At 42.0% G+C, this 125,000-nt stretch overlaps 7 protein-coding genes across 11 annotated transcripts; 4 read left to right on the top strand and 3 right to left on the bottom strand.

Moving 5' to 3' along the window:
- The first annotated feature begins 56,173 nt into the window (after window positions 1-56,173).
- LOC121308481 (myosin regulatory light chain 2B, cardiac muscle isoform-like) lies at window positions 56,174-62,394 on the top strand. The gene is made up of 7 exons (XM_041240907.1): window positions 56,174-56,298; window positions 59,352-59,441; window positions 59,751-59,826; window positions 60,447-60,551; window positions 61,173-61,251; window positions 61,709-61,757; window positions 62,062-62,394. Exons 1-7 carry the CDS (start codon window positions 56,296-56,298, stop codon window positions 62,164-62,166), a joined length of 507 nt encoding a protein of 168 aa, XP_041096841.1. The 5' UTR covers window positions 56,174-56,295; the 3' UTR covers window positions 62,167-62,394.
- Window positions 62,395-65,305: 2,911 nt separating this feature from the next.
- LOC121308487 (collagen alpha-1(XXVI) chain-like) lies at window positions 65,306-102,908 on the bottom strand. 3 transcript variants are annotated; one of them, XM_041240915.1, is made up of 14 exons: window positions 102,406-102,906; window positions 95,543-95,665; window positions 92,644-92,747; window positions 74,485-74,546; window positions 73,539-73,638; window positions 73,347-73,436; window positions 71,653-71,799; window positions 69,666-69,749; window positions 69,186-69,247; window positions 68,964-69,017; window positions 68,363-68,398; window positions 67,927-67,980; window positions 66,577-66,661; window positions 65,306-66,351 (listed from the first exon to the last, which is right to left on the bottom strand). In XM_041240915.1, exons 1-14 carry the CDS (start codon window positions 102,555-102,557, stop codon window positions 66,197-66,199), a joined length of 1,308 nt encoding a protein of 435 aa, XP_041096849.1. In that variant the 5' UTR covers window positions 102,558-102,906; the 3' UTR covers window positions 65,306-66,196. The 3 variants fall into 3 exon arrangements, with proteins under 3 accessions (XP_041096849.1, XP_041096850.1, XP_041096851.1); XM_041240916.1 differs by having other exon boundaries at window positions 92,644-92,741; XM_041240917.1 differs by lacking the exon at window positions 71,653-71,799 and having other exon boundaries at window positions 102,406-102,908.
- A 2,196-nt stretch (window positions 102,909-105,104) lies between these two features.
- Window positions 105,105-108,370, top strand: ift22 (intraflagellar transport 22 homolog (Chlamydomonas)). Its single transcript, XM_041240914.1, has 5 exons — window positions 105,105-105,418; window positions 105,708-105,790; window positions 106,193-106,282; window positions 106,446-106,648; window positions 107,648-108,370. Exons 1-5 carry the CDS (start codon window positions 105,380-105,382, stop codon window positions 107,794-107,796), a joined length of 564 nt encoding a protein of 187 aa, XP_041096848.1. The 5' UTR covers window positions 105,105-105,379; the 3' UTR covers window positions 107,797-108,370.
- A 717-nt stretch (window positions 108,371-109,087) lies between these two features.
- mis12 (MIS12 kinetochore complex component) lies at window positions 109,088-112,653 on the bottom strand. Of its 2 annotated transcripts, none has more exons than XM_041240912.1 (2): window positions 111,116-111,183; window positions 109,088-109,959 (listed from the first exon to the last, which is right to left on the bottom strand). In XM_041240912.1, the coding sequence occupies exons 1-2, from the start codon at window positions 111,135-111,137 to the stop codon at window positions 109,313-109,315; spliced, it is 669 nt and encodes a 222-aa protein (XP_041096846.1). In that variant the 5' UTR covers window positions 111,138-111,183; the 3' UTR covers window positions 109,088-109,312. The 2 variants fall into 2 exon arrangements, with proteins under 2 accessions (XP_041096846.1, XP_041096847.1); XM_041240913.1 differs by lacking the exon at window positions 111,116-111,183 and adding an exon at window positions 111,541-112,653 and having other exon boundaries at window positions 109,089-109,959.
- Window positions 111,374-115,959, top strand: LOC121308483. Its single transcript, XM_041240909.1, has 7 exons — window positions 111,374-111,525; window positions 112,673-112,766; window positions 113,077-113,164; window positions 113,301-113,706; window positions 113,945-114,038; window positions 114,643-114,730; window positions 114,940-115,959. The coding sequence occupies exons 1-7, from the start codon at window positions 111,480-111,482 to the stop codon at window positions 115,312-115,314; spliced, it is 1,191 nt and encodes a 396-aa protein (XP_041096843.1). The 5' UTR covers window positions 111,374-111,479; the 3' UTR covers window positions 115,315-115,959.
- A 24-nt stretch (window positions 115,960-115,983) lies between these two features.
- Window positions 115,984-118,777, bottom strand: LOC121308484 (putative nuclease HARBI1). Of its 2 annotated transcripts, XM_041240911.1 has the most exons (3): window positions 118,648-118,777; window positions 118,285-118,481; window positions 115,984-117,489 (listed from the first exon to the last, which is right to left on the bottom strand). In XM_041240911.1, the coding sequence occupies exons 2-3, from the start codon at window positions 118,423-118,425 to the stop codon at window positions 116,452-116,454; spliced, it is 1,179 nt and encodes a 392-aa protein (XP_041096845.1). In that variant the 5' UTR covers window positions 118,426-118,481; window positions 118,648-118,777; the 3' UTR covers window positions 115,984-116,451. The 2 variants fall into 2 exon arrangements, with proteins under 2 accessions (XP_041096845.1, XP_041096844.1); XM_041240910.1 differs by lacking the exon at window positions 118,648-118,777 and having other exon boundaries at window positions 118,285-118,641.
- A 94-nt stretch (window positions 118,778-118,871) lies between these two features.
- Window positions 118,872-124,020, top strand: LOC121308482 (derlin-2-like; the record flags this gene model as incomplete). The annotated part of the gene is made up of 5 exons (XM_041240908.1): window positions 118,872-119,014; window positions 119,537-119,602; window positions 121,260-121,333; window positions 122,141-122,234; window positions 123,496-124,020. Coding segments are annotated over exons 1-5 (852 nt in total), but the record flags the coding sequence as incomplete, so codon positions are not given.
- Between the last annotated feature and the right edge of the window lie 980 nt (window positions 124,021-125,000).

The following is a 125,000-nucleotide window of genomic DNA, read 5'->3' as shown; positions in this document are numbered from 1 at the left end:
CATACTAAAGAAACGTACACAGACAAAATGAGCGTGGCCTGCTACCGATGCATATCTCCCAGCATGTTATTCAAGTGGAACAGGGGTCCAGGGCTGGTTTCGGTGGTTTTGGACACTGCACATGTCTGACTATCTTGATAGACATGTTGATCAATGCAGCCCCATGCACCCATTACCTCGACCCATATGACGACACAAGAGAGCCCTCTGCTTTCTCAATATCTGCACACAAGTCTTACACCGAGAGAGGGGTCTAGGGGATCACAGGACATGTCACACACCACAAGATTTCCTTCTTTTACTTACAATTTTTTAGGCCAGTCAGCACACTTGTGCATGAAATAACCTTATTCTCAATATATAGTTCTGCAGCCAGTGAGAGACCAGGCCCTGTAAACACAGCCCTGCTCAGGTATTTTTCTGAACACCATCACATTCCACTTGCATAAAAATAAAATCTGTGGGAAGAGGCAGCCTAATGGTAAGAGCTGAGAGACTGTGTGTTCTAGTGGTTAGAGCTGAGGGACTGGGAGGTAAGCGGTGTGTTCTAGTGGTTAGGGACTGGGAGACTCTGTGGTCTAGAAGTTAGAGGTGAAGCACTGGGATAGAGGCAGTGTGGTCTAGTGGTTAGAGCTGAGGGACTGGGAGGTAAGCGGTGTGGCCCAGCGGTTAGAGCAGAGAGACTTGGATGCACTGTAGCCTGTGGGTAGAGCAAGATATCCACGTATTAAAATGACAGGAAAGACTGTTTCCATGATTGTATCAGTAGCCATGCTGGGTGTTCAGAATGCTTACACTATCTAATGCAGGAACAGCAGCAAGCGAGAACTGTGAAGCGATTAAGGTAAGTTTCCAATGCTTAGCAACTGAGGATACAATTTCCTCCCCAGGGCTGGAGTCCCCTTGATGTTCTGTACCTTCAGTTCTGGGCAGAGGCTGAGAGATCATTTTTTACAGAGTTCACAGAATCTCACAGAACACAGCCTCCCAGCCAAAACCCCAGCACGATTAATTTAGTAACGGGTTATTAAGCTCAAACATAAATTGCAACCTTGGACATTTTAAAAGGAAAAGACGCCTGATTTATTGTATAGCTGGAGACAAAGCAGGTTTTTATTTTCCATTTATTCATCAACACTTTTCTGCGCGGTAACTCAGCAGGAATTTGGAGGAAAAAAAAAACACAAATCTTCTTGTAGTCTAGCGCCGCTTGCAACGACTTACATAATCAAACACGAAGGGCTTAAATAAAAAGGGAGAACAGAAACACAACATAAAAAGATTAGTGCTTTACAGAGCGATGCATGTAGGGAGACAAACACAAGTGAAGTTACTCTGTGACCAAACTCTCCTGCAAAGTGTAAAGATTGTATTTGGAGATACAACTTTCAGAAAACAACAACAGACCCCCCCCCCCCTCCCAGTGACATATAAACCAAAGCTTTATAAAGCACTTGCATTGTTGCAAAACGCTAATGGCAATAAAGGGCTTGTTTGGGAAGAAAAGCCCAGCAAATGAATGTTTTCAATTAAAATGTGGTGCTACTGTAGGTCAAAGAAAAACTGTACTTCACACAAGATGTGGTAATGCAACTGGAAGATTTACCGTATTCCTTCAAATTCAAGACGCCCTCAAATTAATACGCAGCCGAAATTTCCCACCTTCAATTTGAGCAAATAATAAAACATCACATAAATATGCATTTACGATGATTCAACCTTAATTACGCATATGGGGGCAGTTTGCAGCTGTCTATCACAGAGCATTAGTTAAGAGCTGCTTCTCATTTCCAGTCAGGATTACTCACACCTGTTTTTCCCCAGTTTTTGAACTGTGGTATTGCTTGGCATGTCAGACACAGGGGGCAAATCAGCAATTCTGATCTGTCCAAGCTGGTGCTGTTTGTTGGAAATCGTCTTTTCTCGGCAGTCAGTCACGTTGCTGTTTGTGTGCTCAGGTAGTCACGTCTTTTGTTTCAGATTTTAATACATGCATCAATACTGTACTCGAATTTAAGACGCAGGATATTTTTGAGAAGGTTCAAAAGAGTGAGTCTTAAAATTCGAGGGATATAGTAATTCAGGAACCAACTCCCCAGTAATGTTGTTGAAGCTGACACCCTGGGATCCTTCAAGAAGTTGCTTGATGAGATTCTGGGATCAATAAGCTACTAACAACCAAACAAGCAAGATGGGCTGAATGGCCTCGCCTCGTTTGTAAACTTTCTTATGTTCTTATTGTGTGTGGTATATATGTTGTTTTCTGATATGCAGTACAGGAGACCCCCATTAATGAAGATTGGGCCAGAATTTGTGAAATAGAGATTAGCTGAAACTGAGTTTACTGTTTGGAAAATCCCTGTGCTATTAATGGAAAAATGCAATAATACAAATATAATGTCCCAACAATTTTCAATTATACTGTACATAAATCAGCGTTGTTCAGCTGCAGAAAGAGCTGCTTTAAAAAAGTCACTGGTCTTGCTCCGAGTCTCGAAGTGTTGTAACTGCTTTTCATATTCAGCCTGCCAGGCTATGAGAATCTTAAGTCTGCTTAGTTGGTTTCCAAGGCACCGACAGCCCATGAGTTGCCAGACTCCCTGAATAAGTCCCTTCAGGCAGTTAGCGGAAGGTCGCTGCTGCGTCTGTTGCTCTTCTTCGTCATCATCATTGTAATTCTCGTTCATTTGCTGCTTTTCGGTTACGAGCTCAACAAGTTCTCCGTTTGTAAATTCATAGATCGCAAATAAGCTTTGACGTGTGGAACAAAGTGGTGCTTCAACCAATCCTCAAACATATCTGCAACCATCCAAGATTTTGAATTCTGCCTCCACAGAACAGGCAAACTCGCTATGTTTGTGCTTTTAAAGCATCAAGGATTTTTTGCCAGCAGCTTCAACCTGTCCTCCCCCGTTGCATTTGCACACAGTAGAGAGAAATTCTGTCCTTACTGGCTTAAATACAGAGCTGATTTCTCATCCTTTGCCATAAAACGTTCTTCTTGGCATTTTCTACCAAAAAAGTCTGGTTTCATCTGCGTTATATTTGCTTGAGCTTGTAATCTCGGACCTCCTCTAAGAATTTTGACTGGTATGGAGCAACGCTGTCTTCATTAGCTGACCCTCTCTCCCCGTGCACTGTTCCCACGTGTATTCCAATGCCGCTGCTTGAAGCGGTGTAGCCAGCCTTCGTTTCCACAAAAATCTTCAATGCCAGACGAATCAGCAGTAAAACATTGGAAAACTGCACAAGCCTTTTCAGTAAGTTGTGGTCCATCCACGGGGACATAGTATTTTCTTCGATTCATGAACCACAAAAGCAATGCTTGTTCCACTTGCTCAAATGTACCTCTCAATCTGTCTGCGCTGTGCACAGTCCATTGTCTCAGCTGCCGTCATTAATTCTCTCTCTTTGATCTTCCAGTTGCCAGTTGAATTCCACATCCTTTCTTCAGCAACTTTTTTTTTTTTTTTTTTTTTTTTAATACGCTGAACAGCAACTAGCTTTTGGCTGATAGAAATGGAGACGTTTCCTCTTGAAGGCATTTGCAATGAGACCGAAAGTAACTGTAGTACAGTAACTATAGTACAGTACTGTCTGTTGTCTTGCACTATACTGTACGCAATTTAATTTAATTAAATTAAATGATGACCGTTTTGGCACAGATACGCCGATTTCCACACTAATAGAGACAGTGAATACCCACTTCCGCACACATCATATGATTTCTGCACTAATACATGATTTCTGCAGGGAATATCGAAACATAAATTATTGAAACCTGGATTAACAGGAGTCTGCTGTAGTAGGCCACACAGCTGAAACTACTACCTCCTTCGCAGTCTCTCAGCTCTAACCACTAGGTCACACTTGCTCCCTCACAGTCCCTCGCTCTCTCTCCCATTCTCAGTATTTTAAAACAACGATACAGTTTCTTTCTGAGCTACATTACAGTGTTCAAAATACAGGGACTCTGACCCTGAGCCTGAATCAACAACCACATAACCCCCCCAACACCCCCTTTTCCAGCTGGTTAATCTTACACACCTCATGATGTTCATATAGTTGTTTTTTTATTTTTTTTATTGTCTCAATGCTAAAATCATGTATGTTTTTTCACAGATGCAAGTTTACAGTCCCAAATTAGATGTGCTGACAAAGCTCTACAGAAGCATGGTGCTGGCCTGGATTCTACACTTTTTTTTTTTTTAATCTCTTCAAAGAAAGCACCTGATTAACCTGTTCTGTACACAGTACCTTTGCAATACAATTTCACTTTTATAAGTTTTAATGTGGATTAATGGTTTGTTATGAATAAAGAGGTAGATTGTATCATCAAGAGGTTTACATAAATCATGTTCATTCATTCATATATAAGTAAATATGTATCCTTTATAAATGTACAAAACAAGTGATATAAATTTTCATACAGTATCATTTGTTATAAGCAACTGGGATCTGAAACAATCAGCAACACAAAAGAGTTGAGCTTGATTATATAAAGTTATGGTTGTCAGAGAAAGTTCTTCTGTTATAAATTAAGAAATCAATGCAAGGTAAATACATATTTCTACCCAGTGTGCATGTGATCAACAGAACACCACACTGCCCTGTTTCCTCTGGTTCTGCGTTCTTAAACATCAGCTTTATTCAACTATTTCCATATATCTAGAATGTACTATTACATACAGCATATAAAAACTATAAACTGTAACATACGCAGGGTCTGATCAATCAAAAATGCATTGGACTACAGCCTAATATAATCTGAAAGGAAGCTAGGAGTGTATAATGAAAGTTTGGTGATAAATCAAGGCAGTTCTCGTGTTGACCATGCAGGGTCACAGACAGACATGTGGATGGACGGACACAATCTGCACATTAACAGGCCCTATTTTTGAATGAGGATCGAAAATAAAGGTAGGGAGGCCCACTGAATGGAAAGCTACAGGTGTAACAAATTGCATGACACTACATTATGCAATACACAGTGTGGAAGGCTACTGTATCTCGACCCAGAAAATCCTAACACTAGCTTCATTTGCTTTACCTGCATCAGAAGTGAAATGATTCAGTGTGTTGATCAATTGCAAAACATCACGTGGTATGGGAGGTTTAGTGTGATGAAATGCAGTTACTGTTGTCCACCAAGTGCATCTCAAATGACAATTAAATTTGATGTATTGTTGTCAAGAACATTCCACTACATCACATTAAAGAATGTGCTTTCAAACATAAAGCAGGCCATTGATCATTTTACTGCATGTGATACAAAGCAGTCCCCACCTATCAGGATCCTCTCACGCATCTGCTGGAATTAACATGGTGATATTTTGAAGGTAATAGAAAGGAAACCTTGGGGAAACTCAATGAACACACATTCTGTCAAAAGACAGCCCTGGACTAAATGACTGCTCGACCCATGCCAGCAGGACTGATGGAAACCCTTGTGGTTAAAGGACTAGAATTGAATCACTCTTGTACAGTGCATTCCAGGGTTATACCAAAACTGGCACATTTTTTTCCGACCCTGTAATCTTCTCTTACAGTAACATCAGGAAATGTCTGTTAGGTTTTACTTCAGCCAAGCTGTGGGCCATAAAAGCTTCCTTATAAAACAAACAGATCGTCTATGCAGTGCTATTTTTTCAAACTAGCATTTCTTACCTATTCACACAGCTTTAACCACATGACCCATTAACACGATTCTAGAGAGTGTGGAAAAAAAGAATAATTTCCTCCATTTCAGAAACATCAGAAGAACTGAATCAATAAATAAATAAGCTGATATCCATATCCATTCTACTGAAGACGTCTTCATGTTGATTCTAGTATGGAAACTTTAGTTTAAACTATGGGCTCTTAAAACAAGAGTACTGGTATAGTTTTGTACGGTGTCTTGAAAAAGCTCTGGTCAGCTGTGACTGACGTGACTATTGAAGCATGTGTGACTCACCTCTGGTGTGTTTTTCTTGAACTCACGGCTCTGGTCAATAAGCTTTTTTCTGGATTGCTCGCTCTCATCCTGTCGGTTGGCCAATACGGTGGCTGTGGTGTCGAGTTCTCTCTGGGAAGGAATAACAAGACAAGCCTGTAATTACACAGCGCTCCACAGGGGGCCCCTCATTTACACTAGAACACAAGCCAGCAGAGAGCTTCTCCCGAGCAGCAGCCCCTCACAGAATCGATGCCAGTGCACTTCAGAGCCCACACAAGCTTGGACAGGATGCAGTGCGATGCTTACCCTGAGCAGAGCATTGCTCCAGCTCTCAGGCCACAGTAGCTTTTAACTGAGCCACCTCTCACACACTAGATTATAGTCCATTGATTGTACCTTTTTGAACAGGTCTTATCTGTGCATAACAGCTCAGGTCATGGGTGAAATGAGTTTGGGGAGTCTCAACTTAGCCCCCCTAATGTACATGTGGTCTGGATACAGTGCGCATTATAAGGCTACCAGTTATGCATAACTGGTTATAAGGTGGTATGGTCTTGGCTTCTATTTTCTCTATAACTTTGAGTCAAAGGGGAGCCGAATCCAGGCAACTTTTTAAAATCCTGCATCTAGGTCAATACTAGCAAGGCTTACAAACACAAAACATCCGGTACAAGGCCTTTAGCAAAGGAATAAACTGAAGAGTTTGTCTATTTTAATATAGTTGCACTATTGAGTGCTTTATAGTTATGGGTGACAATTAATATTAAAACAACAAAGGTCAAAACAGTGCAAGGTAATATGGAGCAATGTTTAAATGGGCACATTTTCAGTGCAATCACACTACTGAATTTCCTCAACAGCAGCAAATATTACTGATATTATTACTGCTTTTCCCCCCGAGCTCTAAACCCTATAAATCCACTCCAGGAATATCTCCAGGAGACAAGGAGGGCAGCGAAGGCCAGGCTCTTTAACGCCCGCCAGCTCTATACTTCGGGAGTCAAATTCGACCCCAGCTCGGCGCTACTGCAAGTATTGTATACCTTGCGATGCAGAGCAGCGTGAAGTTCTGCATCGCTTCTGACATCTGGGAAGCAGATACAAGAAACAAATCAAGTTAAAATCAGGCTGCAACACTGCTCACCAGATTGAAGCTTTGAACACAACAACAACAACAACAACAACAATTGTGGGCTTGAATGTAGACAAAGACAGACAGCTCTTGGTTTGTATTGCTTTCTAAGAAGCACTACTGTTAAATTAATAGGATTATTACACACACTAGCCCTGCAATCTCCAATGTGGGATTGACATACTGTAACCTAATCTTGGAGAACGGCATGCCAAGGCACAGTCTGTAGAATTATTACTACATTTCAGTCAACTTGAAAAGCCATCTGACCTTAGATTGTGTGGGTTGCTGGCAGAGCCTGTTTCCTTTTAGGCCAGTTATTGGATGGATCAAGTGATGTGCCATCAGCAGGTATTAAAACTCGACTGCCCTTTGCACATCTCTGGATACGTTACTGGAGGATTACAGATTCCCAGTAATTTAATAAAATTAACTGAGAGGTAGACAGGTAATTGTCTGGTGGATGACCATCCACGATTGTAAGAGCCCAGCTGAGACCAACAGAATTGAACTCTGCCATCCAAGGCCGGACTGAAACCACAAGAAAGAAATATTTCACCGATTTTATAGAATACAGACCAAACACAGAAACAAGAAATAGACAACTTGCTTTTGTTTTCCACAGACTAACCCTGTCCCCCCCAGCCTTGTATGCAGGCCAGTAAACTCTGTCTCGCCCTGCTGCAGCTTACTGACCGGCATAAGAAGCTGTCACACATTCAACCCACGTGCCAGCCTCAAATCAGCTTTTTTTTAAGGGATGGGGGAAGATATCTAATAAAATAAATACAGCCCAGCCACTCTCTTGCTCTCTCTCTCGCTCTCTGAAAGAACAAAATGCCTTCCCCCCCTGGGCCTCACTCAAATTAAGCTCTTGAGACTGATTAGCAGATGCTGCAATTATGCCTATTTTATTATGCAAATGAATTGGTTAATCACTTAAAATTGATTAGCAAGGTCCTAAATCCTAATTTGCGCTAACACTGGGACTCCTTGGCGCCAGTGTACTGGAATAAAATAAATAATTAGTTTTTATCAGGGTAATACTGAGGACAGGAGACCTCCCATGCAGACGCTGGTCACTTGGCCCCCATGCTGAATATGGCAATATCAATATTACTGCATATAGTGGGCTCCAAAGATTATACTGGGGCAGCTGCACTACTAAAAACCGACGTGGTGAGATTAAACTTAAAATGATGTACTGTAGAAGAGGTAGATTCATAAAATGAAACAACTGATTGAGTATTTGAAACCACACAGGCATCACTGTAAATGTAAAGAGAGACTCACAATCCCTTTGAAAGAGAATTAATCTAAATGTATGAATGTAGCTAAAACCACAGCCATTTTTACAAACTTTCTGGAAGGGTCATAAGTCCTGCATGAGGAGAGGAGGGGATGAAACTCACCAGAACTGAAAAATCCAGGGGGGGTCTTGAAATTACATGCCCAATTGATCATGATTTTGGATTTCATTTTTTGTATTCAAAAATCAATTCTGAATGGACTTGATAGGACCCAGTTTCACCAAATTTGGGATTACAGTGAAACACTCCTTCCTGGCTGTAGAACCCTTTTCAGCAGGGCAAGCAACAAGAGTTTGTCCATAAAGAGCAAACTGTAGTCTATAATGGCTTTATAATTTTCCTAATGGAAGAATTTCGCTGGCTCAGTCAGCGGTGCTTGTCTTAGTTAATTTGTTCAGTAGTAAACGCTGATGGAACAGATTACTGCACTCCCCTGAGAACCAGCCTGTGCCAGATGCTATCAGCTGCGTGAGCAACAAGAAATATTTGGCCATTTTTATAGCCAGCATATAAAGTAGAGTGCTGTACAGCTCATCAACATTTTATTTTGAATTAACGGACAGGTAATCAAGTGGTTCTCAGCTAGACAGCTTTACAGATGAATTAGAAAAGGGATAGTGGGGTTCACACAATGGCTGTAAACGCAACAGAGTGGAGCCGTTTCCTCTCAACCAGACTTTTTCTAGGATGGGCCAACAAGTTTAAATCAACACAGATGGGGCATGTTCATGAGCAACTGCGCCAGACTGTAAAATCGTCTGTTCATATTTGTTTGAAAGGGCATTTCTAGCTAAACTGTCTACGTGTGGAGATTTTACATGCTGGCCATACAATGGTTTACTGTTGTTAACATGTTTTTCAATTGGTTAAGCCCCCAGTGGGGGCACTAAACTAACTAGCATGCGTTACTTTTCAAATTAGTTTGTTGGCCTATAAATCACGTCAAGGTTACAAAATGATCTCAGGATCTCAAAATAACGTTTTTAAATGTCAAGAGGTATTGTCATCTCTCCAAAATATATTTGTTTTTTTTTCCCTATCCTAATAAGCCACTGTAGTATACTACATTTTATAAAAGAATCGAATCATTATTGTGTTAATGCAAATGCATCGGGCACACACAACTCTTTACAAACGATACAAAGTGCTATTTACTCAAGATCTGATAAGAACAACCACCAGGATTCAAATGAATACATACACCAGGTAATAATAAGGTATTGTACGGCTGTAAAACTATGAATATTATCTTGCACTGCAAGGAGAAAAAAATGATTGCTTGAAACAGATTGCAAATATGACAAATCTGCAAAGACACTATACAGTACAAATGTTCTTTTCATGGTCTTTGAAATGCATCCTACAGTTAATCAAACAGTTCATCAGTCATTCCTATATGTGAGTGGGGCACAAATCAAGTGCTCTAGTTCCAGAGTCCTCCTGGCTTTATCTGGATTATTAAACAGTTATTTGATTAAGACCTACTGTAGAAGGAGGTTACATTGTTTCAACAACATCATTTAAAAGGTAAAGCTTAGACCTCAAGGACCGGAATTATGCACCACTGGTGCAATGGTCAAACATGAATCCAAACTCTGATAAAACTACTTCAGCGACCCTTTCCAGCTTGATGATAGTTCATGTATTATTTACATTTCTACCTATCAACACATCCACTGACTGGGGAATTTTACCAGGCGATTAAAAAAAATGGAGGCATCCCGATTAAAAAAAATGGGGGCATCCCAGCATGGTCTGTAAATTCCTTTTAGTAGGAATTTGTCTGCTCTACCTTTAATATAATTAAACCTCTACTGAAACTCCCAGAGTGCTCTGAACCATTAATAGTCCTAAATGGAATACTGTACCTCTATATCAAAACAGACCTATTTTTGAGCTCAATGGACCATATGGCTGAAGAGCCATGCGTTGGACAGCCCTGCAGTCCATGTTTCTGGAGAAGTAGGTCTCTCCCCCTGCATTTGAATAAAAGCTTACCAAACTAGGCTATCTGTGTGGAACTCAGGGACTGAATACTTCCAGCCTGAAAGACGCAGCCTGAGGCGTCTATGCTGGAGTACAAATCTGTAGCTGGAGGAAGTCAGTAACTGCATGGCAGTGCTGCTTTGTGGTTGGAGACGTGGACTAAAGGAGACAGGAAATCTAGGGTTCAAATCCCACCTCTGCCACGGACTCAGGTTTAATTAGCCTTTGTTCCAGTGAAAACTTTGCACCAGAAACCGCTGATCTGTTAAAACCATCTCTGCTAATACTGTAGGACTGGAACGAATGGGTTTAAATGTACTTGCAAACCCCCTGTATTTTAGTTAAATATACATCACGATATAATATGCATCACTATACACAGGTCACGATACAATGTATGTTATGGTTACATGATCATTAAATGATGGACTATCTGGTTAAAAACAACATGAATCATTGATACTCAACTACAGTCAACTCTCATTAATACATGTGTCAAGGGAGCAGCATTCTCCTCATCAGTGAGTCTCAGTCAAATGCATACTGTCAGTTTTTATTGAAGTTAAAGTAATTTAAATAAATTTCAATTACAGTACAATGAAAAGTACTATAGATTTAAAGTACTGTGCATTTTATTGAAAATACAGTTGTAAGCGAACTTTTAAAAAGGATACAATGAACAGCACTTGAAATCTGCATGTCCCATTCTGATCACAGGCGTTTTTTAAACCACAAAAGCAAGGCGTTCTCAACATCAGGGTATTGAGTAAATCAGAAACGCTGATGACTTGCATCCACAGCTTGCTGTTCATAGGCCTGGATAACTGTATCCCATTTTTTCAGAATGGTTGGCAGTGTCTGCGTGAATATTAAATCTGCAGCATCTTTCTTTTTCATGTATGGTTGTACATTATCCACCACTCTCAACACCTCCACGTTTGTCTGCAAGGATATGCATGTTTTTTGTGCTGCTTAAGTCCCAAAACTGCACTAAAATACAGTACAGAGGTGCTAACCTGAATGCAAGTTAATACATTCCCCTATTTCTTTTACACTCAGCTGTTCAAACTAGATCAGTTTATTTTATTCAAATTTTTATTCCCTGGCATGTTAAACGAATTTGTTGTAATTTACAATAAGTGACTACTTAATCTGGTTAGGACCATGTAGAAAATGTGTTTGTTTTTACTAGGGCTGTATTAGAAGGTTCAAAGGTTCGTTCGCTAGCCAGGAATTCGAAGATTGTTTTAAATCTTCGAAGGTTTGTCAGATGCCATTCACGCACTATATTTTTCTGTTAACAGAAACCGTTTGACAACGTGTTAATACTATAAATCACACATTAAATGTCACTCACATGCAAAATTCGATCTTTTGATTTGTACAATGCATATTAAAGTTGTTGTATTAGAATCCACTGCCAAATCGTTATACTGAGCAACTCTATATGGCGCGCTGTCATGTATGAAGCAGGGTGTATTATTATGACAAAGCACTGGGAGGGGGGGGGGGGGGGTGCCTATAGCAGTTGTAGTGCTTCAGTAAAATATGTACTGAATACCTTGTAAGAGAAGTCAGTCAGTGTAAGAGAAGTGCTGTAGCAGAATATGTTTGAACCATATAAAATATAAGCTAACACTAATAATTTTACTTAGCACCTGAGCACCGTCTGTCCCTCCCCCCTCCAGCTTGTGTTAAACAGAGGCAAATTTCTTCATTCGCCAACTCGACATCAAAGCGTTGTATAGCATACACTGTATTGAAAGAAATGTCTCGAAACCCCTCTGCTGTTTGAGATTATTTTTTGTTAAATGACCAAAACAAAAGTTGAATGCAAACTGTGCAAGCGTTTGTTGATGTATCATGGAGGCACATCCAATCTCTGGGTTCACTTTACAATCGGAAGTTCATAATATTATTATTATTATTATTATTAGTAGTAGTAGTAGTATGTGACTGTGACTGTGTAACCTGTTTGGAACAGTAACTGTTAAATTATGTTTTTAAGTCCACTGCAGTTAGTGCTGCTGCAATGCCAGCTTACTCGCAAGCAGCATCAATTACGTGTAAATAAACAACATGGATTTTTATTTAATTATAAAAACATTACTGTTCTATATAACGTATTTTTAAACTACATGTGAATGTGTTATTACGTTTATATGGATTACCTGTAAAATAATAGGATTTTTAATCAAATATAAACAAGCAGCTATGATGACGTCACTACTAAATTATGCAAATTACTAACATCGAAGATTCGAACCTTCCTTCGGCAATGTGTTCCAAACACTGGAAGGTCAAAATGTACCCTTTGTTGCAGCCCTAGTTTTAAATAGAATTGACTATTTTCCTTTTTTGAAAACTTTACACTACACAATTAAATCTGACCCATTGCGTCACCTAGAGGGACAAGTGACCTTCCAGGGAAAACAGCCTACTACTCAAAATATAAACGCAAAAAAAAAAAAAAACACAAAGAAAATATGCCTGGGGCTTTTAACCTCCCAAAGTTGTCAATTTCCAGCCAAACATTTATTCAGCTGTTTTTGAAAAAAAAAAAAAGCTACAAGTCAAGCAGTGATCCCAGACCTGAAGTAATGGAAATTTCCCATGATTTGCCCTCGTTAGTCCGATTTCATTTCTCTTGGAGCGATATCTCTACAGATAAGCGAGTCAAGCGCGGCCCCTTGTCCTAGCCAATGAGCCTGTGACACCTTGGACTCGGTTCCAGCAATGCACTTCTTGGCCCGGTGCTCGGCTCCTGCTACTTACTAGCAATCAGTCCAATTAGAGAGGCAACACCTTCAGCAGAGCTGCCAGCTGCTCTTAGGGACCAGGCAAGCAGGAAGAAACAGAAGCGGGATGAACAAACAGGCGTTCTTACTGGAAGATATTTATACCACACAGGGCAGAGCCTGTGAGCTAGCTAGCATGCTCATTTCCACACTCTCTCAGTAGCACTGCTGAGTGAGGGGAAGGGAAGATGTGCTTAACAAGGTAGTCCCTTTTGTTTGGTAGATTACAGTCTCTGTTCAAGTACTGGGCTCATGTTCATGTAGGGAAATTACTCATACAGAGGGATGCTGGGCTGGGAAACTCACAAGACAGGCTTCTTTATGTTACAGCTATTTTATGTCTTTGAAAAGCCCTCCTCTTACTATCACTGATCGGTTCAAGCAGGCTGAAAGATTCAATAATGTTTGTTTCACTTCAATTCATTGCAGTTACCTACCTGGATATACGAGTAAAGTGACATTTTTTAATCTTAAGTTTTTCTTTACTATGAACTGCTCATAAGGTCAGAACAGTGAATTGAGCTATATTCAATTCTCAGAGAACACCAGCTCCTGTCGTACTCCCTGCAGTAGTACTGAGGAAACTCAGGGCTCAAGTCGTCTCTAACCACTGACTGCGTATATTTGTATAGAGAATATCGGCAGTTCTATAGTTTCTTAGTGTTTTATTTCATGGTTCTAGCGCTGTAACATGAAATTCAATTCCAAAATAAGTTTTCATAGTTTTCAGGAGATTTATAGTTAAGATGGTTTTACATCTAATAGAACTCTTCCTTTGTTCTAAATCTCCAAGGGGAATGCAGATAAAACAAAGCCCTTCGGTAGTTTGATTAGAGGTTTAATTACAGTAGGAACAGTTGAATTCTGGATTAGATACACAAAGTGAAGGTTGTGTCTCATGAGAAAAATCTCATAAGAGATAATACTGCAGAAATCCTACCATGCGCAGTGCAATGCAAACAAACTAAGGAATTCTGCCACCTGTAGTATTTATCAACAACATTAAAACATTTTGGCATTACCTAATGTATGTTTAATGTTAACTGGAATAATTGAATCTATCAAAAAACTGCTTTCGTACACAACAACCCCTCATTTATTTCAGCAACACTTCATTTGAAGTGCCATTCATTACAGTAATGACATGGGTAGGCATAGAGTTACCATTTAATGACATAATAGTCACAAAATAAAAGTTCTGGATCTGAGTAATGCATTTTGTAATTACAGTATGATTGCTGCCAATTCCCCCTGCAATGTAGTCTTGGAGTCTGCAAGCCCCCAATCAGTTTATGAGCCTGATAATTCAGGGCTTTGTGCTCAGGTACAGTAAACTATTGTAAGGGCACCCCTGTCTACTTTCCCTCTAATCAGGAAAGCAGGGATGCATGTAAGAATTCTACAGTTAGTCACACCTGAATTATGAAAACCATTCAGAGAAAAACCTGGGTCTTACTGTATGCCCATATTAAAATGAACAGACATTAAATAAGCATGTCACACCGAATGGCATCCCTAACAAATTCACAAAGTCTCTCGAGTGGAGCTCCCCCCCCGGGTAAAGGCGCTCCGCGTGGAGTTATTTTCACTCCAGTGAAGTGCACTCATCCAGCCAGCACAGTACAGATTCACCCTCCGAGGCTAAGGTCCATAGAAGTGAATGTATATTGTAGCGGAGGTAAAAATAAAGTCTGGGAAACTAAACAGTCTGTGCTTTTATGCTATTCATAGGCCTACAAATGTCTTTAAAGCCTGGCAAATACAGCAGACTACACCTTTATAACAACAGCTACATTCACAGCTTATTTTGACATTTTATCCACTCAATTAAAACAAAACTACCTTGTACAAGTGCCAGAAACATTTATTTTATTTTTTCAAATGACTGTAAAGATTAAAATGTGAAAACATGCATTTCTTTTAAATATCACTGGGTGGCTGACAGAACCATGAAACATCCCACCCCACCCCATACCATACCACATACTGTTAATACTTTTTATGCTATTCATATGCTGCATCAGGCTTGTGCAATACAGAAAATACCAGAAAAATTATACATTTACAGCTACGAGTAAAGAGACAATTATATTTCACTTTCCCCAGGGTATTGTGTTGACTGTCCTTGGAGTTGGGGGTGGGCAGGGATTAGTTCTGCACTGTTTAGCACAACCCTGGTACAGCACATACACACATTTACAGCGTGCGGTGCTAGTAAGTCATTGCTGGTTTATTTAACATTTCTTAATATACAGGGTGCTTATAAAGTCAATTGGCCTGTTTGTGCTGCTCTTGAAAATGAATGAGGGATGCCAGCCATCATCTGTAAAGTGCAACAGACAACCACGCACAAGAGATATAATAGTGCTCGGACTTACATTTTCTAAATGGATTTATTTCAGATGTCATTTGTGCATGTGTTTCCTTTGTATGACATCTCTTTAATTCAGTCTGATACAACTCTGTTAGACGAATGAATATGAAAATGGGCCTTTTTTTATATACATATGTTTTTCTACTCTCTTTTAAGTTATACTTTATGGCATGTGACATTGCATAATTGATGTTACTAATACGAGGTACTGTGTATAATTGGTCAGGGAAATCAAATTTCATTGGATTTGCAGATGCCTATGGTATAACTTGTGTTCAAATGAACAGACAGACAGACAGACAGGCTCCTCCATGCATGCCCATATTCTGATACTCTCCAAACTGTGATACACCTACACAACTAAATGAGCGGTTCTTTGTAAAAATGGGTGACACTTAAACTGTACATGTGTAAAGACAGACAGGCAGGCATCTCTATATTACCTTTACTATTACTCTGATACAACTAAAGGGTGTCCTAACCAAGTCACAATTAAATGCATGGCAAGGTAAGTGACACAGTATAGCCCTGTCGCCAGGATTATTGCTGGATTTACAAAATACAAACCACACGACTCAACCTGTAGCTGTGCTTGTAAAAACTGTAGCCTCACGCATTGTACACCATAAAAAAGCAACAGTCCTGGCACAGCAGCTGCTGCTCAAAGGTTGCTGTATTTATTGTTTTATAGAGTCTGTGTTGCACGTCGCTTGTTTAAATGTAAGCATGATGCATTCACTATAATCAGGGCTTAATCACAAGCTCTACTGAGTGCTCTTCAGCTGTAAGGATTTGGTGATCACCCTGCAACAGTAGTCTCTTTAGGACAGCCCTCTTACTGTGAATTAAACAGTCAGATTCTGTCCAAAGCAACACAAATCCAGTAAAAACTGCAATATCAAAAACCTCTCTTTGGGATGAATGGGTGAAGATACATCTCACTATGCAGGCTACTTAACTGATAAAAACAGGGATTGAAATGTACACTGCTGTCATTTGCTGGAGGAGATAGAACTATACTATTGAACACATTTTCGGATAGTATAATGTTTTTAGAATAGTGTGTTTTTAAAAGGAACCTATTTCGTTTTTGTTGTAGTTTTTTTTTTTTTTTTTTTTTTTTTTTTTTAATACGTAACTTTGCTCAAAATTATATGGTTTTAAATTTCTTTAAAAAGATCACCCTCTGTACAGCGCCAATACAAAATGGCTTCTGGAAAAGGTATAACCAGGGATAGAAAGCACAATATTTTGGCATTGCAAAGAGCACTGTGATCGATATTAAAAAGTCTGCCTCAGAGATTTTAAAGTTTGTGGTGACAGTAGCGGTGGGATTTTCGAGATCTATTCCCCGAGACGGGTACTTGAGCATTACAATTTCCGAGTACTTGAATCAAACGCCACTCTCCTCTACATGCTGTACCAGAGTACATGAACCTCCCAAACTGTAAAGACTGCTGTAAAATGCTCCAATAAAATCCAGGTGTAATTTACTGACTCAATTGATGACAATTAATGTTTACTTTCAATGTAATAGTTAAGCTGAATTCTACGTTTTTAAGCACTTGGCTGATATTTAAACTGATCAACACACATACATTTTAGCTTAAAAACATTTTCAGGGCTGAGACTGAAAACCCTGCTTCTGGATGTGTACTGCACTACAGGGTTAATAATAACATTTTTAAAAATACAATACCACACCACTTTATGACCTGGCAACACACAATCACATTTTCCAGAAAGAGGGCATACTGTATGTTTCCAATTAACGACTTATTGACTGTTAACACGAGAGTTTAGCATTGCTTCAAGGCAGGCATGTGTGGGAACTTCGGGATCTTTGATTATGAAGAATAGACAAATAAACCGCATCATCAAGCTGCACATTCAAAGCATTAACTCTCAGATACAGGGGGAGCTGTCACTACACTGTAATCGCTAGCTTGTCCTTGTATGTGCATTGCTATCAAGTCTTGCCATCGACCCTGTCGGTCTACTGAAGTCTATGACCCGCTTACTGTTAGTTGTGTACTTGCAGTGAGTTAACCTCCACCCCATCAACACACACACATTCCTCAAATACTTTCCAAGCTTTGCGGTGACTAATTAGAGAAATTATACATTCTGCTAAGGGAAAAAGGGAAGCTTATCTGAAGCCAGGACCCAATGAGAAACAGTCTTCGGAGCAAAACAAAAAGAAGCGGGTGCACCTCCGTTTTATAACGGATTGGTGGTTCTGAGCTTTTGCAAACTGCGTGAGAGAGATTTTATATATATAATTAGGGCTGTCAAGAAATGATAAAAATTAATTGAGATTAATCTTGCAATTACAAATTGTAAATCATAGTTAATCAGTTTTAATATTTAATTGATACAATTACTGCATCCATCTCATTCGTTTGTTTTAATATTTTTTTTGCTATTAATAATAATTTATTTTTTTTTTTATTATTACATATAAGGCCTTACATGGTCTTGAACCTTCTTATCTTCAAGATCTTCTGACCTCATATGTCCCTGGTCGTTCCCGGAGATCGGAAAATGCTAATCTTCTGCCAGTCCCTAAAATTCATTTGAACTCTGTCGGAGCCAGGGCATTTAGTTATAATGCACCTCATCTTTGGAACCTGCTCCCGATTCATATCAGGAATGCTAGCACAATTGAATCTTTTAAATCCTGTTTGAAAACTGATTTGTTTGGGTCTGTTTATTTGTAGCTGGATTATACAGTAGGCTTTTTATATTTCTTTTGTAAAGCGCCCTGGAATGCTTGCATGAAGAGCGCTATATTAGGTGAAATTTGTATTGCATTGTCGTTGTATTATTATTATTATTATTATTATTCAAAAAACAACCAAGCATCAAAAAAAAAATCTGCTGTCCTTTTTCTGGATAAACACTGTTGCTCCCTCTTTATCATATGTAAATTATTATACATGACTTATTTCTTTTGGTAACATAGTACCAAAGGATGAGATAAATTGATACGTTTTCAGGTCGTGGTAACGTATAGACTGTCAGCATTAATATACCACAAATGTTTTTATTCACCGATATGTAAACATATACGTATGTATTTTTTTAAAAAGTACCTGCAATAGAGGTCGATTTTTCACGAAGGAGAAGAAGATTCTGTAAATAGGCGAGACTACGATCGGTATAATTCTTTTCTTACATCACATATCACTGCCTCACATCAGCTGGAACAGAAAGAGACACTTATTGCAAAGCAGGATGTTTTATTATTTTGTTTCTGCACAGACTTCCCCGCTCCTCTGTTACCAGGGGAAGCCTGGAAGCCATCGGCGCAGCGCGCAAACAAATTGGGTGCTGATAAAAGCCGGTGAATTAATACAAAGAAAATGTTCAAAACAAAGCCAACCTCAAAAAATAAAGACAAACACGCGGGTAAAAAAAAAAAAAAGTTAACTGTGACAAATTGACAGCCCTTATATACACACACACACACAGTACAGAGTCAATTATCTGAACTAACTGGGACCGATATTAGTTTGACTACTGTACCTTTAATAATGTACAGAATAAAGTTAACATACACAAGCACTTAGTACACAAGTGCCTACTGATGAGATCTAGCTGGTAACCTGTTCATTAAATTAAGGCAATCCAGTTAAACGTTAACACCTACAGTTGAGGTAAAATGAACTGAAAGGTAGCTGTTTGTTCAACCTTTTTGAAGATCAATTTATGATACAATTACAGCTAAAATCTTCCGACTACTAGACACAAAAATGATCCGGAATCTTGTGATATTTCCAGGGTACCGCAGTGGCAGGAAAGGACCCTGTGCAGAGTAATATTTTACATTTTTTTCACGTCATTTTCAGTTAATCCAGGGGATGGGGTTATAAGTATTTCATTCACTTAGAGCACTAAATAAAACAACGGAACACAACAAAACTGGCTTTGTCTACTGCTTTTACAATTCTTCATTAGTTATTTACTTTGTATAGCGATGGTGCACGTCACCTGCCAGCACTTCTTTTGGGATGTTGTGTTTACGACTTTGTGATAACCTGGACCCCAGCATGGTGCTCTTGTAGGGTGCTGTGTGGTTAGGTTTAAAGAGAATCCCTGTTTTAAAACAGCATTTCAGGACTTCTTATGAGCACAACAGTGGAGTATGCGGTTCGATCTTCTTTATTTCATAATCCTTTTGTTTTCACACTTCATTTTTCACTTTCTGTGTTTCAGCCATAAAACAATGGTACACTATGTAGTAATGCTGAAATACACTTATTTATAGTATACACATATCCTGTGTTTTAGGAAGTGAGCCTTGCATCGTGCTGAAGACAGGAAACTGCACGTGTGGTCCTATTCCTTGAACTTACAGTGAAACAAAAAAGAATAAAAGAAAAAGATTAACAGCAAAACAGGAGGTCTGCCATTACCCTCAGCACACATTTTAAAATCTTGTACACCTTACTGTGTATCTATTCATTGCACACATCAGCCCTTCACAAACTGCAATACTAAGCCACTGAGACAAACAGCTGCCCTGTATACAGCTCACTTTTTCTGAACACTTCAGAAATATCTTCCACCCTTCTTTCCCAATCTGATCTGGTATTTGCAAGACCTAAAATAGCATTGTTTCACCTGCTGCTCAATGGCTATTCTAGATTGAAGACCAGTTATAAAAGTGAGGTACAGCTACTACAATGGGGTTAACAGGACTACCTGAAAATAAGGGTGTTTTCTTTAACCTAGTAGTATCACATATTCATTTTTAAAATGAAAATATATTTTTGCCATTGTTTGTTGCAAAATTGCACACATAAGCTTACATATTCCATAACACATCTAGTTTTACTTTGTGGTTTATAAACAATCATTATTTTTTTTTTAAATACAGACACACATGGATTATGATTTGTCTTATTTTTAGCTCAAAGTTTATTTGTGTTGGACTGTGAATGAAGAATTAAGTCCACATCTCGGCCGGACCAAATGATCTAATACTGCAGGTAGCGTTTTGCACGGGACTCCCTGCACGGAGTCTGCCGGGGAGCTAGAGATCCATGTAGCTCCTAAACCTGCTCAGATTGCTGGTCTGTTTGACAACACAGAGCGAAATCCCTGCCGTCACCAGCAGACTCAAGCAGTGCTGGGACAGGGATGTCTTGAGAGGGGCAAGGCAGCTTCCAAAGGGGTCAACTGCCAAGAGGACACGAGAACATCCAGGCGCCAAAAAGATGTTCCACTCTGCGCACTACAGGGGGTGAACGCACGTCCACCCCATCCACTTTCCACATACACCACCAACAACAACACATGAAATAATGAAAACAGAGAATTAGTGAAGAGCCCTTATGCAGTAAAATACAGTACAGACAGTCCTCGCACTTACGACACAATTGGTTCCTGAAAGCCGCATCGTAAGTCAAAGCACATTTTCCCATTGGAACAATGTTATAAATTGGGGTTACGTTCCTGACTCTTCAGCCAGATAACACAGTTTTACAAAAACGACCCGTTATATTGTACTCATGCAAATATTTATTTATCTCTTTACAATCAGTCCAGTGATTACGCATATATTACTCAGACTCCTACCTGGCTTGTTTAAAAGTACAGACTAGGGGCTTTCCAATGACGTATTCAGTGTGTGTGTGTGTGTGTGTGTGTGTGTGTGTGTGTGTGTGTGTGTGTGTGTGTGTGTGTGTGTGTGTGTGTGTGTGTGTGTGTGTGTGTGTGTGTGTGTGTGTGTGTGTGTGTGTGTGTGTGTGTGTGTGTGGTAGCAGGAAATCCGATCACCTGAAGTTAAGCCCCTCATCATGTGACAGAGTTCACAGCTTAGGTTTCGTTTTGAGTCAACTGCTCTTATCAGACATTGTTAACAGCAAATAAACTTTTTTTAAAAAAACAGTTACATGCGTTAAAAAAAAAAAAAAAAAAAAAGCTAGACTAAGTCAGGGCGACCACGACAGGTACCACAGTTCGGACACCGAGCTGCACACATGTCGTATCGATGTCGTGAAGTCGAAGCAGGGTAATAATGCAAGAGAGTCACAAGTGCCGTGCGTTGCAAGTCGAAGTGTCGGAAATTGATGATCGCCTGTAATTGTACAATTTACTGTCAACATGGCCTAACCGTGAATTAAGAGAATTTGTGAATTATCAAACTGTAAAATAGATGGAACTCTGTTATAATAAATCAATTAAATATTATCCTTCACCACGGCTATAAATTCTAAATTAGTCACCCGAAAGAAGATCAACAAGACCTACACTTTATGCTCGTCAAATCAAGAATCAAATAACATAGACATCAGATGTCTTCATATGTCTCCAGATTCTTAAACTCACAATAGTTTGTCCAGGCCAGTTTTCATCATAATGTAATAGAAGCTTCTTCAGGTAAGTGCTAAAGGTCCTTAGAAGTTTTGTCTCTATTAGACTAGTGGTTCTCCAGCTGTATGCAAATTCCAGATGTACAGACGTACCCCTCCACTCCACTTCAATAAATCTACATAGATAGACACCCCAGAGGGTGTCAGGAGTTGCTCAATAATTCATTCTTGCCAGGACCCTCATGAAAATGAGACATGCAATCTGAAGGGATCTTATCTTGGTTAAACAAATAAACAGAGTATTCCAGCTCCAGGGAAAGTGCCTAGGAACCAGGTTTGTTTGCAATAATCTATTCGACTCGGTTCTCATGTTGCTCTATCAGATTATTGCATCCTGTTTACACCCTGTTGTGCAAGCAAAAGTCTGTGCTGGCTTTCAAATGAATCTCTAACATTTCTCATCCAACACAGCCAGCCTCAGTCTTCAGGTGGGTATTCCCTTGGTCGTGTCCTTGTACTGTACTGTACAGACTCGACAACTAGGAGGCAGTTTGGTCTTATGGTTAAAACTGAGGGACTAAGGAGACAGTGCAATTTAATTATCAGAACTGAGGGACTGGGAGGCAGTGTGGTTCAGAGGTTACAGCTGAGAGACTGGGATGCATGCTTGACTCCTTCATAAAGGACACTTGATTACAGCTTTGTAGGGAGATAAAAAGGCCAACAGAAGCAGGCTGTTCTTCGCCTGAAAGTCTGTGCCACTCAAGTATTATTATATCTTTTGTTTAAGTTAAACACCAGCAGAAATGTCTCAGTTTAGGGGAAAATGCTGTTGACTAAACACTCCACAAATAAACAAGTGTCACCCACACAGTAATTAAACTAGACATGTAAGAGGCTGCGAATAGGAATCTCTCTCTGGAACAAGGTGAAGCACAGATAGACTTCAAAACCTCATCTTGTTTTTATTAAATTCATTGTGTTTAAATTACTGGGTTTCTTTCATTAAGAGAAATACATTATGCCGCCTCCTGGCAGTTAGTTATAGAAACTGGCACAGAGCCATTGCTAATTCAACGCTGTACATTCACATAACAGTACTGCGTGGAATGCTTACTTTAAAAAACTCTTACGCTTTCTGTGGCACACAGTAACAAAGAGCTGGTGGCCGGAATGGAATTTGCTTTTGCATGCTCTAGATATCAATTTTGGGGCGATTGCACCAGGGAAATTGGGTAAAATGATTAATTGAGATACTTGATACATGAACAAAGGCAAAAGTATCCCACTTGGCCAGAAGCATCTTGACACCCCAGCAACACGAGTCCCTCGTGAGCAGGTTTTCAGCCACACTGGGCAGATTGTAAACATCTTTTAAAGCAAAGAATACAGACGCTATCCTGTTTCTTAAATGAAACAAAATATAAGAAATTAACACAAAGATACAGGACTGTTTTTTGTAAATAAGTGATGTTGTTGTTCCCAGAAAGGAATCATCCATTAATTGGATTTACTTGTTTAATCATTCAATGGATTATTTGTGTTTATACCCCACTTGGCACCAAATAATACAAAAAAAAAAAGGCACGACGTTAGAGGAGTTATGCATAATCTGATGTCATTTAATGGATCACATAGCTTTTAAATCATTTAGTAGTTATTGAGTACATTATCAGTAGTTCGAAATGTTAGTTTTAGTGACTTTGAGGACACTGAAGCATCAGCTGTTTTGGAAAACAATGCATCCATGGTAAAAACAAGGAGCAGGGTTCGACATTAACCATGGCCCATCGGCCCGGTGCTGTTAGAGGTCGCAATTTGGCAGGTAGTTATGAAGCACCACAGGCCCAACTGGGCCGGGATCATTTTTTAACAGTATAATGTATACAGTATAGTGCACATGGCTTCCGTTTCATGAACACAGGAAAATGGGTCAGTGTGCCAAAAAGCTGAAAAAAAACGAATTTACAAACCCATTTTTAAAAACATGCCCACCCCTCGGGAACGGCGTAATTGAACTCGCCCGCTCTTTCTGGCAGCACATCATATTTATTGTAAAGTCAGCATCTGAGACTGCGCACAGGAGTGCTGCTGGTAATACTCGGTACCTTGGCATGGCAATTTTTCTACAATTTCTTTTTTGTTTACAACTAAGCAACTGTACCAATAAGCCAAAAGTATTTAAATCAATAATGATAAAGAAAGAAATGGTGAAAAAAAATTAAGACAAAAATATAGAATGGAAGAAAGACTTAATCTGGATTCATGAAGACAGTGAAACAAATGTCAGTTTCCCAGACCTGCAGATAAAACAGCAGCTTTTTTGTTAGGAATTCAACATTTAGTTGCCCTCATATCCAGTCTCACAGTAACAGTTCGCAAGATAGCAGGAGTCTGTCTGCTGTGACTGCAGCCAAAAAAAGATGCACCAATGGATACCCAAATACCGCGCATGGAAGCTGGACAATGGGATCGAACTGTCTAACGTTCTGATTTGGGATACAATGTGTTCAGGTCAGAAATGCCATCGTAAGATCGGTGCTGACCTGGGAGAGGCTACAAGTGACAACGATCTGAGAACGATTATTTTTACTATGATTATTTTCGATTGGTGTTTATTATTGGGATTAGTATAAATCCATTAACCTTTTAGCGTTGCTGTTACCCACGATAACAACTCGGTTGCGGGTTTGCTTGTAAAAAACGAGCATGATTTGTACACATACATTTTCAAATTCTGAATACAGTATTTTCATTAATGGCTGAAATAACTCAATAGAATATATTGAAAAGCTTTGCTTTGCCACTTTTTTGTGTGAGACGAGGGCTCTCTTTGGTTACCGTACACATTACTAAACATACAGCAATGAAAAGCCATCATTAAAGAATACACATGCGAGTGTTTTTTATTTTTATTTTATTTTCCTCTGTTCAGGACCGAGTCCGTTTGTGTTCACAATGCAGTTACAAGTGCACTTGGCTTGTTTATACAGTGTAGTGTGAACTGGTCGTTTACAATATCCTGCAAGGCATATTGAAAGATTGCAGCTATTGATGTATTGCTCTGGTTTTTAATATAGCATGTTTTAGATTCTTACATATTGCTGTGGAAGAAAGCACTGGGTGATCACTTTGCTAATTTAATGAATTCATTTCCTGAACGCCTACAGTAGGAGAATGCAGTTTACTCAATTCTGCACGTTTTTCCTAATTAAACAAACATAGTCATTTAAGAAAAGACTTAATATTTTACTATTTTGTGAGTTTTGTCGAGTTCGGCAACATTTTTGTGTCTGACCAAAATTTCTACCAGAACTCATTTTCTCGACTGTCCATGTAGTTTAGGGTTACCAGATTTTCACAGTGAAAAACAGAGATTTTTTTTTCTTTACTGACACCCTAGCAACTCTGAAGCCAAAAATAACAGCATATGAAATAACACAATAATAGTTTAAAAACTAAACATCGGGTGAATTTATTGCAGATAACTAATTATTTTATTTAGATAGATCAGCTATTACCATTTAAACACATGGTATACACATAATCAGAAGGGTTAAACAAATAATCCATAAGATTGTTTAATTTATTTTCGAATGGTATAAACACACAACCTAATATATTACTCTGCTATTAACTTGCTGAGCAGGTTGATAGTTTTGTGCTGATTATTGGGCCAGTTAAAACTGTATCCAGGCCAGTAAAAACATTACCTCAGTAGCCCAAGGGGCCAGTAGTAAAAAATCTAAATTTAAAGCCCTGAAGGAGGCATCGTCCCAGCCTTAAATATTTTACATGCAAGTGGATTTTGAATGTCGTTCACTGAGCCAAGAAAGGTTTTGTAGTGCAGTAGGTAAAATGTCCTATTTGGAATACAGAATAATAAAGGAAGCATGCACGGAAACAAAGAGAATAAATAGAGGCTATACTATTTAAGCCAGCCCACCACTATCACTCTGTGAGGTGCAAAACATCAACTGTGTATCATCACTCCAGTCAACGAATTCTAGAACTCTCATGAACAGTTAACTCAGGACTGCAGCTTCCCTCACACATCTACAGTAGCTCTATACTGTATGTACTGTACATTTTACACAGATGCGTAGGCTTGTAAACCACTCGTACTGAGATCCTGAAGATCTTGACTTGATAGCAAAACCAAGACAACGCCTACACAGCGAGAGTCTACTTCACGATTTCGGTCTGCTTTACAGAGTCGCTGATAATACTGACTGCAGGCATGTTGCTCAGGAGGCTGCAGTATGGTCTGTGGTTTGCTTTGGGGTTCCTCCTCTACGTCTCTGCGTGTTTAATTCACCTGCACAATCCATATGATCTGCTTTTGTAGGTCATGTTTTTTAGATTATGTTAAGACTCAGTGGTGCTATTTTTCAAAGAAATTTCAAGTGGATTCAAGTAAAAATGCACATTTATTTTCTTTTACACCACATAGCTACTTTGCCAGGGAAACTGTTGCCAGTGTCATCCAGTACGTTAATTGAAAAGGCATGGACTCTAAGCTTTTAATGACAGCAAATAGAAGGTATTTTCAGTTGTTTGCACAGCACATTCTATATGGCACACAATTTACACAGTATAGATATTATACCATTCTAGTTCTACTTGCCCTCAATAAAAAAATCTATTTTGAATATCTGACTGCAGTATCAATACACACCTCTGATCACAACGATAAATGCAAATGTCAGTCTGCTTTGCATTTATCATTATAATGGTTGGTGCCACTCTAACCTGTGTGCAAACGGGGGCTACGCCTGATGCATATTAAATATAGTACACTGATCCACAATTTTGGCTCACAGTTGTTACAGACTGTACAAGATCAGCACATTTAGTGTGCTTCTGGAACAAATAATACTACTACTAATAATAATAATAATAATGATATAAAACAGAGCTTTTCAGAATACCCATCTCAAAGTACTACCGCTGCAAATGACTGTTCAGCAGGCTAATTATCCAGCCGATGTGCATGCTTAGATTAGAGCAGCAAAAACCTCTCTCGCTATCCACCAGAGGTAAACTGTTATTCCAGCTGACTGGCTGGGATGAGCCGTGCCTCAGCTCTTATCTGGAGCCCTCCACCCCCTCCCGCTCGCTGCAGAACAGGAGAGTACTGTGCTGTAGATGGATTATCCCTGTGATGAGCGCGATCAGATAAACATAACAAAACCTTTCCAATACACAGTGGAGGCATGCTGTAGCTACAGCGCGGGCCCACATCGGCTTCATCAGGCAGTGAATGAATGGCCTCAAAGCTTATCGCAGAACCTGGGTTTCTCATTTCTGCAGTAACCAGCGCCGTAGCTGTATCTCTCCTACTCGGCAATATATAGAAACCTAATTCAAAAGACAAACCTTGATTACGTGAGCTAGTTTTAAAGAAGCAGATAGGAGTCTGCATTTCTGTAGAGTTAACTCTTGGTGTGCCACTTTAGAGCACAAAACGGATAACACACTGTATGACATATACACTGTGACAAACATGTTGGTCGATTCTTTTATACTACCGTCAATAGATCAGCATACAAATGTCAAATCTAACTGCGCTGCACTTCAATTTCCTGCTGATCATGTTATTTCTCTTTAGAACATCTTTTCATTATGGATTTTAGTTTTATAAAAAGCATGGATTACCAAGAGTGGATTCAAATATCAAAACAACTGCAAAAAAGACCAGTTAGTGCCAAGGTAAAACTATAGGAAGCTAAGTCAATTTGACTACTGTTTCAGCTACTGCAGCCCTTTCTTCATTGTACTTTTAGTTTCATACAGCACTGTGACAGAGATTTAAAGCTATAGATGACCCCTTCGTGCCTGTGCTGTACAGCTGGGGGCTGCACAGTAATGGAGGGGTTCAACACCCTTGGTACTGCCTGCCTTTTCTCATATTTAATCTGTTTGTTTCTTTTCAAAACAGTCTAGTCTAGCAATCATCTAGTGCCAGCTCATGGTGCTTTCTGATTGGTAGATGGAAGTCCCGTGGTATAGAACAGTCAGTCTCAAATTCAGCTCTAGACGTCATCTTTTCACTAAAGATACCCTTTCTCCTAGAAACAGATACTGCAGGCTATACTTACTGTACAAGAACATTTGCTGATAGGCCACAGAAGAAAACAAATCCAGTGCATCGATGTAATTAGTGTAGCATAGGATTACCGTCTACAAGCATACTGCATCTCCTTCACATTTTCAGCCATTTTAAACCTATGTGATTCAACAAATATTATGTTTAACCTCCTAAATGTCACTTGCTACCTTTAAAAAAGTTTACCAATGTATATTTGCACTTTTCTCATGGTTATACTATGCTTTTACCAAAGCTTACCCTTGTTTGCCATGTTTAACGCTAACCTTATTATTAGCCTTAACTCTGTACTCCCTACATTGTTTAGCTATGCTTTACCATGCTTTCACTATGCGTTATTGCACTTTGCTATGCTAAGCTCAGGGCTCTCTCCAGGCCTTTTTTAGCTGGGCGCGCCGCCAGGCTGGTTAGGTGGAGCTGCCCACCTGAAAAATTTGCAGCCGCCCAGCTGTCACTGCATTATTGCAAAGCTTTTTGATGTGCAAGCGCTGCCAAAAACACAAACAAAATTATTCGGGGGGGGGAAATGGAGCAGCATAGCTTGTGTAAGAATGAGACTGGAGAGTATTGAGGCTCATGCAAAATCAGAGGTACACAAGGCATCAGTGTGTGAGGAGGCACAGTTACTCCAAAGAGCCAACATGCAAAAACATGCAATGGCTGAGACTAACTTAAAGAGAGAGGCATTTACTGGAGCACTGAAATGTATGTACGGGTTGAGAATGTATTAAAAAAAAAAAAAAAGCATCTGAGAACTCAAAAGTAAAAATTGTAACAGTGAAAGGGGAACTAAAGAAATAGCAATTGAAAGGCTAACTTCGAAATTAAAAAAGTTGGAATATTAATCTAAGCTACAACAGCGTTAATAAATGTACTTTAATAAATGTTTTTTTATTCGAATTTGTTTGCTTAATTATTTAAGGTAATATATGGTACATGAGCATAAACACACATTATGTTCTGTTGAAAGTGTTAATGGCTGCTATGGCTGTAGAAAATTCCTGGGGAGAACCCTAAAGCTTTGAGAAAGGTACCTCCACATGAGCATTTAGTACTGCTGATGAAGGCGTTAGCCAAGACCAGCACGTTTGCCTATTTCACTTAAACCTGTACTGCCTTAATGCCAAGACAATGAACAACGAGACTAATTCAATGACAAAATGGCAAAACAGGTTGGTTACTACTGAATACAGAGACACCCTCTAAAGTGTACTTCATTTTACTATCTGTATTACAGTCAAAGAAATGACAGCCTGTTTCTCCCAGTACAGTTTTCAATACATAAACCTGCTACTAAGCCACCTGCACTAGTTTTTCACAAGCCAAACGCATTCCGCTGAAAAAGAAGCACAACTCCCTGAGCACTTTCCTTGCTGTTCTCTCATACCCGCGGTCCTGGAGCACTAAAACAACTTAACAAGCAGGATTTTTAAATTCAGCCAGTGGAATTTGCAGACTGGGAGAGCTGCCTGCGTTGCAGACCTAACTGTGTAAGTCAATGAACTGGTGCTGCTTCAGAAACTGGGCCGCAGCGTGGAACCCTAGCGAGGAGGTTATTCCTGCAATCTGTGCGAGTCTGGGCCTTTTCCTGCTCTATAATTCACTCTGATTAGGGCTTCTTTCACAAATACTGGTTCCTGCTCGGCAGCGAGTCTGCAGCGCTCTACATAAATGAGCTGACTGCTAATCATTGTAAGTATGGAAGCTGACGCAGAGGAACTGAACAGCTGCCTAAATGCACAAATAGAAATCGCAGAGGCACTAAACACACTGATCAGCTAGGCATTCCAGAATAAACAATTACAAAAAAACAGAAGTGGTCTGGAAAGACCACTAATACAGCTTGCTGATTCAGAGCTGCATGCGCTACAGTGCTGTAACCTGCCAATCCATCCTGGGCTAAACTGTGTCTTGTGATGCAGACGATATGCACTGGGGGCTAGAATGACCAACACTAATTCTGCTTGTGACAGGAGGCAGACATGAACCACCAATAGAGAAACTAGAAAATGAACTTACCGCTACCTAGTCAGCTAGCTATTCAAACTGAAAACAGGGATAGCTGCGAGCACACTCACTTTTATAAATACACTCACAGCCCAAAGTATTTCTAGCAAAGTTCTTCCCCCCCCATTCTCACCTGAAAAATGTCCAACTTCACCCACAGCCCCCTGTGCCTCAGTACTTTCCCCTGCTGTGTTCTCTGGTTAAGCAGAAACCCTTTCATCAGCTGCTTATAAATATGCTGGAGACGAAGTCACAAAGCATTATGAACAGTCACTGTGCAAGGCTTAAACATGCATTATGAAAAACATAGCTGCTTCTAAGCCAAAGAACAGTATGGGAACGGACAGACAACACAAACGGGTGGCACTCGATCCTGGCTGACACACACACAAAGCTCCAGACACTGCAGGAGCTAAAGGGACGGCCCAAGGCAGGCATGTTTGGTCAGGATATCTCCGGAGTAGCTGTCAGCTGTAGCTGGGGTCCAGAAAAAAACACAACCGCTCAGCTATTGAGACAGCCACCCCTTTTGATAAACCGTGTGAGCTGCCAGGGCCCCGCGAGGGAATGGAAAGCAAAGGGTTTTTCCCCTGGGTGTTGGATGGGCTCCAGTGAAAACTGGTTGGAACACGGGAAACATGGAATCAGACCAAAACAGAATCATCTCGTCTGGCTTGTGGTTTCTCTCTCTCTCTCGTTCACACTGATAACTCTCCCGTTCCTTTCTCAGCAATTAGCATCTGTCATAGACTTACATTCTGCCATTTTTTAGCCCCCCCCCCTTTCTCTATGTTGATTTTAATTAGAGCACAACATACATGGATAATTAATGACAGCAAAGCCTGTTGCTCTTTATTTTTCTCTCCTTATGACAACGCTCACGTTCAGCTTCAGATTCCACTGTTAAAAGGAGTCAGTAAAAAACAGAATCTCCACACAACCGAATTAAAGCACAGTTGGCTTCTTTTTCTAGTCTGGTATGCGTAAAAGATAAATATTGCATCAGTCCTAATTCCATGCAGTGTTTCTTAGTTTCGTTTTTCTTTTTTTAATGCACTCAGGCTCTTATCTTATTCTGAATTGACCGATTTACTGATTTATGACATAAACCATCAGGGGGCAAGTCAAGTAAAGAACACATTAATTATACAGCACTTGGAAATGTAATTTTTAAAGAAACATATTCTATAATGGTGGTTTAATTGGATTTCATCTGTATTCATTGTTCTGTTATTGGATTTTCCCAGGGAGAAAAAAAAAAACATTAAAAAGAAAAGGGTAAAATGCACACCAAACCAGTGTTTCGATTTGATATCATACTTAAGCATATTTTTATGAACAGTGGATATTTAAAAAGGATGGAATAGAAAAGCCTAAAGCTAAAGAAAAGTGAGAATTTTCTGCACAATTCTATTACAACACATCGTTAACAAGTTTCACATTAACAGACTTATTATTGAAAAGGAAAGCAATTACTGAGGTTCTCAGGTGTTCAACTCATTTCTTTTTCATAACCTTTCTCCGAATCAACGGATTGAATGTTTTGTAACCGGGCATTTTGAATGCTACCCAGCTGACACTACTGGGCAGAGACAGTTCTGAAACTCACTGAAATTTATAAAAGCTCAGAAGAACCCTAGCAGAACTCGTCCGGTTCATAAGAGCTGGCTGATCTCAAAACTTAATGTCGGGTCTTAAAGGATCCCAATGATTCAGCATCAACAGCACGGCTAGGTTACCCATCCCATTCCCTCACCACTGTACAGCACCTTCTGTTCTAACTGTGTTAAAACAGTTTATAAATAATCTGCAAGGGATGCCATTCCTGAAACACGGCAACAAAAGCGTGTTGTGTTTTATACAGCCTGTTAATGAAGATGAATTCCCAAAACTTGATGATAAAATTAATGATTTAAAAAAAAAATGTAGCTACTACTTAAAATGGAAACCTGGTGGGTATATTTAAGGCCCAAGGAATTATTACAATCTTTTCATTTTCTTTACTGTGCACATTTCTTGATGTCTCTGGCTATGCTGGGGGCACTTTGGCCTTTCTGACTATTCTTATTAAAAAAAACAATGCAAGCTTACAAGCTTGCCAGCCAACAAGTGTTCAAATACAGCACTGCCAGCATGTCGTTCTTTACAGAGTCTGGTAGAAAAGGCTATTCAGCACAGTGCTGGGGATTGGGCAGTACATTCTGTCCACAATAGCATGCTCCTGCTACAGCATCATGTCAATCAGAAGCCCCGCTGAAACAAACAGGAGGATTGTACACAGAGGCGCTGACACTGCAGGATCACAGGGGACTGCGAGCTCCAGATAGCCTGGGCTGATTTCAGTACACAGCAGTCTCAAGCTGGGCATAAACACACTTAACTGTGGCCCACTTTCAAACCTACATACACATGCCTTGTTTCCACGTGCAACTGAGCTGTGCCTGAAGCTGGGATTATATTTTAATTATGGCTGACCCCTATTCTCATAGTGATTTTAAAGATGCATCAAATTAGAATAGAAACAAAAAGCATGGTAAATCATTACTGTTTTCAGGCTATTTTTTGCAATTGTTCTCATTATAGCTGTTGTCACTTGGTATTTCATTCAAATTTAATCCAAGTCACAATCACTTTAAGGACCAGAATGACACATCTGGGCATAAACTTACATGCCGATGCCTGGTGCTTCATTTCCCGATTCAGATCCATACAGCCCTAATTATTATCTCTCAAACAAGTAGGGCCAAGCAATGAATCCCAACCACATAGACTTCAATTAAAAGGGACATCTGACACAAACAATTTTTACATAGTTATAATTTTCAAAGTTGATACAGTAGGACAGTTAACATGCCAATTGTCTTTACATAATGTAATGACCTTTGATCCTCAGTTCAATCTGATCACTCCCATACAGTCCTAAATGATTGTGTTTAGGGGGCTGTACCTATCTCTACAGTATATACGTTTGTTATTTGCTTTAATCTGTATTCACACTCGGTACCCTGGGTCATTAATCACCTGTGGAATGAAACTGAACTCTTTAGGAGAACAGAGTACTGAACGTCACATCACTATAGCATATTGAAATAGCACTCCCCCTTAAACCAGGCTCAGCATGTTTAGACAGTAAAAACACTTTCATCACAATGAGAAAGTTATTAACATACAGTACCCCATCGCTATAATGAAAAAGTGGATGGCCTACATCCATCATGCAGAAGTGTAAAAACTAAGTGTGATATACACACAGACAGCTGAATAGGGGGGGGGGGGGGGGGGTCACACCCAAGGAAATTAGCATACCTGTTCAAACAGCTTTCTTGTCTTTAAGAAAAACATCGGAAAATGGGGCCTACTCTACTTCCCATACTGCCCTGACACTGCAGGCTTCTGCAAATGCCTGCCAGCGGCTACAGAGCAAATGCAAAGATCAATGTCACTTTCATCTCACATGCACCATTATCATACCAGACATGCCAAGTCTCAGTCCAACGTCAGGGTCCAGAGAATAAACAATTAGATATCTGTAACAGCTACTGAGAAAGAGCCGAGTGCAGCGGCCCCTTCCGCTGGACTTCTCCTAGAACGGTTACTGTGCCTGGCTGCTGTGTAGGCTAATGAGGACACAGGGGCATAGTTACACTGGCTGAAATTACACAGGCTAGCACTCCCCTGCTTCCACTCACACACATCAGGCAGCAGCCTGAAAAAACTGGCAAAACCAGTCGCAAATAATTGTTATTTTACAAACAATGCCAAAGGAGTTCAAACGCTTCCAAAGCTTTCTAGAGAGAATGAAAAGCAAGATTTTTAGTTGTGAAGCATCCTAAACAGGCTTTAGACTGCAGATCACTGGTCTTTAATGGTTAAAAACAAACATCCTGTTATTATTACGCATGATTACAAATATAGCACCGGCTCCATCTGCAGCCAGCATGTAATTTGAATATGGACACTGTCTTGTGGAGACTAGAGTTGAAGAATATAGGAAAGAACATTAAAACATTTTGGAACGAGAGGAGACCACTTAGACTATCGGTGCTTGTCCAGAAGCTGGCTAATTTCAAAACCTTGAGCTGAGTGACAGGTAGGCATTGTGGCCCTATGGTTAAAGCTGAGGGACTGGGATACTGCATGCTTATGTTTATTAAAACTGGTATTGGGCAAATGATGAGTGGCCAAGTGATCTGAGCAACCGGTAATCAACCACTGGCTTAGTAATTGGCTCTTGTGTGGGGACAAGTCACTTAACCACCTCAAATCTTAGTGCCACCTAGCTACAGAAGTAAGCACAAGCAGCTGCACAAGTCACTTGGGTTTTCTTAGGAAAATGTATTTTCCGTTGTACAGTACAGTATTAACACATGTACTGGATCTGGTTCCTATCACTTAAAGAAGGTTTCAAGCTATTTGTTTTATTAGATCAAGCTGTTCCTAACTAGCTTCTACTAACCAAAGTTGAGAAAGGGTTGCACTTTTCCAATCAACAAAGTCAAACATCCTTTTTATCTCTATAAAGAAATGTCATCTGAACGAGACAGGGCACACCTTTCGGTAGCCGAATCAGCTCGTCAAACTAGGCCTCCAAAAGCGGAAAACAACGGGAAGAAGAAAACAAGCACGCAGCCCCAACAAAACCTCCAGCGAGGACGGCGGAAAGAGCAGAGCTCGACATGGAAAATCTGTCAAACTGTGCACTTTATTCAAATACATAATATCATTTTCCAGTGACTAACTACATCTGGATTTCATTTCCAGGACTCCTGGAGGTTTTCAGGTCACTAATAATAACTATTTCAGGCAAAACTAAAGTTCAGCCAAAGTCTACCTCTGATTTTTGAACTGTACTATAGACAGCTGCTCAGTTTTGTAATTTTTTTTGTTCCTGTTAAACTCAAGCCCCCCCCCCCCATGAACAGCAGCAGTGCCTGGTTGATGGGGAACCTGTACAGACTCAGCGAGTGCTGGGGCATGTAAATCACACATGACTGTAGGGAAGGGACTTTCTGCAAGTCGAGTTCTCAGCACTGGCATGTTCCACTATAGACCTATACGACTTACTTGCTATGCTAGGCACACAGACTTTAGGATTAAACATTTACAATACTTTTAGTCTTGTAGTTTTACCTCCAGCTAAGATGCACATGCTTGCCACATTTGTTTGTAATATTATGATTTCTGTCTCTGCTCCTTACTAGAATGGCAGGTAGGCTTGGCACAGATTAATGTTAGCGCTGCTATAAAAAGCATACTACTTGGCAACACACACAGTGCCAAAACCATTGGGGTCAGTCTGACCGGCAGCTGTTGAAGGTCAATACACACTGAATTATGTGTGCATGTGGGCAGGGGAAGCAGGTATTTCCAGCAGTGATGTCACGTGGCTTACTATGCTGGGAGCTGACGATTTGATGACATCGCGGCTTCTCTTCTCCGACACAGCTCCGAGATCTGTGCTGAACGGAGCAGTTGCTGACATCACCTGCCTCGTTTGCAGCATGTGCTCAAGGCAGGTGACGTCAGGTTGTAAGAACTCTAAAGACTCTGTTGGACATTCTTCCCTTTATGTTGGTGCCATCAGATACAAACACAAAGGTCACTATATTATGAAGAATTAGAAATATAGGTTCTTTTTTTTGAATGCTATACTAAGGGACCAAGTGCTGAAGGGGTTCGAAGGCAGGATTCTTGTACAGTTTTAAAACCTGTAAGAGGAACGCTTTTCCACCTAATGCCCGAAGAAGAGATATTGTTGTCTTGAGCGCTAGTGTATATTTATATACAATGCTCCTCCTTCATAACATTATAGGGTGTAGTTATGTCACTGTGCCATTTATTGCAAGCATCGGGGAATAGCAAAATAGGGCTAATGGTCTTGTATGCCGTAACTATTTCAGTGGTATAAAGGGGGGCGCTGTACAGCTATGGCCAAAAGTTTTGCATCACCTAGAACTTTAGGACTGAGACATAATACAAATTTAAAATAAACTATCTTTTTTTTAACATCACGTAATTAAAGAAACTACAAAATTATATTGCAAAAGTCTAACAGAAGCCATAATAGTAGTACAGTATTTCCTATTAGAATTCAGTATGTTAACAATATCATTGAGCAGGTTTCAATCAATTTTGTTCATTCTATAGGGTTGATGCAAAATTTTTGGCCATAGCTATATGTTGAGTTGATGGGAATCATTTCCTTTCCATTTAATCCATGGCTTTTTGTTGCTGCTCCTTGGAACACCCGTTTTCCTTGTTTATTGAATAGAAATATATTTTTAGCTGAACCTATTATAGTTATAAAAACAGTCATCTTTTACTGTACTCCGGACATCTTTGAAAAGAAAACTCAGCGATGGCAGATTCCACAAGTGCTGTCACGCCCGGCAAGACAAGAAACAATGCGGTGCTTAGTGTTATATTTAGATGCTGGAAGTGCAAAAGAACTGGACTTTTCTGCATTGGCACGTCACTTTTCCAAGAGAAAAAAAAAATAATAATAAATCAGACTGGGAATACACATTATAGCAGACAGGGCCATCATTATTTGCATTTGTAAGGACACATAGTCTGGGTATTGGTCTGAGTACGCAGATAAATGTTCCAGAAATGTCCCTAAATTTTATTCCGTGTTGTAACTAGCTGAATTTTAGCAGACAGCAGCCTGATTCTCAAAGGTACAGGTTTTCATTAGCACAATTTCGAACCACTCAGACATTTAATTTGGGGTCTTGTAAGCTGTACTGTAAGTATGGTTTCTTGTTCATTTTAGAAATGTACTTGGTATTTTATTCCTTTCATTTCAAAGTGTGCCAATGACAACTTAGTATTTTTAGTTTCTAAAAGGCTGAACATCAAAAGAGGAAACAGTTGAACAACAGAATTAAACTATGTATATTACGTTTTTTGTTACAGTAGCATTATCTAAGATTGTGTCCTCATGCCTTACAAGACCTGCTTTTAAACCATGTTTTTAACCCTTGCCCCAGTGAAGGTCCCTACAGGAGCTGCAATTATTCAATTGCTTCCAATTCTCAAGATTCTGCTCCAAAAGTAATTGCTGGATAATTCCGTAATGCATGAAATAGGCTGTTTAAGATGTCCAAATTAACCTATGTTTATGAACTCTGTGAAAACAAACTGCATGACATTCTGTGTACCACATTTTGTTCAAGAATTAAACAGAAATCAAGAGATTTAAAAGAGACTATATTTTTGTTTTCCTGACTTTCACTTTGACTGTACTGCAGGTTTGATGGGAGCTGCAGCTCCCTACAATACAGGCAATAACACCCCTCCTCCTGACCCCACATTATTTCTTATGGGCATAGGAATGGGAGGCAGACTGTCTGCTACAATGCACAGGAATCAAACTGATAGGGCTTTGGCAGGAATAATTGACACTATCAAAGTCAAAATGAAAAGTGTAGAACACAAAAAGATCAACAGCAAAACAATGGACTTGTGGGAATACTGTTTATTTATTTTTTGTCCATGCCTTGGTTATATACACAACTGCTAGGACCAAGTCTTTAGTCAAAGTACTCTACAGATTACAGCACTTTAACCCCTATGATGTACTGTGCTTTGTGGCATCAAAGGCCCTTCACGTGAAACTGTGTTTGTTATTCACACCAATTCAGCAGATCAGGATTAAAAATAAATAACCATTTAAGGAGATCGTAGTACAGTATATGCTTGATATTGCGTCCAGTCTAGAGTGTCTGCCCTTACTCAGATTAGTGTCCAGTTCTACTGGCAATGGTTAATTAGCACCCCCCCCTCCCCCATTCATTTTTTCAATATCTTAAAATATTACGTTACCTACACATCAAAAATGATGTTTCTCTTACACACTTTTGCCACAGCGAATCGAGCCCGCAAGCAACCTTGTCTTCTACGGTATGTAAAAAAGTCTGTTTCAGCGTTCCCTTTTCAGGGCTGTAAACAACAGGTGCTGGAGGGAGGGTTTAAGCTCAGAGGAAAGAGCGTTTGAGGAATGAAGTATTGTCCGCTTTATATATTTTGTGATGACAGCTTATCCAGAAACATAAGAAAAATCTTATTTCGTCACACAGTGTTACAATAGTTGTATATTAAATTCCCCCACTTGCACTTTGTCTGCAGCTCATAGACCAGCTTCTGCTGCATTAGTTCATATCAATACTTTTATTTATTTTTTTTGCCCCGGTGTGCATTGGCCCTCACTGAAATGCACTGACAAGTTGCACTATTTGAGGACAAAATAGACTTAACAGCAGGTGGGTGATTCTCTAAGATCTTTCTGTTTGGCTAAGTCAGTTACCGTATTTTGAATCTGTATTATAAAATCTATATTTATAGCCGGTTTAAAATGAAACATTCCCAGCATTCGATAGTGTTGAGATCAAATGCGAATTCTACATGCGAGGATTTTCTGACCTGACAGACAAAGCGTTTACCTTTAGTTATTACAATATGGAGATTCAGAACTCAAGCCCTGTAAAAGATTTGAGTGAATTTAACAAAGTGTATCCCGGTCATGTAGGCTGCTAATCCAAGTGGTGCTGCACTGATGATTTCACAGTGGCCAATTAGCGCCTACTCTATAACAGACGCTCTTCTCCAAATAACCGTCCCGGTAAAAGAGAAGATTGTGCAAATAAGCACCCATGTGCTATTTCAAGCAAATACGCTAATCATTATCCATCTGGTTACAGCAGCTCTTGTATCAGGTACAATAATGAACTTTACACTTCACTCACTAGATCGACTAATGGGGGAAAAAAATAAATACTCCAGATTTTTCCCAGAACTCTTAAATCTCTAGTACTTTCAATTTGATCCTACTTTCTGCTAACAGCTCCTACATGTTCAATAGTAGATTTTGCTCCACTTAATAGAAAAAAGGTCTGTAAAATAATATATTGAAACACAGAGGCTATTAAAGAGTAAACACTGATTTCACTGCACTTCAGGTAAATGATAAACACATAGATCACATTCTCCATTTACTTGTACTAAAACGACAGTAATTTGAAAACATACATTTTGATCAATCACCCTGTCATTCCAATGGCTTGTTTCACAGCCCCTAATCAGCACTCAATATCCAGCTTGCCTGTTTTAAACATATTACTGGGTGCTCAGAAAGAGGGATTTTTGTTAAGGTTTTTAATCAACACATGAAATCCTGCCTTATCCTAAAATGTCATACAGCCCATATTCAGTGAGTACATCGAACAGTGCCTGTTGTGCAAAGAGTAATCAATGTGCAGAGTACACTACAGTAACTTTAACTACTTAATATAAAGCATTTCACAGACTTCAGGCACCTGGTTCCTGAAATATAGCATTCCTTAACCCCACTCACAAGCAAGACTCAAGAACTTATTACTTATAACTTAAGCTTATGAACTGGTTGCATGACAATTATAACCAGTTCTGTGCTTATAATCTAAAAAACTTCAATGTGACCTACATACATAGGCGTGCCTTCGCCATTATATCTAAAAAGCAATAACAAACTAGGCAAACAAACTGTTCAGTCCAAATTGAACAAGCCAGAAAGAGCATATCAATGACAAACAGAACCAGCCCTTTTCACTGTGCAGACCAGAGAGAATTCCACCAGCAATCCCAGCTGCCTGCCTGCCTGAGGGAGGGATGGGGAGGGAGGCCTGCGTCAGCCACTGTGACTGCTTCTTACTACCCCCTCCTTCTGGAACTCTTAACAGAAACTGACACAGCATTCCAAGCTAATTGTGCGTTTGGCATCAGGGCTTCTAGAAAGCTGTGCGAGGGAGAGGGGCCCACACGGAGTCGCAGTGATCAGACGCAGCACTGAGAGCCCTCGGTGAGGCCATGATGAAAGGCAGTGACCTGGCTGCAGTCCTCACCAGTCACTCCACTGTAAGCAGGCAGGGCCTTCAACAGACAAGAGGGAACTTTATTTTTTTATGTTAACCGGCAGCCATTTTAGTGCAGCGTCCAAGTTGTTTATTTCTAGATCTGTATTTTACGCGCTGCATTAATTAGTAGCGTTGCTACATTCACACATACTGTAGGACCATGCAAAGACATGATGAATATGGCCATAAAACTCATTTAAAGTTCATTCAAACGATGCACACTCCATTTGCGCTTTTTGGAAGTTTATTTAATGCTATCAAAAGATTCCATTCCCTCAATCCCGTGTAAAAAAAAATCATTAAAAAGCATGTCCTACCCTCTGTCCTAGGATATCTTTTTTTGTACGAACAGTACAACACTTTTGCTTCAAAACAAATAATGTTTGTTTGAATTTATTCCAGAGCGTGTCCCAGAACTTTTTACATGTACAGCAAGACCCGACACAGAGATTCTTACGCAGCAGGGATCAATACAGCAGGGCTTTTTTAAACCTGTGCAATCATTAAATAGGTGGTCTGATATGACAGGCACCCTGGATTATCTTCTAATGATATGATACCTCATTGCCTTTCCCTTACATGCTGTGGAGTAAGCCTTTCAAGCTTCCATAACACTCCTGCAAAAACTAGCAAGGTAACTAATTTATGAATCCTATTTTTAACTGTCGTGAGTCATGCTCAAGTGTCTGGGCTGGGCTTTGCTTTGCTGTGTTATCTCTTTACACACAAGGCAGGGACATCCAGTAGGGGCTGCATACCAAAACCTGATCCATTATTCCTGGCTAGACCACAGGATTAGAAGTTCTAATAAAAGATCTAGTTTAGGGTGCCCGGTGCATCAGTAGGCTTCCTTCCAAATGTATACACATGTCCCTAGTCTGATATATATGGCACTAGATTCACTGGGAGGGTATTTTAGGTTGCTGTATATTTTAGGGATAACCTTTACTGAAAACCAACTTAATTATATAGGTTTCTAACTGCAATGTTACTAATAAAAATGATATTGTTTATCAAATCCCTCATGCTTAGCTTGCACTGTGCTTGTGTGATTTATATACTGTGAATACATATTGTTTGAGGGGACTCTGAACTAATCCACACTATCATGCATGGCCCTGGATCAAATGGACAGTGAAAATATTAGATTTACTAGAAGTTGTTTATTTAAAAACACATGTAATAAATGTTGGTTCAATCAGAAATGTGTTAAGGGGGTATAAACAACAATTGTTAAAAGCAGTGATGAAATATAATACTGTTCCCATGTCTTGCAGCACTCTCTACACTTTGCTGTTCAAATAGTAACCTATACAAGATCTACTCAGAGTTCAATGCATGGGCTTACAGGGTTCCACTCATGCGCTTCATCACTTTAACCCAATGCCTTACTGAAATGATATGACCTCATTAGCGATACCAGTGCCTGGTTAAAAATCAGCAGCAAACTTCACTTGACCTTGAAGAAAAGGTGGCTCTGGTAAACATGTTTATCTGCTCCAGAATCCAGAGCTTCTAGCCAGCCTGATAGCACTATAACACTGTGATCATAGGCTTTTAAAACAAACCATTTCATTTGCCAACTAACAGAAATTAACACCTTATCAAATTTCTTTGATTTTAAGGGTGAAGTGCTTAAACATAAAGCACCTTCTTTATATAGTACCCCCTCCATGCCTCAAATAAAAACACAGAACTTCACCTGTTGAAATTTCTCATGAGTTTGAGTAAAATGTTTTGTAAGACATTGTATTGTGAGGTGGTTCTGATCGTTTGTCTAAAAAAGCAACCACCTTGACTCAAGAGCCCAACAAGACAGCACCACAAAATGTCATACCCAGCAATAGAAAGAGGGGAGAAGAGCAGCAATTTGAAGCCTGCCAGGCAAAAAAAAAAAAAAAGCTAAAAAAAAACTGTAGCCATGATGAGAGGCTTACAGTGTATGTTAGTTCAAATTAACATAAAAAGGTCATAATGTAGAATTATTGCCTCCACCACAGTACAACCCTACAAGGGAATTTCATTCGATTTCAGACTGCCTGTTTGTATGCCAAGAGATTCAGTACCAAATTTAGTGAAACTGCTCTGCTAATCCCAGCGCCTGCCCTTTAAAATCTGCACTGCCTTACAAATCCTGATCAATCCCAAAACAAGCAAGGGATGCGTTTACGCAGAAACGACCCAGAAGCACGGCATCATCATTAAGCAAGAACCATGCTGGGATAAGTTAAGGCAGTAGATTAGGGCATACCTAATGAGGTCATTATCTGATAACAATACCCACATCTGAACACCTCGTGGTTATAAACCAGGCAATATATATATATATATATTTTTTTTTTAAAGGTTGCACGACAAGCCAAGTTCAGGTTCTAGAGTAAGGATACAGTTTGTTACCTGTGATCTCAACAACTGCACGAAGAAAGGAACCAGCTGGATTAGTTTGTTTTAGCCATTCGGGGTGTACTGTACAGTCCAATCGTGCTGACTTGTTATACATGTTCACTGTGTAAAGTTCTGTCTTAAGCTGTAGAAAATATTAAATTTTGAAATAGCTGTCAACAGGGTTAAGGTCAATTCCTGTTTTTCAAATCCAATTCCTTTTTAAAACCAATTCCAACACATCGATCAAAATTGCAATTAGCAGTATTCTGTTAGAATGAGCTTCTCACAGTGGCAACAAATGACTTCTATTGAAGTCATTTTTAGACATTTAAAGTGGCTTCAAATGAAAGCAGTGGAACAATCACAACTATTATTATGTCTCTAAAATATAAATTCCAATTCCTTCAAAGGAACTAGGAATTTAAAAAAGGGACCAAAATTGAAAAACTAGAAGACACCCCAAACCCGGCCGTCAACCCTCAAAACAAACCCGGCCGTCAACCCTCAAAACAAGGCTTAAAAACAGGATTAGCAGTCCTTACAATTTCTGCTAAGGCTGTGTTCTACTAAACTTTTCAGCCTTTTAAACTGTAAAACAACCATTATAAATTACAAATTATTAATATAAAAAAGTACAGAGTTTATATTTTACTAACGTATTTCAAGAAACTACAAATGAAACAGTAGAAACATTTAACATACAGTATTGTTTAGGATTTTTCATTTACATGTTTTAAAGAGCCTTGGATAACTATATTTCTTAAATCAGAAAAAAAAACTTGTGTAAGTTTAAATAATTACTTTGGGGGGGGGGGGGGGGGGACAGACTGTTGATTTAAGTTATGTGTAATATCAGCTTTAAACTAAAATAAATTTTCAGATTTACAGATATCAAATGTTGTGTCCCACCCAGCAAGACTTCAAAGTTCCTACACTTTTCGGTTCCTCTTAAGACACCACAAGAAAACAAGCAAAGATGCATCAACTTCAATGACTCCAAACATGAATAAGATCTCAATCTAACCCTTAGCAAAACAGGCCTCAAAGGCAAGCTTGTGTGTCTCAAGTCTGCCCTCCCCCTCCATGCACAGCACACATTTGAAATCTCAACCTCAATGCAAAAGGGTAGAGCCCCATATCGGTTACAGCAGGAACACGCAAATCCCCAAACGATCCCTGGGCAAGGCAATAGAAAAATGAATCAGGCCTGCCAGGTTTTATTGTGCTGTGGGACACCTGGTCATCTCATTTAAAAAACAAGACAGCTGCCTTTGCCCCGATACAGCGAATCAAACGTCAAAAGCCAACAAGAACCAATGGATCACCCAGTTTCAAAAGCCTGCAGCAGATTACAGGAAAATGTTTAAGTCTAGACTGATAAATAGTTCAGAAATTCAGGCGTCAGTTAGTTTAATACAAGTTCCTTCACTGTACTAAATACCTCACACGTGTACATTAACAGATTGGTCAAACGTAGAACATAATTGCATTTGAATAAGCAATAACCCAACATTTTTTAAATCCAACAAATTTAAAGTCTTGTCAGCGAGGGGGATGGGGGTTCAAATGTTCAAGTTCATAACCTCTTCGCTGCCAAGGCGAGGGCTGCGGCGGTTCAGAGAAATAAATGTTAGTACCGTTTGGAAAGCACAGGCACACAACATAACAAAACACAAAGACACTGTAATTACTAACAAAAGTTAACCTACAAGAATGTTAATGAAGGAAACAAAAGTATTCTGTGCACACGTACACAATAACTGCTCTAACATACTGCCACGTTCCCCCATTAACAAAAAAAAGCAATCCTGAAGGCGTAGAGTTCGCGTACAAACAACCTTAAGAATTCCAACAAACTAGTAAATGAGGTATATATATATATATATATATATATATATATATATATATATATATATATATATAATAAAACTTCGATTTCACCGAACAGAATAAGGTAGCCTTTTACTTCTAAAAAGAGGAGGGAGCCGGGATGGTTAGTTAATCAAATATTCTAAAGAATAAAACACACACACAAAAACAATAAAGGCGTTAGGATCCGCCTAGGGTTTAACTCCCAAATCCCCATACGAGTACATCTGAATCTTTTAGCAACTACTTATTCGAACCCAGGCACAAGTGTTTTGTAAAACAAAATAATGCACATCAGTTGAACTCAATTCACTTCACAATATATTTACATCAGAGGGTCGCCCCTTGTGTTCATTACACTGTTTCCTTAGCTAACATCTCAGATGCAAAAAATACAATAAAACTATTTATTTACGGCACAAATGTGAAACAGAACCAAATACAAGTTTAAAAAGCCACGCTTCTCCATCTGTCAACGAAAGAACACGAATAAATTGTTAGTATTTCTGATATTCATGTACTCGTGTCGAACACGGTACTTTACTAGTGTATAAACAAAATAAATTTAAAAAAAAAATACGTCAGTCCAAGACGAAAAGAAACAAATATATTTATTGATCCACAATGCAACATATTGACAATATATATATATATATATATTTTTTTTTTAAATAATTTAAATGCTGAAAACATTTGCTTTAAAAAAAAAATAGTGCCGTATTTAAAAACATATAGTGCACTTCGTTCTATTTTAAAACCATGGTTAAAGACATAAATAAACACACGAGATTTGTTTAAAAAATATTAAACAAATAGCAATAAACATAACTCTTGTTTACAAAACACTCCGCGGGACTTTCGGAAAGAAAAACAACAACACTCCTTAGATTTAAAAGACTCGAGACATCGCAAAACAAAAACTTACAATTTAAACTTTTAAAAATTCCATTGCATGCTTCGCAAATAAAATAATATTCTGTACATTATAATAAAAAATAACACGTCCCAACTCTCTCTCTCTCTCTCTCTGATGTTGCTTCTTCACACGCCACAGCGCCACCAGTGAAAGCAAAACACAACAAACGCACTTCAATCTTTACAAAATAATTCAACCAAATCACACAAAACCCATCAAAAACATCAAGCCCGGGCTACAAAGTTGCTAAAGCGACAATAAAGTGTTGTTTGGAGGGTGTTTGGGTCGGCTTTTGCGCCCGGTTTGTCAAGGCAGCCGTTTCCCCGCGGCGGCGCCGGGGCGCCATGATGGCTTGATCGATGGGAATTGAACAAAGAGGATCAATTTCCGATCAGCGAGAAAGCCGCTTTAATCAATGGGAGAAAAGGGCTCCGAAAGCTGCCCCAAACACCGGCAAACAGGGCTCCCGAGAGGGGCTAGGACCCGAAAAGCGCTCCCCTCCCGCCGGCCTTCAAGAAAGGAAAGCAACTAAGGGGGGAAAAAAGGCTGACCTGCAGCTGCTGTAAATCAAAGCGCTTCCAATATTGAAACATCGATCCCGCATTGGCCGCCATCTTGAGACATATTGAGACGGAGTGAGAGGCTGATAGAGAGAGAGCGAGGGGCTGGAGTTCAGGAGAAAGGAGGGGGAGCGCACATAAAACCCGGAGCGGATTGATCGAACACTGCCTTCGCTTATTGAACAGGGACACGGAATGGAGTTATTGAACAGGAACCTGCGTTATTGAACAGGGCCACGGAACAGAGTATTGAACGGGGTCTGGCACATTTTTAAACCAGTAAAATGCGGAATGGAGTTTTAAACAGCGGGCACGGACTGCGAAGCAAAACAGAGTTCTTATTGAAGACTACAATTTAAAGACTGGGTTTATTTAAAAAACAATAAGAAATTAACTGTTGAAAAAGAAAACAATGCAAGTTTTTTTTCTAGCTGTTTTGTTATGTTACCGCTAAAATACTACTAGTAAATAAATAATAATAATAAAGTTCCTACAGAATTGGAAAGATACAAGTAACATGCATTAAGTACATATAGTTAATTGATTTATATATTTTTGTAGTTCGTTTGATTGTTTTTTTATTAACAAGTGAAAACACGTTGGGGATTTTTAGACGGTACTAAGTGGTTGTTTATATGCTGGACTGAAGTTATTGCGAGGTTTTTGAATTAAGACGTCACGGGTTAGAATTGAAGATGTTGGAAAACGTGGACTGCATTTTTTTGGAAAGTGAGATTGCCCAATTCGCGTTGATTTATACTCCATACTTCTGTCTTTTTAATAGTAATTCACGTTGAGAGTCTAGCAGTTTTTATTAGGTAGTTGGACTGAAGTCCGTATTGAAAGTAGCGACAGTGTGACTGAGCTTCCCGGCTCTCACCTTGCCCTGAAGGGACCGCCCTTGTAGGGGATGAGGGAGCAGCGCTCAGCCCCCTAACACGGAACCCAGTGATGCACTGCAGAAAGGGGCTGTCGTTTATTTAATGTGCCACCGCTGTTTTGTTGCTATGTAATTAACCTGGATTCTCTCTGTATGATTTTAAAACTACAGAAATCTACCTGAACCCGAACAGGGTCATTCAGTAACATACACACCCAGCCGAAGGACACACACGAAGTAAACACCAAATGGCACATGTCAGTACTCCGTGCAATTAAGTTATTAGCACATGCAAAGCTGAATAGAATTGCAGGTGACTCTGTGTCTATGGTCTTCATTAGTAACACCTGTAATAGCTTCTCCAGACATGTGGAATGACATGCTTGCCTTTTTAAGATTGAGATATCTGAGGATTACAGGCTACTGTGATGTCATACTGTCCAAGGATACAAATGTCACAATCCTTAGTGTCTGACAGTATCCAGCTTTTGCAAAGTCACCCAGCATTTAGAACTTTGAATTTGATCTTCCAATCACATTTTAACTGAGCATTTCTATAATACCCTGCCCTTTCAAACATAATCTATATAAGAATTCAATAGGATGAGTGGCCTGGTAAACAGAACGCATCATGAGGCTCAGTGATCAGACTTTATAGCTAACTTGTGGTTCTGCTACACACACAATCATCAACACACAAGACACGTTAGAAACTAGAGGAGGAAATTGGGATCATCAACGCTCATCCGGTGCCTAGCAGCTGATTGATCCAGGTCTAGTCCTCTCTTAAGGGATCCCAGTTACTGAGGATCAACAGCGTGGCTTGTCCCATCCCACTCACCACTCTCTGTGTAGCAAAACCTTATCGAGTTTGCTTGGTGTTAGCCTGTCACAGTCTTTCTTTTTAACAGAGTAAGCCACGGCTGCATGCAGAATACTGAAGCTTTAAGATTCAACATTCAAATGTAAAGTTTGCTCAGTCTGCAGCCGCTCAGGTGTGAATGAACAAGGCGAGGTGTTTAACTGACACGCCCCTCTTTTACCCTGGCATTCACACCCAGTTACCGTTGCCGTTGCTGCAGGAATGGGCAGCCTACATTACAGCAGGTCACGCTGCTCTATATAAACATGTTATACTGGTCTAAAAACAAACAGTAGCATTTTGGGACATGTTTGACTGGGATACTAACTTGTGAACAAATGTTAGTGGTCAGCACAAATATAGTTGCCCTATCACTCAGTATAAAACATCCCATGAAATGAAACACACTTGTCTTAGCAACCTAGTTATTAACAGTTAATATAAAAGTGTTGTAACTTGAGTCATTATTGTGGAATTCCACAGTGGAGTGATTGGGCAGTGGGATAATCAGCTTGTTGCAAAGTGAAGGGAACAAGGTGTGCTAGCAGAGGATTATTTCCCATTAGCACAGCAGATTCTATGAACTAAGCAAGGCCATCGGGAGCTAAGAAAACTTTTATGGAAAACCGAAAAAAGAAACAACATGAAGGCCTTATTCATAGAACTGTGTGTTTTAGAATTAGTTTGGTAACAACTTTCCATTCATTTCAGTAGATTGCTAAGCGTTCTTTAATCAGTGACCTGCAAAACAAATTGAAAGTCAACAGAAATTCAGTTGCACACTAATGTTTCTGAACCGGGCCCTAGAATCCATTCTCCTGCCGTTTTAACTTTGGTAACATGCATCTCTATTGGATATTCCTATACTTTCACCAAAGCACGTTCTTTACTGTGAAGAGCCACAGAAGGTACAACAACATAGAGCAGCCCCTGTGTTGGTGCCCTTCTGCTGGACAGAGAGAGCTGTCCTGTCCAGAGGAACGTTTTGTTAATCCCACTGACCAGGTGTCCGGTGAGCTCAGAGCAGACACCTGCAGAGTTGGCCTTTGTCCTCCTTGGGCCTGTAGCTCGCCGAAATCCGCTGTGGAGATCCTGGGTGTGAAGATGCAATGGCTTGGACAAGGGGCTTCAGATTGTCCACTGACCTTCAGTTCTCCTGAGCTGTTGTGGGGAGTTGCTGTGGTGAGGGAAGATAATTGGAGACTCCAAATTGGGGAGAAAAAATGAATAACTGGGAACACTAAAGTGAAAAAAACAAAATCCTTAATAGCAGAGCTCCAGGTAGGCTGTGCACTGGGAGTTTTCCGCACTGAAGAAATATGAATTACGTATGATTTTTCAATTGAATGTGTAAAGCATACGCATAGCTAGTGACTCAAAAGTGGTATACATAATATAGCATGTTTTAGGGGAAAATATCTAAACCCCAAAGTGATCCTCATCCTACAGTCCAAGTGTTCCTTCACTCCCCAGACTCTCAGTAAAGGACTGGAGATGTTTAATCTCAGAGAGAAAAATCAATACCAAAGATGAGTAAAGAAGAGTTTGGAGTCACCCGCTCACATTTATTTAGCTGTGAAGAGGCTTTCAGAGTCATTGATATATCTGCACTGTCAAACACAGAGCGTTGAAACACACAGGGCCTTCACCCAACTAAGGTAGGCAGTTTCATCTCAATTTGTAAAAACAAACAAATAAAACAAAACAAAAAAAAAACATTAGAGAAAGATGACACTGCTGTATAAGGGCAAACCTCTTTGTGGGAAATAGAAACATTGGGCAATTTTTATTTAGATTCATCACTGATGTGTCGTGGAAGCAGCAAACTAGAAACTGTGCAACGTTCTGTATCTTCCATGCCAGCAAATCCGATGGTATAGCAGGAGTGGGAAGGGATTAGATACCTTTAGATAGCTTTAAAAAGGATTAGGTTCCAGGTCACAGCAGCTTTAAATGACAGGTTCTTATCTGTTTACTGTTCTCCTGCCTCTTTATGATTTGTTGCAATCAGTCTGAATGGTTCCTACTACAATCACTCAGATAGTGTGTTTTAGTTTGCATTCAAGTCTGTGTTCAGGTGCTTTCACCTGAGTCCAGGAGCTGCTCTGTCGCTCTAGTTGCCTGCCATAGACATTCACAGCGCAGGTTGGATCGTCCAGTGTCTTTTTCTTAGGAAAAGCCAATGCCATCTAGGGATCAGCTACTTTGGATCTAGTTTCCTTTAGTAACGCTGGCAAATATAGATAGCTGTGCAGTCAATGACTAATATAAAGACACACTGACTAGCCTGTCTATGGCAGCAGCTAGAATTGAAGAGCAGCTCCTGAGCTCAGACAATGTGAAAAGTAATAAACAGTAACGAAAAAGAAAAATTAAAAAGGAATTTGAAACGGCTCTGTCATGAAACTGCAGCAATAGCAAACAGAAGAGAGCAGCAGACATTAGCAAACACTGTAAACAGCACCTTGTGCTACAATGAAACAACAATAACCGAACCACAACCACTACCAGGGCAAGCAGCCCCGTCTCCCCTTGGAATAGAAATGCATTGTAACAACAGCAGACCACCCAAACCGACATTAAAACCTGCATACCCGCGACAGTCACTGTGCAACCCGCAAAATACAGCGGATATGTGAGATCACTGTGATGGTGCTGTAAAAAACTGTGTGGCCGCACTCCCGTGCCCATGGCGATTAGAAGAGTGAGGGGGCGCACTCCAGTCCCCATGGCGATTTGGAGAGCGAGGGGGCGCACTCCCGTGCCCATGGCGATCAGGAGAGCGACGGGCAGCACTCCTGTGCCCATAGTGATTTGCTATGCTAGCCCAGTCGAGGCGTTCTTCCTGTGGGCGGACAGGCCACCCAGAGAGCGGGCAGTTCGGGTTGATTTCTCAGTTCCAATGCTTTCGCTGAGACACAAGGCCTGTTTTACTGTACACGTCCTTCTCGTTTCAGGTCTATTTTTATAACTACCCTTGTGATAGTTTACTATCGTAAAAGCACAACAAAGCATTGGTCAGCATTGTAAAGCCCAGAGAGGTATAGTAAAGCACATTAATAAACATGGTAAACCAGAGTAAACTATTTCAAATGGGAAAACTCCAACATTACCTTGTAAATTTACCATGGTAAACAGATAACCCTAAATTATAACTCTGCCATTGTTATTTTCAAAGGAAAACTAAACTCTATACCAGACTTAATTAAACAAATACACCAATCAAATACCCTTTTTGGCAAAGGCTTTCTTTGAAAGTGGTGCCATCTACTGGTCACATTTAGAAGCGCTATTGATTTATAGTTAGCCCAACTGAAGCCTCATACAACTATAACAAACCCTTTTTATAGCATGAGCTCCAACAAACACTCCATTAGACGACAATAATAATAATAATAATAATAATAATAATAATAATAATAATAATAATAATAATAATAAATAATAATAATAATAATAATAAAAACAGGTATAAAGTGGATATAGGTTGGTGTGTTATATGTTTTATTAATACCAAATACCATTATATTCTTGTGCAATTAGTTGATGCTAACCTTTCTTTAAAAATATCAGTTATTTGTATCCCAGTTATTGGTTGTTCAGTTATTTGTTACTTTTTAAACCCCACTATGAGGATTGTGGTGCCATGACTGAAACTGAATCCTAGTTGTTGTTAATGGCATTGCTGAAATGCCCCCAGCAAGCTAGCAGTGAAATGCATTGGAGCCAAACATTTTACCACAAAGACAGCTACCAGTAAGTGATTTCAATAGAAAGATATCAAGTGTAAGTCTTCCTGTGGTACACCAGGTGGCGCAGCGCTCTGTTCACTGTGGCATTGAAAAGGCAACATATATTATGAACTAAACTCAAGGGAGTTAGCATTGATTTCATTTCCAGAAACCTACCCGAAAAAGAAGTGACTTGCCTATATCTTTTAGGTGAGTGCTAACGCAGGTTTTCAGCTTTCTTACCTCCCATAAGCACTAGCAGACTCACCATTGACCTCCTTTGTTCTGTTCAAGATCTCTTAGTTTATTGCTTGTATTTCATACTGCAAAGTTCCTGTGCTGTAGTTCAAACCCTCCAATGTTCTGGCAGCAATCAGACCACGTGACCTACAGCACAGGTACTAGCATGCAGCATGAGTTTACCTGTGCCGTTGTGTTTGAAATATTTACTCCACGCTTTGTTTAAAGAAATCTCTGTTTGCAAGCCACGCTTTCAGTTAACGTTACACTCGTCCCCACTCCTTTAACAGCTTCTTTCCCGCCATTAACCAACTGGCAAGCTTTCAGCCAGTAACATGACTCAGAAAAAGAGGACCTAGGAAAGTGCAACAGATATCCTTAGAATAAGGCATAGAAACCGAGAGCTTTCTTTAACCTGAAGCAGTAGCACCAGAGATCATGTTTTAAAATGAAGACACGTGCTATAACATGTGTTTATTTCAACACTCCACGTTTCAGATCTACGAAGCTGATGGAAGTGTGAAACCTGATGTATTTTGCTACCGCTACCATCTGTCAGTGGTGGCGTTATACTGTGGACACCTGTCTGCTTGGCGCTAGTCTGAGACTCCCATAAAACTCATTTTCCTCAGCCCTGCAACAGCTGACAGGCTATTTTGAGAACGGGGCGGAAGGTGTGAGGGGATTGATGGGGGCTGATTGCTGTTAACTGGCTGTCATCAAGCTTGTTAGGCAGACCTATGGGGAGCAGGAGATGAATCAATAACTAACCCTGCTGCCTGGTAGCATTCTTCAGGGCTGGGAGTCTGGGGATCCAAGTTCAAGTCCAGGTCCACATGCTACTGGGCAATGCATGTTAAAGTCCAGTCCAGTTTCTGTGCGAAACACACCAGCAAAGTTAGAAAACGATCCCTAGCTATCCATCTTCAGGTGAAGCTCTAAGAAAGTACTTGGCTGTTGCATCACAGAAACTGCTTTCTTCTGGAGTAATATAATTAGAAACTAGGTTTAAAATGTGTAAAAAAACATTACAGATAAGCTGCATTTCAATTTTATACAAATATTTGTAACTTTTCAGATACTGTGTGATTATGTATGTGGAGTAGGATACACTAGCCATGTGTAAAGTAATTACTGGTGCTGTATTATGAATCTCTTGTCATAGCTGTAAATACTGGACGATGGAGTGAGGGGGTGAGGTTGTGGGGGAGTGAGTGGGGGTGAGGGAGTGAGAGAGGGAGTAAGGATGAACGGTGAGGGAGTGAGGATGAAGGGTGGGGGAGTGAGGTAGTAAGGGTGAAGGGTGGGAGTGGGTTTGTAAGGATGAAGGTGGGGGAGTGAGATAGTGAGGGAGTGAGGTAATGAGGGAGTGAGGATGAAGGATGGGGTAGTGAGGGAGTCAGGATGAAGGGTGGGAGTGGGGGAGTAAGGATGTAGGGTGGGAGTGGGGGAGTAAGGATGAAGAGTGAGGTAGTGAGGGAGTGAGGGAGTAAGGATGAAGGGTGGGAGTAGGGGAGTAAGGATGAAGAGTGGGGGAGTGAGGTAGTGAGGGAGTGAGGGAGTGAAGGGGTAGGGGAGTGAGTGAGGGTGAGGGAGTGAGTCCAGGTTTCCATGCATGTTGGGTTGAGTTTGGGAATGCCAGCCTGTTGTTCAGAAGGTAATGTGATCCCTGGACTGACTCCAGGGTCTCTATTGTTTCTAGAAGACCTGCTCCACACCGAACATGGTCAAGAGCTCCCGCTCGAGCACAATGCCAGACAGACATGAGAGCAGCTAGCCAGCCTGCCAGACACACAGTGAGCCAGACAGACAGACAGACAGACAGACAGACAGGCAGGCAGGCAGGCAGGCAGGCAGACAGGCAGGCAGGCGGGGGAGCAGCTAGACAGACAGCCAGCCAGACAGACACACATTGGAGCAGCTAGCCAGACAGAGAGACAGACAGACAGGGGAGCAGCTAGACAGACAGACAGAGAGACAGAGAAACAGGCAGGCAGGCAGGCAGGCAGGCAGACAGACAGACAGACAGACAGACAGACATGGGAGCAGCTAGACAGCCAGACAGACAGACAGACGAGCAGCTAGACAGACAGACAGACAGCTGTCGAGTCTGGGAGCCGTCCTGCTTGCCATGCACTCATTGTCATCACCTACTTCTGTCCCATTACAGCAATGGACTGTGAATTACCAGGGATACTAAGAGAGCGTAGTCAAGATCAGGCTAGCAGAGTTCTGCAGATCCATATAGAAGAGGGTAGATTTACTAATCAGAATCAGTGGGACAGGATCCAGTTCAGATTTCTAATCTACGCCAACACTAATGTCTAGTCTTTGCTTAATACAGTCTAAAATGAATTGTTTGTAACTTCTTTATTAAATTACTTTCCAGTGAATTTACTATGTCCTGTTTGAAGTACTATTTACTTTGATCAGTGTGGCTGGAGGCTAGTGAGGGATGCATTTAGGATTTGAATATTAGACACGTTAAACAAACAGGGCACTGATGAAGGCACTGGCTGTCTCCTTGTGAAGTTATGGATGACGTACTGCACCAACAATACAATAAAAGAGTATTTCCACGCTATGCAAAACCACTTTATAAAACACCCCCCCTCTGCTATGCAAAACCACTTTATAAAACACCCCCCCTCTGCACACACTGCTGTACCAAACACCCCCCTCTGCACACACTGCTGTACCAAACACCCCCCTCTGCACACACTGCTGTACCAAACACCCCCCTCTGCACACACTGCTGTACCAAACACCCCCCTCTGCACACACTGCTGTACCAAACACCCCCCTCTGCATACACTGCTGTACAACTCAACTCAGCAACCCAAACTCGCAGTAAAATAATGTTTTTAGGGCAAACAAACTCTCATTTTAAAACTGCCAAAAAACACGCCAGTTGCAGAAAGTAGCAGCTCCTTTATTATTGTCTCAAGTAGTTTCTTGTTAGTTTTATTCCTCACTGAAATGTTGCATTTTCTTTCGATTCGCTAACGGTCTGTAATCTGCTCCAGAAATATTTCCTCAGAAGTGGTGCGTGACATTGAGAGCAGAGACATTTAACCTCCTAATACAAGAACAGCAGGGTACGTGCCAATACAAGCCGAGGGTGGCGTCAACAGTGGGACAATAGACAGGTGCGATTGTAAAAGGTGGAATGCGGTTTGTGTGATCGTGTTACACATTGCACACTCAGAGTGGGACAATACAGCCTCCTGCTTCTGCACAGTGAACACATGTATATTGTGCTGAACCAGGCTATGGGGTTTCTCTTAAAGGCACAGGAATGACTATATTAAAGTCTCTAATTACTGTGCATGTACATCGTGGTTACTTAGTAAATAGATGTGTACTTACACAACATTACAGTGTTATGCAGTGATTGCTGGCATAGTTAAAGGCACTGTGCACACACATGCACTATTACTGCTATTAGCTTGCAAAGGCCACATACTACAACAGAGGATTAGAGGCAGCTGTCAGCCTGATAGAAATCCAAAGAGACAAGTCATAGAGCAAGGTAAACAAGACTCTTCTAAGACAGTCAGGACTTTAATCTGTACACCAAGTCATCGCCGCAGACGGGAGGCGATGTGGCAATCATGGATTGGAGGAAACGCAATTGCACTCGCTAACCTAGGGGGCGTGGCTCAAGGTACAAAAGGGGATGTGGCAAGCCAAACTGTTCCTTTGTTATGGCTGCGAGAGAACCGCTGAAGGACTGTAGAGTAACTGTGAGTGTTTCATGTTCGTTTGTTTTGTCGTGCTAATTGTAAACGCTTGTTCTTGTTAGACTTGTGATCCTGTTTGTGTTTTGTATGTGTTTGTATCGTGTTTATTATTTTAGGACTGAACCCCGAGGTTTCACTGTGCAGTACACAGTGCTGTGTATTGCCAGGGATTATTATTTACAGTTGCCAAGCAACCCAGATTATTAAAATAAATAAAATAAAGGATCTTTTGGACCATGAACTTTGTTGTCTGTCACCTGTTTAAGCATTGCATCACATCTACACCTGTGCACTGCAAACCACTTTGCCACAAGGTCATACGATGCTACCTAGACCAATGGACAGAGATTCAAGTTTAAATGCAAAGAACCCAAACATATTCAACACAAGAAAGTTTCGCCTTTTAAAGACGCTAAAAGGACAGCAGCATCATCATTAAAATACAAACCCCAGCCGCTGTTAATGTTAGTGATTGCAATACAAGTAGAATCCATCAGACCCCAGCCTCTGTTAATGTTAGTGATTGCAATACAAGTAGAATCCATCAGACCCCAGCCGCTGTTAATGTTAGTGATTGCAATACAAGTAGAATCCATCAGACCCCAGCCGCTGTTAATGTTAGTGATTGCAATACAAGTAGAATCCATCAGACCCCAGCCGCTGTTAATGTTAGTGATTGCAATACAAGTAGAATCCATCAGAACCCAGCCGCTGTTAATGTTAATGATTGCAATACAAGTAGAATCCATCAGACCCCAACCTCTGTTAATGTTAGTGATTGCAATACAAGTAGAATCCATCAGACCCCAGCCGCTGTTAATGTTAGTGATTGCAATACAAGTAGAATCCATCAGACCCCAGCCTCTGTTAATGTTAGTGATTGCAATACAAGTAGAATCCATCAGACCCCAGCCGCTGTTAATGTTAGTGATTGCAATACAAGTAGAATCCATCAGAACCCTGCCTGTTTGTTTGTTGTCACTGACTCCCTGCCTTTGCTCAATCCCTCTGCCCTTAATCACCAAAATGTAGCTCTTCTGTCAACTGCCCCCCCCCCCCAGCGCATGCCTGGAGTGCCTGGCATTATAACCAGTTACCACACTTTTCCACTGTCTAAACTTAGAACAGGGGTATCTTTAACCCTGGCTGTGTTAATATATATATATTGAGGAGGCTGGTATGCTTTGTTTGGTTGACTGACGGGAAGCTTTGCTAAGTGGAGACAAGAAATAACACATCAATATGGTAGGAGTATCTGTCTGTCTGTCTGTCTGTCTCTGAACACCATTCTCTGATTAATATTTGCATGTGTCAAAAACAGCGAGGGAGCTCTAAATGCATTATCATCACATATTATATAGACAGTCACTGTAAATGCATTATCATCACATATTATATAGACAGTCACTGTAAATGCATTATCATCACATATTATATAGACAGTCACTGTAAATGCATTATCATCACATATTATATAGACAGTCACTGTAAATGCATTATTTTATAGACAGTCAATGTAAATGCATTATCATCACATATTATATAGACAGTCACTGTAAATCACTGTAAATGCATTATCATCACATATTATATAGACAGTCACTGTAAATGCATTATCATCACATATTATATAGACAGTCACTGTAAATGCATTAGCATTACATATTATATAGACAGTCAATGTAAATGCATTATCATCACATATTATATAGACAGTCACTGTAAATGCATTATCATCACATATTATATAGACACTCACTGTAAATGCATTATATCACATATTATATAGACAGTCACTGTAAATGCATTATCATCACATATTATATAGACAGTCACTGTAAATGCATTATCATCACATATTATATAGACAGTCACTGTAAATGCATTATCATCACATATTATATAGACAGTCACTGTAAATGCATTAGCATCACATATTATATAGTCAGTCACTGTAAATGTCCCTTATCTCTGTATCATCCACATTATTTGGTTAACAATTCTTGTTTTTTCATTACATCCTTGAAATGTATTTTTAAAAGTTCGAGCTAAGGAGGGTTCATCGCAATATGTTTTCTACTAAAGGTCGCTATATTCTAAGGTTCCCCACAAGGGCTTTTTGCATCACCAATTGGAATAAAAGATTCTTGTCATTTGAGCCATCCGCTCCCACTGGAGCAGTACTAAGCCAGCTCTGAGACTGTATGGACGCTCATAGCCCCTGCACTGCCCCTCTGTGTGCCGACTCCGGGGCAGATGTGTTCACGCTGCAGTAAATAAGAGACGGAAGCCTTCACAATCTCCTCGGGAGCAGACCACTGTTCAGACAGCAGAGATTAGGACGGCTGCGTTCACAGCACAAAAAAACCCCTAAGAGCTGAGCTGCCTCGATGCAGGATTGAAAGTGGCTGATGTTAACGGGGTATAGCCAGCCCAGGGCAGAGTTTTATGTGTAAATGCACTATACAGATAGGACTGGGAGACTAATTTGATTATTACACTGTGGCAGGGCGGTGTAAATAGGGGGGGGGGGGGTTGCAATTCTCATGACATTGTGCATACTTCTAGGGGGGGGGGGGTGGGGGGGGGGGGGGGGGGGGGGGGGGGGGGGGGTGGTGGGAGTGCGGTATTGTTGCAAAGGGGTTGCAGCCAAGCAGACAGAAGAGGGTGTGAAACTCTAGTGCTTAAAATAACTAGAATGGTATTACTTAATTGTTTTAGTTCTAGTTTTGAAATTAACTTTTCTTCCTTCAAAAAAATAAAATAAAATAAAATAAAATAGCAGTGCATGTCAGGCTTGAGAAAATGTTTTAAAAACACGCCCTAACTTCGACTGGAGCAGACGCAGTTTTTGGATGATGCCTTCAGCGGTTGTTAGCTTAGATTGTTAAATTGACCCCGGTGTGGTAGAACACGCGCCGCATAGAGCTGCACGATTTCTTTAAAGTGTCTTCACTGAAAAAGACACCAATATTTCTGTAAAGACCGCTCTGTCCAGTACAAGAAGGGAACGTTTCACGTGTCTGTTGTCATTTTTACATTTATTTATGTTTTCATTGTGTTTGTTCAATGTAGCATTTATTGTTTTTCAGGTAAACATTTAAATGTTTAGGAACTTTTGTTGTATAATAACCTTACAGATAATTGTCCATGTTTAATGTGACAACGCAATTTTTGACTACTTTAATAAACACTGTTTGAAATATCTTGAAACACCTATTTTTAGACTGTGAAATGCAGCGAAATAGCCATTTCTACTATGAAAGACTAGAACCCTACAAATAATGATTTAATAGTACTGCACTGAATATGAAACCTTCCTAATATGTTTTGAATCTACTGTCTAGAAATAAACAGAGGATCCCTATAGTATTGATGGCCTGTATGTATTTCTTTGGTCAGGTTGTGTACAGCTATGGCCAAAAGTTTTGCATCACCCTACAGAGTTGATTAATTTTGCTCTATAAAGTCGAATGAAACCTGCTGAATAATGTTACGTTAACGTCCTGAATTTACATACCGCTTTGGAGTTTCCCATATACTTAACGAAAAACTGACAAACATTGAAAAATGTGACATTTCAAAATCTAACATGAAACACTGTACTACTATCATGGCTTCCGGTATACTTTTGCGATATCGTTTTGTAGTTTCTTTGATTACATGATGTTAAATAAAATATTAAGTTCAAATAGCTAAAAAAAAAAAAAAAAAAAAAAAAAAGTTTCAAACTTTTGGGTATAGCTGGACAGTGCAAAACTGGACTGTGCATAGCTGGACAGTGCAAAACTGGACAGTGCATAGCTGGACTGTGCAAAACTGGACAGTGCATAGCTGGACAGTGCAAAACTGGACTGTGCATAGCTGGACAGTGCAAAACTGGACAGTGCATAGCTGGACTGTGCAAAACTGGACAGTGCATAGCTGGACAGTGCAAAACTGGACAGTGCATAGCTGGACTGTGCAAAACTGGACTGTGCATAGCTGGACTGTGCAAAACTGGACAGTGCATAGCTGGACTGTGCAAAACTGGACTGTGCATAGCTGGACTGTGCAAAACTGGACTGTGCATAGCTGGACTGTGCAAAACTGGACTGTGCATAGATGGACTGTGCAAAACTGGACTGTGCATAGATGGACTGTGCAAAACTGGACTGTGCATAGCTGTACAATACATAGCTGTACAGTGCATAGTTCTACAGTACATAGCTGTACACACACATTATGTTTTGGGTCAATAGTATAACTGTAGCAATTCTAGTGACACGATTAACCTGCGCTGTTCCTTCCTCCCTTAGTCACCTAAGAAGGCAAAGAAGAAGGCGGAGAAGGCCAGCTCCAATGTGTTCTCTATGTTTGAGCAGTCCCAGATCCAGGAGTTTAAAGAGGTGAGTGGTCTGTGGCACTTCCAGTACTATTGAATATGAATACCGTGCTTCAGTACTGAGTTACACTCTTCCCTGAATCTTTATCTGGCTCTGAGATTGCTTTGAGCTTGTATGTGGCAATAATGGGACCAAATTAAACGACCTTCGAAGTTATGAATGCAAATATCCAAGGTATGTGCTTGCATTTTATGTAGTTGTTTAAAGAGTTACCAGTTTAAAATCTCTTCTTCCGTCTATATTGACAATGTCAAAGTCAGATGAGCCCTGCTGGTGTAGTGAGAGTTCCTGGTGTTTCTTCTTCTCCTCAAGGCTTTCACCATCATGGACCAGAACAGGGACGGCTTCATTACCAAAGAGGATCTGAGAGACACCTTCGCAGCGCTGGGTAATAAGTCACAGCTCGGGAATTCACACTCATCTGAACTAACGTTCTCTGCTTCTTGCTTAGAATCACTTTGTATATCCTTTTTGATTTCAATCAGCACATCCTGTGGCCTTTATAGAGCTCTCAAACATGTCTTCTCTCAAAGTACAGCTGGTACACCAGAGTGTAACCATTAACCGGTCCCCCTGCAACGCTCTGCCCCTAGTGGATGTCAGAAATACTGATACTGATGTATTTCCTACTGTACAGGCAGAGTGTTGCAGGGGGACAGGTTAATGGTTACACTCTGGTGTACCGGGTGGACTCAGAGAGTAGACATGTTTGAGAGCTCTAAAGAGGACACAGAGGTGCTTTAAAAGTTTTGAAAACTCACCAGGATGTGATTGCTAGATAGACAAAGTGAATCTAAGCACAGAGAAGAATACAACAGTTAAGACAACTGGGGTAGTTAATGCCTGTACCAAGTTTCTCTAAGATCTCGAGAAATCTTGAAAATTAGTCTGTTCTAAAACGCCACTTCTGTACCAACAGTTCAAAGCAAGTTTCTAATGTGTGTGTGTACTTGTCTGCTATTGAATTATGTTTGTGAAGGAGGGTTAATCTGAATGTGTGTTTGGCAGGACGTCTCAATGTGAAGAATGAGGAGTTGGATGACATGGTGAATGAGGCCCCTGGACCGATCAACTTCACCGTCTTCCTCACCATGTTTGGAGAGAAGCTCAAAGGTAGGTTCCTGTCTGTACGGTTTGGGCAATAGAATTCCAATTCCAAGTTCTAGCTGGTGTAAGGAATTCCTGGGAAGGTACAGCAGCATGCAAGCACAGAGCACAGAGACTGAGGATCCTACAGAGAGCACTCCACTTACAAGTAGTGAAATGAGAATGAGCAATCAACTGCAAGAGGTGCACATGCTCAGGCTGAAAGACCAACACAAGCTATGTGAATCAGCTGTGAGTGATTTTGTCCTGCGAGAATGCATGAGAGAGAAAGGAATCGCCACTGGGCAAGCGCAAGAGTGACATTTTAATATTATGCTGATAATTATGGTATTTACGTATTCTTCAAATGCAAAGGTTTCTAAGAGGGGAATTGTTGATTACAAGTGAACGTGCAGTATATTCGCAAAGTGTACTATTCATTTTAAAGTCATTTTTCTCACTTTGCATCCATTTTTGAATGTGAGAGCCTTCTTTTACAAATATCATCTCATAAAGCTGAAGCAGTTTGAAGGGGCCACTAAAGCAGTGCTGTACACAAGCAGACATTACTGTTTGTTCTTTCACCTGGAAACTGCAGTGAAAGTAAATGACTGTAACTGCATGTGGCGTGATCTCTATTTACCTTAGGAAGCGATCCAGAGGAGACCATCCTGAACGCATTTAAGATCTTCGACCCTGAGGCCTTAGGTCACATCAGTAGTGATTAGTGAGTACGCCACGTTGCAAGCCTGTGCATCGATAGAATGTTCTGCACAGCTACTGGAGTATTTCCACATGCTGGAGTAGGAACTGAACATAGGAATTTCCTTGTAGTCAAACAAGCAGGGGGCTGAAGGACACAGCGGGCTCATTCTCTAGCCTCTCACCTCTGGAGGCGTGGACTCTAACAGAAGTGAAATGAGTTTGATGGCCTCAAACTAGCATCTTAAAGACAATGCAAAAGAGCTTTTGTGGTTTTGGAGCTTTTAACCTCATCTCACCAACTGGGCAATCCGTAATGCTAGTGTGTCATACAGCACTGCCCACTACACCAGCCCCCACTGACCTTGCTTATTATTTGCCTTATTATTTGACTTAGTTAATACTGCAACCCCCTGTGAACCCCCCTAGCGAACAGCCTGAAAATGTGATGGATTATAAATTGATTGCATCTTCTTTTGCAGTATCAAGACCATGCTGATGACAAAAGCAGACAAATTCAGTGAGCTGGAGGTAAGAGCACCATCAGAGCAATTCTGCTGCTAAAACTTTGAAGTTCTTGAGAACTCTGGCTCAGCTTCTCATCCATGAACGCCAGGCACAGCAGACCCTGTGAGGCATATTTATTAATGATTTTGTTATGTCTCGGGTCTAATTGGTCCACCACAGATACACGTATTTAAAGTAAGATTACAGTTCTTATTAAAGGTTCATAAGCAGCTGTGAACATATATTTCGACTTAAAGCACTTGAGCCATTACAGTGGCACAATTTAGCAATATCTTTGATCCTTTTGCCCTCCTTCCTTCTTCTCCAGGTCCAGGAGATGTTTGAGGCGTTCCCTCCTGACGTCTCCGGAAATCTCGACTACAAGAACCTGTGCTACGTCATCACCCACGGAGAGGAGAAGGACCAGGAATGAGCAGGAAGTGATCAGTCTTCCTGTCTGGAAATAGTGACAGCTTACAACCCTGGTACTAACAAAAGGTGTAAACAAACAGATTCCTTTGCCAGCATAACCTGATCTCTTTATTGTGCATTGCTGCTTTTACAAAAATATCTACCCCAAATTCAGCACAGAGTAGAAATCAATAGCTAGGATTATTTTCAAAGGTTGAGAAATACATGTTAATAAAGCTCTGGAACTAAACAAAGAAAATACTGTTTTTTTTTGCATATTTAATGTACTTAACTTCCTGAACTGAGCAAAGCAGAATATAAAAGTTGTGAAATCAGGGCAGATACACAGGTGTGAAAATGAGAAATGTCAATATAGGTACTCGTTTTTAGAAGAACTTGTGCACAATGAAATCAGTCACCTCACTCTCTCCCAGTATCAAAACCGTTCCATGTGCATGCAGTGCACTGTGCCTTTCAGTATTGCTTTTGAACACACGATAATAGACCAGTCAGCGCTCACTGTCACAACAGGGGCGGGATATTTTACAAGCCTCATGGTTGCAATCTCACGAGAGTCGGAACGCATTAGACACAAGCGTATACAGTAAAGTGGCTTTTAAAAATGAATATCAGATTCTTTTGTACATTCTTCAGCAGCACCACCTGCTAGAATCAGCTCATCACAAATGCTGCTAACTGGGGGTGCTGCTTTGTGCAGCAATGCTAAAAGCTGCTCTATTCCTGTGAAGGAGACTCCCGTCAACGCTCCCTCGCAGTCACTCAGGAGCCACTGGATCAGCCATTTCAACCAAAGGACTTCCATTTTCCTGCAAGGTGCTCTGGGACAGAAGCATTCACCCGATCATGAATGTCTGGTTGGTTTATAAAATGGCCGTGGCTGCGCTATGTTAAGGAAAGTAAACAGTGTTATTTGCTTTACATGTTTAACATCAACGGGAAAAAACCTGATAAGTTTTCAGCCCCCCCCCGCCCCAATATAAAAACCTGATAAGCTTTGTTCAATGGCTTTCAGCGCCCCCATTATAAAAACCTGATAAGCTTTGTTCAATGGCTTGGAGTCCCCCCATTATAAAAACCGGATAAGCTTTGTTCAATGGCTTTCAATCCCCCACTTTAAAAACCTGATAAGTTTTGCTCAATGACCACTCACCCCCACTATAAAAATGGTTCCAGCGCACAACTGATTCAGTGGCACAGGCAGAGGAGTGCAGCTATGAGCTCAACAGATAGTGCTGGCCAAGGAACTGAATCCTGTCTCATGTGAACCAATCACAGAGCACACATACCAGCACGGTAGCTAGCTGCGTTAGCATCTTGAGAGGTGCCACTGTGGGCTGGACAAGGTGTTATTCATCCAGGGAAATGAAAGGGATCTGAGCTAGCTGGATGGAGGGTGTCTCATAAAGAGTCCCCCGAGTCTGAATGGGGGGCTGCAGTGTTTGAAGTGGGACAGAAGCTCAAATGCTTCACTGTGTGCATTGTTGGAAGCTGTGTTTTTCTTTCATGGTTTTAGAAGAAGATATAAATTCCACTATCCTCCAGCAGTGATTAGGATGAATAAACACAATAAAACGAGGTCAGCCGTGGCCTCACTGAGACCTCACTAAACATCTTGTATCCATTAAGAGAAATGGATCCATTGTTCAAAAACTCAAACACACACAAAGGTTTAGAATGAGTAATCCATCCCACAATGGCAAGTGAATGATCACTCCCACCGCAGACTGGCCTATTTATTCTTTCTGAAACAGAGACTGCCACAGCTGCAGTTCAGGTACACCAACACACTGAGGAGGTAAAACAGATAACACATACATTTCAGAGTGACACACAAGGGTATAACAAACTCAACTCAAAGAGCTTTTATTGGAGAGTTTGGTTTCTCAGTGCAACACTGAGGGTTCTTCCGATTGCCCTCCAATGCAAGGTGTATATAAGTCCATACGCAAACAACACATACAAGCAGGCTACACAGCAAGCATACACATTAGCGAATACAGTACAAGTAATAGGGGCTGGCCCAGCTGCGGCAAGCTTTCAAAAACTCCAATGTAATTAAGCAGTATGAACGGGCACAGAACCCCCTAATATACAGAATTAACACTGAGTTCATCTATTCGGGGAATAACCCTTAATCAGCACCTGTGAAGAAACTGCACCAGCTCCCCTTAGCCTCATCACAATGATACAAGTACAGCATGATAAACAACCGTCACAAAGGCTCCCATTGATGCAGCAGCAGCAGCAGAATGGCTGATTCAGTTAAACCAGACTGAAAGCAGAAGCAGCACAGAAATGACTTTAAAATCCAGTCCAAAGCTCTTGACATATAACAGCAAGGACTAAAGAAGGCATGGAGTGTACTTGCTGGTAATCAGCCTTCATTCTCTCGCACCTGGAAGACTGACATGGCCTCATGCACTCTGCACCCTTCAGACAGCGCTTATATACAGGATTTTATTAGTGCAGTAACCTCAAGGCATGCGGCTGTATTGAGACGGCCCAGTTCTCAGTGTTTGAAGGGACCTGGCTGTGCCTGTGTTCCTGCTTTCTTACACAGAACGCAATGCAGCACTGGGATAAAGTGTGATCTCGTTTTCAATAGGAAATCAATATAGAAATCATTCTTTGTTCCCGAATCACTGGTAGTATCGAACAGCTCCTCACCACAGACACTGGATAAGATCTAGTGTTCACTTTGGAAAGGGAGTGACACGCAATTTCCATCAATCTGCAAAATACAAGCAACTCATTTCCGGGTGTTCACACAAGTAGCTTAATAAACCATAAGCGAGAGAAAGAGCCATTCACAGCTTGCCCTTTGTAACAATGTGTACTTAGACATGTCCGAATCTTTACAGCAAACATCTAGTGATCAGTCTGGGGGTTTAGTGTGATGATACCAGTTAAGTACTATTATAACAGCTGCGTTACAGTTTTGAATGAGGAATTATGAAGGATTTGTGACTAATTTTTATTTGACCTATGCTTCCAAATCTTCTGAAATAGTCAGAGCTTTCTTTTATAAGGAATAAATCAGATTAGGGATGGAAACAGACTCCTGTTGCATAGCCGTTTCACCCACTCCAGGTTTTACTATGAGCTTGATTAGCCACAATGCATAGGTAACAAGATCAGGTGTGTTCTGTTAAACTCACAGTAAAACCAGGAATGGATCAAACTGCTGTGCAATGGGAGTCTTCTTTCCATCCCTGTACACGGATATACAGTTGTTTCCTCCTTTTGTAAGCCGCTGCTGCTCAAATTCACCCAGCAGGCAACGGCTAGAGTTTTGATAGCGAGTTACACAGGAATATCACATGTAGCAATCAGAATGAACGAATGAGTAAAAATATCAGCGAAACTTTTCAGAAATGCATGAATGCGCACACTGCAGACTGACAGAATTCATTCACAGTGTGCTGAATAACTTCTGGAAACAAACCCATACGTTTAATATATATCCATGGCCTCGCCAGTGCAGGAAGACCAAACGGGATCTCAATTGCATGATCATTGTAGATGTTTCTATAAATGGAAGAGGAATATGCAAGTTGCTGATATTCTGTAAGTTTCCAGAACTCACATTAATTCAGAAATACAGCCCACTCTGTTTAAATACCTGTTAAAATGAAGGCCAGATATACCGTGGAACAACAAACGCTGCTGCACAATAAGAATGTCAAGGCTTTGCACCGGAAATTAAAAATAAATGTTTGTTTCGTTGGCAAGCATAAAACAAACAGAAACGTAACGTAATCCAGCACTGACATTAGTCCACAAAACCAGCACACAATTCAGCACAAACTGTCAGGCTCTGCTCAAGAGAGGCCCAGGACTGGGGGTCAGATTTGGATGCTACTGTACAAATTTGTGACACGCAGATTAAGTAGATTTAAAAAGTGTATAAGCATTTTTTGGTTTTACAATATAGATTAAAAAGATTCCCTTTTGTGCCTGGGCTGTCACAACTTTAGCAACTTTTTTGTGCCATTTCATCCGAAGCTCTCGATGCGCGCCTCCCAGGCAGGCTACTCATGGCCCAGCCCCTCACTGTCCTGTCCAATCAGATTGCTGTCAGCCAGGAGGAGGTGATCCCACCCCGCCCTCTTCGTCTTTATGCTGGGAAGCTGGGCGGATCCTGATAGATCCAATCCGGAGCCAGGCTCCACTGAGGAGGAGGGGTCTGGAGAGAAGTAAAAGAGAGTTAAACAGAGTGTGTGTTATTGGGTAAATAGGCTACACCAGCACACAATAGATCATGCACTCACACTGTGATGACATCATTCCCTACAACAGCTTATTTTAAAAGCTTCACCTCCAACTACTGCTGACAGTTACTGGCCCAAACCAAACTACAATAGGCTGTGGTCCCGCCAGGTCCCCAGGTCAGCTGAGCTGCGCCCCTCACCGTGGATGCCGATCATGTGCTCCAGGATGAGAACTCTCTCGGCCAGGATCTTCAGGGCCTCCCTGAGCTGCTGCACGCCCTCGTCCTGCAGAGAGAGGCAGCAGAGCCAGTGACACGCCCCTTATAAAAGCAGCAAAAAGCAGTAAAAGCACAACAAAGTGTAATAAAGCACAGCGAAAGCATGGCAAAGCATAGAGAAGCACTGTAAAGCACAGAGAGGTATGGTAAAGCATAGGCAAGCATTGTAAAGCACAGAGAGGTATGATAAAGCATAATATAAAATAATGATAAACTAACCCTTATGAAAGTTTCCCATAATAAAAGCACAGCAAAGTGTAATAAAGCACAGTGAAAATAGCACTGTAAAGCCCAGAGAGGTATGGTAAAGCACATTAAAACATGGCAAACCAGGGTAAGCTATGGTAAGTGCATAGTATAACCATTAGAAAAGCATGGGGAAAAATTACATTACAAACTTTTATAAGGATCAATATGGCTGAATTAATAAACACTAGTATTTCATTCTTCATAATTTTAATGACAAACATTTTGACTAGAAGGCTTTTCTCATTGCCTTAACGAGTTCAAAGATAAGAGCATGCTTAAAAATTGTGTGTAAGGTTTTTCTGGGCGCTAAAGGCACAAGATCTCAATAAAAAAAGCTTTTCAATTTCAGAAGCGGACTCATTGCGAACACTTTTTCCAGAGACAACGTTTATCAATATGCAGCGAGCGTCTGTGGAGGAAAAAAGAAGCAAGACAGATGCTTCATGTGACAACTCTGTCACGATATTGCAGGAGCAAAAGAATACCTAGATGACTACCACTTCAGAAAGACCCGACCATGAGCTAACCAGAGAAGAGCTGAGGAGATCACAATGTGCTCTCAGATTTACAGGTGTTGAGTTTGAGGGTACCCCACGTCAGGGGGTGACCAAAATCTTTTTGCACAATATATGGAAGTACACAATTGTACGAGTAGGGTTAGAGTTAGGGTTACAGTGTACAAAAAGATTTACACACTAAGTACATTGTAACTATGCAATACAACATTGTTATGATGTATAAGTGCACATGCATTTACTAAGGAACACAGTAATTAGAAACTCCTAATTAAATTGTTAATTTATAACTGCATTATTACTATGTCCTTTTCCATATAAAGTATTTCTTCATTTGCACATACATGTTGTACACATGTAGAACAGACCTCAGGAATGTTTAAACATGCTTTTCTGATTTACAAACATTCCCAATGCGTTCCAGTTTAAAGCTATGGTGTTTATTCCACCAGCAGCACGTGCTGGGATGATGTCATAGCTCGGTGCTTGAGCCCACCTCCTCACTCACCTCCCCTGCTCTCTCTCCTGGCTCTCCCTTCTCCCCTTTCAACCCGGGTTCTCCCTGCAATCACATGGGCAGCATGTGAACACAGCACTGTCAGCCAATCACATTGCTTTCAGAGGGAGTATTATCTCTCCGTGTACATTCCAATTCTGATTCTGAATTCCATTGCTTACCACACAGCTCCATCTACTCTGAATGGTAAATTACTACAAGCTAATATGATGTGTGTCTGGCATCTCTTATTGTCAGTGATGTCATCTCGTGCAGTTTGGGTTGAGCGGTTTGGCTGCTCAAACTGGACAAAATGATTTCTCTATAATAAGAGAAATGCTATGTACTGATTTATTATTTTTTTAATTTAATAGTTGCCAGGGTGTGTTTCTCCAGCAGTCTGGTTCTCACTGTAGTTCTTTACTATTCAGTGGAGGCTCATACTTACAGGCAGACCCATTTCCCCTGTCCTTCCTGGAGGCCCCTATTGAAAGAACTGTTGTCAGTACACTCAACAATGACAGCTACAGCAAGTAACATGCGCTTCTGTGAATATAAACAATGTATCCCAGGGCACAACTGAAGGAGAATTTCATTTCAGATCCAATGGCTTGAAAACTGTGAAATGGATCTGTATTGAAGATCTGTATTCTTGATTCGTCCAGAGCTACAACAACGTGGCAGAGAAATGGTTCATTTCAACTGGGCATCACCTAGAATGGAACTTTATTGACAGAATCATAGAATACAGCAGTGTGCCGGCTGTGAAGACACCAAGTCAAAGGGTGTGGTCTGCATCGTTGCGGTAAAGCAATGTGGCAGTGAAGGGGCTCTTATTGACTGAACATACAAAGTACCTGAATAATGAATAGAGCAGCAATTACTAGAATTACTCTTGTGTTTGTCACAAGACTAAGGGCTGAGTGATTTATGGTCATTAAAAAACGTTCAGATACCGACAGTCACAAGGAGCTGGAAAGCCAATGAAATTTGGATTCATTTTACTTTTGAATTTTGAATGACATTTTCCCAGCTCTGTTTATGCTCACCCTGTCTCCCACCTCGCCCTTTGCACCTGGCCGGCCAGCAAAGCCTCCCTCTGCCTGGAATACAAAGAAAGCCAGCGGCTCCATCACTCCAAAACACAACGGCAGATTACAAAAACGCTGCTAAATGAATCATTTGCCACACAGACAAGTAAACTGGTGTTTTGACAGTATCAAATTCTTTCAAGGGGATCTGGAATGATGGTCCATTCCCGCTGCACTCACGTCACGCCCGGGGGGTCCTGGGGTCCCTGGGGTCCCTGGGGGGCCGGTTGAACCAGGGGGCCCTGAGGGGGGATTCAAATGTATAGCGTGAACCAAGAAAGAAGCCGTATATACAGCTCCAGCCCAAAGTTTTGTCTCACTTAGAATTATACGATTGAGACATCATTTTAAAAAAAAAACCTACATGGACATAATTATGATCTCTTATGTAAACATCACGTAATTAAAGAAACTACAAAACGATATTGAAAACTATGAAGCAGTATGTTGTTCAATATGCTAACTTAACATTATTCAGCAGGTTTCATTTGACTTTATGAAGCTAAATGTGTTAATTCTATAGGGTGATGTTGTAGTACATAAGAGTATCAGAGAGACACTAAAGCATATATCTTCAGAAGAGAAACTTTCGGGAGGTGACACACAGCTTTCACCCTCCCAGCTCTCTCCCCCAGTCTGCCCCACGCTTGAGGTGCGTACCTGGGGGGCCCGCTGGTCCTGGCGGCCCTGGTCTTCCAGTCTGAGTTGAGTCTGTCTGTGTGGGGGGCGGGGGAGACACCCCATCTGTATGCAAACACAAAGAAGCCACATTAACTAGCGTTCTCTCATTACAACACATTATTCAGGCACACAAGTGTTGGAACATGTATTTATGTGTTGCTGTCCTAATGTTCTACAACAACTTGTCAGATGTCAAATGAATTCCTCCAGCTCAGGTGTGATCTAAAACAGTACACATTTTCTTGGTTGCAATGACGAGATTCTACATGGACAGCCTTAGCCTTGTAAAAGCTTCCCCTAGTAAAAGCAGAGCAACGTGTAGTAAAAGGTACTGAAAGCACTGTAAAAGCACAGCGAGCTAAAGCACATGGCAAACCAGGGTATAGCATGGTAAACGCACAGGATAACCATGAAAAAAGCAAAACGACCGTGCAGAAATACTGCAGTAAACTTTTATCAGACTGCTGGTGTCCGCTTCGAGAACTAGCTGGATAGCAGAGCCTCTAGCTTTAACTTGGCACAGCAAACATGCATGTCTTGTAAGGATCCCAGTGAATCCCTCCTGCAAGAAAGCTGATTTTCTGTTCCCGGAAGAGCATGAACTGGATACACCACGATGTTTGGGAGAGCTCTTTCTCCTGGCGAGTAAGAGCTGAAAAAAATTCCCTAGTTTATTTACCTGTGAGGTGTGAATAAATAAATAGCAGAGCTAGTGGGAATTTGCTGCGATGTGGACAATGCGGCAAAGTTGTACGTTTCTTGTAAACACTGCAGCTGTAACGCTTTGATAACAGGGATGCAATACAATCCAAACCTGCTTTGCGCTATCCCTGGTAACAAGCCTGCTTGTCGAAATGGCCGTCATTGAACTTTTTAATTTCACTATAGTCCTGTCTGTGCTCTTTTCACCTGAACCTTCTTTCCCGAGCAGACTGTAAAAGCAGACACTGTGAACACATCAGTCTCTTAGCTTGAAAAGCAGCCATTAAGGGGATTAGGAGCCATGCACAGGCATGGCTGTGATTAACCTTCAGAGAACTCCAGCCTCCAAAACCAGAGAAAGCGCTCGAGAGACCGGTTGTCTGGAACTCATTTCTACAGAAAACACCACAACTCTGGGAGTAGTGGTTTTTCATTTGAAATCTCGCCTCTTGCTTTTTATTTAAGAAGTTTTTGGCTGGGAGGGCAGGCTGCGATGCCAAGAGCAGAGTGCTGCGCTGACAGGTTACAAATTGGGTCTGATTTATGGCACGCTGACATCAGCCCGAGCCGGGTTTAAACAAAGACAGGCTCCTAATTAAAAACATCTTGAGGGCTGCTGGAGCAACATGGGTAGCTGCTGCCATCTGGTGTTGTTTTTCTGTCAGTGCAAGTCAAGAAGGCCGGAACCTCCTTTTACAAGTCAGGTTTATAAATTGCTGTCACTCTTCCAAGATGTTCGCTCGGTTTGGTTCTGTTTTTTGTAAATGTTAACAACAGTGCTTAAGAGATGTTGGAGTCTATTTGAACGATCTGTGATTTATTGGAAGTATAAATGAGAGGCACTCTGGAAGCAGTTTACATCTCAAAAGGCATAAAGTAGGCAGGGCTACCAGAACAATTCAGAAATCTTACTTAATATGTATTGCCACCATTTCGTAGCTCTCACTGTCTCTCGTTAGTGAAGGAAATGTATCGCTCGCTCCTTGCAGATACTTCAATTCTATACTATACATTGAAAACAAGTTAGACACATTATTGCCATCAAATCATTGATTGCAATACATATAAAATCCTCTGGCAACAGTTTCAACTAGAAGTCTTTGTCATTGTCCATAATATATGAAAATGCGAGCTCTTTGAAGCTATGGTAAGACATGCTAGGTTTACAGAAGTGATTTTTAGAGCTCTGTGTACTTTAAGCAGGCAAATTCAATGTGTTTAAAGCAGCAAATCAGTCAATGCTGTCCAACGGTTGTCCACTCACTGTCCCCCTCGGTTGTGGGCTCCAGCCAGTAGACGTCTCCCCTGGGGAAGGGGGGCCCTGGGGGCCCCGGGGGCCCGGGAGGTCCAGGTACTCCGGTCTCCCCGGGGTACCCCCTCGGCCCCAAGAGTCCTGGTCGCCCCTCTGGCCCTGGGCGAGGGGACAAAAGAAATGGTAAAGTATCAGACTGTGCTTTTGGCTCGTTGTGAACTGCTGGTAAGAGTAGGGGACTCTTAGTGGTTCCTCCCTGAACAGCAGATACATGAATCACCAGCAGAGTTTAACAGCAATTAGATTCACGTACAGGTGTAGACATGACCAGTTAAAAACAGGACAGACCAGTGCTGGAACGGAGCATTCACAGAAATAAATACAGGGATAAATTAAATATAAGAACATAAGGCAACATGAGAGGCCATTGGCCCATCAGCTGCTTGATCCCAAATTGTTGTCAAGTCATTGTTTAAAGGATCCTCAGTGTTGCTAGGTAACCCATTGCACACTCTCGCCACTGACACAGACATTTAAAACAACCTTTTCCTGTTTGTAGTAATGTGTATGATAACACATTCTTGAGATATTATCTGTATCTCTTACTTTTTTCTTGTGTTGATCTGATCTTGCAATGCTCTGGGTAGGCAAACGCTAACACTGATGAAGACATTGGTCAGAACGTTTGTCTATTTGAGTTTGGGCTAAAAACCAAGGGGTGCGTCTTGCACCCTCTTGTGACCGAATAATGAAAATGCAGCACCTACATATTCTGAGTCCTAGTTTAAAACAGCAGATATTTTGTTTCATGCCGGTTGGGTTAATTTTATTAAAATGATAAATCAACTATGCTAAAAACACCCCCTCTGTGAGCTCAGCACTGCCACTGCACTCTATAACGGACAGACAGGGAAACTGGGAAATATGTGGCGACTGGTTAACATTGGCACACAGGGCCACAGTCAGAGCCAGACGTCTGGGCAAGCATTGCATTTTAAAACTCTTATAACATTTGTTAAAATTAAAAAAATACCTCCTTTTGTATATTGAAATTAAAACAAAATTTTTGCACTGTGATATATTGTATCACGGTTCCTTATCGAGTGTAAATAAGAGGTAAAAAAACAACAACATACTTTCATGGTTACCATTCCTTTAACCTATATACCGGTATTTAAAATAGCCATTAAAGTATCATATAATCACATGACTTAATTGCATTTACTGTATGTAACACACTTTTTTTTTTTAACATATAACTTAGTTGCAGGAAGGGGCAGGTAAAAGCTGTTGCAGTTCCTGTTAAAAAGACTGCGTTCCTCTTGAAAATGTGTCTTGGCTTCTGCACTCTCTTCAGAACAGGAGTTTCGTGTTTGAGTGAACTTTATGAAGGGGTGAAGCTGATAAGAAACTGCGCTGTTGCTCTAGTCAAGGCTCGCTCCCATCAGAGGAAAGGAGCTAGGGGAGCGACCAGTGGCACTCAAACAATTTTTTAAGTGGGGGTGCTGAAAGCCATTGAACAAAACTGTAACCCTTGTATATGATGGAAGCCATGCAAAGCCAGGGGGTGCTGCTGCACCCCCAGCAACCCTAGTTCCAGCGTGCTTGGGAGCGACGATGGAGTGGTTTCAACCAAGGCACTGCTGTGATTGGATACACTTATCATAATTAAATCAGTTTTTACAGATGAATAGCCGGGGTCTCACCTACTGGTCCGATGTGGCCGCGCTCCCCGATTGGCCCCCTCTCTCCTGGGGGTCCGGCCAGCCCTGGTGGGCCCCTGACGCCAGGGGGTCCTAGATACCAGAGAAAGAAAGAGCAAAAAATATCCCAGGGATGAAAAAGCAAGTGCTGACAAAGTCAAAGCGCAAGACGTGCGCGCTTTAACTGCGACTGACCTTGCGGTCCTGGCTGGCCAGAGGGAACGGGTCTCGGTGGGTAAATCTCGTTCCCTGGACTTCCCATTGGATTTCCTGTTGCATTTTCCAGCTTCATAACCTGCAACAAGACCCACAGCCAGGTGGAGAGCAAGGATGGTTTTAGAATCCACGCTGTGCGTCTGCTGTTATTCAGTCAACATATTACACACAGTCTCTATTGTCAACCACGACTTCTGCCACTGAAGTCAAAAATGTTCCACTGCAAATCTTTAAAAAGCTGAAAAAACAAAAGAAATCAAAATAAGAGCAGCACAAAAAGATCTTGAACAGAGATATTGCTGCTAAAATAATCCAATACTATTGTTTATAACTGCCAAAAAATGTGCTTGCAACTCTCAAGTTCGTGTAATGAGCCAGCCAGGGAATTGAAATATGCACAGTATTTGTTTTGTATGCATTGAGACTGAATCACTGACCCTGGAAGACTATGAGAAGTTACAGGAGAGCAGTACAGAGTGACACATGAGGAATCCACCCCAATACAATACAATACAACACAATACAATACAACACAATACAATACGAGTAACATTTATATAACGCCTTTCATCACAAGGATCCCAAAGCGCGTCTCACAAAAAAAGAACAATTAAACCAATAAATGATACAAAACTGTATAAAACTGAAATTAAAAGAGACACACAAATTTGGTTTTAATTGTAAAATTCTCAGATAAAAAGCCAGTTTGTAAAAATAGAACAATTAAAAACAATCTCATAAAAAAATGTAAAAAACAATAAAATGGGAATAAAAAAAAAAGCAGTTCTGATTGTAAAATGGGAAAGCTAAAATAACTGTAAACTAAAATAACCGTAATGACAGACGAAATCCTTCAAAAAGACCACTTTCCAATTTGAATTATAAAGCACTGCACTTGACTTTGTGAAAAGGTTCCAGATCTCACCTTGGATTCCAGGACGCTGAGCCTGTTGTTCACGTCAGAGAAGCTGGTGCAGTTCATACACTCTGGAGACAAACACGGGACAGGAAGCAGTGATGAGATCACGAGTCCCGTACAGTAGCAGTGATAGAAGAAGAGCTAACCCATTCTTTAAAAGATCTTCTTTGTTTTATTAATTCAACGTGTGAGTCAATCTCTTTCAAATGCAATGCTACAGATTCAAACCTGTGTGTTGCATTTCAAAGAACTGCAAATCCTGAACTAGTTAAAAGAAATGAATATTTAGCGCAACAGTACATGAAGAGGCTGGGAAACATAACCTTTGAAATGTACAGTGCTGTATTTAGAAAAGGTGCCTGTCCCTCCTCTAATGCAGATATGTTAAGTTGAGGAAACACAAAGTCAGTCTGTGGCTTGGAACTTGGTTTCAGGAGATTAAAGCACTTTCACACTGGCACTCCTACCCGGGTCCGGACCCGGGTTCTGGCTACCCGGGTCACAATCCTGTGTAGTGAGAAACCACGTACCTGGGTCGTACCCGGGTCCCAGCGACCCAGCTCAGGATGTGGGTCGACACGCACTGACCTGGGTTGAGCGAGACAAAATGCATGACGCCTGATAAAATAACAAACAGCCACGCCTGCGTGAAGGTTTCACTTCCACAAGGAACATTTCTGTTTAGCCATATTTTAGTTGATTGAGACACAGCATGAGCCAGATTGCAGCAGGGATGAAGAAACATTTGCTCTAATCAACATTTGAGCCGACGGTTCAAACCAGAGAAGCTTGGATGGAAGCGTCAGTAATCAACTGTTTCTGGGACATTGATACACCTATTGTGCACTTGCATCTGTCACCCAGGTCAACCCTGCTTTATCAAAAGCAGGGTGAAATCGAGTAGCCAACCAGCATGACACCAGGTCCTGACCCAGGCAGAGAATGCCAGTGTGAAAGGGGCTTAGGTTTCAGGCCACTGCATGGCACACCAGGGGAGACTCAGGGTTTGATGCTGCGAAGTTGCCTCGAACTAGGTCTTCCTTATAAAAGTCTACCAAGGTCATTTTCAATGGTTTTCCTATTGATATTCTATGCTTTACCATACCTCTTCATGCTTTCACTGTGCTTTATTACATGTTTATCTGGGATAGCAGCATGTGTTAATGGGATGGTAGACAGACCCAAACTGAAATGACTGACAGCCACTGACACAGTGAAAAACTGCAGCATCTGTCATCCTGTGTGCCCCCACCTCCTGAGGCCAGCCTGGATTCCTCTCGCCCTCCACCTCTTGTTTTCTGTCTGTCTGCCCACTGGCATTCCCTGCTGCATACCCAGACACTGCAAACACTGAGGAACAGCATGCTGCCCACCGCAAACCCCTCCCCTGCTGCACCTCTCACTAACTCACTCTCACTCTCTGAATACTCTGCATACCGCCCTTGGAAGCACTGCAAAACCTGAGGTATGGCAAACCATTGTAAACGATGGCAAATACTCTATGCACAGACCTGAGCTAGAGATATAAGCAGGGTCCTATTAATCGCCTATTGTAAATATTTGTAGAACATGTGTATGAAATGAACAGATTAACATGCAATCTGAAAACTCCCCATTGAGAGGAATGGAAGCACAGACACACTTCAGCTCATGTCTTGTTATAACACAGAAGAAGGTATTGTTATAACACAGAAGAAGTTATAAGTCGACTTGTCTTTTTTCTGTTAGTTTCAACTCTACATTGATCAGCATGAAACTTTGTCTACTTAATTCTTTATGCTACCTTGCTCTGGGATTACGGCAGCGTGGCCAAGTGGTTAGGATTGAGGGACTGGGAGGGAGGTAGTGTAGCTAGTGATTAGAGCTGAGAGACTGGGAGGGAGTGTTGGCTAGTGATTAGAGCTGAGAGACTGGGAGGGAGTGTGGGCTAGTGATTAGAGCTGAGGGACTGGGAGGTAGTGTGGGCTAGTGATTAGAGCTGAGGGACTGAGAGTTTGAGACAATGGACTGTTTGGAAACTATGACCACAGATTATTACACTAGTTATAGATTGACTCTCATGGATCTAATGGAGTCTCTATCTTGGCTTTAGATAACACAGGAGGCATATCCTGCTAGCGTTTTGAGTCTAAAATACAAGTCCCATTTCACAGTGTGACAATTACTTTCCATATGCAGTTCTGAACTCTGTATATTACCAGTAATCCTGCGTCCCAAGCAAAGCTGCAGAACTGCCATGGAACAAGCTCATATAAGAGCATAAAACTAAAAATGCAGCTTTAGTATCACACAAATATATGGTAGATGACACAGCACAACTGTTGATTATACTTTGTGATACAAACCATTACTGTGTCTCCAGACCATTAAATCACATTTTGAACCTGTGTGTTTTTAATTGACCTCAATTATAAATTTCCTTCTGGGATTTTATGAAAAAAAGTTCTGAGACGTTAATGCACACAGTCGGTGGGGAAAGGGTTAAGCCCGCTTGGGCTCCAAGGGGTCTTGATTTTTCAGCTGCTCACTCCATTAATCAGGCCTACAAAGACAGGAAAAGGACTGCACTCAACACAGCCTGTCCTGCACACTCCCTGCCTGGGATTCGCAGCTCATAAATAACAAAGGACCAGGCAGTTGCTGACAGGTGCTGATCAAATCCTGTCTGCAAGACTCAAAAGAACATTAGGAAGAAAATCCGTCTGTATCATACAATAAAAGCCAAGGAGTCAGGGAGTCAGGGGCCAGGTAGTCAGGGAGTCAGGGGCCAGGGAGTCTGGGGCCACTAAGTGAGGGGAGTCAGGGGCCAGGGAGTCAGAGGCCAGGAAGTCAGGGAGTCAGGGAGTCAGAGAGTCATGGAGCCAGGGAGTCAGGGGCTGGAGAGCTAGGGATTCAGGTGGCAGTGAGTCAGGGAGCCAGGGGCCAGGGAGTCAGTGACCAGGGAGTCATGGAGCTAGGGGGCAAGGTGCCAGGGAGTCAGGGGCTGGGGAGCTAGGGATTCAGGTGCCAGTGAGTCAGGGAGCCAGGGGCCAGGGAGTCAGTGGCCAGGAAGTCAGGGAGTCAGTGAGTCAGGGAGCCAGGGGCCAGGGAGTCAGTGGCCAGGGAGTCATGGAGCTAGGGGGCAAGGTGTCAGGGATTCAGGGGCTGGGGAGCTAGGGATTCAGGTGCCAGTGAGTCAGGGAGCCAGGGGCCAGGGAGTCAGTGGCCAGAGAATCATGGAGCTAGGGGGCAAGGTGCCAGGGAGTCAGGGGCTGGGGAGCTAGGGATTCAGGTGTCAGGGAGTCAGGGAGCCAGGGAGTCAGGGAGTCAGGGGCAAGGGAGTCAGGGGCTAGCGAGTCAGGGAGTCAGGGGCCAGGGAGTCAGGGGCTAGCGAGTCAGGGAGTTAGGGGCCAGGGAGTCAGGGAGTCAAGGAGTCAGGGTCCAGGGAGTCAGGGGCTAGAAAAACAGCAGACTACTACTAAGAAAAGTGCTTTATGTACTTATGTATGTATTTATACATTCACACAACATGGGATGTTAGAAATTCTGAAATAAACTTGTATTTTAGAATATAGAAATATAGCACTTGAGTGTTCTTTATTATTTTAAAATTAGAGGGACCAATTAATATTTGTATTAATTTTTCCCCCAATTTGAAATGTCAAATTATGTTTTTTCTCCTCACCACAGTGGGTCCCCACACAACAGCATCCTCTGATCTCACAAGCCTAAAACCAGAATCGCTTTTACGCTGAGCAGAGCAGAGGTGGACGGGCTACCGATCCTGGAGAACAGAGATCAGTCCCGCCTCTTATTCACTCTGAATGTGCTCGGTGTCTGGCCAGTAGGGTTCGCTGTTGCGCAATGAGGAGAAGCAATCCCTGCCGCTTTTCCATCCCCCACGCTGGGAGCGTCGGAGCCACTGTGACGCTCCCTTCGGAGTCCCCAGCAAAGTTCGGCCTCTTTCCACAGCCTGGACGCGAAGTGGTCCCGTCCAAGCTGTGCGACTCATCCTGCGCTCCCAGCGGCAGCGCTGTAACTGGATGAGCTACTTGGGGACCCCCAGCTCTATTGAGTATTTAATAGCTATGGACAACCTAGGCACGTCTAGTACAGAGACAAACCGAGGCAGATTGCTCACAAGCCATACAAATAACAACATGCCTTACGATGCTTTGTTAAAGTAATATCATCATCAACCAAGCCGGTCCATGGGGCACGCTCTCTCTGAGCAGAGCCTTGCAGCAGCAAGGAGTGAATGTGTTTCCCACCCTGTTACACCCTGTCAGGGGCTTCCTGAGGGCTGTGAGGAGTAGCCGCCTCCCTGCCCACACTAACACGCACACGCACGCACAAACATGCACACACACACACAAGCACAGATGCACGCACGTCCTCAGAGCAATTCCAGTAGACATGTGCGGTCGTGCCACTGTAGGCCATGTTGTTACATCTCAATTAAACAATCTGCCTCACGCTTCCCCCAGACACACCCCCCCGGAGATATCACTGCCTGTGTGCGCTTCCTTTCTTCTTCTGGGGCTGCAGCACTAAAAGAAACCGTAGCAGCTCTGATGCTGTTTCAAAGGGAATGGCCTAGATTCTCAAAGCTATTTTCTCTAAGTTGTCATTAGCACAGTTTCTTTTTTTTTTAATACCTGGGGTCTAATCTACATTTTCTTTGCACCCATGTTTTTTATAAAGCAATATTAATGACAGAAACAACAAAGAAGCAAGAGAAAGGATCTATGCTGTTGCTATTTTTATATTTCTAACACAAACAAATCTCAGGCCTTTGTCCTCTAGAGACCTGGGTCTCAGGTTTCAAGGGAACTGAGCTTGGTGAACCTAACCTCCATACAAACAACACAGGATTCGTCACAATCGTCAGGCTCTGCTTGGGAGAGGCCCAGGACTGAATGGCAGAGAGGCAGGGGGTGTTCAGGTCAGGATTCAGGTGCTCGCTCTCTCTTGCAGTGAAGGGAAACGCTCATGAAGCTTGCTGGCACTTCATCTTTCCTGAGCACTTAATTCACAAATAAAAAAAAAGTATAGTAAAAGGGAACAGCAGCGTGGCCTGGACTGTTTAAAATGCTTTGAGCTGCCCTTTCCCTGCCCCTCACGTTCTCACACTGTCCCGGACCCCTATGAAAATAAGAGATCCTGCCAGCGTCTGGGAGGAATTAGCTAGGTCAGGCCAGGCCTGTGCCCCGCAGTGCCCCCGACCAGACAGCCTGCCAGATGAGATTTATAGTCTGGGCTTCAACTTTTATCAAAAACACATGGCTGCCAACAAGCATAACCCAGCACTAGAGCCTGACACAGGCTCACTGAGATCTCAAACCAGCACTAGAGCCTGATACAGACTAGCTGAGATCTCAAACCAGCGCTAGAGCCTGACACAGGCTCGCCGAGATCTCAAACCAGCGCTAGAGCCTGACACAGGCTCGCCGAGATCTCAAACCAGCGCTAGAGCCTGACACAGGCTCGCCGAGATCTCAAACCAGCGCTAGAGCCTGACACAGGCTCGCTGAGATCTCTAACCAGCACTAGAGCCTGACACAGGCTCGCTGAGATCTCAAAACACTGGGTGGAAATTGAAAAGTGCATGGCCCATCAACTTGCCAACCTGGTGGCGATGGAACAACTCCCGCAGATCCTACCAGTGACTGGGTGCATCGCCATCAGCCACAAACCCTGGAAACCGCAGTCCAGCTGAGTGATGCATTGGCCGGGGCCCCGGAGAGAGAAAAGCCGGGATCAAAGGTCACACCCAAAAGGGGCAACTGAAAGATCTCTCAGTGGTCCTCTCTGTTAGCCCCCCAGTGGGTGAGAGCAAATATCCCTACCCCGTTCCGCCCAGCATTCATTTCCCCTGCACCTCGGTCTACTTCCCTTTGCTATAGGTGTCACCGTTTTCTGATACAATTGAGTACCTACATATATCATGCAAAAAGATTTACACGTGAAATACATTGTAACTATGCACAATAACATGATAATTATGTGTAAGTACACATGTGTATTTACTATATATATATATATATATATATATATATATATATATATATATATATATATATATATATATAGACAGTAATTAGAGACAATGCAAAGTGTCACTTCCAACATTGGAAGTGGGAAGTTTTGCTTGAGAGTATTATTGTTCCAATCCATCCTGACTGCGAGGGATTTAGAGCACCCATGCTGGCTGCGGTATCATGTGTGTCTGACACCACCATCCCGATGACACAGCTGTCACTGTCACCTGCTTCCCAGCTGCAAAACAAATCAATCACCTCTGCAGCTCCTGGACAGCTTCCAATACCCTGCACCCCCTCGCCATCTAGTCTGACCTACTCTAGAAACACCCCTGGGAAGAGGGCAAAGGGGCTAGCATCTGTAATTGTGAACATGAGGCTTAAGCTGGTGGCCAATATTAACATCATCAACAACTGAGCTGTTGCCTATGGGCACACTGAAGCCCACTCAGCGAGATGCTTCAGTGTCCCGTTTAGTTCAGATACTGCTGTACATACTGTATATATGTGTGTGTGAAAGAAAGAAAGAGAAAGGCGGCTAGGAGCCCAGTACAGATCCCCCCTCATTCATTTTGCACACAGCGGAGGTCCTGGCACAAGATTGCTAGTAGATTCCCATTCTGTACAGCTATTCCTTTTTAATAACTCCAGGCCCAGTGTGGAGACAGCAATCGGAATGTGTGTTTACTGGAGCAGGGTCAATGGAAAGGGACCAGGGCCTGCAGCTTGTTTGATTACTGGAGATTTCAACACCACCCGACAAGTGCAATGTTCATCATCTCCTGCAAACAGTCTGTGTGCAACAGATGGGGAAGAAAAGAACCAAACGATCTGGACAAACTCCACTTTAAATGGGATCGTTATCAAAATAGCTTTCTTCCAAGTCTCTTCTCATCATTGCATAGTTTAGTTTATCCCATCTTATTAGGTATTTTATATATATATATATGTATGTCTAGTGTCCGATATCTTTTTCATGTACTGTGTTGAATATTATTCTCAGGGTCTCGTTTCAAATCCAAGGACAGAATGAATCACACTGTTCCAAACTACATTGCTTTTCTAAACAGACGCACAGCTTGATCGAGGGAATCTCTGAATTCAACTGTTTAATTCAGGTTTAAATGTGCTTTTGTTTCCCTAACATTGCACTTGTTATATAAACAGAATATTACACAAAACCGTGTATACGGGACAACTGTAACCCACTTGAATATCTGCAGTGATGCAGTGAGGACATGCAGCTACACTGGCATTAATGTACCTCTATTGGTAAGTTTATTCAAGAATGGAAAGAGAAGGGTAATACATTTCGTAGCTCTATTCTGGTGCTCAGAAGCAAAGGAGTGCATAACAAAAGTAAAACCAGAGACTCAAACACATTCTGTCCCAACACCCCTCCGTCTTGCATAAATGTAACAACCAGGTTTTTTTCTTGTTCTAACAATAAAGATTTATTTAGCATGCCTGTAGTTGCCTTGGATGTAGCCCAATGCAAACGTCAAAGTTTTCACCAGGGAAACAGTCTTCAACAGTGCTGTTTGCCAGTTCTCTAGGAGTTAACCCTTCTCTTCCACAGAGTGCTGACAGACAGATTAATGACACCAATAAGTGACTCCCGCCCTTGTGCATATTCTGATTTATATTTTGTATTTGTTTATTATTGTGATTTATATTTTATATATGACACTGAAAAGCCTGTGTTATTCTGTACTATTATTTGGTAGGACGAGGTGCTGTCTGCCATTATTTGTTATTGTTTTGTGTATTTTACAAACCTTGTGAGGATGCAGGACTGTCAGCCACCGATTGCTTAAGAATATAAAAGATGGGCAGTTTGTCTGCACAGGGAGAGAGTGTTCACGAGTGGAGAACGGGAGTAGAGAGAGAAGGTACAGCAAATTCTATAAAATGACAATTGCTACTCGTGCTGGCAGTACCAGCACGACACTTGTTGTTTCAGTACTGTTTGTTTGTTTGTTTTGGCCCACGTGCCCTTTTGTTTTGTGTCAGTGTTTTGTTTAAATCGATTATTTGTTTGTTTAATAAAAAGCTGAGCTCTGTAGTGTCTCAGTTTCATCTGCTTTGTGTGTTGTATTGATCGGCCTGACCTCACCCCTACAGCCATCCTTGTCACAGTTCCATTTAATAGGCAACTAGTTTATTCTCTTACTAGGTACCAGCAATGCTTCTTGCACAGACTGAACACTATAGGTAATGGATTTTAAAGGAATACTGTCTCAATCTGGATAATATATCTCTTATCTGTTTACTTTGCCATGACATGTGTACATTATTGTTTAAGATTTGCAAAAGAAATACTCAAATAAATGAACCGTTTCAGGGAGAAAGAAATCACTGGTGCACATCCTTAGGAGTCCTTAGGAGTCAGTTATGTGTGGTTTTGCAGTGAAGACGACACTATGGGCTAGATTCTCAAAGCTATTTACTCCAAACAGTCATTAGAGTAATTTTTCACCTAAAATAAAACTGCATTTACAATTCTAAAACAAACAACAAACCAGGTCAACTACTCCCAAGAGTCTCTTCTGCGTCTCTGCTGTGTCTCCCCTTCGTCTCTGCTGCGTCACTCTGTGTCTCTCCTGCATCTCTCCTGTGTCTCTGCTGTGTCGCTCCTGCATCTCTCCTGTGTCTCTCTTGTGTCTCTCTCCTGTGTCTCTCCTGTGTTTTTCTCTCCTGTGCCTCTCTACTGTCTCTCTCCTGTGTATCTCTTCCTGTGTCTCTGCTCCATGAAAGTTTTTTTTCAGAGACAAACACTCCTATGACAAAATAAAAACCCATGGTTTTGAGGTCCTTCTTATTCTTAATTTGACTTGCATTTTCAGGTTTCTTTAACAGTGAAGTAACGTAAGCGTTTTCTCCAATAATCTTCAGCGATGGCATGGCATTCAGCGTGGTGGAGCACTTCCAGATGAGTCCCGGGACTGGTTGGGATGAAGAGCAGCACCTGTTTCTTCTTAATGGCTACCCATCTAAGTAGCGACAGATCGGATACATGAGAAGTTATGGTAGCATTGCGGAACGAGTTACAAAAAAGGAGGATTCAGAGAATACAAAAGACACAATGTTGGGTGAAAAATTCAAAAGAAGAAACGTGAACCCGGTCATCTGGAAGAGATTAGCACTGGGGGGTCGGGGGGGCGGGGGGGGTTAATCACTGCTTGTCTTGTTTGTGATCCCGGGCCCTGCGCTCTGCGGCCCGGAGCTAAACTAACGAGAGCAGACAGCTACGCAAATCTGGACACAAAAAAATAAAACCCCCCGACAGTATTCTTTCAATGCAGTCCCTGGCACATCACTGGCTTTCCCTAGTTCATCACAGTCTCTACAAGCATGCCAAGTTTCAGAGGGATCCGAGTTAATTTACTTAATGTTTTGATTCTTCAGCAAGAAGATGTTTTTTCCTCCTGTTTGACTGCTTGCTTTTCCTAATCCATCAACAGATAAGGTTGATATGCTGTGTTGTTAGAGTGCCAGGATCTGCACAGAAGCACAAGGAGAAAGGTCTTCAAATGACTGAGTGACATTTGGAAGATAAACCTTTCTTTTCATCAATTAAACTAATTTGCATGAATTGAATACAGTAACCTGTGTAACTATTTATAACATGAGGAAGTGACAGATTCAGACTATGGATATTAAAACTGAACCGTTGTGTCATAATATATTTGGCAGTTCTCTTGTCATTGGGCTGTAGCCAGCCTCTTTCGCACATGTGGATGTAATTTTGTAAATGTTTTAAGTGTTTTGGAAATATTCTCTGATGTATTTTATTACCGCTCATTAACAAGTGTGTTGCTGTTGGTCTCTTTTGTTTTCAAGATTTTGCCACAACACAATAAAGTGGATGTCTCTTCCTGTGTTACAATAACAGTAGCCCTCCCAACTCCACATAAGGTAGGGAAAGTCTGGGAACGTGAAGAGTGTGTTCCTACCACCAAGGCTTCCTTGCACTATTTTACAGAGCAATAAAATGCATTTACCACAATTCTGCCCAGTTACAAATAGGGTCCAAATCGCAAACTAACCTTCTCTATACTGGATTCGACCTGTTGAACCAATCAGAGGGGCGACCAATCACAATACAGTTCCAGATGCATACACTAGCACAACCGCCAATCATATTAGTGCTACACATCATAGGGCATCCCTAATCGAGTCAATCTCTGTATTCAATGCAGCTTTTGCAGCAGCCTGTCCACAGCACAGCCCCTGAATCTCTGGCTCCAGTTTTGGAAGTGACATTGTAATCTAACCCCAGCTTTGTGTGAGAGGCTAAAGGGTTTTGCCTGTGCAAATATTTGAACAAAACAGTAGATTAGTGCTTGGAGTCAGAACTCCTCTGTCTCCTGAAGCATTGCCGTTGAAAAGCCTGCAGAGACAGCTCTGGTGTGGGAAGTGTCTCCACACCCAGTATCTACTCCTTGGTCACCTGCAAAGGCAGCTCTACATTGGCAGTATCTCTGTACCCAGTATCTGCTCCTTGGTTCAGCTCTGCATGGACACTATCTCTGTACCCAGTATCTGCTGCTTGGTTCTGTCACAGATGGTTCTGGCATGTCCCTTTTGTGCTATAAGTCATAGATCCTTTTGCATGGAATGCCTTGGTTGCACGGGTGTGCGGTTCTTTGATGGACGCAGAGTCAGTTAAAATGTGTTTGCCCACTGACGATTGCAGGTATCAGGCTTTTAAAGACTGTCACCCACACCTGTGAGCAGAAACTGACTCACTGAGAGCAGAAACTGAACCAAGACTGTCACAGCTACTGGAAGCAGGTTGATCTTTGGGAAACAAATTGAACATTTGATCCCAGTTCCAATCCTGCTGGGAACGAGCTGAGCCTAGCGCAGAGTTCCAATCCTGCTGGGATCGTGCTGAGCCTGGCGCAGAGTTCCAACCCTGCTGGGAACGAGCTGAGCCTGGCGCAGAGTTCCAATCCTGCTGGGAACGATCTGAGCCTGGCTCAGAGTTCCAATTCTGCTGGGATCGTGCTGAGCCTGGCGCAGAGTTCCAATCCTGCTGGGATCGTGCTGAGCCTGGCGCAGAGTTCCAATCCTGCTGGGAACGGGCTAATTTGTTAGACATGAATTGGATGATCTAAACGAACATGTATTGATTTCAATAATATGATATACTCTCTGTCAATAAACATAGTAATACTGCATGTACTGTGTTTCACATAGACCTGTATATTTGGTAGGAAATATTAAGTAGCTGTTATGTACAGTGTGTGTAAAGCATGCAGAGGAAGGTTGGGCTGACCAGCCCTTGGCAGACCCTTATCAGAAGTAGGCAACTCTTTCATTTAGGTTCCAGACCTTGGTAGCTAACTTTCTGGGGAAAGCTCCAGCTCAAGTTCCAATGATGATGCCCGAATCTGTCGAATCTCTTTCCCTCCTTATGCAGCTTTGCCTGGTCCATTGCTTTTTCCCAGTTTCATTCTTCAGTACCTCATCTAATATTTGACTTTTTCATTTCAATTTAGGATGTCCAATAATTTTTTCCCCTCACTGCAGCAATTCCCCACACAGCTCTGGAGAACTGAAGGTTCAGTGGGCATCCTCCGATCCCACGTCCGAGCCAGCTTCCTCTCTCACACCCAGGAACTCCAGAGCGGATGTCAGCGAGCTACTGGTCTCTGGAGGACAAAAGCCAGCACTGCAGCATCCACCCGAGCTCAGTGGAGGCGTGGAGGAGAAGCAGCGCCTGCCGGTTTTGCCTCCCTAACCAGTGGGAGCACCAGAGGCAATGTGACGCTCCCTCCAGGATTCCCCAGCAAAGACAGACGATTTCGCACAACCTGCGCTCCCCTGACTGGAGTCGCCCTGCACACCACACAGCCAAGATGTGAACCTGCGCTCCCTTGACTGGAGTCACCCTGCACACCACACAGCCAAGATGTGAACCTGCGCTCCCCTGACTGGAGTCACACTGCACACCACACAGCCAAGATGCAAACCTGCGCTCCCCTGACTGGAGTCACCCTGCACACCACACAGCCAAGATGTGAACCTGCGCTCCCCTGATTGTATGACTTGCCCTGCACACCATGCGGCTGTGCTTTGCGAAATCCCTTTTTTAGCTCAAAAACTTGCAGCTTCAGTGTTTACGTTATATATGTATGTTATATGTTTCAATAAATGTTAGAACTAGGACCAGCACCTCTCATCAACTAATCACTGAACATGCAGACTATGTATGAAGCTGTGGTTATCCCTACTGAGGGCTGTTGGAATCAACCAGGGAAGGGTTGTTTTAACTTTTCATTTATGTAACCATATGAAAATTATTAAAGGATGTTAATATGAACCCTCTACATACAATAAAATGTGCGATGAGCTCTCAGAAAAATGCATCCGATTTTCATTCTATCGGGTAGGGTTGGTTCATTTTAATCTTTTGTTGGTTAGAATTGTTTCGGTTCAGTTTCGGTTTGGGAAAAACATAACCACTGCATCCATAGCGCAGGCTGTTTGAGAGATTAGGGATAATGAGTTACATTGAATCCTTTAAAAGGGAAGGTTCTTATTTAGTGATTTAGAGGGTGGAGGTACAGCTGTTTGCATTTATTTGGGTTTTAACAGTGTATAGAACTGAAACTAACACAGTGGAAGTGGGGTGGGTTGAAACCCACCGGGGGTGTGCACCTTTGATTTCTGTCCCCTCTGAAACTATGACTTTGAAAAGAGATTTTCCATTTACTAACTCACAGTTGTCCCAGTTTCAAAGGGAGGCAGAAATCGCAGACGGAATGCAGGCTGAAACTGACAGGAAAATGAAAACGTAGTGACCCGCAGAGAGTCAGCGCCAACCCTAATTACATCCACACTACTGCATAACACGCAAAGAAGACTCAACCAAATCAGACCTCAACTGAAAATGTGCCACTTTGAATTGCAGCGTCCCAGCCCTGCAGCGCACCACGACCGCACACACAGGTCTTTGTTTGTGACATCCATCTCGGTGAAATCCGATTCCCCGCCCCCCGGCCGCACACTCGCACGCAGGCCAGGCTTTCTGCTGATTACCTGAGGGAGCGCGCTGGAAGCCCACAGCATGTGGAGGTGATTTGGGTGGATTTATTCACAGCGAGCAAGGCTGTGGCTCTAGGGGATTAGGTTAGGAGGTTAACATTAAGCACAGGCCTAACTAACTTCCTGCAAAGGAGACGCTGTGTGTGATGTAACTGGCTGTGCCGAAGCCCTTTCAGTTCTTCAGAGAGCCGCGATGGTGTGCTTGGTTACAGCGGAATGTTTCTATGATCTAAGTGTGTCTGGGTTTTTCTGTACGTCAAGCCTACCGCTACATCACAGCTCTAAACAAGAGAACTGCCACGATAATGAAATAGTCACATGCTTACCTCTGTTTTTCTCCCCAGTTTTAGAATGTCCAATTACAGTCCCTCGCCACAGCTTAGGAGAACTGTAGGTCAAAGAGTGTCCTCTGATTCCCAGAGCCAAGCCAATTGCCTCTTCACACCCAGGAGCTCTGGAGCAGATGTCATTAAGTTACCAGCCTGTGCCCTGTAGGTGTCTACTTGAGCTCACAGGACGCCTGGCCAGCAGGGTCTGCTGTAGTGCAGCTGGGAGATACAGTCTCTGATGATTTTGCCTCTCCCCTGACAGTACGACTGACCTTCCTCCACCAGGCAAGCAACGGGACATTTCTTGATTTAAATGCATTATCTTCATCGGAGGTGAAGAACAACATAAAGACTGACAAATCATCCACAGATTGGGGTGAATCATTTTCAGTTAAAAGTGAAATAACACTAGCAGAAGCATCACACTGTAATCACGTTTCAATTCAGTAGACTTATTATCTGGAGTCAGCTGGTGCTAACAGATTGGGAGCCCTGACTGTGATCTGTTTTAATTTCCAAGTTTTTTACTGTAAATTTGACCCACTCCGAAACTTTGGATCCAAGCACTTTCAGTAGGGTTCAATACCTGGGTTCAGGAGAGTTTCAGGTTGTTTTGGAACATTGCAGTAACATGTTCGGGCCACACTGAGCTCAGAATTGGTATATGTGGCCATCAGAAAAATACAATAACTACCTCTGGATGATTAGTTAAGAAAATATGCCAGCTGCGTGGAATTATTGAAAGGACTAGATTGGTCAAGTCCCACTTTTCTGAACCTGGATAAGAGGGCTCTGTTTGTAATTTCTGATGGTCTGTGACTGTGACATGCTCTGAATAGTTGGCACATGAAATGTATGCTTATCATTTCCACCGCATTATAATAAAACATGTGGTTAAAAAAACAAACAAACTGGTAAATGCATGGTATGTACAAAGTAAGAAGCAAAGGAGCTGCAAAATGATTCTACAAATGGTAAAATGGTTTTCTATGGGAACGGGCCTGGCTTCAGTGCTGCAGAGGCCAAGGTCAGGCCAGGGTGTTTCCATTCTCTTATTCCCCTTCCCTCTCCCCTCTTCCCTGTGAGAACCAGGGGCCTGCTGGAGTCCAGCCAGCAGACAGCTTCAGGAGTTCCAGGTTGCAGCGTTTACTGCTTTTAGTTTCTCCCTGTTTTGTGCTTTTCCCCCCCAAACATCCCCTTTATTGTTTTCTGAACTTGGAAAACATATGCTGTCAATATGCCTGTCTGGAAATGTGTGGTTTTGAAAAAGCCCTAGAGTGCGTGAGTGTGGATTCTTAATAGAAGCCTCTGTAAGGCTTCAGACAAGCCTGTCACAAGCATCAGTGCTGGGGTCTGTACCTCATACCATTTAGGGGCCCAGTTTTGAAGAGGAAAAGCAAAGGGATTAGACAAAAATGTACAGTTTCATACAGGGTTAAAGAAAGCTCTCTGTTTTCATGTCTTACTTTCAAGCAGTCTGTTATACTTCACCAATATCTTCGGGGCAAAGAACGTCACTGGCCGCAAGGCATGTCAGTCATTAAAGGGAATTTGCTGATTGGTTAATAATAGGTAAGAAGGCGCTGAAAAGGGTAGGGGGCCAGCCTCACTATTCAGTCAGCTTGGAAGTGCAAGACAGGTAAGATTTTGCGTCCTGGCTGTGCAAAGTCATCGGTCTTCTCTGGGGATTCTGGAGGGAGTGGCCCATTGGCTGTGGCGTTCCAGCGGGTTAGGAAGGCAAAACAGGGAGGGACTGTTTCTCCTCATCGTGCTAAATCGGATTGCTGCGGCGAGGAAAAAAATAATTGAACAGGTAAGATTTAGGGGATTCTTATACTAGAACTTGGGATCCACAGGATGGCTGGGAGCCAAACCGAATGGAGCACAGCCTTTACTATGAGAAGGACGCATTTCAGACAAGAGGAGACTAGCATGAGAGGCACGATGCTTCAGTAAACAGTGAGTAACAAAAGCCTCCTGGTTTTAATTATGAACACATTACTGGTGAAGAGGACGGTCTCAAGGGGTCTCTCTCTGAGATGGTGTTGTATACTCGGCAGACCCCTGCACTGCGAGGCAGACCACATCACACAGCAGCCCTGCGGAGCAGACTGTTCCTTCAAGAAGTCTGCTTCCCTGCTCTCAGGAGTCATCAAGAGTGTGTGGGGCTGAGTTCTATAGGACTATTGAGACTTCAGATTTACCAGGACAGGTCCCCAACACACAACTCACATAACGGATTACCAGCTTTGAAGAATGCTTCAACAGACTAATGTCTTTATCAGTGTACCCTTATAAAAGTTTCCCATAGTAAAAGCACAGCAGAGGGTAATAAAGCACAGTGAAAGCATGGTAAAGCAATGTAAAGCACAGTGCGGTATGGTAAAGTATACTAATAAACATGGCTAACCAGGGTATGCTGTAGTAAATGCATAGTTTAACCATATAGAAAAGCATGGTAAAACTGCAAAAATACTGTAATAATCTTTTATAAGGGGAGGCACACACACACACACAACGCAGATAATCTTGGATCCATTCTCTTAAAGTGCTGTACATGACCAAGCCATCTGCTGCAGAGTAATACACCAACACTTTACAGCTATATATTTATTCACACTGCAGAGCTCAAAATGAGAATTCAGCTACCAACAAAACGTAATGTTCAAAGTGCTAGCTATATTTTTGGAGTGCCAGAGGTAACAATGTCTTCCATAAAGTGACCTGGATCCCTGTTTCTGCAGAAAGAGGACAGGGAGAACTCAGCGGGTCTCGTAAACCATGTGCTGCATCAGCCACAGGAAACGGGCAGAGTACTGCAGCTGAGCGAAATCTAAAACAAGCACAGAACCACAGAGGCACGAGGTCAACAGGGGCACGGGGTCAACAGGGGGAGACTGGCTGTTGGCTCTGGGTTTATTAACTCGTTTTCTGGAAGCTGTTTGTACAGTCTAGCTGCGTGCACGCTCCTGCTGTTTAACCCTTCCCTTGCCGCTGGTATTGAACGCAGTGTCCCCCGGTGTGCTCCAGTACAAACTGCTACTGGTTTTGAATGAATTCAAGATACCGAAACAAGACCTGGTTCAAAAACAGCATTCACTCAGCAGCAGCAAATCTGGAAACAGGTATTAGATGTCAGATCTCTCAACGCTTGCTGTATAAATAAATATATATTGACATTTCAGTATGTTTTTGTAAGAAGGGGTGTGTTATCCGCTGACAGGCGGGAGAGGCACGGAAGTTGAGGTAGACACGCGGCCAGGCGCTCAGGTTTTAGAATATTTACAAAATGCTGTCATAGTAGCGATGAAAACTCCCAGAGCGGAAGCACATACACAAACACAGGGTAATCAATAATAACACAACAAGGCAAAACTAAACACTGGGGGAAAACAGCTAAAAAAAAAAAAAGGTTCTCAAACAACAGCTCAGCGCTGCTCCCACTGGAAGAGAGGTCCCACTGCAGAACCTTCTCCCAGACACAGACACTTGAACTGGCTGGGATCGAAATCCCCTAACACAATCCCTGCTCTGGACTCCAGGATCCCTGTTAGACACGCCGTGGTCAGTATTTGATTCGCCCTGGATGTTCAGACAGGCGTGAGGCTTCATCAAGAAGAGCCTGGCCACATTCCACACTTGTCCTAATTACAAAGGCGAGCGTAACCCCACCCCTAGCACAAACTAACATTTTAATAAACTATATTTGAAAATAAACTGATTTACAGTATTTAATACATATTTTTTTAAAAGGCATAATTACTCTAATTAAGTCAGACAGAAAGTCTTAGAAGTCTGTCTGATGCGTTGTTTCCTGTGCGGCCCAACAGGGACCCACAGTCTGCCCTGTCCAGCCTTCAGAGAGAACACTGGCAGCTTCCTGTTGTGTTCGTGCAAGGGGTTCTGTAAACAAGGTGACTTCCTGTGGGAGCATCTGCCCTGTGTATCTGTGCAAGCTGTGAGAGAGCTCAGCTCCACTCTCAAACCAATGCACACACATACAGCTCACTGCAAAACAGACGCATTTCTATATTGGATTGCAACCATAAGCAATCCGAAAAGTCTGTAGGAGCCTATGGGCTTGATCTGATCATCCTGTACCCTGATAAGCACAGTTGGGTTTTAGAGCATTTTACAGCACTGGGTTTACGCAATCCAGGTGGAATTCTTGGAGCTGTAAAATGCTCTAACAAATCCAGCTGAGGTTTATCCCGACTCAGACTAAGGCATCACCAAAAGATCTAATTTGAACCCTCCCTTCAGAAAAACACAGTGCCGAACAGTCAGCTTGAAACAGGCTGCCCACATTGCTCTACTCTACTGACAGTGTTAGGGCAGGTGTTTCTGTTTGTAGATGTTTATTACTAAACCTACACCACATGCCTGTCTGTCGAGTGAATTGCGAGCGTTGCCTTTTCAAACCAGTAAACCTAGTATTGAATTCCTTACTAAACCAGGGGCAGAACCCTTCTTCTGTACAGCAGTGTGTGATATTCATTTCAGATGGCATCTATGCATTGGTTTCCTTTGCATGCTGTCTTTGCATACATTGCCTCATGTGAAGGAAGACGGTTCTTTTTGCCACTGAAACCACTGACAGCAGTGTTTGACTATTTGCCCCCGTACTATAAAATACAAATGTAAGAGAGGACTGTGTACAGGACCATTGAAGATGTGTGAAAGTGGGAGTCTAGCAGGTGTCAGAGAATGTGAGGGTGTGCTGGTGGAGGAGGTGGTGTGAGGGGTAGGGCTGGACTCACCCTCGCTGCAGTCGTCCCCCAGGAAGCCAGGGCAGCACCGCCACTCCAGCGCCGTCACCGAGCGGTACGCCACTCTGTAGGTGGGCCTGATGAGGGTCCTGTAACTGACATTGTGCCATCGTCACTACCAGCAATCTCAAAGTCATTGGACCGCCTGTATCTACAAAGACCACGTTCACATGCTCCCTGAGAGGTTATTAGCAACACATTTCAGTTATTACTAACACAGTGTATTCCTCAAGATTGGTTCCTAAGGGGAATGAATATTCAGACCTTGGGGAACAAATATTCCGGGGGACACCAGGGTTACCCCTATAAACAGCTGGTTGATGTGATCCAGGGTGACCCACCAGTGCTGGAAAATGATTTTATAAAATCCAGCCAGGGTGACGGCTGATCAAATTAACACTGTCATCCACATTACAGGTAGACTGTACATTTCTACAGAATATAGACGTTACACAGAATATTGTTCTGCAGTTTGCAGTCCACTGTTTTCATGAAGCACTGAATGTAGCATGAAAAGGGAGCACAGTATTTGTTCCTGGGTTTGTGTGTGTCTGTGTGCCGTGTGCGCTTCAGTTTGCATGCAGACTTTGCAGAATGACATTCAACTTCTTTAAATACATCTGAAACCGCTTCCTGTAATACTTCAATCTGTTTATACTGAAAGAGGACATTGATAATGAGTTTTCGTTGCAGATTTGTGATTGAGCACGTCTCATTACGCTGGGGAATGACAGCGCTGGAGAGCTGAGAATGGAGTGTTTAGACTAGTGCTCATTATTATTAAGGTGCAGGGTGATGACAGCGCTGGAGAGCTGAGAATGGAGTGTTTAGACTAGTGCTCATTATTATTAAGGTGCAGGGTGATGACAGCGCTGGAGAGCTGAGAATGGAGTGTTTAGACTAGTGCTCATTATTATTAAGGTGCAGTGTAATGACAGCGCTGGAGAGCTAAGAGAGCTTAAGGTGCAGTGTAATGACAGCGCTGGAGAGCTAAGAGTAGAGTGTTTAGACTAGTGCTCATTATTATTAAGGTGCAGTGAATATCGATTCCTCTTCCAAATATTTGTACCCCCTTATTTGGTTGTAACAAAGTAATCTTTCTTTGCATACAAGTCTATATCCATGCATTTCCAGCTAAAACCTTCATTTTAAGACCACTTTTGCTAACTACTAACCCTAACCCTAAACATGTACCATCCAGTCCCCTCCGACAGCTCACCTACAATAATACATGAGAACAGCCTGACAGCATTGCTCACTTACTAGCACTATACCTGCATCACTTACATAACAAGATAAATAACAAACAGGCATGTAGGGGGGAACAAATGCTCATGGGAACCAATGTTTATTTACAGATAAGGGGTTTGTGTGACCCGGGCTGATTCCCCAGGGCTAGAAAACGCTCTAATAAAACCCAGCTGTGGCTGGTCCCAGCCTCGGCATTCGCTTCACATTAGGGTGTGGTGCCAGGGTGAAATAGAGAAAGCAAAGTAAAACCGTTAACAAAGGTCTTGAGAGATGTGCTCAGGCTAACGAAAGGTAAGAAAGGTTCAGACTCTTATTACTGGAGACAGGCTTGCCCTCAAAGCGACTGCAGCTATTTTAACAACCATTTTCATGTTAACACTGGATATCTGGTACTACAATGCATTGCTTATCTGATTTCATTTGTACTTTTTTTCAAGGTTCAATGAGAACAATCTTTTGGAGAGTAATGCATGGATGGTTTGTTAGCAGACTTTTCTAATGTGTAACATATTTCCTTTCAGAATAATAAAGTGAATTGATACCATGTGAAGAGAGCATTGCAGTCCGGGCAGCGGGAGGAGTTAATTGATGTCACCTGAATGTTCTGCTGCTGTTACTGTATATATGTAGCACTGATCTGAACGTTTATTAATGTAGTATTTTGTATTAGAAGCACTTTATATATGTGTATAGTCGTTCCAAGCTGGCAAATTATACCCAAGTTGTTCATTTTGTGTAATCCTTTTTTTAAAGACACATTAAACAACTTTTTTCCCATTTCATCTTATCCTCTCTTGTGTTGCTGCATATCTGACCTTGGGCTACATCCAAATTAAAGAACCTGTGTTGGTAAATCACAAATCTGCCTTAAATAATTATTTCAGTGCTGTGCTAGCACAGAGCAGAGCAGTGGCAGGGCTCTAGGGTACAGTACTGTGCTAGCGCAGAGCAGAGCAGTGGCAGGGCTCTAGGGTACAGTACTGTGCTAGCGCAGAGCAGAGCAGTGGCAGGGCTCTAGGGTACAGTACTGTGCTAGCGCAGAGCAGAGCAGTGGCAGGGCTCTAGGGTACAGTGCTGTGCTAGCACAGAGCAGAGCAGTGGCAGGGCTCTAGGGTACAGTGCTGTGCTAGCGCAGAGCAGAGCAGTGGCAGGGCTCTAGGGTACAGTACTGTGCTAGCACAGAGCAGAGCAGTGGCAGGGCTCTAGGGTACAGTACTGTGCTAGCACAGAGCAGAGCAGTGGCAGGGCTCTAGGGTACAGTGCTGTGCTAGCACAGAGCAGAGCAGTGGCAGGGCTCTAGGGTACAGTGCTGTGCTAGCGCAGAGCAGAGCAGTGGCAGGGCTCTAGGGTACAGTGCTGTGCTAGCGCAGAGCAGAGCAGTGGCAGGGCTCTAGGGTACAGTGCTGTGCTAGCGCAGAGCAGAGCAGTGGCAGGGCTCTAGGGTACAGTACTGTGCTAGCGCAGAGCAGAGCAGTGGCAGGGCTCTAGGGTACAGTACTGTGCTAGCACAGAGCAGAGCAGTGGCAGGGCTCTAGGGTACAGTACTGTGCTAGCGCAGAGCAGAGCAGTGGCAGGGCTCTAGGGTACAGTGCTGTGCTAGCACAGAGCAGAGCAGTGGCAGGGCTCTAGGGTACAGTACCTGACGACGTTGGCACAGGGTCCTGGCCAGCGGCAGCTCTGGTAAACCCGCTGGACAACCGTTTCTGAGCCATTGTGCACCTGGCAAGACACCATCTTCGTCACCGTGTACTGGCACCAGTTCCTGTCAAGAGAAATCACGATGGTCACTCATCCACATCCATTCCTACAGCGCTTTTTATCACAAAGATCCCAAAGCGCTTCACACTCACAGAAAAGAACAATTAAACATTAAATTAACAATCTAACACAGAATTTAATAAAACGGACATTAAAAAGAGTAATTGTAAAATTAGAAAACCCAAATAAAAAGCTAGTTTGTAGAAAGAGAACAATCAAGAGTCAAAAACAACAACGTAATAAAATTGGAATACAAGATGAATACAGTTTAATTGTAAAATTAGAAAGACTAAGATATAAACCCAGTTTGTAAAAATAGCGCAATTAAAAAAACTGTCTATAAAAAAAAAGGACAGGAATTCCCCACGTGGCTCAGGAGATCCTAAGACCCAGCCAGCTTCCTTTTTCACCCAGGAACTTGACAGCGGATGTCAGCGAGCTACCGGCCTCTGGAAGAGAAAGGCCAGCCCTGCAGGTGTCTGCTCTGAGCTCAGTGGACTCTCGGACGGTCGGGTCCGCTGTAGCGTGATGAGGAGAAACAGCCCCTGCCAGTTTGACCTCCCCAACCCACGGGAGCACCAGAGCCAATGCGACGCTCCCTTTGGAGTACCCAGGGAAGACAGGCTTACTTCACACATCCCGTGAGGTTCCAGTGTGTCTATCGTATCATACAGTGCTAAGCTAAGACAGGACCTGAAGGTTAAGGTTGGCTAATGCTTGATGCCTTTACCCGAGTTAGCCACTCACACATAAACAATACAAAGTAACATGTACTGTAGGTAGGTAGGAGATTTCTTCCCTCTCCCTCGAACAAGGTTATTCCTCCCGTCTGTTTTCACAGACCCTGATCTGCACTAATCGTGTAGCAGCTGATGTTAATCAGGGTCTGTGAATGGCAATCAAAATGTGCTGATAATCAATGTGATGTTTTCTCTTGTTACGGATAACTGTTGTGACTTTAAACGTTCAGGAAAGCCATTTGGCTGATGCCTTCACAAGGGTTATACATTTTTACTTTCTTGTAAGTCCCTCTTCATTTTCCACAATTTCAGTTCAACTCGGATGCAGATCATTCCACTTTCCATTTTGCTGCCGAGGAGTTTTGGTGGGTCTATACCTGCTGCCCAGGAAAGAAGTGAATCTCCACTATTGCGGCAGGATACATGAGCTTCACCAAGACAAAGTATAGTCTGGGAAACTGTACAGAACAGTAACATTACTTGTGTTACAGAGAGGTAAGAAAGTATGTTTAAAGGATGATGACAGCATTGTAATCCAGTAAACCCACGCCATCTTTACAACCCCACTGTTTAACACGCATCCACAGTAAGTTAGTAAAGAAAGAACTGAGCAATTTATACACAGAAGGTGTTTTAGGAAATCATAAAAAAGATGCAACATTGACTTCCTTTGAAACTTATTTAACAGTACTTCCTGAAGGGTGGGCGGGAGAGAGAGAGAGAGAGAGAGAGAGAGAGAAGCATTCTGGGAGTGTTGGTGTTCACACATTTTAACTGTCAGAAGCACGATTCTTGGTAATAATACAAATGTTGATAATAATTGTCTCAGTAGAGTAAGTCATCGCAACACAAAATATTGCCAACAATATCGCTTATTTTACCAGACTCCTTCTTGCTTACTAATTATACAAGAACAACAATATTGCACTTATACACCAGCCCTATATAGCGCCTTTCAAGACCAGGACCTCTCAAAGCACTGAACACCTTTCAACAGAGCAAACATGATTACAAATAGTAGTTCAAAATGAATAACAACCATTTTAGTTGTTAGTCAGCTATTTAAAATCAATTCATAACCTTATGGCAATCTGCCAGGAAATGCCTTTTCAAAGAGAGATGTTTTTAGATTTAAAAGCAGGAACAGACTCTGCTTGTCTGACCAAAGGTGGCAAGGAATTCGGAAGGCTAGGGTCGAGGCAAGAGGATGTCCTTTCATCTCTGGTACGCATTTTAAACCATGGAACTCTCAGTAAACTGGCATCCTGTGAGCTGTACGGCCAGCGATGTATGGAGACAATAATTCAGTGAGATATAAATAGAGCAAGACCAAGCAATGCCTTAAAGGGGAACGAAAAGGATCTTTAAACTAGATCTAAATCATACTGGAAGCCAATGTAAGGAGGTCAAAAGTGGGGTGATGTGATCGCATTTTGTAGACTTTGTTCAAAATACAGCTGCAAGAGTGTTAACTACCTAAATATGTGATAATGCTTTTTCAGACAGGCCAGCAAAGAGTGCATTGCAATAATCAATCCTAGAAGAAACAAAAGTATGGACCCATCTCTCAGCATCAGGCAAGGGTAGACAGGACCTGAGCTCGGCTATATTTCTTAGACGAAAACAGGAGACTAGTGATATTAGGAATTTGGGCCCCAAGTCCCGTATTCAGATTTAAGTTCCACAACAAACCCATCAAAGCCAGCCTGGGAAATTAGCATTCTTAGGCTGATGATGGGTAGCCAGGACCATTATCTCTGTTTTATCCAAATTCAGAAGAAGAAAATGCTGCTGCATCCATTTTGTTATGTGAAAATGAGACAGATACAGCTGAGTGGCATCAGTACAACAGCGAAGGTTCACCAGAATCGATCTCTAAAACGGATGACACTTCCCTGTTTGAAAGGTGTTTTTTAAGACCGTACCAGATCAGCATACGTAGTCTTTAAGAGGGCGAAGGAGAACAGAATGATCAACAGTATTAAAAGCAGCACTCAGGTCTAACAGCACAAAAACTGATGGAGATCCTGAATCAGAGGCTGCCAACAAATCACCTCCTCTTCAAAATATTATAATGAGCAATCTGTCCCTCAAGTTCAGGGGTGCCCAAATACAGAACTACTGTGGATGCATTTGGTATTCATTTTGAATGTTGCAACCACCATCGCATACACTACTTTGGAGGGTGCGAGCAAATGTCCCACCCAGTCATTCTGCATTCAGAAATCGGATAACATTTTAAGGGTACACTTATAGAACTGTCCCATAGTAGACTCACACCAAAAGGTAATAAAGCACAGTAGAAATATGATAAGCACTGTAAAACCAAAGGGTTGCAAAGTATGTTACAAACAAAACCATGGTAAGCTATGGTAAATGCATAGTTCATGGGAAAACGACTGTGCTAATTGACTGTGCTTAACTTGGAAAAGGGGTCCAATCTATTGCTGTCTCAGAAGTGCATTGAGACACCCAAAATCTATTCAGGCTTATCAAAACACAGTGAGCAAGGGCACTGCTAATGTGCCAGTAGCTCTCAGAGGTTAGAGGATCTGTCTATTTGACTGATGGTGTCTGCATGCGTATCGCATGATAAATACAGTAAGGATGTGTACATCTGCTTGTCTGTCTGTTGCTCATTCAGAAGATAAGATCCATTTGTTGCTCTGCTTAAGGGCTTGGCAGCAAAAGGCAATAGCAGTGTAAACAACTGTGCTCAGTGATCCCCTGTGTTTTTTTAAGGATAATGCGCTGTGTGTGGAGATGCATTTTCCAAGAATGTCCTAATCTCATTTTAACTGCAAATTATAACATCTTCTATCTTGTACTGCATCTCCCTGAGAAAGCAGAGAATTAGAAGGGAATTGAACCCTACAGCATCTCTCTGCAAACGCTGAAAAAACAGATACCATTGAGAGCAAATATGAGGGCAAACTGCAGGATTAAACCAGCCAGCAGAGAAAGAACACGAGAACAAAAGAAAGGAGAAGAGGCTGTTTGGCCAATCAAGGCTCATCTCCTGGTGACCACATCACTTGTAATGGTTAGGGGACCTCATTTAATAGGACAGAATCCAATCATTTTTCAAATGTTCCCAGTGTTTTAGACCCTGCTAATTCAGCTGGTACGCTATTTGCCATAAGGAATGAACTGAGTATTCACTGGAAAATGTGGGGGTTAGAAATTGGCCACAGCTGACAGCAATATATTGAATTTGAAAAATAAAACATCATTAGAAATTATAAACATGCCCTGTCCAATGAGCAACTCAAGTGGACCAAGGAAGGTGGCTTCACCCTTGCATTCATTATTTGCATCAATACACTTTCTGTTGGAAAGTCCTGGAAACAAGCTTTAAAATAATACTAAGATAATTTGACTGGAAGGTCATAGCCCACATGAAGAGTAATGAGGTTAAAGTTCTTTCAAATGGCTGTGTGCAATCTTCAGTCGCATTCTCATCATGAGGACCTGTGATAGAGAGAAATAATCGATGCTGTAAATCTCCTTCCCGACCAGAAAAGGCGCTGTGTGAGATTGGTAGTAAACTTCCCTGTAGACGGGTCGACTCGACAGTGAGCGGAAACAGGAAGTCGTCCATCTCGGCTGATTCCTATACGATCAGCTGCGGACCCAGCTGCGATTGGTTACACCGGGGCAGCGGGCTGATTGCAGGGAGGAGTGAGGCAGTACAAAGGGGACGCAGCTACATGGGTCCAGCCCCTTGTGCTGAAACGTAACAGACGGCCGGAGCCTTGCTTAATTTGTTAAGTGTTTGTTTTTTGGATTGTAGAGGAGGAGAACGGAGCCAGGGACTGAAGCCACAGAGCCAGGCCAACTCACTGAGCACTGCCCTCACCTCACAGCACCAGCCCTCAGCACTGCCACACTGTTTTGGAACGCACACTTTCATGCATGGGGCTGTGGATTGGGGATTATTTGTGAATTGTTATTGTTTTGTCTTGGCCTGCAAGCCAGCCGTGTACTCCCCAATATCATCACTGTTAGAGGGGAGGCTCTTTTTGTTATTGTTTAAATAAACAAGGACATTTTTGGGAGAAATACTGTTTGGACCTTGCATCTGAGTCCACACCACATGCACTTGACTACAGGACCCTTCACCAAACACAAAAGAGGAAACACCTCCACCAAACACAAAGGAGGAAACACCTTCACCAAACACAAAGGAAAAACACCTTCACCAAACACAAAGGAGGAAACACCTTCACCAAACACAAAGGAAACACCTCCACCAAACACAAAGGAAACACCTTCACCAAACACAAAGGAAACACCTTCACCAAACACAAAGGAAACACCTTCACCAAACACAAAGGAAACACCTTCACCAAACACAAAGGAGGAAACACCTCCACCAAACACAAAGGAAACACCTTCACCAAACACAAAGGAAACACCTCCACCAAACACAAAGGAAACACCTTCACCAAACACAAAGGAGGAAACACCTCCACCAAACACAAAGGAAACACCTCCACCAAACACAAAGGAAACACCTCCACCAAACACAAAGGAAACACCTCCACCAAACACAAAGGAAACACCTCCACCAAACACAAAGGAAACACCTTCACCAAACACAAAGGAAACACATTCACCAAACACAAAGGAGGAAAAACCTCCACCAATCACAAAGGAGGAAACACCTCCACCAAACACAGGGGAAACACCTCCAACAAACACAAAGGAAACACCTCCACCAAACACAAAGGAGGAAACACCTCCACCAAACACAGCAAGCAGTCTGGACCAGCATTCCAGTTGATGCCCTGTGCAAGATCGCAAAACAGTAGCAAGCGCCACAGAGTTCAAACAGCCTGTGTTTCACTCATTCAGAGCAATGCATGCAAGATGATTTTCCTTACTTAATAATATACTGCAAAGACCTAAAGGGGTGTTTATTAATAGGGGTTTGAAACGGAAAGCATTACATGCAGTAAACCCCACTGGAATTGCTGTAGTTAGAGTGCACTTAAAAGCTCCAGTGCTTCTTTAATTGTACATTAAAATGTGATCGCTGAGGGAATTTAACACATGTGTTCACACTATAGCCCTCTGTGCACTCTGCTTCTCTGGAAACCAGGCACTGTTGGCATACTCATTTGTTTAAATGGTATATTGTAGTTTTAGTGTCCTGCCTCCTTGACGTTTTCTGGCCACTCTGTGAACTAAACAGCCCTCCTCCTGCTGATACCTGCACAGCAGGGGGTATGAAGGTCACATGTAAACTCTCATGTAACACAGGGGCACACATCAAAAATGACATCAACGGGGGGAAAAAAGATCACATTTTTTTCCCTTTGATTACATTTTTGGTGTTTTTTATATACTGCACTGAACATTTTGTGAAACTTATTTCAGTATACATTAACAAAATGCTTGTTTAAATTTACATGTGTGTTCTTTACATGACATGCAACATATGGTAAGCTGCCTAAAGGAATGCTTGTAAGTTTTGTATTAAGGTTTATGCATGTGGTTATGAAGTGTAATGCTAGTTTAACACAGCTATGACTCAGTATTATGAATGCTATATCCAAATAGGGTATTAACAGTATAATATTAATAAGAACATACCAACATTTATAATGTCGGTGCCATTAAGTGATTTTGCTATAGCAAAAATCGGAGTTCAAATTTCAGGTTTTCATTCAAGGGATCAAAATCTTTTTTAAAGGTCAACTCCCCACTGTGTCTAACCGCTGCTCTTGCGGGTGTCAATAGCAACCTGTTTATTTAATACATACTCTGCTTTTCATAAAATAAATGTGAATGACAACACTAAATAACTAAATAATGTAATGCGTTACAGCTACAACCAACTCATTCAATTGCGACGTTTTACGGTTTAATGACACACATGAAGATTAAAGTTTGTATCACTGTGTTAAATTAGTACATTTATTTAAACGTGCTTTTACACAGCGCACCAGCGCTCAATTCTCAACACCCATAAAAATACTAGTGCAATAAAGGCACCTACCGGCGGTGTGAGGCGGATTCAGACTGGGGTCCTACACGCTGTCCTGGGTTCACATGCTGCAGAGCCGCCGATGAAACCTGGTAAAGGAACCCGGTACCGGCTGCGGAACCGAACAGTAGGCTCCCAAAACAGAACAGCAACAGGGTCGTCATTCTAAACCTGGTTTATGTATTTCCCTATTGTACTGCTAGAATGTGCAATGTTAGGTGAATTCGTGAAATTGCTAATTTTGCAAACAGTCGCATTGCATGCAAGTCAACTCGAAGAATTCACGTAGATATAGGCGAGTTAGATTGATGCGCTCGGATTTTACATGTTTTTAAACCCTGCGCTCTCGCCGCTATATTTAATCTCCTCTCTCTCTCTCTCTCTCTCTCTCTCTCTCTCTCTCTCTCCCTCTCCCTCTCTCTGTTCGAGCAGAGCTCCAACCTTGAAGTCTTAAGGAGGGATTTAAAAGTCTCAGGAGTGTCTAGCTGCGTGCGCTAAGACGCACTGGAACTTGGAGAAGGAGCGAGCGTGTGTTGTGTGAAAGAGGGGGCGAGCGTGGAGCCGAGGGGCGTGGGGAAATTGCATTAACCGTTTGTGGCATCCAAAAGAACGTGTTTTATTTGTTAACAAACTGTTTTCTCTTTATCGCATTTCAAGGAGTTATTTACCGTGGAGTATGCATGGTCAAAAGGCGATACTATTTTGAAGCACACGCTAGAGCCGGGTTCATGTTCTGCTGCTCTATCCCCATATAGCTACATCAATTATGGATATTATTTACAAAGCGATATATTATATAGTTTTTTGGCCACTTTTGGCAGTTTTCACATATATTTTAAACATAAATGTATTATGGATATTTGTCAATTATTAGCATTATAAAATATGGTGTGTATATATATATATATATATATATATATATATATATATATATATATATATATATATATATATATATATACACACATACGTACACCGAAACTGGGTTTGTTTCTTCGTCATTGTGTACCATTAACCCTTTAAAATACAAGGTAGAGCTCTGCCCCACCAATAGAAATGATTCTAACTTTCTCATTGAAATGAGGTGCACGAAACAGTGTTTAAAATGTACTTGTATTCTAAGAAGAAAAGGTTTGAACAAGCGCTCAATACCTCGTGTATCTTAAAGGGTTAAAATGCAACGCGCAAGGCAATGGTAAGACAAGGGCAGTTACAATTGACAGAATGGTACCACAGTGGTAACATATTTAGACATACCTATGAAAACATGATTGTTAGTTATCCATAAAGGTATCCCAGTGGGGGTTTAGTTCTGGTAAGCAGTGGAGTATGATAACATTTAAACACACTAAACATACAAAGCCGCATGAACACATGCCCACACACACACGATATCAATCTCAATGCACACTACATACAATCAGATACAATTTCAGCTCAACAGCTGGCAGTGCAGTTATACTGATAGAAACCACAACAACTGCCCTGGGACAGCTGGACTAAAGCACTTTAGCAATTTCACGGAGGAGAGGGACTCAAAAAATACTGTTAGGAAAAGCACTGACCAAAAAAACATTGATTTCTGAAGTTGTGTAGTGTAAAACACACATTACATAGGAAGTATGTAGGCTTGGCGTCTTACACCAAAATACTACACAATCCCTTGAGAATTCGCTATAGGAAATACTAATAATAAAAAAAGAATCTTGTGTATTATGCACTTCCATTGCTTGTATGGGTCTCAAATGTGCAGTACAAATATGTAACGAGCTGGCATTGTGATCATCTTGAAAAGTCATCATATTGGTTACGATGGAATTAGATCACTTGGATGTGAAAAATAAAGTGTGTCCCACCCTTTCATCCATCTAGCTGAGGCTCCTATTGAGGGATATGCGTTCAGTCAAATACATTATTTCATCCAAAAGACACTCCTGAGGCAAACCTTCCTGAACCTAACATAGTACCAGACATAATGTTAGCTAAAGCATGTGTTTCTTTCAAAACTGCACATTAAAGACCTATGGAACTAATCCAAGTGCAAAACAAGGGTTATAGAATCATATTTTTGTAGCCTTTTTAAAAAAGGATCTTGTTGCAGATGTATTGCTCATATTCATAATTGAAAGTGACCCTTTAGACCCCTTTAGGCAAAATGTTCCCTGGGAGGTAGGAAAAGAGCACAAGCATGAGATTACAGAAGAGTATAAGTGACACCTCATCAGGGGCTCTGCTTAATTGAGGCGGTATCTGCAAAGCCAGCTGCTGTGGAATTAGTTACTGTATCCATCCTCTATATTCACTGGCTTTAGATAATGCGACAGTAAGTATTTACTGCTGCAGTGTCGCTTCTGAGCTGCAAGCTTTCCTTTAACATTGTCTTCTATATGAATTTAAACATACTCCGTCCCGCTACTTTATTAGAACCTGTCTAACCGATTGGACTTGCTATTGCCCTGGATTAGGGATGCAAATGAGCGTGATCATGGGACATGTCATCCCTGCAGTCAAAGTGAAAATACAATACACGAAAACGGAATACTCTACTGCAAATAAAGAAGGAAAACTGGACTCAACAGGTTAACTAAAAAAAAAAAAATTGCCGACTGTACATAATTTATTTTTAATATAATTTTATTTTATTTTTTATCTATATTTGCAATGAATGAATCTGCCGACAGTTTTGCAGGGCAAGAGCACCGTTGAAACTCCTACACAGAAATAGCAGCTAGATTTGCCTTCTCCTTGGAAACAGTCTCGTATCCACGGAGCGGCACACTGGCGTCGTTCACGCCGCAGTCCCAAGAATTTCAAGCATTCATAATACAGTTTAGTACTGTAACACAGATAGGTTTCATTTTGTACTTTTAATTTTTTTTTATTCAGAGCCATCCTGCTTTATTTTCCTTCCAGAATTCAGATTCCTGAAGTTAATACTCGTGAGATCTTATTTTTTGTTCTGGGGGAATAAAATAGCGAAGCCAAAATGTTTAAAGCCAAGATATTGCTGGTAGGCCCTAGTGAGGTAAGTTCTCTATATAATTACTGGTATGTTGACTATAATTGTAATGACTCGCAGTGAAATTCCCAAGAGAAAGCCGAGTCTGTGAAAGTACACGGCGTATTGAAAGTTTAGTATAGCATAAGTGTGTATTTTATTTTTTAAAGCAATCGGAATAAACTTGCTGATGTTCTTTTCTTGATTGCAAAATTGAAGGCACTGTTGTACAAAAACGCCTTAATAATAATATGCACAATGCAGTATTGCTGTAAAACAAACGGCAGCTCAATTCACTGTCTGTTTTATTCCGTAGAGTGGGAAATCGGTTCTGGCGAATTTTCTCTCTGATGCTACAGAATCAATTGGAGGAGAGTACAGTCCGACGCAAGGTGTCAGGTAAGAGGAAGGGTGTCTGATTTGACTGTACAGTGAGGGGCACACAGACTGCACCACTCTCTCCTTACTGGGGGGCGTTTCCCTTCATTAATCTACCCAACGTGCTCAGAGCATTGCAAACTGTTTCTCAAAGCTCTCTCTTACAACACTGTCGGAGATGACATTTGTGCATTCCTGCATCTATGCAAAAGTGTATATTTTTTCGTCTTCAAAAAAGCCACTGTTCAGTGTTACAGAGCATCTAATCCTTTTCACGCCCTAGAAGACTTAATTTGTCTTTCATAATTACAGTAATAAGTGAAAACTAAAAGGTGCTTGTGGGAACATTGAGGGTTTATTTTTAGAATCACACGTCAAATGGCCGTATGCAGGGTAACCTCGATGTCCCTGTTGTCACTGCAGAATCCTGGAGTTTGAGTTCCAGAGTGTCACTGGACTTGGGAAGAATGCAGGCTGTGAGGTCGAGCTGTGGGACTGTGCTGGGGATAGCAAGTAAGCATTAATGTTGTGGGGTGGCGCTGTTTACACAGAGGTTCAAATAGATATCCACAAATACTCCACTGATATTAACAGTATGGGTCCATACAGAATCTTTTTTTTTTCTCTATTCAGAAATGCCTACAGTTGCAGATTTGTCCTTTTTTTTTTCATTGAGGTTTGAGTCATGCTGGCCTGCCTTGATGAAGGATTCGAACGGGGTGGTGCTGGTGTTTAACCCCGACATGCCCAGCCACTTGAAGGAGATAGAGACCTGGTATTCCTCCTTCGTCAGCACACAAGGGGGGCAGGACAGCCAGTGTCTACTGATCGCACACCACAAACCAGGCAGTGGGGCTGACAACAGACGCCTGGGTCTGTGTAAGGGCTGCTAAAAAATCTGCACTGGAATCCCTCAATTATGAACATCAAATGGTATTAAAATGTATATAGCTGAGAAAAGAAAAAAACTATTTGTAATGGTTTTACCATTCACTTAGCAATCTGAGGGGCTCCTGGTGATCCACTGCCAATATGTATTAGTATTGTTCTGTAGCTCTGTATAGCTATCAGTTTGTTTGAGATTGATCAGAGGTTCTTTTGTGTGCTCCTTGTTCAAGAGGATATATATTCACCGTTAGCTTTTATCTCTGTTGAGTCCCCCTGCTCTATATCGTAGGTCAGTTCTCAAATACAATTCATTATTCAATCCCCAGACACCAAAAGAACTGAACATTGTGTCACCTGTATTGAAAAAAAAAGGTTCTGGGATTGGCTGGCAGGTTTTATTGGAAGTAAAAAAAAAGTGTTACTACATCTTTAACAGAGCTAGAAAATGTAATAATGCTTTGCCTTTGGACAAATTCACTCTGGCGGTGCCAGATTAAAAAGGGACCACAAACTTGCGTCATCAAGCACCGGCTCATGTTCTTTCAGATTTAAAGCAAAGATGAGAGCAGACATGAATATGAAATTAAGCTGGTGCTGCCCTCTAAGGAATACTTATGTAAACAATGCTGTACGAATGGAAACACAGATAGATGACAGCTATGCGAAGTGCGTTGGCATCTTGTCGATCCGGCTCAAATGGGATTTCATGTTGTGGCAGGAAAGATCTGTCACAGTTGGCTTGTAAAGGTTAACCCCTTTTGTGCCTTGATGCCATTGCAGAGCTATACAAAGATATAAAACCAAGTACAGCAGTAAGGATATGCAGGATAAAAAGCAGCTAGCTGCTATACCACCCAAGTTTTATTCACTTCTCATCAAAGAACAGGATTCCCCCCCCAAAGTAGTTCAAAAGAACTGGGCCCTAGCAGCACTCATCTGAATCTAATGTGTGCCAGCTTGATCCTTATGGTCTCTCACATTCTTGTGTAGCCCCACAGCTGAGCAAGCTAAACATGATCCATTCAAACCTGGAGGAGGACCCGGAGGAGGTGCGGCAGGAGTTCAGGCACTACCTCGGCTCTGTGGTGAAATCCCTCTCCGAGAGCAGGGAGCGTGAAGAGATGTCCATCATTAACTAGAGTCCAGCGGACCCACAGCCCGCTGAGCTGCACCACACACCCCCAGGAGTGCCCCCTTCACAACCTGGCCAGATGGTTCTGGTTGCAAATGTAGTGGTCTACAATGTTATCCTTTTGCACCCTCACCCACCCAATACAGTGTATTGTACAATGCATAACATAGTCTGTTGGCATCTCAGGTTGCAGAAAGACATGGTAACATCTTAAGGTCTTGTTGCCTATACATTTTGTACAGGAATTGGTACAAATAACAACACTGAGAACCCACAAGAATATTCAGCTCAGTTAATCAAGTTGTCATTGCTTTGCAAATGTGCAATGGAGTAATCTAATGCATGTGTGCAGAGCAATCTCTTTGCAGTGATTCCTGAAAACATGTTGGGAAAGTTAATCAATGAAAACAGCAATTGCTAGCCACTACAGTAAGAGTGCTAAAGTTAGGGATCCAGGTGGAGGAAATGTTAACTGAAGCTCAATTTCTGATTTGTGGCTTTTTAGATGGATTCCCCACACTGTATATTTTAAACTTTGTAAATCTAAATGTTAGTCAGTATAAAGCTTTACAAATGTATTAAAGCCAAGTTTGTGTATATTGCATATAAATTTTTATTGTTTGTAACAGTGAATTAAAATATTTACATTTGTAAATAAAGCCTGTTTGTAATAGCTGTCTTACCAGGAAACTATTCACAAGGAGACATGATTCATGTTTGTGGTGGGTCAAAATTCCTGGACATACAAAAGATATCGTCCTGCCCAAAGCTGCATTACATTCAAGTAAAAAAAAAAGCATGAAATCAGCCGTTTGAGCTCTGTACTTGAGTATCAATAAAATATCAATACCAATGAGTGCGGGAAGACGAACACAGAGAAGAAATTTACTAATTACAAGTTGTTGTATTCGAAGCTTGGTGAAGCTGTTATTGTGAAGTCACTGTTACAACAGCCTTCTTTGCTGGCCACTGAAATATGATAAATAACCTTGTGTGTACTATAAAGCAGAATAATATTATACTATTCCTCTTGTGGGATGGATTGAGCACTAAAATATTGTGCATATATTAAGAGGGGCAAGGATATTTAATAAAGCAAAGGGTCCAAGTGCAGTAAACCTGCAGCAAAGTCTGCATTCACTAATCTGTCCCAGTACTTGCTGGAGGGTTGTGTATTCCTTTTCAAGTTGTGTTTTGGGAAGAAGAAAACTACAGAGCAGCAAGTTTGCAAAATGCAATATTTATTCAAAATCAAATGTACACAGAACAGTAAAATGAAAAACAAAACATGAAAGGAAAGTGCAGTCATCCACTTAATTTTAAATTACACTTAATGCCGTCTGCTGGAGGATGAAGCAGCAGCAACAAATCCCTAAATAGGGACCCTTGCTTACAGCTGGCAGAAGGTTTTGCATCTGTAAATTATATAGTCCTTTATAAGAGAATTGTATTTTTTTAAGAGATGTCGTAAATAGTTTACAGCCAGCTGAAAGTTTGTAGGAATCAAACAACGGAGATCTCTGCTAGTCTTTCCCACTGCCTGTCAAACTGATCTCCTTCAGTGTCTCCTGGAGGCGGCGCGCAGTCTGGATCATGAAGTCAAGGCTCTCCTGAACATTGCCCATGCCGCTTTCCCTCCAGGCTGCTTTTAGCTCTCCGATCCACTGCAGCACCCTGTCCAGCTCAGCCTGCGCCTCCCGCTGCTCCTCCAGCTCTGCCAGCAGGGCCTGCTTAGCGTAAACCTGGGCCTGGTAGCGCTGCTGCAGTCGGGACATCTCGGCCTCCAGCTTGGCGAGCTGCTGGCTGCTGTGGGGGTACTTGTGATGGGGCGCATCCTCGGGCAGCACCACGTTTTCAGGAACCGTCAGGACGCTGCTCTGCAGGAGGATCTCCATGCGGCTGGAGATGAGGCTGACACGACCCTGCAGGAAGCTCAGGAACTCCTGGGTGCACTCCCGCACTCGCTCTGCCACTGCTGCCCCGTCGTTAGAGCCGCCCGCTGTCGCATCCCCCATCTTCTTGATGATAACCGTCTCCACGGCCAGCAGGATCTCGTACAGGCAGTCCTGGAAACTGCTGTAAACCCGCAGCATGCAGGTCTGCGGGGTGAAGCCAAAGAACTGAGCTTCGTACAGCTTCAGCGATTCTGCCATCGCAGCAGGCATGGGGCCTGGGGTCAAGGAAAAAAAGATTAGGGAGAGCTTGTGAAATGTGGGAGGAGGGTTGATCCAATGGACAGGTGTAGACGGGGCTGGGGCTAGGGGCAGTTCAAAATTCATACTGCGAGTTCAAAAAGTCCAGTGGTGTTTTCAGTACCATGTTGGTTTATTAGTCGAACCTGCTCTTGCATGTAACTAATTACTGTATTCTCTATGTTTTGCTCTTACTTGAATTTGATCTTTTGCTACAGATTTTACTGTACTTTACAACTGCTCTTATTTGTAATGTGATACTCTGTAATGTGATATTTTGTACTGTGACATTTTGTAACATTTGTAAGTCGCCCTGGATAAGGGAGTCTGATAAGAAATAAATAATAATAATTAAACTGTAAATCGATAGCTGACGATTTGTTTGCATTCATTTCAAATTTAAAAACTATCCGGTCTGAATGCAAACTTTGCCCTCCTCCCCTCTAAAAACAAATCGCAAGAACAACTTATTTACATGGAGCTGCCATAAGCACAGAATGCAAACATTTAAAGATTGTTACACCTTCAAAGTTTCAAGTAAATACAACAAGTAGTGAGAAGCCAGTTCTGGTCGGATCTCAGCAGCACTGTCTCTAGTGACAGACAGTAAGATGTAAAGCTGCCACTACCTCAGGGAGGGGGGCAAACTCTCCTTAACCACTTGCTTTGCTTCACCAAAAACGTAAGAACACGCTTTTTAAATATGCATTACACGAAAATCTATAAAATATATTTACAATGCGGTTTGTTTTTCTAGACCAGTTCATAAACATAACAATAATGAGATTGCATCAAATGGATATTCTGTGACAACGCCACGGTTTTGACAAGTGTAAGTCGCAATGGTCTTTTTTTCAACCCTTCGTTGTCATAGACATTTGTATTTAGTTTATGTATATACATTATAGTTGCACTTCATGTAAAACTCAAACTATTATTCTCTCCTACAGGTATTAAAGACTGTCGCCCCTAACTGTCCTGCCTCCTTTATTCTACAGAGCTTCAATAAATATAACTGTCGCTTTCGACATTTAGCTGTCTCTGTTTCACTATATAGTTTGTGGTTTGCTCTTTCAAGCTACAACACATGCACACAGAGGAGAGAGAGGAACATTTTCTTTGAAGAAATCTTACTTTTGGTTCCACACTCCGCCATTTTCTGAATCTCCCGCTGAAGTTCTGACCCAGCAGCCCCAGCCCGCCACGCCTCCCCCACGGAACACGCGCACCCTGACCAATCACAGCCTGAGCAACACATTCTCGCGTCACGATACCGACCAATGGGTGAGCGAGAAAGATGCGGCAGGACACGCACTGAAACACATTATCCAATCCCGAGGGCGGTGAATAAAGCTCCTCCCGGGATCTTGTCCAATCGTCGTCTCCGAAAGCATTGCTAAGGGCGGGGCATGCAGCCAGCAGCCCCGCCGCCATGTTGTAGGGGAGTCTCAACGGGAAGCATAGGGAAGAGGAGAAGGGGTCGACTCGGGGGCCAAACATGGGCGAGGCAGCGATGGAAGCGTACAAGGAAACTGCACACCGCTGTGAGTAGCAATTACCTGAGGGGTGTGTCGCAGGGGCCGCTCACTTTCCACTTCACGGGCGAGGAGGGAAGGGCAGAAGCCTGAGCAAGGGTCCGAACACAACGTAAACAAAACAAAACACGCGTGGATTGAGAACTCGCGAAATACACCACTTAAACTTCCAAGGAACCGGTGCGCTGTACAAACTCGTCATTTTCTGATATAAAGCGTTATAAAGAAAACCATGTTTGGGCTTTACCCTCCATTTTGAAATCGACCCGTGACGCCACGGGGTCAAAGTTGAAGTGGCAGGTAAGCTGTCACCTTGTACTGACTGTGCAAAGACATGAAAACAGCATCAATGCCAGCGTTACTGCACAGTGAAACGCAGTGTGATCAGCACATGCGCTTATAGGAAACTGTATCATTTATTACATTAGTCTTTACGTTATGCACACGCCATTACATGTTACAACAATAAACCAAATTGTCAAAACCTTGAATGTTTTATTTTTTAATACAAAGCATTTAAAAAAAGGAAAGTACACACTCAACATCATAATACAAGTAGCAATTTGTTTCACAGACCCAGAGTTCGTGTCTAGTTAAGGGAGTCGGTTATTAGTGCTGATCAGGGTCTTTGAAACCAGCCATGTAGGTGTAAAACACACAACACAACACAACACACGTTTATTTCTATAAAGCGGCCTCACTTCACACCATGGCGTCCCAGAGCGCTGTACAAAGTGAAAAACAAAACGAGAGCTCATGTGTGCAATACACTCCAGCTACAACCAATTATACAAAAGAACATTAAAGATAAAGGATGTTTTCAATATAGACTTGTTTCAATCAGCCTTGTGTGAGCCAGAATAGAGTTCCATAAACGAGGAACACAACAGCAAAAAGCTCTGATTTAAGATGATTTAGTAGTTCTGCATTTTCTGATCTCAAAGAACATAGAGTTAGTAGTTCTTGGAGATAAGATGACCCTCATCCACGAGGGACCTTATAAGTTATTACAGGAACTTTAAAATCATTTCGGTAACTGACTGGTAGCCAATGTACAGACATTTGGAAATTGATGGCTACCATATCTGTATTGTTAGCTCTTGATATTCTTATGTGGCAGTGGCATTGGTGTAATTCTCACGCTTCCTCTGTACAGGGACTGATGATGAAACAAGAACATTTATTCACTTGCGGGCTCTGAATGATCATCTTTTTACAGGCAAGAGGAATGCTGCCAAACACGGATGGGAGTAAGTCAATCCAACCCATACACTGCCTGTACAGTACATGTCACAATTACATTAAAACACTTCTCATTCAACAACCAACTGGGAGAGTGACAGCAAAGGCACTGCACAGCACACAATAACTGAACTAACAATAGGTAAAGACTGATTCAACTTATAATGAAACTAATCAGCAAAGAAAAAGAAAATGAATCAGAAAGATACTTTAGGTTTAAAGAGAGCATACAGAGATAAAACTCTTAATGGAAAAAGGCAAGGAGTTGTAATGTGTTTTTATTAAGTTTTAAATTGGAATTCTGTATCCTTTTCTTAGAACTGTATTGATGCAACTAGGTCTGCAGGATAAAGTCTCGATTGCACAAGCAGGAAAAAAGTGGGAAAATATGAAGAAAAAGTATAAGGTAAGCAAATCAGTATAACAGGCTGAGTGATAGCATGGATAACGTTCACTAGTTTCACTAGTAGAAACACATTTATCTTACACTTTCCATTTCAATGCTCAATACTGTGCTAATGCGGTTTTAATTGACATTACAGGAAATGAAAAATCTGGCCACAGTTTCTGGGACAGAGTCCTTAGAAAACACAGCTGCAATGTGGCGGTGGTACTTCGAAATGGACGATGCATTTGGGAGTAAAGATTTGATTAGCCCATCAGTCCTGTATGCGTCCTCCAGCATGGATCAGCCAAGTGCAAGCCCCTTGTCTCCAGCCAGCATGTCCTCTGCTTGTCTCAATTCCAGCGGGACACCGGAGCGGTGCACCAGCACTGAAATCCTAGACATGTTAAAAGAACACGTTACAAAAGAGGAGCACTGTAGCCATGCTGAGAACGGATCAGAGGCCATTGATACTCCACAAGACTTTGCACATTGCAGTCAACTTGAGTTGAAAAACACTGAGGAATCAATGGCGGGCACCGTCAAGGAAGCTGCACACAAATGTAAGCACTTTTCTATACAGACCTTGCTGAAAGACAATGAAGGAATCAATACTTACCTAATTATACGTCACAACACCACATAGGGATTGTCCTGGAATCAAAGCTGTGAAATGCATTGTGTCTTCTAGTAGTGCTGCTGAAAATATTCTAGCATTGAAGATTTGTTTTATTGCCTGCTTATGAAGCTAAAAGTATATTGCTGGTGTACAACTTTTAATTCTCCGCCTTCTTTGCCCAGGGACTGATGGTGAAACCAGAATATTTATCCACTTGCGAGTTCAGAATGATCATCTTTTTACAGGCAAGAAGAATGCTGCCAAACATGGATGGGAGTAAGTAAATCCAACGGGTACACTGCCTGTATAGTATAAAACCAGCATATACAGAGCCTGAGAAGTTGATCAGATTATAGTGGAATCCAATCTGAAACATGCATAAGAGGCTAGGAGGGTATGATTGATACAGAATCAAGGCAGGTAGTACGTCCCCCATGTAGCGTGTGACACACGGAAGGACACGATCCGCCAATGAGGACCCTAAACAAGAAGCTTACTTCTAAGTGCCATGTCGTTTTTTTTTTTATTAAAATTTCTGTTCATGTTTTTTAAATGTGGAACTGAAAACATAATTGTGATCTTAATTTTATTTGAAAGTATTTTGCAACAAATAGAAACATACATCTATGGCCACACATTTAGTATCACCCTATATAGTTAACTCATTTTGCTTCATAAGGTTGAATGAAATCTGCTGAATAATGTTACATTAACATATTGAATTACATGCAGCTTTGTAGTTTTCTATATACTTAATGAAAAACTGACAAAAATTGAAAAATGTGACATTTCAAAATCTAGCATGAAACACTGTACTACTATTATGGCTTACGGTAGACTTCAGACTCAATTAAAAAACTTTTTAATTTTTTTTTTAAAGAACTATATTGAAAGACCTTGGCCTGCTGGACAAAGTCTCGTTTGCACAGGCAGCTAAAAAGTGGGAAAATCTGAAGAAAAGATATAAGGTAAATATTTTTTCAACGCATAGCATTGTAAGCTTTTCCTTATAGGTCGGAACGTATTCTTATAGAAGTGTTAGACAATTAACTCAATTCTGTTTAGCGCAACTATACTATAAGAGTCATTGAACAGCTGTTTAGTTTGATTACCATTATTCACCAAATGATGGAATTACAGGATAAAAAAATAACAAGATTATTATTTATATCTGCAGGAACTGAGCAGCACGGCTATGGGTTTTGATTCAGAATCCAAGCAGAACACAGCAGCTACGTGGCGCTGGTACTTTGACATGGATGAAGCATTCGGGAATAAGACTTTAATCTCCCCACCAGTCCTGATAGCTTCATCCACTATGGAGCAGCCAATTCCCCCATCTCCGGAAAGCACTGCCTCCTCTTCCTCAGCTTGTCACAGCTCCAGCCCTGAACTTCCCAGGCGGACGCCAAAGAAGAGGAGGAGATCCAGCTACGAAATCCTGGACTTTCTGAAAGAGCAAGCGGAAAAAGAAGACAGGCGGGAGGCAGAGGCGCAGAAACGCGTTGATCGGTTCTTAGAACTGTTTACAAAATTAATAGATAAGATGTAACAGCCATTAATATCACTAGGAAGCTGAGGGCAGTACAGAAACGGTAACAGCAACGGTAATGCTCCCTTTGAATAGTCCACAGCGTTCCCTGTAATAAACACTGGTTCAGTAAGTGATAAGCCGTTGAGATTCATTAAGAACGGACCATTTCGTTCTACAGGAAAATTATGGAGGCTCCTGTACGTGTGTATCTGTTACACTCTACAGAACTGCTTATTCAATAATGATAAAACTTGGCACTACAGGTTCTTAAAATGTCTGTCTGTCTGTCAACGTGTTACACTTTTTAGCTGTATCTCGAGGTGCAAATGTATGAACATTCCTTGGCACAATCAGAAGCTACATTTCCACAAGTTTGGGCCTTGATTTGGATAATGAAGACACGCATCTTAGGAACTGCATGGCCAATTGTCATTGTTTTGAATTTCTTACAGCTGTGTCCAGGAATATGTCCAAGTGTTTGTTTCATTTGTGTATATTTGAAAAATATCTGTATTTAAAGTCAACTTTGTAAATCTTTGTTTTTGTTCATGTTTTTACGCAGCCAGCTAAAACAGTTTATTTTTTGTATGTTGAAGACTGTAATTTATTTATAACTTGTATCTGTTGTTATGGACAAAATAACAATGAGAACAAACAAGTATATACCAACAGTGTCTTTATTTATCATTATATTCACAAGCTTACTCTTTAAACAAAAGATAAGTTTGCATTACAAACAAATATTTTTCAACCACTTTACAGTAAGGGTTATTCAACATTTACATGACCTCCACTCCCCTTCTTTAGATGGGTTTTACATACACACAGTGTACACCATTGTGAATTTCGATATTATCTGTATGTGTACATTATAGACCCCAAAGAAAGGACTGTACACTCACAGAAATGTTAAACAGTCCCTAACTATTAGTAGATTGGATTGACAAGGTGAGAACAAAATAAAACTAAACTAGCATTTTATTTAGTAAGAGGTCTGAATTCATTTAGAAGATGACAAACTTCACCCACACCAAAGAATAATTGGGGGAAAAGGATACTAAAAAAATGTTGAAACAATCTCTTTGTATAAATGTTAGAACTCATCTTTGTGCAATGGCTCACTGAAAACCCTGAATGATCCAATTATAAAAACTCTTAGAAGACATAGTCATGCTCTGATATAGGAGGGGGGATGTCAACTGAAGCAGACAGACGGGCAGCAATCCTGCTCCCAACGTCATCCTTTTCTCCCAAAGGCTGATCTTGATGAAGAAGACCGTGTTCAGTGTCAACCTCAATTAGGTCTCCTTCAGTTATACAAATGTTATGCAAAACAGCACACGCTGCGATGACCATTGGAGCACACTTATAATGCACCTCTAAGGTCTTAGAAAAAATTCCACGCCATCGACTCGTCATCATTCCAAACGCATGTTCTATCACGGACCAAGCCCTTGAATGTTCAGCATTGTATTGTGCTTGAACTGGGTTCTGCATGGGTTCCTTGTAGGGAGTAAGAATGCCTATGGGTTCCTGTAAACAGGGATACTCGCTGTCACCCAGCAGAAAATATCCAGGTGGAGGGTACAGTGATTTTGTGTATATTGGGCTGTTGCGAAGAATACGTGAATCGTGAACAGAACCAGGATATCCCACAAAAATATCCACAAACATTCCTTTGTGGTCGCAGACGGCCTGCAGCTGAATGGAGTAAAACGACTTCCGGTTGAAGTAGCACTGTGCTTCATTAGTTGGAGGTGCCTTAATCCGCACGTGGCATCCATCTATACACCCGACAGCCAGCTGAAACTCCCTGCACTGCGCAAGTTCAGCAAAGCCTTCACCGATGACGGAAAGCTCGTCAGGACCAGGGAGTTTAATAACCCGAGCTGTGATTCTCACCACTTTCTTCAACACCTTTTGAATTATCCGGTGCACGGTTGACCGTGGCACACCAAAAGATGCTGCCACTACCCTGTACGATGCCGCCCTTGCCAACCAAAACATGAACATGAGGATCTCGAGGTCAAACCCCCAGCCGCTGTTTTTATCCTCATGCAACACTGACATGATTCGCTGCATGGTTCTCCTAGAAACCCTGAAGAGAGGGCTAAGGTCATTCACTTCTTCAAAGTAAACCCTCAGCACTGGGACGTGTCTGTTTAGCAAGCTGTAGGGGACCGCGTTAACCTTCTGAAACGAAAAAAGAAAATACAGATCAGAGGACTATATACATATTTGCGCCTGAGAATTTACCTCACCGCTATGGAGTGTTAACTTGCATCAGTGTATATACCCCACCTGCTGCCAGCCCAAAACACTGTTGCTTCAAAGCTACCTTTTGTTTTAAATCTACTGCTTGCAGGCCTGTGTGGTTTTGCTTCCTGGCCTTTTTGTGACCTTGTTCGTGGTAAAGTACTGAAGGAGGGATCCACAGATTACCATATATATCATGAATTCCCACAAGTCCAGAAAGCTTGTGTGAAAACCCAGTGCAATCCCAGTGTAACAGAGGTCAGGTCTTTTTTTTTTTTTATACTGCAGTGTGACAGGACAGCATCGCCGCCAAGGCTGGCGGATGACAGGGCGTTTGACGCAGAGATGGAAAGCTGCAGTTTTAGCAGTGTCGCGCACGTTTATTACCAAACAGGACAAAACAGAAACAAATAAGCAAGGGCACAGTGGCCAAAATAAAAGGTTTAAATAAAACAAACCTGAACGGAGACACTACTGTTCAGGCCGGGCTTTTGCCTTCACTAAACCCTTCAACAATTAGCAATAAATTAGGGAACGGCCTCATTCCCCACGGACTGGACTAATTCATACTCAAAGTGAATCATTCTTTATTTAACCCAACACTAAAACCACACACACACACACACACATGCAGTGTTACCACTTTATAACCCAAACGAAGCTATCTACTGTCTGAAGCTGCAGACAGTCACACGAGTACCGCTGACGTGCTGTTTCAATGGAAAGACTTACTTCTCGTTTCGAAAGCAGCAGCAGCATGATTGCTCTCAGATACAGACGCTTCCGCGAAGCTGCCCTTCTCCGCTGAATTTCTGAGACCCTCCAAAACGTCAACAGCGAGGCCGCAGCTGCAATTCTCTTGTTTGTTGCCATATTGAGTAATAATACCCTCGGATTGTGGACGCTGAGGTGCCTCCTGCCCCGCTACCCTGGTGGAGAGAGGACAGGCACTCAGCATACACGGTTTGAAATAAGCCGCATGTGTAGTTCAAACATTTCGATTTAGAGAAGGTAAACATGCATCTAGTTCTTTACTATGCCTGTCAAACACATTAGCACAGCCTAGCATGCTGTGATGTTAGCAAAGCATCATACCCCTCTTTGTATAGTTATACGGTAATCGCAAGCAAAAAAAAAAACTTTTTCTGCACCCTCTCTGGGGAGTTCAATTCGACAGCCGCTATCCACGAACCAATCAGGCAGCTCTAGAGCTGCCAGTAAGCCTTTAAATTATAACCCAGTCCTATCGCGCCGCGGAGTTAAAGATCCTCGGCAAATCAAAGTGCGAGGAGAGAAGATAAACCCCCGCCCATCTCCCCCCAGCCACCCGGTGACGTGTCGCGAAAGTGCCGGAAGAATACAGCCCAAGATGGCTTACCAAACGTTTCAGCAGGAGTACTTGCAAATCCCTTTGGTGACCAGGGCTTATACAACCGCCTGTGTGATCACCACTGCTGCCGTGGTAAGAGGGGAGCGGGGCGGTGGATTATAGTCTGAATTGTGTTTGCTCCCGTATACGTTGAAAGAGATAAATGTGTGTTCATAGTAGCAGGCACATCAGTTTATTGTACCTGGGTACCTTTAGGATGAAGTTCTGTTTTGAAACATAACCTGTTATAAATCAGCTTTTGGACTAGGTCGGGGTGTATTATAGCCCTTAATATATTGTATTATAGAGTTAGGGCAGCATTCATAATAATAGAATATGAGAGGCGTATTTCTACTGCTGCACTGCAGTGACACGTGTAGCTGTTGCCTGCTGGACAGCAATAAAGCAGCCACAGAGGTGTGCCAGCTTACCTTAACTAGTTCAGAGCCTGGAAATAGAAAGACACACATTATTTCACAGTGTGACCAGATCTGTAAACCTGGTCCTTTCCTCTTAATGAGCAGTAACTCTAAATCTAGGGCCTGTCTTTAACACAAGAAATGTAATTTGCTGCATTTCACATTCATTGACTCTTGATTCTTTTCTTTTTTTCAGCAACTAGAGCTAATAACTCCATTTCAGCTATATTTCAACCCAGATTTAATATTTAAGAACTATCAGGTAAGTGCTTGTTTTATTGATTCCAATCTCTTGCATGTTTAAAGGTTGTGAAACTGCATGCTCTTCACTCTGTTAGAGCGACAATGGTCAGCTTCATAACCGACTCTACACAGCGGTCAGCTTCATAACCGACTACACAGCGGTCAGCTTCATAACCGACTACACAGCGGTCAGCTTCGTAACCGACTCTACACAGCGGTCAGCTTCTAACCGACTACACAGCGGTCAGCTTCGTAACCGAACACAGCGGTCAGCTTCGTAACCGACTACACAGCGGTCAGCTTCGTAACCGACTCTACACAGCGGTCAGCTTCGTAACCGACTCTACACAGCGGTCAGCTTCGTAACCCACTCTACACAGCGGTCAGCTTCGTAACCCACTCTACACAGCGGTCAGCTTCGTAACCCACACACAGCGGTCAGCTTCGTAACCGAGCTTCGTAACCCACACACAGCGGTCAGCTTCGTAACCCACTCTACCCAGCGGTCAGCTTCGTAACCCACTCTACACAGCGGTCAGCTTCGTAACCCACTCTACCCAGCGGTCAGCTTCGTAACCCACTCTACACAGCGGTCAGCTTCGTAACCCACTCTACCCAGCGGTCAGCTTCGTAACCCACTCTACACAGCGGTCAGCTTCGTAACCCACTCTACAGCTTCGTAACCCACTCTAGCGGCGGTCAGCTTCGTAACCCACTCTACCCAGCGGTCAGCTTCGTAACCCACTCTACCCAGCGGTCAGCTTCGTAACCCACTCTACACAGCGGTCAGCTTCGTAACCCACTCTACCCAGCGGTCAGCTTCGTAACCCACTCTACACAGCGGTCAGCTTCGTAACCCACTCTACACAGCGGCAGAGGAAGAGAAAGACGGGCCCCGACCATCATGTAATACTTTTATAAACATTAAACATGCCAAGTCAGTGTTCAATATCTTATTTTCAGAAAGCTAGCATATAACAAGAAGCTTTTCTGTTCACCTGCTTGAATTGAATTTTGCATGCATCAATACTACACTCTCTTTAATCACACGCTAACCAGTTTAATCACCAGGCATTGCAGGATTCCACAGAAGTTCTCACACAGAAAACCGTTTTTTCCCCCAATCGGAAATGCTTCTGCTTTTGTTTATTTTGGTAGACAGCAGCACCCAATAACAGCTTCCACCTAAACTACAGGGTGAATGGTGCTGCACACAGAATATAACTGCAAAAGACTGCTGAACAGCACCCCAAAACCTTCCATGAAGACAGTAGGAAACAGTTTTGCAATATTGAGAGACCACTAGGCTAAATACAAGTGGCCGTGGAGTTTGAAAAAGAGACGCCAGCGAAACATAAAACAGTGCCTCATACCAGCCAACATGCAAAGACAGTTAGGAAGCTAATTTTAACAGCCATAATTAAGAGAATAGCAGTACCTGGTGAAACATGAAGGTAACGTCTGCAAATGTGAATGTTAAGGATATGATCACTGTTAAGTTATTTTTTTCTCTGAACGTCTGGACCCCTCTAGGGCCCCCTGAGTGCGTGGGCCCCTGTGCAGTTGCCCAGGCTGTATCGAGTATTCCTCTGCCACTGCCTCTACGTAGACCTGGAGGAGAGCTCGTTCGAAGCTGGTTGTAGTTTTAATGCAATAATTCTCTGTTTCTTTTTTAGGTATGGCGGTTAATCACAAATTTCCTTTTTTTTGGTCCAGTTGGATTTAACTTTTTATTTAATATGATTTTTTTGTATCCTTTCACTGTTTGGTTTATTAAATTAATTTGGGGGGGTTAGCGGATTTACATACCCCCCCTCAGTAGTGGTGGAGACTATCATTAAATATATTACCCTCAATGACTGACTGCCATAATAGAAACCAGTCACTTTAATCTTGGGCTTTAAAATGTAAAATACAGCACAGTAAACTTTTTTTATATAGTCACCAAATAGGCTTTTAAATCAAAAAACACAATTGACTCTGGCCGCTACGCAATGAATTCACGTCCTGTGCAGCAGGTTTTGTCACCCCACCGGAACCCTGCACTCTAGTCCACAACTTTGTGCAGGGTGCTGAGAATGCAGGTTTGTAAGCGCTAGTGTGTACGTTTAATTATAGAAACAAACAATAAAATATCATCGACAAACTCTAAACAAAACTCATTTAATAAAACAAGGGCCAAAACAAAAGGTTATTCAAAACACTCATGGACGTAAACAAACACGGACATAAATACATCACACAACACAACACATACCTTTACCAACATTAATTCTCACCGTCACTAACTGTTTCACCACCTGCGATCACCTTATTTATACACGTGGGTTTGCAGGGAGGATTTGAATGCTGTTCACCCAATACTTCCCACAGAGACAAGTTGCTCTGCAGGAGAGAGGAGTGATCTTTAAAGTCTCGGTTATGGACCAGCCTTTCGGCAAGGCATCTGTTGAAGGTGTGAGCTGAAAGATGTGTCTGTCTAGCAGTAGTTTGTCCTAGTTTTACCTTAGAGCTAGCCCCTGGCTGCCTGTCTGTCTCCTTGACTGCGGGGTTGCAGGTATCGATACTGTCGCATGCTGGAGGAAGGCTCTTTCCGGGGACGCACGGCTGACTTTGTCTTCATGTTCCTGTTCAGCGGACTGCTGATGACTGTATCCATTAAGAGCTGCACACAGACTGCGTTGAGTTTCACTGAATATTACTGTATACTGCTTGGGGCTTTGATCAGCCTCTACCCTGCCAGGATAAGCCACAGCTGGATTTTCTTGAAGCACTAGGGAATCGGCCCCGGAGGTAATCGCAGGATAACCATGGATAGGTGGCTGATTCAATGCAAGGTGGTGCCCGGTGCCACTAATAAAATTCAGATGTGGTTTATCAGGGTTGATCAAACAAAGCCATCAGTAGTATCGCATTTGAGAGGCTGTGTGAAAGTGCTAACCAACCCATTCTCGTTCTCTTGATTAGCATTATAAACAATGTCACTGGTCCACCTTTGTATTGTGCTAATAATCTGGTGGTTCTTCACTTGTTTTTTTTTTTCATTCAGAATATGCAGATATTTCGACCCTTAGCACAACTGTGTAATTGCCATTATACCATATAATTGATTAATTGCAGTTCAATTACGTACTTTTTTATACAATCATTATTTTTGTCACCCCACTTGTTTGAAAAAAATGAGTTATGTAGTATGTTTGTCTATTTAGAATAGAGTAAACAGTTAACGTGTGTAGTTTTTAGTGTGATTGTAACTATAATTGTAATTATTGCAGCATCATTTTAATTACTAGATACTAGATAATAGTTTGAGTAAAGTATTGAAAGCACTGAAGCATACACTATGCAAATGACCTTAAAGTGCAGTGGAAACTAAACTATTTTGAATTGTGCAAGTCACCGGTAAACTGACATGTTGCTGTTAAAAACACAGCCAGTATATTTGCATCTGTTTTTCCGACAGCATACCAGTGAACTCCACACCAATTCAAAAGACAAACCAATATTTTTTATATTTGTTGTATAGCCAAAATGTAGCAGTCCAAGGAATTCCTGTTAGGGTTATCTATTGTAATAGATGTACCCTGTTTAGATTGCTGTGTCTAGGTCTGATAACCTCATCAGAAAATCTATATTACACTTAAGAGGGTACAGAAAAAGGTAACAAAGATAATCCCATTATTAATTGGGAAGATATACAAATGGTGCCAGATTCCTTCCACATTGAGTACAATAATCAGAACAGAAATTACACTAACGTCTGGAATAGTTTAACAAGACTGGGAACATTAAAAGACAAAGTGAGCACACAACAATTGGATACTGACCTGGGGCCAGTCCTGTGTTAGCAATGAGCAGCCTCATGTCGTTTGTTGTTTGGTGTGCGGTTGTGATTCCCTGACAGCACCTCAGGTCTTCGGCATGTTTGTGAGTCTGGTGTTCCTGGGCCAGGCCTTCACCATCATGCTGGTGTACGTGTGGAGCCGGCGAAACCCCAGCGTGCGAATGAACTTCTTCGGGCTGCTCAACTTCCAGGCCCCCTTCCTGCCCTGGGTGCTCATGGGCTTCTCCCTGCTGCTGGGCAACTCCATCATCGTGGATCTCTTAGGTACCGGCCCCGCTGCATTACCAACCTGCTCTTTATCATCCATCCATCCATCCACCCCCCCCTGCAATACCAACCTGCCCTTTATCATCCATCCATCCATCCATCCACCCTGCAATACCAACCTGCCCTTTATCATCCATCCATCCATCCATCCACCCCCCCTGCAATACCAACCTGCCCTTTATCATCCATCCATCCATCCATCCACCCCCCCTGCAATACCAACCTGCCCTTTATCATCCATCCATCCATCCATCCATCCATCCCCCCTGCAATACCAACCTGCCCTTTATCATCCATCCATCCATCCATCCATCCATCCCCCCCCTGCAATACCAACCTGCCCTTTATCATCCATCCATCCATCCACCCCCCCTGCAATACCAACCTGCCCTTTATCATCCATCCATCCATCCACCCCCCCCTGCAATACCAACCTGCCCTTCATCATCCATCCATCCCCCCTGCAATACCAACCTGCCCTTCATCATCCATCCATCCATCCATCCACCCCCCCTGCAATACCAACCTGCCCTTTATCATCCATCCATCCATCCATCCACCCCCCCTGCAATACCAACCTGCCCTTTATCATCCATCCATCCATCCATCCACCCCCCCTGCAATACCAACCTGCCCTTTATCATCCATCCATCCATCCATCCATCCCCCCCCTGCAATACCAACCTGCCCTTTATCATCCATCCATCCATCCACCCCCTGCAATACCAACCTGCCCTTCATCATCCATCCATCCCCCCTGCAATACCAACCTGCCCTTCATCATCCATCCATCCCATCCCTGCAATACCAACCTGCCCTTTATCATCCATCCATCCATCCATCCACCCCCCCTGCAATACCAACCTGCCCTTTATCATCCATCCATCCATCCATCCATCCCCCCCTGCAATACCAACCTGCCCTTTATCATCCATCCATCCATCCATCCATCCCCCCTGCAATACCAACCTGCCCTTTATCATCCATCCATCCATCCATCCATCCCCCCTGCAATACCAACCTGCCCTTTATCATCCATCCATCCATCCATCCATCCCCACTGCAATACCAACCTGCCCTTTATCATCCACCCATCCCCCCTGCAGTACCAACCTGCCCTTTATCATCCATCCATCCATCCCCCCTGCAATACCAACCTGCCCTTCATCATCCATCCATCCATCCATCCACCCCCCCTGCAATACCAACCTGCCCTTCATCATCCATCCATCCATCCATCCATCCCCCCTGCAATACCAACCAGCCCTTTATCATCCATCCATCCATCCCCCCTGCAATACCAACC

This window comes from Polyodon spathula, unplaced genomic scaffold, assembly GCF_017654505.1.
Source record: "Polyodon spathula isolate WHYD16114869_AA unplaced genomic scaffold, ASM1765450v1 scaffolds_725, whole genome shotgun sequence".
Classification (NCBI taxonomy): domain Eukaryota; kingdom Metazoa; phylum Chordata; class Actinopteri; order Acipenseriformes; family Polyodontidae; genus Polyodon; species Polyodon spathula.
The sequence above is the reverse complement of the archived record's forward strand: the minus strand, read 5'-3'. Positions and strand labels throughout refer to the sequence as shown.

Excerpts from the sequence above, each read along its gene's own strand:
- LOC121308481 (XM_041240907.1), top strand. Across the intron at positions 59,442-59,750 it reads AGATCCAGGAGTTTAAAGAG|GCTTTCACCATCATGGACCA; the intron begins GTGAGTGGTCTG and ends CTTCTCCTCAAG. Across the intron at positions 59,827-60,446 it reads AGACACCTTCGCAGCGCTGG|GACGTCTCAATGTGAAGAAT; the intron begins GTAATAAGTCAC and ends TGTGTTTGGCAG.
- LOC121308487 (XM_041240915.1), bottom strand. The coding sequence starts at position 102,557 with ATGACGACCCTGTTGCTGTTCTGTTTTGGGAGCCTACTGTTCGGTTCC. Across the intron at positions 67,981-68,362 it reads CAGGGGAAATGGGTCTGCCT|GGAGAACCCGGGTTGAAAGG; the intron begins GTAAGTATGAGC and ends ATGTGATTGCAG. Across the intron at positions 66,352-66,576 it reads GCACATGATCGGCATCCACG|ACCCCTCCTCCTCAGTGGAG; the intron begins GTGAGGGGCGCA and ends ACTTCTCTCCAG.
- ift22 (XM_041240914.1), top strand. The coding sequence starts at position 105,380 with ATGTTTAAAGCCAAGATATTGCTGGTAGGCCCTAGTGAG. Across the intron at positions 105,791-106,192 it reads AGTCCGACGCAAGGTGTCAG|AATCCTGGAGTTTGAGTTCC; the intron begins GTAAGAGGAAGG and ends TTGTCACTGCAG. Across the intron at positions 106,649-107,647 it reads CAACAGACGCCTGGGTCTGT|CCCCACAGCTGAGCAAGCTA; the intron begins GTAAGGGCTGCT and ends ATTCTTGTGTAG.
- mis12 (XM_041240912.1), bottom strand. The coding sequence starts at position 111,137 with ATGGCGGAGTGTGGAACCAAAA. Across the intron at positions 109,960-111,115 it reads GGCGGAGTGTGGAACCAAAA|GCCCCATGCCTGCTGCGATG; the intron begins GTAAGATTTCTT and ends CCTTGACCCCAG.
- LOC121308483 (XM_041240909.1), top strand. The coding sequence starts at position 111,480 with ATGGGCGAGGCAGCGATGGAAGCGTACAAGGAAACTGCACACCGCT. Across the intron at positions 114,039-114,642 it reads GCTGCCAAACATGGATGGGA|AACTATATTGAAAGACCTTG; the intron begins GTAAGTAAATCC and ends TTTTTTTTAAAG. Across the intron at positions 114,731-114,939 it reads ATCTGAAGAAAAGATATAAG|GAACTGAGCAGCACGGCTAT; the intron begins GTAAATATTTTT and ends TTATATCTGCAG.
- LOC121308484 (XM_041240911.1), bottom strand. The coding sequence starts at position 118,425 with ATGGCAACAAACAAGAGAATTGCAGCTGCGGCCTCGCTGTTGACGTTT. Across the intron at positions 117,490-118,284 it reads TGCTGCTTTCGAAACGAGAA|AAGGTTAACGCGGTCCCCTA; the intron begins GTAAGTCTTTCC and ends TTTTCGTTTCAG.